The sequence below is a fragment of the Oncorhynchus mykiss genome, chromosome 12 (genome assembly GCF_013265735.2).
Source record: "Oncorhynchus mykiss isolate Arlee chromosome 12, USDA_OmykA_1.1, whole genome shotgun sequence".
NCBI lineage: Eukaryota > Metazoa > Chordata > Actinopteri > Salmoniformes > Salmonidae > Oncorhynchus > Oncorhynchus mykiss.
In genome coordinates this window covers 11253839-11398017 of record NC_048576.1, presented here as the reverse complement: position 1 = coordinate 11398017, position 144179 = coordinate 11253839, and the positions used below count along the sequence as shown (strand labels likewise).

At 43.1% G+C, this 144179-nt stretch overlaps 1 protein-coding gene across 4 annotated transcripts; it reads left to right on the top strand.

The window, feature by feature from the left end:
- The first annotated feature begins 77941 nt into the window (after nucleotides 1–77941).
- Nucleotides 77942–142859, top strand: LOC110536958 (zinc finger protein 462). Of its 4 annotated transcripts, none has more exons than XM_036936915.1 (13): nucleotides 77942–78547; nucleotides 108450–108706; nucleotides 108931–114263; nucleotides 114589–114726; nucleotides 119039–119409; nucleotides 120305–120423; nucleotides 125097–125297; nucleotides 132415–132673; nucleotides 132956–133092; nucleotides 133545–133768; nucleotides 134861–135062; nucleotides 135293–135422; nucleotides 142488–142859. In XM_036936915.1, the coding sequence occupies exons 2-13, from the start codon at nucleotides 108481–108483 to the stop codon at nucleotides 142714–142716; spliced, it is 7569 nt and encodes a 2522-aa protein (XP_036792810.1). In that variant the 5' UTR covers nucleotides 77942–78547; nucleotides 108450–108480; the 3' UTR covers nucleotides 142717–142859. The 4 variants fall into 4 exon arrangements, with proteins under 4 accessions (XP_036792810.1, XP_036792808.1, XP_036792811.1 ...); XM_036936913.1 differs by having other exon boundaries at nucleotides 77943–78547; nucleotides 119036–119409; XM_036936914.1 differs by lacking the exon at nucleotides 77942–78547 and adding an exon at nucleotides 78598–79452 and having other exon boundaries at nucleotides 119036–119409.
- Nucleotides 142860–144179: the final 1320 nt, after the last annotated feature.

Here is a 144179-nt window from a genome sequence, read left to right as displayed (position 1 = left end):
AGAGAGAGAGAGAGAGAGAGAGAGAGAGAGAGAGAGAGAGAGAGAGACCAATGAAAGGGATAGGGGAAGGAGGGTTGGAGATAGCTACTCAATAAAGTTACTCTGGTCCTGTACATATAAGATAAAGCTACTCTGTATGACCAGAATTGTATAGTGACTAGCTGACTTGAGAGACAGGTTATGGCACTCAATGATGTCATGATGATGCAACAACAGAAACCAATGGGGCTTACTGTTGTAAATGCTTCTGGTTTGTTCTCTTCTTTGCGTCGGACACTCAGTACGAGAAGTAATGCATCATTCATGATACATGAGGATTTCCATGCAGCTTTAATTCTGTATTTTTTTTATTGCTTTAATCCTGCTGTGTTTCTACAATATTTATACATTCATATTCATGTAATATATAAATATTCATATATTCAAAACATATTTGTAACATATCTAAAGATATCATTCTAAACATCTAATTCTAAGGTTCTCATGATGATTATCTCCACATGGTGTCAGCAACAGTTTCTGTCAAAGCCAATTTGTGGAAGTCACAACTCAAACATTCCACAGGTCACCTCCGCACTCCAGAGACAGAGAGAGGGTGGGGAAGAAGGGAGGGGAGGGGGGGGGGGGGCAGGAGGGAGAAAGACATATAGAGAGAGAGAGGGAGAGAGAGAGAACTGGGAGAGAGAGAGAGGGGGAGAAGGAAAGAAAGGAAAGAGAAAGAGGCAGAGAAAGAGAGAGAGAAAACGAGAGAGCGAGAGAGAGAGCGAGAGAGAGAGAGAGAGAGAGAGCGTGAGAGAGAGAGAGTGAGAGAGTGCGAGAGAGAGAGAGAGAGAGAAAACGAGAGAGCGAGAGAGAGAGAGAGTGCGAGAGAGAGAGAGAGAGAGAGAGAGAGAGAGAGGTAGTGCTGCCCTGTGGATAGAATGGAGCGGCATTGACCTCCTCCCCATTGTTGAACAACACAAGAGCCTGTCTGGCTAGAGGCCACTTCAGGGTAGAGAATGCAATAATCAGGGAACAGCCAACTGAACATACAATAACGAGGGAACAGCCAACTGAACAAGTCACTAAAACCAAACCTAGACAGACACCCAGCTAACAACTCTAAGGAGAGAGAACATTTTTGTGCTGTTACCCGTAATGTGTCCAGTTTTCCGTTAGTGAAGGGAACATTTTCTGTACAGTATGTGAGCAAAAACCTTCGGAGAACCTTCTTTGAATGTTTGATGTTAAAATTAGGAGAACATTCCCTTAATGTCAAGCAGAACTTGATCTAGAACGTGGTGGTTAAATTTAGGGACGCTGCAAGAACGTTCACGTGTCCAGTTTTCTGAGGGTTAGGAGAATATTCCATTAACGTGGTGGCCATGTTCTCAGAATGTAAGATACTAATATTCTTGACATGTTTTATGGTAATTTTGCCTGAACATTTCTGTGTGTCTTCTGTCAGTACGTCACCTGATGGTCCCGAAGAAACGTTCTCCAAAGAAAATATTTCGATACATGTTGTTACTGTTGCCAAGCCCATCAAATCAAGTCAAATTCGTCACATGCGCCAAATACAACAGGTGAGGAGTGAAATGCTTACTGACAAGCCCTTAACCAACAATGCAGTTTTAAGAAAATACCTAAAAAAAAGTAAGAGATAAGAATAAAGAGCAGCAGTAAAAACGCAATAGCGGGCTATATACAGGGTGTTACGGTACAGAGTCAATGTGGAGGCTATATACAGGGTGTTACGGTACAGAGTCAATGTGGAGGCTATATACAGGGTGTTACGGTACAGAGTCAATGTGGAGGCTATATACAGGGTGTTACGGTACAGAGTCAATGTGGAGGCTATATACAGGGTGTTACGGTACAGAGTCAATGTGGAGGCTATACACAGGGTGTTACGGTACAGAGTCAATGTGGAGGCTATACACAGGGTGTTACGGTACAAAGTCAATGTGGAGGCTATATACAGGGGGGTACCGGTACAGAGTCAATGTGGAGACTATATACAGGGGGGTACCGGTACAGAGTCAATGTGGAGACTATATACAGGGGGTACTGGTACAGAGTCAATGTGGAGGCTATATACAGGGGGGTACCGGTACAGAGTCAATGTGGAGGCTATATACAGGGGGGTACCGGTACAGAGTCAATGTGTAGGCTATATACAGGGGGGTACTGGTACAGAGTCAATGTGGAGGCTATATACAGGGTGTTACGGTACAGAGTCAATGTGGAGACTATATACAGGGTGTTACGGTACAGAGTCAATGTGGAGACTATATACAGGGTGTTACGGTACAGAGTCAATGTGGAGGCTATATACAGGGTGTTACGGTACAGAGTCAATGTGGAGGCTATATACAGGGTGTTACGGTACAGAGTCAATGTGGAGGCTATACACAGGGTGTTACGGTACAGAGTCAATGTGGAGGCTATACACAGGGTGTTACGGTACAGAGTCAATGTGGAGGCTATACACAGGGTGTTACGGTACAGAGTCAATGTGGAGGCTATATACAGGGTGTTACGGTACAGAGTCAATGTGGAGACTATATACAGGGTGTTACGGTACAGAGTCAATGTGGAGACTATATACAGGGTGTTACGGTACAGAGTCAATGTGGAGACTATATACAGGGTGTTACGGTACAGAGTCAATGTGGAGACTATATACAGGGTGTTACGGTACAGAGTCAATGTGGAGACTATATACAGGGTGTTACGGTACAGAGTCAATGTGGAGACTATATACAGGGTGTTACGGTACAGAGTCAATGTGGAGGCTATATACAGGGTGTTACGGTACAGAGTCAATGTGGAGACTATATACAGGGTGTTACGGTACAGAGTCAATGTGGAGACTATATACAGGGTGTTACGGTACAGAGTCAATGTGGAGGCTATATACAGGGTGTTACGGTACAGAGTCAATGTGGAGACTATATACAGGGTGTTACGGTACAGAGTCAATGTGGAGGCTATATACAGGGTGTTACGGTACAGAGTCAATGTGGAGACTATATACAGGGTGTTACGGTACAGAGTCAATGTGGAGGCTATATACAGAGGGTACTGGTACAGAGTCAATGTGGAGGCTATATACAGGTGGTACTGGTACAGAGTCAATGTGGAGACTATATACAGGGTGTTACGGTACAGAGTCAATGTGGAGACTATATACAGGGGGGTACTGGTACAGAGTCAATGTGGAGGCTATATACAGGGTGTTACGGTACAGAGTCAATGTGGAGGCTATATACAGGGTGTTACGGTACAGAGTCAATGTGGAGGCTATATACAGGGTGTTACGGTACAGAGTCAATGTGGAGGCTATATACAGGGTGTTACGGTACAGAGTCAATGTGGAGACTATATACAGGGGGGTACTGGTACAGAGTCAATGTGGAGGCTATATACAGGGTGTTACGGTACAGAGTCAATGTGGAGGCTATATACAGGGTGTTACGGTACAGAGTCAATGTGGAGGCTATATACAGGGTGTTACGGTACAGAGTCAATGTGGAGACTATATACAGGGTGTTACGGTACAGAGTCAATGTGGAGGCTATATACAGGGTGTTACGGTACAGACTCAATGTGGAGGCTATATACAGGGTGTTACGGTACAGAGTCAATGTGGAGGCTATATACAGGGGGTACCGGTACAGAGTCAATGTGGAGACTATATACAGGGTGTTACGGTACAGAGTCAATGTGGAGGCTATATACAGGGTGTTACGGTACAGAGTCAATGTGGAGGCTATATACAGGGTGTTACGGTACAGAGTCAATGTGGAGGCTATATACAGGGTGTACCGGTACAGAGTCAATGTGGAGGCTATATACAGGGGGTACCGGTACAGAGTCAATGTTCGGGGGTACCGATGTCGAGGTAATTGAGGCAATATGTACATGTAGGCAGAGTTACCTACAAGGCTCTGATTGGTGAACTATTGATCCATTCACAGCTCTTTTTGGTTAGTGATACTCACACACAATACTTTTAACATACAGTGTTTTCAACCTAAATATTTGACATCAATGATTACATTGTGAATGTTTATTCATACAGTAACTGGTGTTCCACATTTCCTCACCTGGGATTTGAACTCACAACCTCAAAGTTCACAGCATTCTGATCCTTCTGCTACACCACTATGACTGTGCCAGTTAGCAGTTAATTTGACTATTCTCTCATCATTGATTTGATTGACTTATTTCAACGATTTAAGGGCTTTCTGTACAGTTGTCTAATGTTGATGGGGCATATGAACCTGTTTTAATGTTACTCCTGAATCACTATGACCAGTAATGGTTGTTCTTGAGCGTACCTTTTAACAGAGCTGAAGTTACTTCAAAGTGCATTCCCCTCATTGTTTACACCTATCCAGTTGTTTCAGATCTACACAAGTGCTTAGGGAGGAGGGGTTAGGATTCACTTCTGGACAGGGCCTAACTATACTGGTCCAGAAAGCACATGCTCTAGGGATATCCCTTATTGCAACAGCGGTTTGGTTTGGCCCAGGTGGCAGTGTTGCTTCTGATAGAAACATGGCCCAGGTGGCAGTGTTGCTTCTGATAGAAACATGGCCCAGGTGGCAGTGTTGCTTCTGATAGAAACATGGCCCAGGTGGCAGTGTTGCTTCTGATTGAAACATGGCCCAGGTGGTAGTGTTGCTTCTGATAGAAACATGGCCCAGGTGGTAGTGTTGCTTCTGATAGAAACATGGCCCAGGTGGCAGTGTTGCTTCTGATAGAAACATGGCCCAGGTGGTAGTGTTGCTTCCGATAGAAACATGGCCCAGGTGGCAGTGTTGCTTCTGATAGAAACATGGCCCAGGTGGTAGTGTTGCTTCTGATAGAAACATGGCCCAGGTGGTAGTGTTGCTTCTGATAGAAACATGGCCCAGGTGGCAGTGTTGCTTCTGATAGAAACATGGCCCAGGTGGTAGTGTTGCTTCTGATAGAAACATGGCCCAGGTGGCAGTGTTGCTTCTGATAGAAACATGGCCCAGGTGGTAGTGTTGCTTCTGATAGAAACATGGCCCAGGTGGTAGTGTTGCTTCTGATAGAAACATGGCCCAGGTGGCAGTGTTGCTTCTGATAGAAACATGGCCCAGGTGGTAGTGTTGCTTCTGATAGAAACATACTCAGAACATGGTTGCCATATTCTCAGAATATGAGAAATGTGTACATTTGCAGTAGTTTGTCTTGTCTTTGTTTTATTTTCCATTTAAACAAGTTTGATGTCAGTTCTATCAATAAAGAGTTCCATCTCCAAGTTTTAAAGTGGAAAAATAGACAAATTGCAACCACACAACTTGGGACCAGTGTTGGGTGTGATATGTAAATTATATGAGTAACGGAGTAATATAACAATTTACTGTCTTCAAATATTGTGATATTACAGCAGTTACTTTTTCCAAGTAACCCGTAAATTACTTTCAGAAGCATATCTCTACCGGCGTATTACATTCATTGAACAAAAAATATAAACTCCATATGTAAAGTGTTGGTTCCCTGTTTCTTGAGCTGAAATAAAAGATCCCAGAAATGTTCTATGTGCACAGAATGCTAATTTCTCTCAAATTCTGTGCACAAATTTGTTTACATCCATGTTAGTGAACATTTCTCCTTTGCCAAGATAATCCATCCACCTGTGTTGCAAATCAAGAATCTGATTAAACAGCCTGATCATTATACAGGTGCACCTTGTGCTGGGGACAATAAAAGGCCACTCTAAAATGTGCTGTTTTGTCACACAATGCAATGCCACATATGTCTCAAATTTTGAGGGCACCTGCAATTGGCATACCGACTTCAGGAATGTCCATCAGAGCTGTTGCCAGAGACCAGAATGTTAATGTCTCTACCATAAGCCTCCTCCAACGTAGTTTTGGATAATTTAGCAGTACATCCAACCGGACTCACAACTGCATAGCACGTGTATGGCATTGTGTGGGAGACCGCTTTTCTGATGTCATTTTTATGAACAGAGTGCCCCATGGTGGTGGTGGTTTATGGTATGGGCAGGCATAAGCTACGGACAACAAACACAATTGTATTTTTTCGATGGCAATTTGAATGCACAGAGATTCCGTGACGAGACCCTGAGGCCCAATGTTGTGCCATTCATCCGCCCCATGTCACAAGGATCTTTACACAATTCCTGGAAGCTGAAAATGTCCCAGTTCTTCTATTGCCTGCATATTATCCAGACATGTCACCCATTGAGCATGTTTGGGATGCTCTGTATCAGCGTGTACGACAACGTGTTCCAGTTCCTGTCGTAGAAATATTGATCTAATAATATTTCTCAGATACCAGAACTTTTGAATTCAAATAGACTTTATTACAAAGTAACAAGCCAAGCAGGTCCATGGATCAACTTTCTTTCCCAGCCTCAGCACACTCCTTTTATACAGTTTCATCCTTACATCACATACATAGTCACTCCTCTCTATGTAAATGATCAACTCTTTTTGGCATTGCGCCACTATTATTTCCCACCCTAAGTTCTTTAATTGAGGCGGGCTTTTTCTCGCCTCTGCAAATCATTTAACAGTCTACAAATCACTGAACCAATTATATTGGTGGTGCAACTGTGACAGTTTGGTTAAAAAATAATAGGGGCTCCTACCAGGCTGCAGTCACAAGTACATTCATTATATAGATTATATCAGCACCCACCAGGCAATAGTCACAAGTACATTCATTATATAGATTATATCAGCACCCACCAGGCAATAGTCACAAGTATATTCATTATATAGATTATATCAGCACCCACCAGGCAATAGTCACAAGTACATTCATTATATAGATTATATCAGCACCCACCAGGCAATAGTCACAAGTACATTCATTATATAGATTATATCAGCACCCACCATGCAATAGTCACAAGTACATTCATTATATAGATTATATCAGCACCCACCAGGCAATAGTCACAAGTACATTCATTATATAGATTATATCAGCACCCACCAGGCAATAGTCACAAGTATATTCATTATATAGATTATATCAGCACCCACCAGGCAATAGTCACAAGTACATTCATTATATAGATTATATCAGCACCCACCAGGCAATAGTCACAAGTACATTCATTATATAGATTATATCAGTACCCACCAGGCAATAGTCACAAGTATATTCATTACTGATGCTGACACTTCTTATCCAGGCATGCATCTGGATTACAATGTGTTTCTTTTTCTTTTGTATATTGACTTTTCTTATGCTATACAGCTGTGGTTACAGGTTCCTTTAAAGCTTTTAATGATTCTGTTTCATTACATAATTATTTCACAATATGCTACTGAAAAATCACCATATATTCCCCCCTTTGGGATTTAATAAGTCCCAACCCTTTGATCCAGTACAACTGAGAAGGAGAAGCTCTTGCTTTGTATTCATTCGGAACTCCTCTGGACTGTCCTATTGCATCGAAGTATACTTTTGGTTCAGATTCACAGGCTCTTTTTAATCTATGTTTTGTAGTCTGCTCTTGTTGTGATTTTATAACGGTCACCTTTTGTATTGCTCTAAACAAAGCACATAGTCTAGCCAATCTTTCTGGTAAAACATTTAAGAGTTTGTTCTTTCCACACATCCAGAAACTGTCTACTATACCTCTGTTATGCTTTTTAAACATTGGTAGCGACGGTCCTATGTGAGTTATATTATCGCATTGCTCCCTCCGATACATGATCAGTCCTTTTTCATCAGATTTTCTAAATCCTGCAGTTTCCAGTACCCAAATTGTTTTACATTCTCCCGTAGTGTTCCCTACATCTACTCCACTATCTTCATGGCTAAAGAAGCATTCATATTTCCTTTTACCACTGTATGTCTTTCAATCTAGGGTCCATCTAATTCAGTTCTTATGTCATACGCGGCACACTCCTTTTCACCCATAGCTTTTCGGTTTAGTGCGATCTTCCCTTTAGTGCTGCCTCATGCTATCCTGCATTCTTTATTACACAGGGGGATTTCATACTTTTTCTTATTATATCGGTCATTTTTCCATTTTGCACATTCCTCAAACGTTGCCGGTTCAGGTACTATTGATAGGGGGATTTACTACACAGTATACAATTGTCCATTCTATGTTTTTGGGCCGTGTACTGAGCCCACTTACACCAGCCATTTTTTGTTACTCTCCTCAATTTTGGGTTAATTTTTGATTCTGGGGTAGTTTCTTCATTTTAGCAACCCCAGTTTTTTGTCCAGATTTTCTGCAAAAACCCACTGTCTTGTGGTTTTGCCATTGTCTTAGTTGGTGTACTAGTGCTAGTGGGAGATGATTTTACCAATGGTGTTGCTCTTCTTGGTCTTGTTAAGTGCTTTATGTTAGGGTCAATCTGGATAATTGCTACACTGTTTCCTTCTTGCCTTTTTTATTGTTAATTATTCTTTTAACATATTCCTCACCTTCCTTTTGGTCAAGTCTGTTCATGGTAATTTGCCAATACATTTTTGCTTTGTCTATTTTTATATCACTTCCTTTTGAATCCCAGATTGCTTCTCATTGGACGACGGGTTCATCCACAGAGTGCTATTTCTGGTAAATGTTCACTTCTCCTGATTGAGAAGGATTTTCGGATTTCTGCTCCTGTCATTATTTGGGCTGGAATAAAAACACAAATCCTGTTCTTTTTCAAATGAGATTTGGGAAAAACTTATTTTCATATCCTACTTGTAGCATGCTGTATGGTTGTGGGTAGATATGTTACCATTTCTTCTAGGTTTGCCACGGTTGCTGTCAAGGCCATTCCACCACTCTTCAGCTGTTCTGGTTTCCACTGTCTGTCAGGGAGACCATGTGAGGGCAGGGAAGTCGATGGTAGGGAAGTCTCCTTCCCATTCTCCTGTCGTTGTTTCTCTGTCCCCTCGGACAGCACCTCCGTCAGGGGTATCTGCCAGAGTAGATACAGTGCCTTGCGAAAGTATTCGGCCCCCTTGAACTTTGCGACCTTTTGCCACATTTCAGGCTTCAAACATAAAGATATAAAACTGTATTTTTTTGTGAAGAATCAACAACAAGTGGGACACAATCATGAAGTGGAACGACATTTATTGGATATTTCAAACTTTTTTAACAAATCAAAAACTGAAAAATTGGGCGTGCAAAATTATTCAGCCCCTTTACTTTCAGTGCAGCAAACTCTCTCCAGAAGTTCAGTGAGGATCTCTGAATGAGCCAATGTTGACCTAAATGACTAATGATGATAAATACAATCAGCCTGTGTGTAATCAAGTCTCCGTATAAATGCACCTGCACTGTGGTAGTCTCAGAGGTCCGTTAAAAGCGCAGAGAGCATCATGAAGAACAAGGAACACACCAGGCAGGTCCGAGATACTGTTGTGAAGAAGTTTAAAGCCGGATTTGGATACAAAAATATTTCCAAAGCTTTAAACATCCCAAGGAGCACTGTGCAAGTGATAATATTGAAATGGAAGGAGTATCAGACCACTGCAAATCTACCAAGACCTGGCCGTCCCTCTAAACTTTCAGCTCATACAAGGAGAAGACTGATCAGAGATGCAGCCAAGAGGCCCATGATCACTCTGGATGAACTGCAGAGATCTACAGCTGAGGTGGGAGACTCTGTCCATAGGACAACAATCAGTCGTATATTGCACAAATCTGGCCTTTATGGAAGAGTGGCAAGAAGAAAGCCATTTCTTAAAGATATCCATAAAAAGTGTTGTTTAAAGTTTCCCACAAGCCACCTGGGAGACACACCAAACATGTGGAAGAAGGTGCTCTGGTCAGATGAAACCAAAATTGAACTTTTTGGCAACAATGCAAAACGTTATGTTTGGCATAAAAGCAACACAGCTGAACACACCATCCCCACTGTCAAACATGGTGGTGGCAGCATCATGGTTTGGGCCTGCTTTTCTTCAGCAGGGACAGAGAAGATGGTTAAAATTGATGGGAAGATGGATGGAGCCAAATACAGGACCATTCTGGAAGAAAACCTGATGGAGTCTGCAAAAGACCTGAGACTGGAACGTAGATTTGTCTTCCAACAAGACAATGATCCAAAACATAAAGCAAAATCTACAATGGAATGGTTCAAAAATAAACATATCCAGGTGTTAGAATGGCCAAGTCAATGTCCAGACCTGAATCCAATCGAGAATCTGTGGAAAGAACTGAAAAATGATCCACCGCCATTGTTGCAACCCCTATTACCAGTCTGTTCAACCTCTCTCTGACCTAGAATACGTGGACAACTACAAATACCTAGGTGTCTGGCTCGACTGTAAACACTCCTTCCAGACTCATATCAAACATCTCCAATCCAAAATCAAATCTAGAATCGGCTTTCTATTTCGCAACAAAGCCTCCTTCACTCACGCCACCAAACTTACCCTTGTAAAATTGACTATCCTAACGATCCTCGACTTCGGCGATGTAATCTACAAAATAGCTTCCAATACTCTACTCAGCAAATTGGATGCAGTCTATCACAGTGCCATCCGTTTTGTTACCAAAGCGCCTTATACCACCCACCACTGCGACCTGTGTGCTCTAGTCGGCTGGCACTCGCTACATATTCGTCGCCAGACCCACTGGCTCCAGGTCATCTACAAGTCTATGCTAGGTAAGGCTCCGACCTTATCTCAGCTCACTGGTCACGATAACAACACCCACCAGTAGCACGCACTCCAGCAGGTATATCTCACTGGTCATCCCCAAAGCCAACACCCCTTTTGGCCGCCTTTCCTTCCAGTTCTCTGCTGCCAGTGACTGGAACTAATTGCAAAAATCCCTGAAGCTGGAGACTTACATTTCCCTCAGTAACTTTAAACATCAGCTATCTGAGCAGCTAACCGATCGCTGCAGCTGTACATAGTCCATCTGTAAATAGCCCACCCAATCTACCTACCTCATCCCCATATTGTTTTAATTTACTTTGCTGCTCTTTTGCACACCAGTATCACTACTTGCACACCATCATCTGCTCATCATCTGCTCATCTATCACTCCAGTGTTAATCTGCTAAATTGTAATTACTTTGCTACTATGGCCTATTTATTGTATATTATATATTTATTGTATATAGACTTTCTTTTTTTTCTATTGTGTTATTGATTGTACACTTGTTTATTCCATGTAACTCTGTGTTGTTGTTTCTGTCGCACTGCTTAGCTTTATCTTGGCCAGGTCGCAGTTGTAAATGAGAACTTGTTCTCAACTGGCTTACCTGGTTAAATAAAGGTTAAATAAAAAAAGAAAAATATTTTTTTATAACCCAATCCTGATCTGTACTTCTCCACATCTTTGTCCCTGACCTGTTTGGAGAGCTCCTTGGGCTTGGTGCCGCTTGCTTGGTGGTGCTCCTTGCTTAGTAGTGTTGCAGACTCTGGGGCCTTTCAGAACAGGTGTATAAATACTGAGATCATGTGACAGATCATGTAACACTTAGATTGCACACATGTGGACTTTATTTAACTAATTATGTGACTTCTGAAGGTAATTGGTGTCACCAGATCTTATTTAGTGGCTTCATAGCAAAGGGGGTGAATACATACGCACCCACCAGTTTTCTGTTTTGGATTTATTTTTTCATTTTTTTGAAACAAGTTCTTTTTAAAATTTCACTTCATCAATTTGGACTATTTTGTGTATGTCCGTTACGTGAAATCCAAATAAAAATCTATTTAAATTACAGATTGTAATGCAACAAAATAGGAAAAATGCAAAGGGGGATGAATACCTTTAATCCACTTTACAAGGGGTGTGGGGCCTAGCTGGCATACATAAGCAACGTGTGAGTTTCACGTTTGGGGAAGACATGTTTTCCCCATAAAAATATACTTTAATAATAAAAGCATTACATTTATAATTGCATTTGCGTCACTTTTTATAATGGTGTATTCAGTAAGTGGAGCATTTGCGCTTCTTGCGTAATACCATGTGCACATTGCTGCGCTCATAATGTGAAGAAATAGCCTAATAGTTTCTCAACATTTTATGCTAAACATTTTGATCTATTGCATCAGCCACATTGCGTAAAAACGTTGTATTAATTTGGGCTCTATCGCATCCCATAAATGTCCCAGACTATGTTTGGAATATTTATTTCTCGTACAGAATTGAATAGGTCAACTTTTTTACTATGGGTGATAGTAGATTGACGTAGGCTAGTGCTTTTGCTGTTCATTAGGCCTACACATCTTGTTGGCTGACGAAAAGTAAATGTGGACAGTTCTTCCAATATCTTCAACATGAACCTTGGAATTGGATAAGGACGCTCGTAGTTGCGTTCCCAGATGTGTCTGTCTTCACTTCTAGCCTGTGAAAAAGACCCGATCACGTGATGGAGAGCTATGTGAGTGAGCGGTGATTCAGAGCGCTCAGCGCTCAGGGAGAAGGCATGGATGCATGGATTTTTTTAGGGTGCAGTACGACCACACAAAGGGGATGCTGCCGTGAAATTCTAGGGATGATCAAGTGCTTGACAAATTGTGAATTAGTGACTGACATAGTGCGTACAGCCTGCGCATAAAACAAAGCAGAGCTCATGCCTTTCAGGCAACTTTTTTCAAATCATCATTAGAGTCGCATCATGCAGCCTTACAATGTATTAAAAATCTAAACATATAGCTCAACGTTTGTAGAACAACTAAAGTTACATCAATAACTCTAAATTAAGCATATAGGAGAACCTATTTCTTTGTTAACCGCTCAACACAGAATAGCCATATGTGCGCACTCCCTCAAATCGCTCGGAGGAAATATCCTTTCTGTTTTATTCTGCTTCGTTCAATTGCATTCTTCATACCTTAAAATAATACCACGGAATTCAAAGCAAATCTTGTCTGCAAAATTAACAAGTTTAGCCCACAGCCATTTGGCAGATCAGGACAACTTAGAGTATTTATTTATTTTATTTTTTATTTAAGCTTTATTTAAAACTTCCTATGGCCGGGGGCAGTATTGAGTAACTTGGACGAATAACGTGCCCAGAGGTGCCCAGAGTAAACTGCCTGCTACTCAGTCCCAGTTGCGAATATATGCATATTATTAGTATATTTGGATAGAACACACTGAAGTTTCTAAAATTGTTTGAATGATGTCTGTGAATATAACAGAACCCATATGGCAGGCAAAAATCTGAGAAAAAATTCAACCAGGAAGTGGGAAATCTGAGGTTGGTCGTTTTTCAACTCATTCCCTATTGAAGAGACAGTGGGATATTGGTCATGTTGCACTTCCTAAGGCTTCCACTAGATGTCAACAGTCTTTAGAACCTTGTCTGATGCTTCTACTCTGAAGTGGGGGCAAATGAGAGGGGAATGAGTCAGAGGTCTGCCAGAATGCCATGAGCTCGTGACGCTCATTCACGTGAGAGCGAGCTCTGTTCCATTGCATTTCTACAGACAAAGTAATTCTCTGGTTGGAGCATTATTTAAGATTTATGTTAAAAATTCTATACTCTAAATGCTATACATCGTTTGACATCGTTTGACTTGTTTCTACGGACTGTAATGGAACTTTTTGACTTTTCGTCTGCTCCTAGTGAACGTGCGTCATGAATTTTGATTTGTGAACTGAACGCGCTAACAAAAGGAGCTATTTGGACATAAATGATGGACATTATCGAACAAAACAAACATTCTGTGTGCATTCTGATGAAGATCATCAAAGGTGAATATTTATAATGTTATTTCTGACTTCTGTTGACTGCACAACATGGCGGATATCTGTTTGGCTGTTTTGGTCTCTGAGCGCCGTACTCAGATTATTGCATGGTTTGCTTTTTCCGTAAAGCTTTTTTGAAATCTGACACAGAGGTTGCATTAAGGAGAAGTGTGTCTAAAGTTCCATGTATAACACTTGCATTTTCATCAACATTTATGATGAGTATTTCTGTAAATTGATGTGGCTCTTTGCAAAATCACCGGATGTTTTGGGAACTACTGAACATAACGCGCCAATGTATTCTGATTTTTTTTTATATCAATATGAACTTTATCGAACAAAACATACATGTATTGTGTAACATGAAGTCATATGAGTGTCATCTGATGAAGATCATCAAAGGTTAGTGATTAATTCTATCTCAATTCCTGATTTTTGTGACTCCTCTCTTTGGCTGGAAAAATGGCTGTGTTTTGCTCTGACCTAACATAATCGTTTGTGGTGCTTTCGCCGTAAAGCCTGTTTGAAATCGGACACTGTGGTGGGATTAACAAGAAGTGTATCTTTAAAATGGTGTGAAATACTTGTATGTTTGAGGAATTTTAATTATGGGATTTCTGTTGTTTTGAATTTGGCGCCCTGCACTTTCACTGGCTGTTGTCATATCGATCCCGTTAGCGGGATCTCAGCCATAAGAAGTCTTTAACTAGGCAAGCAGGTTAGCAACAAATTCTTATTTACAATGATGGCCTACCCTGGCCAAACCCGGACGACTTTGGGCCAATTGTGCACCGCCCTATGGGACTCCCAATCTCGTCTGGATGTGATGCAGCCTGGATTCAAACCAGGTACTGCGGTGACGCCTCTTGCACTGAGATGCAGTGTCTTAGACCCCTGTGCCACTGCGCCACTGACCACTGCGCCACTGAGCCCCGAGTGGTGCAGTGAGTATGCTATAGATTGACCACATTTTCTTCATATTATGCTTCTTTAGACCTGTCTAAAATAAATCCTGGATTTATTGTGAAGGTTTAGGCTATATTACATGCATTTATTAGACTTTTTAAAATGCAGATGTTCCAAAGGTCTGCATCAGTGGAAGTGTGGAGATGTGTGTGTGGAAGCCAGGAGATGCTACATGTGTTTATGTTAATTTATGGTCAATTACTGTGATACCGAGTTATTTGCTTGACAATCACCGGCTGACGAAATTTTGTGACCGCCACAGCCCTAGCCTAGAACATTAATATCTTATTTTCTGAGAACATGGCAACCATCTTCTGTTTATGTTGCTGGGACGTTGATGGAATATTCTCCTAACCCTCAGCAAACTGGACACATTAATTCAGTCTACCCCCTACTTTTTCGAACATTCTGTTAAAAATCGCGCAACATTTCAGCGTCCTGCTACTCATGCCAGGAATATAGTATATGCATATGATTAGTATGTGTGGATAGAAAACACTCTGAAGTTTCTAAAACTGGTTAAATAATGTCTGTGACTATAACAGAACGTGAACAGCAAGCGAAATCCCAAGAAAAACCTGGTCACAAAAACCACAGAAAAGTATTAATCCGCCAGTCTCTGAATTGTTTATTGCAAGCCGAAATATATAGCCGGGAGCTTGCAGTTCCTACAACTTCCACACGATATCGCCAAAAACGTCATTTTCATTGACAAAAATCCTTTGTGTAATGACAAATAGATCCTTCATTTCGTCCAGCATACAGGAATCGATTTTGGAAGAGAGACAAAGGACAACGTTTTCTTGAGTAGCTGCTATTGAATACAGATCGCCCAGTGATCAATTTGATCGATTATTAACGTTTACAAATACCTAAAGTTGGGTTACAAAAGTAGGTTGAAGTGTTTTGTCAAAGAATATAGGCAACTTATATAATTTTAAAAAATGACGTTGCGTTTTGGAAGGGAGCTTTTTTCCTGAACCCGACAGGCTATACAAATGGATATTTTGGGCATACATGGACGGATTTAAGCGGGAAAAAGACACAATTGTGATGTTTATGGAACATATAGGAGTGCCAACAAAGAATATCATCAAAGGTAATGAATGTTTTATATTTTATTTCTGCGTTTTGTGTAGCGCCGGCTACGCTAATTATTTTGTTTACGTCCCCTTCAGGTATATTGGGGTGTTGCATGCTATCAGATAATAGCTTCTCATGCTTTCGCCGAAAAGCATTTTAAAAATCTGACTTGTTGGCTAGATTCACAACGAGTGTAGCTTTAATTCAATACCCTGCATGTGTGTTTTAATGAACGTTTGAGTTTTAACGAGTACATTTAGCATTTAGCGTAGTGCATTTGCATTTCCAGGTGTCTAGATGAGACGTCTGCGTCTCAGGTGGGAGCAAGAGGTCTTTTCGCAATGTTTTCATGAAATGTGTCTAGATCATTAATAAGTTCTAGACACATTAAGTTCTGAGAACATGGTAAAGACATTATAGGTAAGTTCTAATTATCATTAAGGGAAAGGTCTCTGGAAAACATTCCTTGCAATTCACAGGAACATTCCTATGAAATCGTTAGTTAATGACCTGATGAGACTCTTAAGGGAACATTCTCTAAAGTTTTGGGAACATTTGTTGTTAGCTGGGCAGAGAGAGGGGAGAGAGAGAAACAGAGAAAGAGATAGATAGATAGAGATCTCTATCCACTTTTTGAGAAGGAAACTGAACTGTTAAAAATGTTGTGAGTTTTCCAATGGAAAAATGGGGGTATAATTCTACTGTATCTTCAATCCAGAGGCCCATAAAACAATAAGTATATTCAAGTAAATCAAGACTGTGTGTTCACATGTTATGTTGAGCGAGACGGCAGTTTGTGAGGAGGACTTTAAAGTGCAGGGTAGATGGTGATTCATGATTGTAGGAGAAAAGAAAGTGAAGGTTAGATGGTGATTCATGATTGGAGTAGAAAATAGACAATAACAGGAAAGATGTGGGCTGACTGGTCAGAGACCAGACAACATGTGGTGTACTAACAGACGAGAGCGCTGAGAGAAGAACTTCTGTTTTTTGGGGATTTTTGGTGTGGTGTGAAAAAGAGCACTAAGATAACTTACTGTACTCTAGACCTGAGAGGTGCCTTGTCTCAACCACTCAGGATACTGACAGACACCCAGATAACAACAAATGTTCCCACAACTTTAGAGAACATTCCCTTAAGTCTAATTAGGTAATTCATTAACGTTTTGATAGGAATGTTCGCGTGATCTGCAAGGAATGTTTCCAGGAGACCATGCCCTTAAATGTAAAATAGATCTTACCCAGAATGTGGTTACCATGTGGCTCCAGGTCATCTACAAGTCTCTGCTAGGTAAAGCTCTGCCTTATCTCAGCTCACAGGTCACCATAGCAGCACCCACCCGTAGCACGCGCTCCAGCAGGTATATCTCACTGGTCACCCCCAAAGCCAATTCTTCCTTTGGCCGCCTTTCTTTCCAGTTCTCTGCTGCCAATGACTGGAACGAATTACAAAAATCACTGAAGCTGGAGACTCATATCTCCCTCACTAGCATTAAGCACCAGCTGTCAGAGCAGCTCACATATCACTGCACCTGTACATAGCCCATCTATAAATAGCCCATCCAACTACCTCATCCCCAATACTGTATTTATTTATTTATCTTGCTCCTTTGCACCCCAGTATCTCTACTTGCACATTCATATATACACATATATATACATATATATATATATATTCTGCACATCTACCATTCCAGTGTTTAATTGCTATATTGTAATTACTTCGCCACCATGGCCTATTTATTGCCTTACCTCCCTTATCCTACCTCATTTGCACATACGGTATATAGACTTTTTCTACTCTATTATTGACTGTATGTTTGTTTATTCCATGTGTAACTCTGTGTTGTTGTATGTGTCGAACTGCTTTGCTTTATATTGGCCAGGTCCCAGTTGCAAATGAGAACCTGTTCCAAACTAGCCTACCTGGTTAAATAAAGGTGAAATAAATGGTTTTTAAAAAAAGTGTCAGAACTGAAGATATTAATCTTCTAGACACAATTAATGAAAACTGTGCAATAACATTCATGTCCCCAGTTTTCTGTGGGTCAGGAGAATATTTCATCAACGTTCCACCAAGCATACATTTAACTACTCTAGCTCCACAATGAGGTAGAGTGTAGGCCAGGCAGCAGGCTATAAGCCAGCTTGCCAGCTCAGTGGAGTCTGCCACTAGCACAGTCAGTGTAGTCAGCTCAGCTATCCCCATTGAGACTGTGTCTGTGCCTCGATCTAGGTTGGGCAAAACTAAACATGGTGGTGTTCAAATTAGCAATCTCACTGGAATAAAGACCTCCTCCATTCCTGTCATTATTGAAAGAGATTGTGATATCTCACATCTCAAAATAGGGCTACTTAATGTTAGATCCCTCACTTCCAAGGCAGTTATAGTCAATGAACTAATCACTGATCATCATCTTGATGTGATTGGCCTGACTGAAACATGGCTTAAACCTGATGAATTTACTGTGTTAAATGAGGCCTTCCTCCTGGTTACACTAGTGACCATGTCCCCCGCGCATCCCGCAAAGGTGGAGGTGTTGCTAACATTTACAATAGCAAATTGCCTTCCTGAAGACAAACAATGTCTACAAAACGCTTCAGTTTGGCTTTAGACCCCTTTCATAGCACTGAGACTGCACTCGTGAAGGTGGTAAATGATCTTCTAATGGTGTTAGACCAAGACTCTGCATCTGTCCTAGTGCTCCTAGACCTTAGTGCTGTTTTGACACCATCAGCCACCACATTCTTTTGGAGAGATTGGAAACCCAAATTGGTCTACACGGGCCAAGTTCTGGCCTGGTTTAGATCTTATCTGAAAGATATCAGTTTGTCTCTGTGGATGGTTTGTCCTCTGACAAATCAACTGTAAGTTTAGGTGTTCTTCAAGGTTCCTGTTTTAGGACCACCATTGTTTTCACTATATATTTTACCTCGTGGTGATGTAATTTGAAAACTTAATGTTAACTTTCACTGCTATGTGGATGATACACAGCTGTACATTTCAATGAAACATGGTGAAGCAACAAAAATGCCCTCCTGGAAACCTGTGTTTCAGACATAAGGAAGTGGATGACGGCAAATGTTTTACTTTTAAACTCGGACAAAACAGAGTTGCTCGTTCTAGATCCCAAGAAACAAAAAGCTTTTCTGTTGGATCTGACAATTAATGTTGATGGTTGTACAGTCGTTTCAAATAAAACTGTGAAGAACCTCTGCGTTACTATGGACCCTGATCTCTCTTTTGACGAACATATCAAGACTATTTCAAGGATAGCTTTTTTTCCATCTTCATAACATTGCAAAAATGTGAAACTTTCTGTTCCACAATGATGCAGAAAAGTGAATCCATGTTGTTTGTCACTTCTAGATTAGACTACCGCAATGTTCTGCATTCCGGCTTCCCGGATAAAACACTAAATTAACTCCAGTTAGTGCTAAACACGGATGCTAGAATCTTGACTAGAACCAGAAAATGTGGTCATATTACTCCACTGCTAGCCTCTCTACACTGACTTCCTGTTAAGGCTAGGGCTGATTTCAAGGTTTTACTGCTAACCCACAAAGCATTACATGGGCTTGCTCATACCTATCTCTCCGATTTGGTCCTGTCATAGATATCTACATGTCCGCTACGGTCACAAGACGCAGGCCTCCTAATTGTCCCTAGAATTTCTAAGCAAACAGCTGGGGGCAGGGCTTTCCCGTATAGAGCTACATTATTATTACTACAATATCTCTCTCATCATCACTCAATACCTAGGTTTACCTCCATTGTATTCACATCCTACCATATCTTTGTCTGTACGTTATACCTTGAAGCTATTTTATCGCCCTCAGAAACCTCCTTTTACTCTCTCTTCCAGGCGTTCTAGACGACCAATTCTCATTGCTTTTAGCTGTACCCTTATCCTACTCCTCCTCTTTTCCTCTGGTGATGTAGAGGTGAATCCAGGCCCTGCAGTGCTAGCTCCACTCCTATTCCCCAGGCGCTCTCTTTTGATGACTTCTGTAACCGTAATAGCCTTGGTTTCATGCATGTTAACATCAGAAGCCTCCTCCCTACGTTTGTTTTATTCACTGCTTTAGCACACTCTGCCAACCCGGATGTTCTAGCTGTGTCTGAATCCTGGCTTAGGAAGACCACCAAAAATTCTGACAAGCTAGAACTGCCAAAGGGGGCGGTGTTGCAATCTACTGCAAAGATAGCCTGCAGAGTTCTGTCCTACTATCCAGGTCTGTACCCAAACAATTTGAACTTCTACTTTTAAAAATCCACCTCTCTAAAAACAAGTCTCTCACCGTTGCCGCTTGCTATAGACCACCCTCTGCCCCCAGCTGTGCTCTGGACACCATATGTGAACTGATTGCCCCCCATCTATCTTCAGAGCTCATGCTGCTAGGCGACCTAAACTGGAACATGCTTAACACACCAGCCATCCTACAATCTAAGCTTATCAATGAACCTACCAGGTACCTCCCCAAAGCCTCCCCACGGGCACACTCATAGATATCATCCTAACCAACTTGCCCTCTAAATACACCTCTACTGTCTCCAACCAAGATCTCAGCGATCACTGCCTCATTGCCTGCATCCGTAATGGGTCAGCGGTCAAACGACCTCCACTCATAACTGTCAAACGCTCCCTGAAACACTTCAGAGAGCAGGCCTTTCTAATCGACCTGGCCGGGGTATCCTGGAAGGATATTGATCTCATCGAGTCAGTAGAGGATGCCTGGTTATTTCAAAAAAATATCTTCCTAACCATCTTAAATAAGCATGCCCCATTAAAGAAATGTAGAACCAATTTAGAAGCAGGAACCCTTGGTTCTCCCCAGACCTGACTGCCCTTAACCAACACAGAAACATCCTATGGCGTTCTGCATTAGCATTGAACAGCCCCCGTGATATGCAGCTTTTCAGGGAAGCTAGAAACCAATATACACAGGCAGTTAGAAAAGCCAAGACTAGCTTTTTCAAGCAGAGAATTGCTTCCTGCAACACTAACTCAAAAAAGTTATGGGACACTGTAAAGTCCATGGAGAATAATGACCCCTCCTCCCAGCAGCCCACTGCACTGAAGATAGGAAACACTGTCACCGCTGATAAATCCACTATAATTGAGAATTTCAATAAGCATTTTTCTACTGCTGGCCATGCTTTCCACCTGGCTACCCCTACCCCGGTCAACAGCCCTGCACCCCCCACAGCAACTCGCCCAAGCCTTCCCCATTTCTCCTTCTCCCAGATCCAGTCAGCTGATGTTCTGAAAGAGCTGCAAAATCTGGACCCCTACAAATCAGCCGGGCTAGACAATCTGGACCCTTTCTTTCTAAAATTATCTGCCAAAATTGTTGCCACCCCTATTACTAGCCTGTTCAACCTCTCTTTCGTGTCGTCTGAGATTCCCAAAGCTTGGAAAGCAGCTGCGGTCACCCCCCTCTTCAAAGGGGGACGCACTCTTGACCCAAACTGCTACAGACCTATATCTATCCTACCCTGCCTTTGTAAGGTCTTCGAAAGCCAAGTCGACAAACAGATTACCGACTATTTCGAATCTCACCATAACCTCTCTGCTATGCAATCTGGTTTCAGAGCTGGTCATGGGTGCACCTCAGCCACGCTCAAGGTCCTAAACAATATCTAAGAAGAAGAAGAAACATTACTGTGCAGCCGTATTCATTGATCTGGCCAAGGCTTTCGACTCTGTCAATCACCACATCCTCATCGGCAGACTCGACAGCCTTGGTTTCTCAAATTATTGCCTTGCCTGGTTCACCAACTACTTCTCTGATAGAGTTCAGTGTGTCAAATCGAAGGGTCTGCTGTCCGGACCTCTGGCAGTCTCTATGGGGGTGCCACAGGGTTCAATTCTTGGACCGACTCTCTTCTCTGTATACATCAATGATGTTGCTCTTGCTGCTGGTGAGTTTCTGATCCACCTCTACGCAGACGACACCATTCTGTATACTTCTGGCCCTTCTTTGGACACAACCCTCCAGGCAAGCTTCAATGCCATACAACTCTCATTCCGTGGCCTCCAATTGCTCTTAAATACAAGTAAAACTAAATGCATGCTCTTCAACCAATCGCTGCCTGCACCTGCCCGCCTGTCCAACATCACTACTATGGACGGCTCTGACTTAGAATACGTGGACAACTACAAATACCTAGGTGTCTGGTTAGACTGTAAACTCTCCTTCCAGACCCACATCAAACATCTCCAATCCAAAGTTAAATCTAGAATTGGCTTCCTATTTCGCAACAAAGCATCCTTCACTCATGCTGCCAAACATACCCCTGTAAAACTGACCATCCTACCAATCCTCAACTTTGGCAATGTCATTTACAAAATAGCCTCCAATACCCTACTCAACAAATTGGATGCAGTCTATCACAGTGCCATCCGTTTTGTCACCAAAGCCCCATATACTACCCACCATTGCGACCTGTACGCTCTCGTTGGCTGGCCCTCGCTTCATACTCGTCGCCAACCCCACTGGCTCCATGTCGTCTACAAGACCCTGCTAGGTAAAGTCCCCCCTTATCTCAGCTCGCTGGTCACCATAGCATCACCCACCTGTAGCACGCGCTCCAGCAGGTATATCTCTCTGGTTACCCCCAAATCCAATTCTTTGTTTGGCCGCCTCTCCTTCCAGTTCTCTGCTGCCTTTGACTGGAACGAACTACAAAAATCTCTGAAACTGGAAACACTTATCTCCCTCACTAGCTTTAAGCACCAGCAATCAGAGCAGCTCACAGATTACTGCACCTGTACTGCACCTGTACATAGCCGTCACTGAAAATAAGAATTTGTTTCTTAACTGACTTGCCTAGTTAAATAAAGGTTAAACAAATGTAGAAAATAGTACAAATAAAGAAAAACCCTTGAATGAGTAGGTGTGTCCACACTTTTGACTGGAACTGTCTGTTCGGTGTGACGTTGATGGAATAATCTCCTAACATTCAGAAATCTGGACACATGAACGTTCTTGCAACTTTCCATGAAACCCATCTAGAACATGAATGTTTTATATTCTGACAACATTGTAAACACGATCTAGATAAGTTCTACTTGACATGAAGGGAATGTTCTAACTTTAACACCAAAACATTCTAAAAAGGTTATCCGAAGGTTTGAGCTAAAGGAACACTGGACACTCAAACATTAGGGGAACATTACGGGTAACATTACAAAAACGTTCTCCCTCCGTAGAATTGTTAGCTGGGCATCAAGAAGAGAGATTAAATATTTTACTTTAAATCATAGAGCTACTCAATGAATCTCAATGACTTTCTTTTTCAAATGATCATCTTTACATTTCTGTAGTACCATATTCTCAAAAACAGACACATTTTTTCATTCACATTTCTAAAGTCTTAACTAGCCTGTTTGTTTCCATCACCATCACCATGTTGTGTTTGTTTCCATCACCTTCAGAGGGTGTTATGTTTGTTTCCATCACCTTCAGAGGGTGTTGTGTTTGTTTCCATCACCTTCAGAGGGTGTTGTGTTTGTTTCCATCACCTTCAGAGGGTGTTATGTTTGTTTCCATCACCTTCAGAGGGTGTTGTGTTTGTTTCCATCACCATCAGAGGGAGTTATGTTTGTTTCCATCACCTTCAGAGGGAGTTATGTTTGTTTCCATCACCTTCAGAGGGAGTTATGTTTGTTTCCATCACCTTCAGAGGGTGTTGTGTTTGTTTTCATCACCTTCAGAGGGAGTTATGTTTGTTTTCATCACCTTCAGAGGGAGTTATGTTTGTTTCCATCACCTTCAGAGGGTGTTGTGTTTGTTTCCATCACCTTCAGAGGGTGTTGTGTTTGTTTTCATCACCTTCAGAGGGTGTTGTGTTTGTTTCCATCACCATCAGAGGGAGTTATGTTTGTTTCCATCACCTTCAGAGGGTGTTATGTTTGTTTCCATCACCTTCAGAGGGAGTTATGTTTGTTTTCATCACCTTCAGAGGGTGTTGTGTTTGTTTTCATCACCTTCAGAGGGAGTTATGTTTGTTTCCATCACCTTCAGAGGGAGTTATGTTTGTTTTCATCACCTTCAGAGGGAGTTATGTTTGTTTTCATCACCTTCAGAGGGTGTTATGTTTGTTTCCATCACCTTCAGAGGGTGTTGTGTTTGTTTTCATCACCTTCAGAGGGTGTTGTGTTTGTTTCCATCACCATCAGAGGGAGTTATGTTTGTTTCCATCACCTTCAGAGGGAGTTATGTTTGTTTTCATCACCTTCAGAGGGTGTTGTGTTTGTTTTCATCACCTTCAGAGGGTGTTATGTTTGTTTCCATCACCTTCAGAGGGTGTTGTGTTTGTTTCCATCACCTTCAGAGGGTGTTATGTTTGTTTTCATCACCTTCAGAGGGTGTTGTGTTTGTTTCCATCACCTTCAGAGGGTGTTATATTTGCACCAGAGTGTTGTGACAGTTGGTGTATTATGATTATGATGATACACCTGACAGCATGAAGGTAAGAGCCATTACAGAGAGATGACGGAGGAGGGGTTCTCTGGGCTGCGTTTATCTTTCTCCCTGGGTGTAGGTAGCTGGGGCGGCAGCTACCCTAGTGGTTAGAACGTTGGGCCAGTCACCGAAAGATTGCTGGATCGAATCCCCAAGCTGGCAGGGTAAAAAATATGTAATTTTGGCCCTAAACAAGGCAGTTAACCCACTAATCCCTGGTAGGCTGTCGTTGTAAATAAGAATTTAATCTTAACTGACTCACCTGGTTAAATAAAATAAATGAAGAGCTGCTGTAAGGGATAGGAACATAAAAATTAAAGATCTAAATATCTTTATGTTCCTAGTGTAAGGGCTGTATAATCATAACGTTTATTAGATTAGGAAACCACTGGCAAGGTCATTAGAGAAGCTCATAGCTCCATAAGGAGAAATAGCCAATATAAGTGCGTGTATACATCTCTAGTGACGTGGTGCTTTTCTCTGTGATGGAAAACAAAGGGGGAAAATAACAAATGAGATAAGCGAACAGACCTGTCATTTAGATTGGCCAGCTGACTTCTATAGACCAGGGTACACATTCTTAGATTGTCAGAGTAGGGGTGATATAGCACCATGTTTGACGTTTGTATCATCACAAATGTGATTATATAGACATTTGATCCTAGATCAGCACTGCTGCTCTGAGATGCTTGTTAAATACGAGCTCAGAGAAAGAGACTGTGGACTTTGCAGCAGCAACTGTGTATCTGTGAAGACTGTGTGTTGTGAAAACAGATCTGATGCAAGGCATTTAGGACAGATGGTATCTAAGGCAGGCGGGTACAAGGGAACCAGTGTGTCCAGTTCTGCTGTTCAGTGTGTGGCAGGGACACCAGGGTATCTGACTAGCTCAGACAGGTTTTCAGGACTGGCAAAGTAGGTCTCTCTGCTGTGTGAACACAAGCTCATGTTGCTACAGCGTCAGTTAGGGGGAGTGACTGGTCCCACAGCATCAGTTAGGGGAAGTGACTGGTCCTAAAGTGTTAGTTAGGGGAAGTGACTGGTCCTACAGTGTTAGGGGAAGTGACTGGTCCTACAGTGTTAGGGGAAGTGACTGGTCCTACAGTGTAAGTTAGGGAAATGACTGGTACTACAGCGTTATTTAGGGGAAGTGACTGGTCCTACAACATGAGTTAGGGGATGTGACTGGACCTACAGAATCAGTTAGGGGAAGTGACTGGTCCTACAGTGTTATTTAGGGGAAGTGACTGGTCCTACAGTGTTATTTAGGGGAAGTGACTGGTCCTACAACATGAGTTAGGGGATGTGACTGGTCTACAGCGTCAGTTAGGGGAAGTGACTGGTCCTACAGTGTTAGGGGAAGTGACTGGTCCTACAGCATCAGTTCGGGGAAGTGACTGGTCCTACAGTGTTAGTTAGGGAAGTGACTGGTCCTACAGTGTTAGTTAGAGGAAGTGACTGGTCCTACAGTGTTAGTTAGGGAAGTGACTGGTCCTACAGTGTTAGTTAGGGAAATGACTGGCACTACAGCGTTAGTTAGGGGAAGTGACTGGTCCTACAGTGTAAGTTAGGGAAGTGACTGGTCCTACAGTGTTAGTTAGGGAAGTGACTGGTCCTACAGTGTTAGTTAGGGGAAGTGACTGGTCCTACAGTGTTAGTTAGGGAAGTGACTGGTCCTACAGTGTCAGTTAGGGGAAGTGACTGGACCTACAGTGTTAGTTAGGGAAGTGACTGGTCCTACAGTTTTAGGGGAAGTGACTGGTCCTACAGTGTAAGTTAGGGAAGTGACTGGTACTACAGCGTTATTTAGGGGAAGTGACTGGACCTACAGTGTTAGTTAGGGAAGTGACTGGACCTACAGTGTTAGTTAGGGAAGTGACTGGTCCTACAGTTTTAGGGGAAGTGACTGGTCCTACAGTGTAAGTTAGGGAAGTGACTGGTCCTACAGTGTTAGTTATGGGAAGTGACTGGTCCTACAGTTTTAGGGGAAGTGACTGGTCCTACAGTGTAAGTTAGGGAAGTGACTGGTCCTACAGTGTTAGTTATGGGAAGTGACTGGTCCTACAGTTTTAGGGGAAGTGACTGGTCCTACAGTGTAAGTTAGGGAAGTGACTGGTCCTACAACATGAGTTAGGGGAACTGACTGGTCTACAGCTTCAGTTAGGGGAAGTGACTGGTCCTACAGTGTTATGGGAAGTGACTGGTCCTACAGTGTTATGGGAAGTGACTGGTCCTACAGTGTTATGGGAAGTGACTGGTCCTACAGTGTTAGTTAGGGGAAGTGACTGCTCCTTCAGCGTCAGTTAGGGGAAGTGACTGGTCTTCAGTGTTAGGGGGAGGGGATGGTTCTACAGTGTTAGGGGGAGTGTCCTACAGCATTAGGAGGAGATTCTGGTCCTACAGACATAGAGAAAGCACGTTTTGTTTTCTCAACTTCGTCAGGATGTGTCTGTCTGCTGCACACCACACGTGGAATGACACTTTGACATTTAAAAGAAAAGGCAGATCTCTGTGTGTCTGGGGTCTTTGATCTTGGGACTCTCAGCGTTACTTGGTGTACGAGAGATTGTTTGTTGTTGAATGAGGAGAGGAGGATGAGGAGATGAGGGGAGATGGAGATGGATGAGAGGAGGAGGGGTGGGATGACTTACGCTGTCCATTTGAGATTAGCTGTCTGACAGTAAAGTTAATAAATCAGTATAGTTGTTGACTCACAGAGGCTTTGAGTAATATTGACTCAAAGCAACGCCGCTCTGTATCATTGTCTTTCATTCCGTTAATTTAGTCTGCCCGTCAATTCATCCTCCACAGCGCCCTACACTACGGCATTAGTGGTTGAGATTTCAGATGCAATACCGAACAGTTTTTCTGTCAGACTGACTTACACATTCCCACTGAGATGGTGGTGAGAAGACAGGAGTGCTCTGATAGGAAGATGTTCCTCTGCCACCCAGTCTGGTGCCATAGTGGACTCTCTCACTGAGCTGGTCCATATAGTAGAAATAAATGACATTTTGATGAACACGTTTATGTATTGCAGATGAAAAGGAAACACCGTACCACATTTGACTCATTTTTTTTTTCTTCTTCGTAGTATGTCCCATAACTCTTTTTGTCAATTAAGTGTGGAGTGACACTTTAATAAATGTGTATAATTCTAACTAATATTAATTAACACTCTACGTTGGTAAACTGTACGCAGTGTCCTCAGTGAAGAGTGCTGTATTTTTTCAAGAGTAGGAGGCGTTTCCTTTCCTTCTAATTATAACTCATACAGCAAAGAACATTTATCACAACACTGAAGAAAAATACAGTAGCTTACATAGAGATACAATGACACGTTAATCCACAGAAGAGTTCTGAAGAAACAAAAAGCGTTTACTTTGGCTTGGGCCTGAAGCTCCTCTCTCCTCTCCCCACTTACAAGCGTGCCACGAAAAAAGCCCATCCCCATTTCCAAGGCCCTGTCCACTGAGAGAGATCCGGCGAAAACAGGCATTTCACGTAAATACATTCATGATTTCCTACACAAAGCGGACGGCGGGTCATGTGCAAAGTATGGGGTTACTGTAGGTGAGAGTCGTTTCTGAATGTGGCAATGTTAAGTGTCTCTGTCCCTCTCTCCCTCTCCATCTCTTCTTTAACAGGTATCCATGTTGTTGTCATTCCGCTAGGGACTTGTTTTCAGCGTATTACGTCTCCAGTCAATAACCGGTGCAGAGTGTGTGTGTTTATCCTGTATTCCCATTTAATTAGCTAGTAAATAAATAATTAAAACAATTTGTGTAGCACTGAATCATAAGTAAGGCTCTGGTTTTTGCAGATGCAAGGAGGTTACGACTGTTTAGAATGGTTATATGATACAAGGTTATGATTAATAAGTTATAGATGTGATAGGTAAAGACCTTTTAGAGTTTCATTTGGGAGATGGTAACTCTGTAAAGAACCGCTCTCGTGGTACCCTAGATCCTAATGAGTTCATTGCTACAATGGGGCAAAAAAGTATTTAGTCAGCCACCAATTGTGCAAGTTCTCCCACATAAAAAGATGAGAGAGGCCTGTAATTCTCATCATAGGTACACTTCAACTATGACAGACAAAATGAGAAAAAAAAATCCAGAAAATCACATTGTAGGATTTTTTATGAATTTATTTGCAAATGTTGGTGGAAAATAAGTATTTACATGAGTATGTACATGATTCATTGAATTGATGGCGCCGGAGAAGATGGCCGTTGTTTTACGGTCTCCTAACCAATGGTGCTATTATGTGGGGGGGGGGGGGGGGGGGGTTCGCGATATTTGTAAATTATTTTGTACATAACGTTTCTTTAACCGTATTTTACGGCAGAAAAGAGCTTCTGAATATCAGGACAGTGATCACTCACCTCAGATTAGACAAAGAGCTTCTGGATATCAGGACAGCGATGACTCACCTCAGATTAGACACAGAGCTTCTGGATATCAGGACAGAGATCACTCACCTCAGATTAGACACAGAGCTTCTGGATATCAGGACAGAGATCACTCACCTCGGATTAGACACAGAGCTTCTGGATATCAGGACAGCGATGACTCACCTCAGATTAGACACAGAGCTTCTGGATATCAGGACAGAGATCACTCACCTCAGATTAGACACAGAGCTTCTGGATATCAGGACAGAGATCACTCACCTCAGATTAGACAAAGAGCTTCTGGATATCAGGACAGAGATCACTCACCTCAGATTAGACAAAGAGCTTCTGGATATCAGGACAGTGATCACTCACCTCAGATTAGACACAGAGCTTCTGGACATCAGGACAGTGATCACTCACCTCAGATTAGACACAGAGCTTCTGGATATCAGGACAGTGATCACTCACCTCGGACTAGACAAAGAGCTTCTGGATATCAGGACAGAGATCACTCACCTCAGATTATACACAGAGCTTCTGGATATCAGGAGAGAGATCACTCACCTCAGATTAGACACAGAGTTTCTGGATATCAGGACAGCGATCACTCACCTCAGATTAGACACAGAGTTTCTGGATATCAGGACATAGATCACTCACCTCAGATTAGACACAGAGCTTCTGGATATCAGGACAGTGATCACTCACCTCAGATTAGACACTGAGCTTCTGGATATCAGGACAGTGATCACTCACCTCAGATTAGACACAGAGCTTCTGGATATCAGGACTGTGATCACTCACCTTGGATTAGACAAAGAGCTTCTTGATATCAGGACAGCGATCACTCTCCTCAGACTAGACAAAGAGCTTCTGGATATCAGGACAGCGATCACACCTCGGATTAGATGAGGAGCTTCTGGATATCAGGACAGTGATCACTCACCTCAGATTAGACACAGAGCTTCTGGATATCAGGACAGTGATCACTCACCTCGGATTAGACACAGAGCTTCTGGATATCAGGACAGTGATCACTCACCTCAGATTAGACACAGAGTTTCTGGATATCAGGACAGTGATCACTCACCTCGGATTAGACTAAGAGCTTCTGGATATCAGGACAGTGATCACTCACCTCGGATTAGACAAAGAGCTTCTGGATATCAGGACAGTGATCACTCACCTCGGATTAGACAAAGATTTATTCAACAGCAACAACAGCAGCAAGCAGGACTCACACGATATTCTCCAAACAACCCACAGTGCAGACATCCCAATTATTCACAAGAGGAAGCGACGCAGAGGACAAAGAGCCGGATGCCTCGTCCCGACCCGCAGAAGACAACTAGGAAAGCTGCCGTTACCGTCAATATTACTCGCCAACGTGCAATCATCGGACAATAAACTAGACGAGGTAAGATCACGAATATCCTACCAACGGGACATAAAAAACTAAAGTATATTGTGATAAACTGCAGGCCACACTACTTGCCTAGAGAGTTCTCAGCTATAATTTTCGTGGCTGTTTATTTACCACCACAGACAGATGCTGGCACTAAGACCGCATCTCAGTTAGCTGTATAAGGAAATAAGCAAACAGGAAACCACTCACCCAGAGGCGGCACTCCTAGTGGCCGGAGACTTTAATGCAGGTCAAACATGGTCAACATGTCAAATGTGCAACCAGAGGGGAAAAAATCTAGATCACCTGTACTCCACACAGAGACGTGTACAAAGTCTCCATTTGGTCAATCCGACCACAACTCTATCCTCCTGATTCCTGCTTACAAGCAAAATTTAAAGCAGGAAGCACCAGTGACTCGGGTCAATTAAAAAAATGGTCAGATGAAGCAGATGCTAAGCTACAGGACTGTTTTGCTAGCACAGACTGGAATATGTTCCGGAATTCTTCCGATGACATTGAGGAATACACCACATCAGTCACTGACTTTATCATTGAGCATTGAGGACGTCGTCCCCACAGTGACTGTACGTACATACCCCAATCCGAAGCCATGGATTACAGGCAACATTCGCACTGAGCTAAAGGGTAGAGCTGCGGCTTTCAAGGTGCAGGACTCTAACCCGGAAGCTTACAAGAAATCCCGCTATGCCCTGCGATGAACCATCAAACAGGCAAAGCGTCAATACAGGGCTAAGATTGAATCATACTACACCGGCTCCGATGCTCGTCGGATGTGGCAGGGCTTGCAAACTATTACAGACTACAAAGGGAAGCACAGCCGCGAGCTGCCCAGTGACACGAGCCTATCAGACGAGCTAAAGCACTTCTATGCTCGCTTCGAGGCAAGCAACACTGAGGCATGCATGAGAGCATCAGCTGTTCCGGGCGACAGTGTGATCACGCTCTCCGTAGCCGACGTGAGTAAGACCTTTAAACAGGTTAACATACACAAGGCTGCGGGGCCAGACGGATTACCAGGACGTGTGCTCCGGGCATGTGCTGACCAACTGGCAGGTGTCTTCACTGACATTTTCAACATGTCCCTGATTGAGTCTGTAATACCAACATGCTTCAAGCAGACCACCATAGTCCCTGTGCCCAAGAACACAAAGGCAACCTGCCTAAATGACTACAGACCCGTAGCATTCACGTCCGTAGCCATGAAGTGCTTTGAAAGGCTGGCAATGGCTCACATCAACACCATTATCCCAGACACCCTAGACCCACTCCAATTTGCATACCGCCCAAACAGATCCACAGATGACGCAATCTCTATTGCACTCCACACTACCCTTTCCCACCTGGACAAAAGGAACACCTATGTGAGAATGCTGTTCATTGACTACAGCTCAGCGTTCAACACCATAGTACCCTCAAGCTAAGGATCCTGAAACTAAACACCTCCCTCTGCAACTGGATCCTGGACTTCCTGACAGGCCGCCCCCAGGTGGTGAGGGTAGGTAGCAACACATCTGCTTAACTGATCCTCAACACTGGAGCTCCCCAGGGGTGCATGCTCAGTCCCCTCCTGTACTCCCTGTTCACCCACAACCCTATAGGGAGGAGGTCAGAGACCTGGCCAGGTGGTGCCAGAATAACATTCTATCCCTCAATGTAACCAAGACTAAGGAGATGATTGTGGACTACAGGAAAAGGAACACCGAGCACGTCCCCATTCTCATCGACTGGGCTGTAGTGGAGCAGGTTGAGAGCTTCAAATTCCTTGGTGTCCACATCAACAACAAACTAGATTGGTCCAAACACACCAAGATAGTCGTGAAGAGGGCACGACAAAGCCTATTCCCCCTCAGGAAACTAAAAAGATTTGGCATGGGTCCTGAGATCCTCAAAAGGTTCTACAGCTGCAACATTGAGAGCATCCTGACCAGTTGCATCACTGCCTGGTACGGCAATTGCTCGGCCTCCGACCGCAAGACGCTTCAGAGGGTAGTGCATACGGCCTAGTGCATCACTGGGGCAAAGCTGCCTGCCATCCAGGACCTCTACACCAGGCGGTGTCAGAGGAAGGCCCTAAAAATTGTCAAAGACCCCAGCCACCCCAGTCATAGACTGTTCTCTCTACTACCGCATGGCAAGCGGTACCGGAGTGCCAAGTCTAGGACAAAAAGGTTTCTCAACAGTTTTTACCCCCAAGCCATAAGACTCCTGAACAGGTAACCAATTTGCATTGTGTGCCCCCCCAACCCCTCTTTTACGCTGCTGCTACTCTCTGTTTATCTTATATGCTTAGTCACTTTAACTATACATTCATGTACATACTACTTAGATTGGCGGATCAACCAGTGCTCCCGCACATTGGCTAACCGGGCTATCTGCATTGTGTCCCACCACCCGCCAACCCCTCTTTTTACGCTTCTGCTACTCTCTGTTCATCATATATGCATAGTCACTTTAACGATACCTACATGTACATACTACCTCATTAAGTCTGACTAACAGGTGTCTATGTATAGCCTTGCTACTCTTTTTTCAAATGTCTTTCTACTGTTGTTTTATTTCTTTACTTACCTACACACACACACACACACACACACACACACACACACACACACACACACACATACCTTTTTTTTTGGCACCATTGGTTAGAGCCTGTAAGTAAGCATTTCACTGTAAGGTTTACACCTGTTGTATTCGGTGCACGTGACAAATGAACTTTGATTTGATTTGAGTAACAATTAAACATATTTAGTTCAATAGTGAAATAACTGTGTTCAGATTAAATTCGGCATGCCACCCCAGGTCCTCTCCAAATACTACCACGATAAGAACACTTATCAATGGAGTCCTGCTAGTTTACATCAGCTATGGCCCTCTGAAGGAAGACCTCGGCCTGGTACAGAAATTGCTCCATCCACGACCACAAGGCCCTCCAGCGGATGGTGAAGATGGCCCAGCACATTACTAACACCATGCTTCCAACCATCCATGACGTCAACGTGAAACGGTTCCTAAGGAAGTCCCGCAGCATCATCAAGGCTGTACATACGACTAATACATTTTTTTTTTACTTGAAACTTGAGACATCACGGAACGAATTCCAGTTCCTCAAATTCTAAATTCTATTATAATCACTTGCTTTTGTTTTTAAATGATACTCTCTGCTCTGTTTTCCCGCTTGAGGGAACTCTACTGAGTCTCCTCTGATGCATCTCTCCTCAACCTTCACGCTTCCTTTCTTCCTGCATTTTGATATCATTGTGAGATATGTTATTTCCTGCTTGAGAAGAAAGAGTCACAGTGGGAGACCGTCTCTCTCTTTCTCTCTGTGTGGCGATGGAATGTTCCCTTTCTCTCTCCCTTCTTAGTGCTCTCTGTTTCTCTCTCTACCTCTCTCCCTCTCACCGTCTCTCTCTCTCTCTCTCTCTCTCTCTCTCTCTTTCTCTTTCTCTTTCTCTTTCTCTCTGAAAGCACTCACTCTGAAAGCATGCCAGGACTAAATGTGGTGATAAGAACTACACACTAGGACCAAGGTTATTATGGGGGGGGGGGCAATGTATTAGGACCAAGGTTATTATGGGAGGGGCAGTGCACTAAGACCAAGGTTATTATGGGGGGGTGGGGGGCAGTGCACTAGGACCAAGGTTATTATGGGAGGGGGGGCAGTGCACTAGAACCAAGGTTATTGTTGGGGGGGCAATGCACTAGGGCCAAGGTTATTATGGGAGGGGCAGTGCACTAAGACCAAGGTTATTATGGGGGGGTGGGGGGCAGTGCACTAAGACCAAGGTTATTATGGGAGGGGGGGCAGTGCACTAGAACCAAGGTTATTATGGGGGGGGGGGGGGGGGGAAGTGCACTAAAGACCAAGGTTATTATAGGGGGGCAGTGCACTAACACCAAGGTTATTATGGGGGGGCAATGCACTAGGGCCAAGGTTATTATGGGAGGGGGGGCAGTGCACTAGAGCCAAGGCTATTTTTTGGGGGGCAATGCACTAGGGCCAAGGTTATTATGGGGGGGGGGGAGCAGTGCACTAACACCAAGGTTATTATGGGAGGGGGGGGGCAGTGCACTAGAACCAAGGTTATTTTTGGGGGGGCAATGCACTAGGGCCAAGGTTATTATGGGGGGGGGGGGGGGCAGTGCACTAGGACCAAGGTTATTATGGGAGGGGGGGCAGTGCACTAGAACCAAGGTTATTGTTGGGGGGGCAATGCACTAGGGCCAAGGTTATTATGGGAGGGGCAGTGCACTAAGACCAAGGTTATTATGGGGGGGTGGGGGGCAGTGCACTAAGACCAAGGTTATTATGGGAGGGGGGGCAGTGCACTAGAACCAAGGTTATTATGGGGGGGGGGGGAAGTGCACTAAAGACCAAGGTTATTATAGGGGGGCAGTGCACTAACACCAAGGTTATTATGGGGGGGCAATGCACTAGGGCCAAGGTTATTATGGGAGGGGGGGCAGTGCACTAGAGCCAAGGCTATTTTTTGGGGGGCAATGCACTAGGGCCAAGGTTATTATGGGGGGGGGGGAGCAGTGCACTAACACCAAGGTTATTATGGGAGGGGGGGGGCAGTGCACTAGAACCAAGGTTATTTTTGGGGGGGCAATGCACTAGGGCCAAGGTTATTATGGGGGGGGGGGGGGGGCAGTGCACTAACACCAAGGTTATTAAGGGGGGGGGGGGGTGCAGTGCACTAACACCAAGGTTATTATGGGGGGTGGGGCAGTGCACTACGACCAAGGTTATTATGGGAGGGGTGCAGTGCACTAACACCAAGGTTATTATGGGGGGTGGGGCAGTGCACTAAGACCAAGGTTATTATGGGAGGGGGGGCAGTGCACTAGAACCAAGGTTATTTTTGGGGGGGCAATGCACTAGGGCCAAGGTTATTATGGGGGGGGGGGGGGGCAGTGCACTAACACCAAGGTTATTATGGGGGGTGGGGCAGTGCACTAAGACCAAGGTTATTATGGGAGGGGTGCAGTGCACTAACACCAAGGTTATTATGGGGGGTGGGGCAGTGCACTAAGACCAAGGTTATTATGGGAGGGGGGGCAGTGCACTAGAACCAAGGTTATTATGGGGGGGGGGGGGAGTGCACTAAAGACCAAGGTTATTATGGGGGGGCAATGCACTAACACCAAGGTTATTATGGGGGGGCAATGCACTAGGGCCAAGGTTATTATGGGGGGGCAGTGCACTAGGACCAAGGTTATTATGGGGGGGGGGGCAGTGCACTAGGGCCAATGTTGTATTGGGGGGGGGGGGGGGCAGTGCACTAGGACCAAGGTTATTATGGGGGGGGGCAGTGCACTAGGACCAAGGTTATTATGGGCGGGGGGGGGGGGGGCAGTGCACTAGGACCAAGGTTATTATGGGGGGTGGGGGGGGCAGTGCACTAGGGCCAAGGTTATTATGGGGGGGGGGGGGGGCAGTGCACTAGGGCCAAGGTTATTATGGGGGGGGGGCAGTGCACTAGGACCAAGGTTATAATGGTGGGAGGGGGGCAGTGCACTAGGACCAAGGTTATATTGGGGGGGCAGTGCACTAGGACCAAGGTTATAATGGTGGGAGGGGCGCAGTGCACTAGGACCAAGGTCGTAATGGGGGGAGGCAGTGCACTAGGACCAAGGATATAATGGGGGGGGGGGGCAGTGCACTAGGACCAAGGGTATAATGGGGGGGGGGGGGGGGCAGTGCACTAGGACCAAGGTCGTAATAGGGGGAGGCAGTGCACTAGGACCAAGGTTGTTAATGAGGGGAGGCAGTGCACTAGGACCAAGGTTATTATGGGCGGGGGGGGGGGGGGGGGGGGGGCAGTGCACTAGGACCAAGGTTATTATGGGGGGTGGGGGGGGCAGTGCACTAGGACCAAGGTCGTAATAGGGGGAGGCAGTGCACTAGGACCAAGGTTGTTAATGAGGGGAGGCAGTGCACTAGGACCAGGGTTATTATGGGGGGGCGGCAGTGCACTAGGACCAAGGATATAATGGGGGGGCGGCAGTGCACTAGGACCAAGGGTATTATGGGGGAGGGGGGGACAGTAAACTAGGACCAAGGTTATTATGGGGGGGGGGGGGCAGTGCTCTAGGACCAAGGTCGTTAATGGGGGGAGACAGTGCACTAGGACCAAGGTTATAATGGGGGGGGGGGGGGGGGGGGCAGTGCACTAGGACCAAGGATATAATGGGGGGGCCAGTGCACTAGGACCAAGGGTATAATGGGGGGGCCAGTGCACTAGGACCAGGGTTATTATGGGGGGGCCAGTGCACTAGGACCAGGGTTATTATGGGGGGGGGGGGGGGGCAGTGCACTAGGACCAGGGTTGTTAATGAGGGGAGGCAGTGCACTAGGACCAGGGTTATTATGGGGGGGCCAGTGCACTAGGACCAAGGATATAATGTGGGGGGGCAGTGCACTAGGACCAAGGGTATTATGGGGGAGTGGGGGACAGTAAACTAGGACCAAGGTTATTATGGGGGGGGGGGCAGTGCTCTAGGACCAAGGATATAATGGGGGGGCCAGTGCACTAGGACCAAGGTTATAATGGGGGGGGGGGGGGGGGGCAGTGCACTAGGACCAAGGATATAATGGGGGGGCCAGTGCACTAGGACCAAGGGTATAATGGGGGGGCCAGTGCACTAGGACCAAGGGTATAATGGGGGGGGGGGGGGGGGGGCAGTGCACTAGGACCAAGGTTGTTAATGAGGGGAGGCAGTGCACTAGGACCAGGGTTATTATGGGGGGGCGGCAGTGCACTAGGACCAAGGATATAATGGGGGGGGGGGGGGCAGTGCACTAGGACCAAGGGTATTATGGGGGAGGGGGGGACAGTAAACTAGGACCAAGGTTATAATGGGGGAGGCAGTAAACTAGGACCAAGGTTATAATGGGGGAGGCAGTGCTCTAGGACCAAGGTCGTTAATGGGGGGAGACAGTGCACTGAGATAAGACATGGAATGGCCTCAACCCCTCTGGTATGAAAGGTGGAATGAGTAACATGGTCGCCAGCCAGAGTGCCAGAGGACACATGAGTAGCTCTGGCACAAGAGATGACTGTAGTCTGCATTGACATGCACAGACACAGGCATGCAGCCACATGGACACTGGACAGGCAGGCAGCCACATGGACAGGCAGGCAGCCACATGGACAGGCAGGCAGCCACATGGACAGGCAGGCAGCCACATGGACAGGCAGGCAGCCACATAGACAGGCAGGCAGCCACATGGACAGGCAGGCAGCCAGGCACATGGACAGGCAGGTAGCCACATGGACAGGCAGGCATTTAGGCACATGGACAGGCAGGCATTTAGGCACATGGACAGGCAGGCAGCCACATGGACAGGCAGGCTGCCACATGAACAGGCAGGCAGGCAGGCAGGCACAAACACACACACATTTAGATACGCACATGGACACAGTCACAGACACAGACACACACACACACACACACACACACACACACACACACACACACATTTACAGACACAAACACACTCACACACACAGGCATGTACTCTGACACAGATGTCTGCCAGGTGCCGAGAAGTTCCAAACTTGTCAGAACAGCAGACAGCAGTGGAGAAACCAGATATGAATATTTATATCAACTAAATAGATGCCATTATTTATTATGCTAAAATGATGCTGTCCTTCTGGGAACAGTTTGATAAGGAGACAGCAATACACATATATCAACACTGAAGTTATTTTACTTAGGGTCATTTTACATTAGTATTCTAACACCTTAATTAAACATTATACACCTTCTTTTAAAGTTGCAACATCAAACCTGCTTGACTTCTGAGCTTTTTAGTTTCACTTTCTTCACCAAGCTGAAACCTGCCTCGTACTGTATACTGTAGAGTGTTGGCTTGACAAAGGAACCTCTCAGTGGAATGAATGAGGGATATATCTGGCCATCAATAAGCTGCTTCGCTCAGTGCCTTCCATCCTGCTGGGGTACTCAGTTTAAAGCAGATTCATCTGCATCCCTGACTTACCAGTGGGTGGAGAGTGTATGTTTCAAGTTTCACGTTTTTATTGTCACGTGCACTAACGCAGTGAAATGCCTGTCTTGCCTGCAGTTTCCCATGCAGTAATCACTATCAGTAGTATTTCTATGAAATATGACCTATAATTACTTACAATGTGAGTGAAATTGTTTTCCTTCCAAAACATGGTAATTAAGTTAAAAAGCAAGCAGCTTTTCTTTGCTGGTACACTGTGGGCTTACCAACAACAGAATGGTGTGGGCGTACCAACAACAGAATGGTGTGGGCTTACCAACAACAGAATGGTGTGGGCTTACCAACAACAGAATGGTGTGGGCTTACCAACAACAGAATGGTGTGGGCGTACCAACAACAGAATGGTGTGGGCGTACCAACAACAGAATGGTGTGGGCTTACCAACAACAGAATGGTGTGGGCTTACCAACAACAGAATGGTGTGGGCGTACCAACAACAGAATGGTGTGGGCGTACCAACAACAGAATGGTGTGGGCGTACCAACAACAGAATGGTGTGGGCGTACCAACAACAGAATGATGTGGGCGTACCAACAACAGAATGGTGTGGGCTTACCAACAACAGAATGGTGTGGGCGTACCAACAACAGAATGGTGTGGGCGTACCAACAACAGAATGGTGTGGGCGTACCAACAACAGAATGGTGTGGGCGTACCAACAACAGAATGGTGTGGGCGTACCAACAACAGAATGATGTGGGCGTACCAACAACAGAATGGTGTGGGCGTACCAACAACAGAATGATGTGGGCGTACCAACAACAGAATGATGTGGGCGTACCAACAACAGAATGGTGTGGGCGTACCAACAACAGAATGATGTGGGCGTACCAACAACAGAATGATGTGGGCGTACCAACAACAGAATGATGTGGGCGTACCAACAACAGAATGATGTGGGCGTACCAACAACAGAATGATGTGGGCGTACCAACAACAGAATGATGTGGGCTTACCAACAACAGAATGATGTGGGCGTACCAACAACAGAATGATGTGGGCTTAGCAACAACAGAATGGTGTGGGCTTACCAACAACAGAATGGTGTGGGCTTACCAACAACAGAATGATGTGGGCGTACCAACAACAGAATGGTGTGGGCTTACCAACAACAGAATGGTGTGGGCGTACCAACAACAGAATGATGTGGGCGTACCAACAACAGAATGATGTGGGCTTACCAACAACAGAATGGTGTGGGTGTACCAACAACAGAATGGTGTGGGCGTACCAACAACAGAATGGTGTGGGCGTACCAACAACAGAATGATGTGGGCGTACCAACAACAGAATGGTGTGGGCGTACCAACAACAGAATGGTGTGGGCGTACCAACAACAGAATGGTGTGGGCGTACCAACAACAGAATGATGTGGGCGTACCAACAACAGAATGATGTGGGCGTACCAACAACAGAATGGTGTGGGCGTACCAACAACAGAATGATGTGGGCGTACCAACAACAGAATGGTGTGGGCGTACCAACAACAGAATGGTGTGGGCGTACCAACAACAGAATGGTGTGGGCGTACCAACAACAGAATGGTGTGGGCGTACCAACAACAGAATGGTGTGGGCTTACCAACAACAGAATGGTGTGGGCGTACCAACAACAGAATGGTGTGGGCGTACCAACAACAGAATGATGTGGGCGTACCAACAACAGAATGATGTGGGCGTACCAACAACAGAATGATGTGGGCGTACCAACAACAGAATGATGTGGGCGTACCAACAACAGAATGATGTGGGCGTACCAACAACAGAATGGTGTGGGCTTACCAACAACAGAATGGTGTGGGCGTACCAACAACAAAATGGTGTGGGTGTACCAACAACAGAATGATGTGGGCGTACCAACAACAGAATGATGTGGGCGTACCAACAACAGAATGGTGTGGGCGTACCAACAACAGAATGATGTGGGCGTACCAACAACAGAATGATGTGGGCGTACCAACAACAGAATGGTGTGGGTGTACCAACAACAGAATGATGTGGGCGTACCAACAACAGAATGATGTGGGCGTACCAACAACAGAATGGTGTGGGCGTACCAACAACAGAATGGTGTGGGTGTACCAACAACAGAATGATATGAATGCGATTAGAATGCTGATTGGCCAGCTCATCGTCCTCTAGAACGCTGATTGGCCAGCTCACCCTGCTGAGGAGTATTAAATAATTTTTAAGGTTGGGATTTTTTAAGTGTTTTTTCTCCATCTTATACTTTGGCCGCAAATACAAGTATAGGACTAGTCAACAACATTATTTGGCTATGAGTTTCAAGTTTCAAGTACAGTGAAATGCCTTTCATGCCAGCTCTAAATACAGTAATGCAGTAATCAATATTAATGTATACTAAAAATAACAAGGTTGATAAAAACACACAAGAAATAGAAAAAGGAAGAACAGGAGAAAGTAAGTAAGCTATTTACAGTCAGTTCCAGTACCATATTTACAATGTGCATGGATACTGCAGTGGTAGGGTTAGATATGTATTTGGGTAAGGTGACTAGGCATCAGGATATATGATAAACAGAGTAGCAGCAGCGTACATGAGGATTGTATGCAAGCGTGTGTGTAGAGTCAGTGTGAATGTGTGTGGTTGTTATATTTGTGTGTGTGTGTGTAGAATGTACATAGAGAGAGTGTGTGAGTGTGTGTGTAGAATGTACATAGAGAGAGAGAGAGAGAGAGAGAGTGTGTGTGTGTGTGTGTGTGTGTGTGTGTGTGTGTGTGTGTGTGTGTGTGTGTGTGTGTGTGTGTGTGTGTGTGTGTGTGTGTGTGTGTGTGTGTGTGTGTAATGTACATAGAGAGAGTGTGCATAATACAGATTTGGGTCAAAGCAGATAGCCAAATCTGTTTAACCTCCTGAGGGGGAACTGGCGCTGTTGCGACTTCTTCCCGACTGTTTGCGTGTGTGTGTGGACCATTTTCTAGTCTTTAGTGATTGAATATGTAACCTTAGTGATGTGTGTGTGTATGTGTGTGTATGTAACCCCCTCCCCTAAAATGTGGACTCAAATTGGATGAAGCTACATTATATATGCAAAAGTATGTGGACACCACTTCAAATTAGTGGATTCGACTATTTCAACCACACCAGTTGCTGACAGGTGTATAAAATCGAGCACACAGCCATGCAATCTCCATAGACAACCATTGGCAGTAGCACGGCCTTACTGAAGAGCTCAGTGATTTTCAACATGGCACCGTCAATTCGTCAAATTCCTGCCCTGCTAGAGCTCTCGCGGTCAACTGTAAGTGCTGTTATTGTAAAGTGGATATGTCTAGGAGCAACAACGGCTCAGCTACGAAGTGGTAGGCCACAGAAGCACACAGAACGGGACCACTTAGTGCTGAAGCGCGTGTTGCTGCCTCTGGAAGCAACATCAGCACAATTTTTATTTTCTTTATTGTTTTATTTAACCTTTATTTAATTAGGCAAGTCAGAACAAATTAGTATTTTCAATGATGGCTTAAAAATACAAAATAAATACAATATAAATATAGGATAAAACACACATCACAACAAGAGAGACAACACAACACTTCATAAAGAGAGACCTAAGCCAACAACATAGCAAGGCAGCAACACATGACAACACAGCATGGTAGCAACACAACATAACAACAACATGGTAGCAACACAACATGGTAGCAGCACAAAACCTGGTAAAAACATTATTGGGCACAGACAATAACTGTTAGTCGGGAGCTTTATGAAATGGGTTTCCATGGCCGAGCAGCCGCACACAAGCCTAAAATCACCATGGGCAATGCGTCGGCTGGAGTGGTGTAAAGCTCGCCACCATTGGACTCTGGAGCAGTGAAAACGCGTTACCTGGATTGATGAATCACGCTTCACCATCTGGCAGTCTGAAGGACGAATATGGGTTTGGTGGATGCCAGGAGAACGCTACTTGCCTCAATGCATAGTGTCAACTGTAAAGTTTGGTGGGGAAGAATAATGGTCTGGGGCTGGTTTTCATGGTTCGAGCTAGGCCCCTTAGTTCCAGTGAAGGGAAATCTTAACTCTACTGCATACGATGACATTCTAGAATACTCTATGCTTTCAACTTTGTGGAAACAGTTTGGGGAAGGCCCTTTCCTGTTTCAGCAGGACAATACTCCCATTAGCAAAGCGAGGTTCATACAGAAATTGTTTGCCGAGATAGGTGTGAAGAACTTGGCTGGCCTGCATAGAGCCCTGACCTCAACCCTATCGAACATCAGTGCCCGACCTCACTAATGCTCGTGGCTGAATGGAAGTCCCCGCAGAAATGTTCCAACATTTAGTGGAAGTCTTCCCAGAAAAGTTGAGGCTGTTATAGCAGCAAAGGGGGGACCAACTCCATATTAATGCCCATGATTTTGTAATGAGATGTTCAATGAGCAGGTGTCCACATACTTTTGGTCATGTAGTGTATTGGGTTTTAATCAAGGTAGAGTCTATGCCGTAGATACTCTTAGTTGTTTGTTGAAATGTACCCACTATACTGTTTCCTGTGTACTGTACATTAAAGGTTAAACTTCTCTGCTGTTTTGGTCCTGTGGCTACCATGTTGTGAGAGCGAAAAGCGAACCCGTGGACGTGCACAGATACTGTGTGTGACTGTGTGAGAGTATATTCTTGCATCTTGCTCATTGCAATATATGCTGTGCTGCTCGTGGTGATGTCATTTCACTGAATCTACCTTCAACAAGGGGCTTCTACGTAGTATGGCTTGCTATCTAAACAGCTTCACAGCATCTCCTCCAACCAACAATAAGATCACAGGGCCATTTTAACATATTTCATTTTGTTTGTTTTATTTAACCTATATTTAACTTGCAAGTCACCTACCTGCGATCTGAAACAGGAAACAGGAAATAGTGTGTTTCTACCCGACTGGTTCTGTGCTGCATCAGTGCTAAAAGAAAACATACTGTACACTGTTGCTAGCTCACAGTTCAAAGTTCATGAACGGAAGAACAGAACAATTTGGATTTAAGAGGCATTCTGTCACTCTTGGGTGACAAATGGAAGTTTGTAGGAAATAGCTACTCTGTTGTTAAAAACCAAACAATGCAGGATGCAACAAATCAAACCGTAGTGCACCAGGAAGACATGTGGGAAACTCACAAGGCTATGGACAATCCCATCCATGAGAAGAGTGACAATTGAAGTCTTCAATCCACATGTTTCTATAGTGGTTTGAACCAGATGAAGGCCAAAAGGTAACTGATTGCCTCAGAAAACAGATCATAATCCGTCCCTTCAAAGGCCACTGAGTGAAAAACACATTCGACAGCGTAGGTTTTGGGGTGACATTTGAGATGGGATGTGTGTTGGTCGGCTTATCTCTTCGGTCGGCTGCCACTGCTGCTTGCAATCATTGGGGAGTGCACAAGAACAAGATTGGCACCATGTGACTCTCTTGAAAAACTCCTTCGGAATTACACACTTCACTCCTCTAGCCTTCAGAGACAAGATGTTACCTACAACAAAAGAGCAGAGCCAGGCATGAGGTATGATGTTACCTACAACAAAAGAGCAGAGGTATGAGAGGTATGAGGTATGATGTTACCTACAACAAAAGAGCAGAGCCAGGTATGAGGTATGATGTTACCTACAACAAAAGAGCAGAGGTATGAGAGGTATGAGGTAAGATGTTACCTACAACAAAAGAGCAGAGGTATGAGAGGTATGAGGTATGTTGTTACCTACAACAAAAGAGCAGAGCCAGGTATGAGATATTTGATGTACTAGTAATCTGGGTTCCAAGTAAACACAGTCACTGATGAATCCATTTGGCTCATGTTAGACTCTAAACCCAAAACTAACATGTCAGGTGTTATCGTTAAATATTCTTTATGCCCGTCGTAATTCAAAACAAAACAATTGAAAAGTGGCTTTTGACTTTTCTCTTCATTTTAATCTACTCTACGATAAAAGTTTAAGATTTGGAGACCTCGTTTATATAATTGAAAGCGTATAGGTATTTGAAGGCCTAACTTTGTTTCTGTGCCACTCTGCAGAGCTTCCTCCAGAACAAGATTCATGATGAAAAATGCTAACCTGCCTATTTTCTGTGTCTTGGAGAAGCCTACTGTCTTTGTTGTGCTATTTGTCAATTTTATATGGCTGCAACAGCAGTAATAACCAACTTTTATTGTGATTACAAAGAAAAGTGTCAAATATAAAACTGTATTAAAAAAAAACTCCAGTTTTGTGTTTTTCGTGAGGTAACAAAGCCATTTCTATGTGTATTACATGGGCATTAGATTCCCATGGCAGCAAGTCTAACAAGCAGTGACGGACCATTAGGCAGAAGAGGTAATTGCATCAGGCTTCACATCATCAAGGCATAATTCAAGTAAAAAGTACTAGTAGGCCTAATCAAAACTAATACAAAAGGTATCCGCTAGAAGCCTCCCCATGTCCCGCTAGAAGCATCCCCATGTCCCGCTAGAGACCTCCCCATGTCCCGCTAGAGGCCTCCCCATGTCCCGCTAGAGGCCTCCCCATGTCCCGCTAGAGACCTCCCCATGTCCCGCTAGAGACCTCCCCATGTCCCGCTAGAGACCTCCCCATGTCCCGCTAGAGACCTCCCCATGTCCCGCTAGAGGCCTCCCCATGTCCCGCTAGAGGCCTCCCCATGTCCCGCTAGAGACCTCCCCATGTCCCGCTAGAGGCCTCCCCAGGTCCCGCTAGAGACCTCCCCATGTCCCGCTAGAGACCTCCCCATGTCCCGCTAGAGACCTCCCCATGTCCCGCTAGAGACCTCCCCATGTCCCGCTAGAGACCTCCCCATGTCCCGCTAGAGACCTCCCCAGGTCCCGCTAGAGACCTCCCCATGTCCCGCTAGAGACCTCCCCATGTCCCGCTAGAGACCTCCCCATGTCCCGCTAGAGACCTCCCCATGTCCCGCTAGAGGCCTCCCCATGTCCCGCTAGAGACCTCCCCATGTCCCGCTAGAGGCCTCCCCATGTCCCGCTTGAGGCCTCCCCATGTCCTGCTTGAGGCCTCCCCATGTCCCGCTAGAGGCCCCCCCATGCCCCACTAGAGGGCTCCCCATGCCCCGCTAGAGAACTCCCCATGCCCCGCTAGAGGGCTCCCATGCTCCGCTAGAGGGCTCCCCATGCCCCGCTAGAAGGCTCCCCATGCCCCGCTAGAGAACTCCCCATGCCCCGCTAGAGAACTCCCCATGCCCCGCTAGAGGGCTCCCATGCTCCGCTAGAGGGCTCCCCATGCCCCGCTAGAGAACTCCCCATGCCCCGCTAGAGAACTCCCCATGCCCCGCTAGAGGGCTCCCATGCTCCGCTAGAGGGCTCCCCATGCCCCGCTAGAAGGCTCCCCATGCCCCGCTAGAGGGCTCCCCATGCCCCGCTAGAGGGCTCCCCATGCCCCGCTAGAGAACTCCCCATGCCCCGCTAGAGGGCTCCCCATGCCCCGCTAGAGAACTCCCCATGCCCCGCTAGAGGGCTCCCATGCTCCGCTAGAGGGCTCCCCATGCCCCGCTAGAAGGCTCCCCATGCCCCGCTAGAGAACTCCCCATGCCCCGCTAGAGGGCTCCCATGCTCCGCTAGAGGGCTCCCCATGCCCCGCTAGAAGGCTCCCCATGCCCTGCTAGAGGGCTCCTCATGCCCCGCTAGAGGCTCGCCTGCTCGAGGGCACCCGCTGTCGTGTGCTGCTCAGTTCATCGCTCTCATTCCCTCGTTTCAGCAGGTTGGTTCAGCGGTAGCAAAATCTACAGGAAGCTTTAAAGTTGCATAGGAAATGGGGAGGGAGGGGAGTTTTGCCAGGCCACTGTGCCCAGGTTATTTGTTGGCCACATGGTTGACAAAAAAGGCCTCCAAAAAAAGTTCATGAATTCATACATCCAAATAATAATTAATAATAGATCAATAATGTATTTCCATACATATACATATATTTCATATTAATATAATCCAAGTTTTACTCATAATAGTCAAAACAAGTGTCATTAATCACCCATGGTTCATAATAATGGACTATTCCACCCTGAGTTCCTGTGCATTGTTTCACGTGATATGATTGCAAACATGACTTTAAATTAAAGGAAACTGCAGAGAGAGAACAATTACCAAAATGAACGCATTTCTATATTAAAAATAATAATAATACTGCCACCGTCGTCAAGAAAGAGGACATGTACTGTATGTTTAGCTCATGTATCTGATACTGTCTGGACAAAAAGAGTATGGCTTGTCATACTTTTTTTGACCAGACAGCATCAGATACGTGGGCTACATATTGTAAGACAGAGGGGCGCTGTTTCGCTCGCACGGATGCTTTCTCCGGTGAGATAGTTTCAACCACTTGCGAATTGAAGGAATGTTGGCAGGTGTATGGTGTACTGTTGGGAAACTGGAATTATCTTGGATGAACATGCGAATGTAACCTACTTTTAGAAGTGATTTGTTTGACAAGTGTTCAAATCAAGTCAAATGTTATTAGTCGCAAACACATATTTAGCAGATGTTAGTGTAGGTGTAGGGAAATGCTTGTGTTCCTAGCTCCAGCAGGGCAGTAATATCTAACAATTCACCACAATACACACAGATCTAAAAGTAAAATAATGGAATTAAGAAATATATAAATATTAGGATGACCAATGTCGGAGTCCAGAAAATAAATAAATATATATATATATATATGTGATGGGATGTATAGACATTATATACATTATGGTCAGTATGTGGATATAATATTTAGTATATCTGTAGAATACATGGAATAGAATAGTATATATAGATCAATAGTTGAATTGAATTGCTTTTAGAATACAGAACCCACATATGAGATGACTTAAGCAGTATGTAAACATTATTAAAGTGACCAGTAATTCCATGTCTGTGTACGGAGGGGAGCAGCTTCTAAGGTGCAGGGTTGAGCCACCAGGTGGTAGCCGGCTTCTGACAGTAACTAAGTTATACATTGATGAGCTTGGAGGGTACGATGTTGTTGAAGGCTGAGCTATAGTCAATGAACAACATTCTTATATAGGTATTCCTCTTGTCCCGATGGGACAGGGCAGTGTGCAGTGTGATGGCGATTGCATCGATCCTTAACTAGCATCTCAAAGCACTTTGATAACAAAAGTGAGTGCTAGGGAGCAACAGTAATTTAGTTCAGTTACCTTTGCTTTCTTGTGTACAGGAACAATGGTGGACATCTTGAAGCAAGTGGGGACAGCAGACTGGGATAGGGAGAGATTGAATATGTCTGTAAACACTCCAGCCAGCTGGTCTGCACATGCTTTGAGGACTCGGCTAGGGATGCCGTCTGGGCCGGCAGCCATGCGAGGGTTAACACGCTTAAACGTCTTACTCACGTCCTCCATGGAGGACGAGAGCTTACAATCCTCGGGGGCAGCCCGGTGGCACTGTGTTATCCTCAAAGGGGGCAAAGGTGTTTAGCTTGTCCGGGAGCAAGACGTTGGTGTTTTTACAGTTAAATGACATGTCTTCACTATAAAACCCATACACACAGACACTTTAGGAGCTGAATCAAATGTTTAAATATTGGAACCATAAGTCATTTAAATGCTAAAAATCTAACCTGATTATCTAAATATACAGGGATACATTTCTAGGATACGGAGGTATTTAATATGCAAAGGATCACAGATAAAACACTTCTCCCGTTCACTCACTCTCTCTTTCCACCGGAGATGTGAGCATTATCACTAACAAACTACCCCTTGAACTACTTCTGCTGAATGCATCCATCACCATCACAATTAAATGACAACAAAAAACAACATACTGAAACACATCAGCCACTGTTTGCTTTGAAGAAACGAGTCCACCCACACTTTCAAAGATTTAGCTCATTATGATCAGAGAAGTGATAAGCTCGCTGCACATAAACCAGGGTTGTATCCTAATTGGCACCCTATTGCCTACACAGTGCAATACTTTCAACCAGATCCCTATGGGTCCTGGTCCAAAGTAGTCCACTATATAGGGAACATAAAGCTATTTGGAACACATGCCAGAAGATCTCCTGAGGTAATGCCTTTGATTATGTATTCAGATTTGTTTACAGATAAGAAATGTTGAAATGATTTTTATTTATTTAATTGGCCCTGTCTTTGAGAACTTCATTAACTATGAAATTCAATATTTCATTAGTTTACTTACTTACTCGATAATGATGATGAACATTAATATTTTCCTGGTTACTGCTGGTTTACACGTGAGATTAAATAAAATTGGTTGAATTGGAGCCAACATAACACAACAACATGAATGAAAGATCTCCTCCATGTTGTCTGATGGGGGCAGTAGGCCTACGGTATGTGGTTGGAAGATCTCCATGTTGTCTGATGGGGGCAGTAGGCCTACGGTATGTGGTTGGAAGATCTCCATGTTGTCTGATGGGGGCAGTAGGCCTACGGTATGTGGTTGGAAGATCTCCATGTTGTCTGATGGGGGCAGTAGGCCTACGGTATGTGGTTGGAAGATCTCCATGTTGTCTGATGGGGGCAGTAGGCCTACAGTATGTGGTTGGAAGATCTCCATGTTGTCTGACGGGGGCAGTAGGCCTACGGTATGTGGTTGGAAGATCTTCATGTTGTCTGACAGGGGCAGTAGGCCTACAGTATGTGGTTGGAAGATCTCGATGTTGTCTGATGGGGGCAGTAGGCCTACGGTATGTGGTTGGAAGATCTCCATGTTGTCTGATGGGGGCAGTAGGCCTACGGTATGTGGTTGGAAGATCTCCATGTTGTCTGATGGGGGCAGTAGGCCTACGGTATGTGGTTGGAAGATCTCCATGTTGTCTGATGGGGGCAGTAGGCCTACAGTATGTGGTTGGAAGATCTCCATGTTGTCTGATGGGGGCAGTAGGCCTACGGTATGTGGTTGGAAGATCTCCATGTTGTCTGATGGGGGCAGTAGGCCTACGGTATGTGGTTGGAAGATCTCGATGTTGTCTGACAGGGGCAGTAGGCCTATGGTATGTGGTTGGAAGATCTCCATGTTGTCTGACAGGGGCAGTAGGCCTACGGTATGTGGTTGGAAGATCTCCATGTTGTCTGATGGGGGCAGTAGGCCTACGGTATGTGGTTGGAAGATCTCCATGTTGTCTGACAGGGGCAGTAGGCCTACAGTATGTGGTTGGAAGATCTCCATGTTGTCTGACAGGGGCAGTAGGCCTACGGTATGTGGTTGGAAGATCTCCATGTTGTCTGATGGGGGCAGTAGGCCTACGGTATGTGGTTGGAAGATCTCAATGTTGTCTGATGGGGGCAGTAGGCCTACAGTATGTGGTTGGAAGATCTCCATGTTGTCTGATGGGGGCAGTAGGCCTACGGTATGTGGTTGGAAGATCTCCATGTTGTCTGATGGGGGCAGTAGGCCTACGGAATGTGGTTGGAAGATCTCCATGTTGTCTGATGGGGGCAGTAGGCCTACAGTATGTGGTTGGAAGATCTCCATGTTGTCTGATGGGGGCAGTTGGCCTACAGTATGTGGTTGGAAGATCTCCATGTTGTCTGATGGGGGCAGTAGGCCTACGGTATGTGGTTGGAAGATCTCCATGTTGTCTGATGGGGGCAGTAGGCCTACGGTATGTGGTTGGAAGATCTCCATGTTGTCTGATGGGGGCAGTAGGCCTACGGTATGTGGTTGGAAGATCTCAATGTTGTCTGATGGGGGCAGTAGGCCTACGGTATGTGGTTGGAAGATCTCCATGTTGTCTGATGGGGGCAGTAGGCCTACAGTATGTGGTTGGAAGATCTCCATGTTGTCTGATTGGGGCAGTAGGCCTACGGTATGTGGTTGGAAGATCTCCATGTTGTCTGACAGGGGCAGTAGGCCTACGGTATGTGGTTGGAAGATCTCCATGTTGTCTGATGGGGGCAGTAGGCCTACGGTATGTGGTTGGAAGATCTCCATGTTGTCTGATGGGGGCAGTAGGCCTACAGTATGTGGTTGGAAGATCTCCATGTTGTCTGATGGGGGCAGTAGGCCTACGGTATGTGGTTGGAAGATCTCCATGTTGTCTGATGGGGGCAGTAGGCCTACGTTATGTGGTTGGAAGATCTCGATGTTGTCTGATGGGGGCAGTATGCCTACAGTATGTGGTTGGAAGATCTCCATGTTGTCTGACGGGGGCAGTAGGCCTACAGTATGTGGTTGGAAGATCTCCATGTTGTCTGACGGGGGCAGTAGGCCTACAGTATGTGGTTGGAAGATCTCCATGTTGTCTGATGGGGGCAGTAGGCCTACAGTATGTGGTTGGAAGATCTCCATGTTGTCTGACGGGGGCAGTAGGCCTACGGTATGTGGTTGGAAGATCTCTATGTTGTCTGACAGGGGCAGTAGGCCTACAGTATGTGGTTGGAAGATCTCTATGTTGTCTGATGGGGGCAGTAGGCCTACAGTATGTGGTTGGAAGATCTCTATGTTGTCTGATGGTGGCAGTTGAAATGTTACTGATAGTCTGTAGAGCATCTACAGATGGACTATCCAAATAAAGTGTTAACAATTAGTTTGCAGTGCACACATTTTTATAAACATAATGCACTCTCAATCACATTTCTTTACCTATTCACTAATTATATTTCACTCTGCCAACAGACAATGATATACATTATAAATTCCACATCAGATTATTTTAATTATTTAATTGCAATAAATATGATGAATATGTTCTGTCATTATACAGTCATGTTGCTAATCTCCAGTGTGTTAACATGTTCAGTAGAATCAAAATGAGCTCCTATGTGGACGTGGGGCTCAGATAGCAGAAACAGTATGTGTTCTCAGGCTAACATGCCACTCCTTGTACAAACACATCTTTGGCACATGACATGGAGTACAATGAGTGCAATGTTAGCTGAAAAGAGACTGGTAACCAGGCTAGGGCTCAGAATGTTGGGGCTCAGAATGTTGGGGCTCAGAATGTTGGTGATCACACATGTTCTTATTGTGGTTCCATGGTGACCAGCAGGGTTTTGGTTCTGGATCACTAGATGTCACAGTGACTTGTAATGCCCCTAGAAATGTAAGTAACTAACTAAATTTAGACAAGGACATGTCTGTTAATTATTTGTCTTTTCATTTAACCTTTTACTGCAGTGAGCTAAATCAGGGTCACACAGAGTGTAGACTTAAATCTATTTTGAAACAAAAGTATCCACCTCACACACAAGGTTATGGGTTTAAAATAACACACCTGTACCATGTGAAATATAGAGTTGAAATGTATTACATTTTGAGTTTGCATGCCAATATTACACTTTATACATATCACCGATGACTGAAATATAACAAAACCGTTTGAGATAGAAACATTGGATTTTCAGCAGGTTTTAAAAAAATAATGTTTATTAATTATGAAAAATATGGATTATGAGACCACTAAGTAATTTGGCTGCAGGAAAGGGCTACATCTTCCTGAGTTGAATATTAAACCACAAATCTATACCATCATCTTATTTTGCTCTGTGTTACATCATCAACTCTATCATCAGTGTGTCTCGGATTGAGCCTTTTAGGTTCAAAACGTGGGAAAGAAGTGGGCTGCTGTTTTTGTTATGATCAAGTGAATGGAAAATACAACTTTTTAATGAGAGGGGTTTTGCAGGGTGTGTCTCAGGAGGGGTACCGACAGGTGTCATGGAGAATGACAAGCGGATAGGAGGGATTACTGGGATATAACTGGATCTCTCTAATGAGCAGAGACCAGAACCAATACCAGTCAGACAGTAAATCCAAACCCTTTACCTGTCCTCTATAAACCAAATGCAAACGATATGGTCTGATGGTCTCTGTGTGCCTCTATAGTGACACACACACACACACACACACACACGCATATATACACAAACTATGGATATTATGTCTCTCTGTCAAACCATGAGAAATCTCTTCCAATCCTCCCAATGGGCCATACTCCTGTCCTCCCCTTTTCAAAATCCTCCTCCTCTCGTGGAGCTACCCTTACAAAAATGTGCAGTTTCACATGTTAAAAACGTTGACGTTGAAATAGCAGTTTTCACATGAGCTGAAATTCCACATGTATTACATGATAAAACCATGGGATGGCTAATGCAAACTTCCATTCTCATGTAACATTCTTGGCCAGCAAAGTTGTAAATCTGCTCATATGAAGTGAGTATATGAGAAACGTGTAGAGAGTATATGAGAAACGTATAGAGAGTATATGAGAAACGTATAGAGAGTATATGAGAAACGTATAGAGAGTATATGAGAAACGTATAGAGAGTATATGAGAAACTCCTTGTTTCAAAATATGACATAATAACACCACCTTTTCACATGTGAGAAGTATAACATGTTTTCACCTCACATGTGAATTGCAGTTGCACGTGAAATTTGCTCTTCCACATGTTAAAAACGTTGACGTGAACATCGGATATGCAGTTTCACATCTGAAAAACGTTCTCATGTGAAAATATCACGTTTACATGTGGAATTGCAAGTTCACATGTGAAAATAAATCACATGTAAAAATCACATTTGCAGTTTCACGTGTAAGAATCATTCACATGAAAATCTAACTTTCACATGTGGAATTGCAAATTCACATGTGGTGGTGAAATAGTGTTAACATGTTGCAGTAGAAGTGTTTCTGCAAATGGAATTGCAAATTCTGGATTGGCATTTTTTAAAAAGGTAACAGCCTTCCCAAGTATAATAATTCAAGTGTGTTGCAAATAATTATTTCTTATTTCTGAGTGTCACTGCTGCAGGCACACACCTTTCTTCTTCATACGTTTGTGAGTGACTGTTGGAAGAAGCAGAAAAGAACAGAGGAGCTAGTGCTCAGTGTGTCTTTATTTATCATTTTTAACATGTTCAAATTAGCGCTGTCAGAGTTAATCAGTTAACTCACGTTAACTTTTTGTAATTTTTGGGCATAGTTTTTCTTAAACTCTTTCCCTCAAAGGGTTGAAAATACACTGAAAACGTCCAAAATTCATAATATGTATAGAAACAACCATGTCAAAACAAGTTGACTTGGAGGTTAAAGAAAGTGTGTTGACCACTTTACCTCATTTAGCTAACCTTTACTTTGGACAAAACCTAAACTGCACTATTTTTGTAATACTTTTTGTGTAACAAAATCTTAAATTTCAGCTCAATTTGATCAATTTTAATCACAGCAAATCCTGCGATGGCACTCGATTACGTTTGAATCGTTTGAAAGCCAAACGTGGTTTTGCATTGTTGCCAAAAAGTTCAATTTTGGTTTCATCTGACCAGAGCACCTTCTTCCACATGTTTGGTGTGTCTCCCAGGTGGCTTGTGGCAAACTTTAAACGACACTTTTTATGGATATCTTTAAGAAATGGCTTTCTTGCCACTCTTCCATAAAGGCCAGATTTGTGCAATATACGACTGATTGTTGTCCTATGGACAGAGTCTCCCACCTCAGCTGTAGATCTCTGCAGTTCATCCAGAGTGATCATGGGCCTCTTGGCTGCATCTCTGATCAGTCTTCTCCTTGTATGAGCTGAAAGTTTAGAGGGATGGCCAGGTCTTGGTAGATTTGCAGTGGTCTGATACTCCTTCCATTTCAATATTATCGCTTGCACAGTGCTCCTTGGGATGTTTAAAGCTTGGGAAATCTTTTTGTATCCAAATCCGGCTTTAAACTTCTTCACAACAGTATCTCGGACCTGCCTGGTGTGTTCCTTGTTCTTCATGATGCTCTCTGCGCTTTTAATGGACCTCTGAGACTATCACAGTGCAGGTGCATTTATACGGAGACTTGATTACACACAGGTGGATTGTATTTATCATCATTAGTCATTTAGGTCAACATTGGATCATTCAGAGATACTCACTGAACTTCTGGAGAGAGTTTGCTGCACTGAAAGTAAAGGGGCTGAATAATTTTGCACGCCCAATTTTTCAGTTTTTGATTTGTTAAAAAAGTTTGAAATATCCAATAAATGTCGTTCCACTTCATGATTGTGTCCCACTTGTTGTTGATTCTTCACAAAAAAATACAGTTTTACATCTTTATGTTTGAAGCCTGAAATGTGGCAAAAGGTCGCAAAGTTCAAGGGGGTCGAATACTTTCGCAAGGCACTGTAAATAGCACTTTTCAGTAGTGCTCAAAGCATGCCATTCCATGAGAGCAGCATTTATTTTTCAACTTGAATCCTTGAGCCCAATCAGTCCTACATGACAACAAAATCATAAACAACAGAGTAGGACTGGCTAATAAGTCCTTAGTTTTGGGGTTATACTCAGGTTAAACAATTTGGCTAATCTATACTTCCATATTTCGAAGTCCTATTCTTGAAGACCTAGTGGTATAACATTTATTGGAATGACTGGAATTCTGATAGACTTAGGTTTTTAATTTAAATATATAATTGAATCATATTATTATGTTTGGTAGAAAGCGATGGGTTAGAAGAAGACTACATAACCAACCCATAAAGTAAAAGTTGAAATCCATATATGGCCAGCTATGTAAACTTTAACTTATTCTGCAACAGATATCGCTCTTAAGGGGAAAGTAACCTATTTACATTTTATTTAACCTGAAAAGTAAGAACCAATTATTATTTTACAATGACGGCCTACCCCGGCCAAACCCTCCCCTAACCCGGACGACGCTGGGTCAATTGTGCACCGCACTGTGGGACTCCCAATCACGGCTGGTTGTGATACAGCCCGTGATTAAACCAGTGTCTGTAGTGACGCCTCTAGCACTGATTTGCAGTGCCTTAGACCGCTGCGCCACAAGGGATCCCTAAAAGAAAAAAGGAAATCTAAAAGTAACAATGTAATCAGATTACGATACTGAGTTTGGGTAATCCAAAAGTTATGTTACTGGTTACAATTTTGGACAGGTAACTAGTAACTCCAACGGATTACATTTGGAAAGTTAACTACCCAACCCTGATAATGTCACATGTGAAATGTTGGGAAACTACGTGTCTGAGTCGTAAAAATTCATTTGAAACTTCACACATGTCCGAAAACCACGTGACTGACTCGTGCCTGTTTTCCGGACTTTACTGCATGTGATTATTATATATATTTTTTACATGTGAAATTATTTACATGTGATATGTTCACACATGTCTGAAAACCATGTGCTCTTTTTCACGTGTGATTTTTTTCATGTGTTTTTTTGTAAGAATAGGTGCAGCCTGCAAACTACTACAGGCAGCTTTATTTGTCCTCATAATTTTTGCTTGGTGAGGCTGACAACTGTGATGTTCTTTAATACAGTGGCTGTGGGAGAAAACGCTGACTTGGTCACTTGTCTCGTGAATTCTACTGTAACATCCCAAATGGCATCCTATTCCCTATTTAGTGCACTACTTTTGACCAGAGACTTATGGGTCCTGATCAAAAGTAGTGCACTATATAGGGAATAGGGTGCCATTTGGAATCCAACCCTGGTGCTAATGCTGCTACTGCTGCTGTTGCCGGGCGGAATCTGCTGACACCAAGGCCCTGTCTCATTCTAGAATCTCAACAAAGAACTCATAATAAATGAAATGCCAACAACTTCTCCTCTCGTCTAGTTTCTATTTTGCTGCCCTAATATTTCTTATCCCTCTTTCATATCTTTTATTGATCAATCTGACCTGTTACTTACAGTACAGCCTCTGGGGGGGGTTGGTGTGATATTTAGGGATGCCTATGTTGACAGTTTGCTTTGCTCCTATTCCTTACTGGTGCTATATGGCGTATGTTACAATCTATAAAAAACACCAATAAAGGTTGATGTGTTTGTTCAAAGGATTGCTTTTGATTGATGTTAATTTCCAGTGTTTGAATAATGTTTATCATATGAAATTAGGTCGAAACTGATACATTCACTAATACTCACTGTGTATAATCTATTGCCTAATGTTCATTGGCCCTCCTCTCCAGGACAACATGCAGGTGTTTCATCAAGAGAATGCAATCAGACTGCAGTCATCAGCAGCTCTTCAGAAGGCACTGAACCCAATGTACTGTCTCTTTTGTTTCCTCATCCCTCTGGTGACCCAAAGACAAACTGGTCACGGCAAGTCCAGCCTACACTCTACCATATACCATAGGTACTTACCATATACCATAGGTACTGTCCAAGCATACTGGCCAAGTAATATGATATAGATTGGACATTACACCAAACTAAGGTGGTATCTAGAGCCACGTGTATATAGAACCATATACACCACAGGAGGTTGGTGACACCTTAATTGGGGAGGATGGGCTCGTGGTAATGGCTGGAGTGGAGTAGGTGGAATGGTATCGATTAGATCAAACACATGGTTTTTCCCGTTCCAACCACTATTATGAGCCGTCCTGCCCTCAGCAGCCTCCACTGATATACAATATAGTGTATAACTCTAGTTGTATCATGCTATGAATACGATGATTTAAGATGGAAATCAAAAGTGTTAGTCCAGAGTAAATCCCAGTACTGGAGCTCTGTGTTACTTATAGCAGCTGAAGGTTGCAATAATAAAAAGGGAAATATGACATTTTCCAAGGCTTGGTCCACGGTGGTTTGTGTCTGTGTGAAGGAGCTGGTATCTAGGACACACTGCCAGCCTTCTCCTAAATACATGTGTCTGCATCTCCAGACTCCTATCTACTGCAGCGGTTTCATTTTGGTCAGGGCAGGCAGGGTGGTGGTGCATTCCATTTGTATGCCAAGGGAGCCCTATAAGCTCTGATTTGTTCTATTCTAGTGGTCTTCCTTATTAAACTAACAGCAGGGGAAAGCTGTTAGAATAATGTATCTATATAATGGTGCCGGAGGGGATGGCTGCCGTTTTACGGGCTCCTAACCAATTGTGCTATTTTTATTTATTTTTTCCACATTGTTTGTAACTCATTTTGTACATAATGTTGCTACTACTGTCTCTTTTGACCAAAAAGAGCTTCTGGATATCAGAACAGCAATGACTTGCCTCGAACTGGGCGAAGATTGTTTCTTTAATGAGTCCGACGCGAAGGATATACTGCTTTGTCAAGACAAGGCCCAAATCCCCATCATCAGCATGAAGAAAAGAGGAGGGAAAGGGGGAGGTGCCCTGTAAGAATTTGCCGACATATTATTGGCCAACATGCAATCATTGGATAACAAACTGGACAATCTACGATTAGGATTATCCTACCAATGGGACATTAAAAACGGTCATATCTTATGTTTCACCGAGACGTGGCTGAACAACAACACGGATAATATAGAGCTAGTTGACTTCTTAGTCTTCTTCTTCTTGCATCGGCAGGACAGAGCAGCTACGTCTGGTAAGACGAGGGGCGGGGGTGTGTGTCTATTTGTCAATAACTGTTGGTGCGCGATGTCTAATATTAAAGAAGTCTCGAGGTATTGCTCGTCTGAGGTAAAATACCTCATTATAAGCTGTAGACCACACAATATTCCAAGAGAGTTCTCAACTATATTATTCATAGCCATCTATTTACCACCACAAACCGATGCTGGCACTAAGACCGCACTCAACGAGCTGTATAAGGCCATAAACAAACAACAAAATGCATATCCAGAAGTGGCGTTCCTAGTGGCCAGGAACTTTAATACAGGAAAACTTAATTCCGTTTTGCCTCATTTCAACCAGCATGTCACATGTGCAACCAGAGGTAAAAAACAACTCTAGACTACATTTATGCCACACACAGAGACACATACAAAGCTTTCCCTCGCCCTCCATTTGGCAAATCTGACCATAATTATATCCTCCTGATTCCTGCTTACAAGCAAAAACTAAAGCAGGAAGTACTATTGACTCATTCAATACGGATGTGGTCAGATGATGCGGATGCTACTCTACAGGACTGTTTTGCTAGCACAGACTGGAATATGTTCCGGGAATCATCCAATGGCATTGAGAAGTACACCACCTCATTCACCATCTGCATCAATAAGTGCATCGACGACGTCATCCCCACAGTGACCATACGTATATTTCCCTAATCAGAAGCCATGGATTACAGGGAACATCCGCACCAAGCTAAAGGCTAGAGCTGCAGCTTTCAAGGAGCGGGACAATAATTTGGATGCTTATAAGAAATCCCGCTATGCCCTCAGACGAACCATCAAACAAGCAAAGCGTCAATACAGGTGTAAGATTAAATGCTACGGCACGGGCTCTGACGCTCGTTGGATATGGCAGGGCTTGAAAAATATTACGGACTACAAAGGGAAACGCAGCCGTTAGCTGCCCAGTCACGCGAGCCTACCAGACGAGCTAAATGCCTTTTATGCTCGCTTCGAGGCAAGCAACACTGAAGCATGCATGAGAGCACCAGCTGTTCTGGATGACTGTGGGATCACGCTCTCCGTAGCCAATGTGAGAAAGACCTTTACACAGGTCAACATTTACAAAGTTGCGGGGCCAGACGCATTACCAGGAAATGTACTCAAAGCATGGGCAGACCAACTGGCAAGTGTCTTCATTGACATTTTCAACCTCTCCCTGACCGAGGCTGTAATACCTACATGTTTCAAACAGACCACCATAGTCCATGTGCCCAAGAAAGTGAAAGTAACCTGCCTAAATGATTACCGCCCCATAGCACTCACGTCGGTAGCCATGAATTACTTTGAAAGGCTGGTCATGGCTCACATCAACGCCATCATGCCAGAAACCCTAAACCCACTCCAATTCACATACCTCCCCAACAGATCCACAGATGACGCAATCTCAATCGCAATCCACACCGCCCTTTCCTACCTGGACTAAAGGAACACCTATGTGAGCACGCTGTTCATTGACTACAGCTCAGCGTTCAACACAAAAGTGCCCACAAAAGCTCATCACTAAGCTAAGGACCCTGTGACTAAACACCTCCCTCTCCAACTGGGTCCTGAACTTCCTGATAGGCCGCCCCAGGCGGTAAGGGTATGTAACAACACATCTGCCACGCTGATCGTCAAGACTGGGGGCCCTCAGGGGTGGGTGCTTATTCCCCTCCGGTACTCCCTGTTCAACCACGACTGGCCAAGCAGGACTCCAACACCATCATTAAGTTTGCTGACGACACAACAGCCTGATCACCGACAACGATGAGACAGCCTATAGGGAGGAGGTCAGACACCTGACAGGGTGGTGCCAGGACAACAACCTCTCCCTCAATGTGAGCAAGACGAAGGAGCTGATCATGGACTATAAGAAATGGAGGGCCGAACAGAACCCCATTAACATCAACGGGATGAAGTGGAGTGGGTCGAGAGTTTCAAGTTCCTTGGTGTCCACATCACTAATGAACTATCATGGTCCAAACACACCAAGACAGTTATGAAGAGGGCACGCCAACACCCTTTCCCCCTCAGGAGACTGAAAAGATTTGGCATGGGTCCCCAGATCCTCAAAAAGTTCTACAGCTGCACCATTGAAAGCATCCTGACCAGTTGCATCACCGCCTGGTATGGCAACTGCTCGGCATCTGACCATAAGGCGTTACAGAGGGTAGTGCATATGGCACAGTACATCACTGGGGCCAAGCTTCCTGACATCCAGGACCTATATACTAGGCAGTGTCAGAGGATGGCCCAAAAAATTGTCAAAGACCCAAGTCATAGACTGTTTTCTCTTCTACCGCACAGCAAGCAATACTGAAGTGCCAAGTCTAGGACCAAAAGGCTCCTTAACAACTTCTACCCCCAAGTCATAAGATGCTGAACAATTAACCAAATAGCCATCCGCACTATTACCTCAACTAACCTGCACCCCCCAACATTGACTCGGTACCGGTACCCCATGCATATACCCTCGTTATTATTATATAATTTTCTTGTGTTATTTTTTGATAAAAAAATAATTGTATTTTATAATTATTATATACACTGCTCAAAAAAATAAAGGGAACACTTAAACAACACAATGTAACTCCAAGTCAATCACATTTCTGTGAAATCAAACTGTCCACTTAGGAAGCAACACTGATTGACCATACATTTTGCATGCTGTTGTGCAAATGGAATTGACAACAGGTGCAAATTATAGGCAATTAGCAAGACACCCCCAATAAAGGAGTGGTTCTGCAGGTGGTGACCACAGACCACTTCTCAGTTCCTATGCTTCCTGGCTGATGTTTTGGTCACTTTGAATGCTGGCGGTGCTTTCACTCTAGTGGTAGCATGAGACGGAGTCTACAACCCACACAAGTGGCTCAGGTAGTGCAGCTCATCCAGGATGACACATCAATGCGAGCTGTGGCAAGAAGGTTTGCTGTGTCTGTCAGCGTAGTGTCCAGAGCATGGAGGCGCTACCAGGAGACAGGCCAGTACATCAGGAGACGTGGAGGAGGCCGTAGGAGGGCAACAACCCAGCAGCAGGACCTCTACCTCCGCCTTTGTGCAAGGAGGAGCAGGAGGAGCACTGCCAGAGCCCTGCAAAATGACCTCCAGCAGGCCACAAATGTGCATGTGTCTGCTCAAACGGTCAGAAACAGACTCCATGAGGGTGGTATGAGGGCCCGACGTCCACAGATGGGGGTTGAGCTTACAGCCCAACACCGTGCCGGACGTTTGACATTTGCCAGAGAACACCAAGATTTGCAAATTTGCCACTGGCGCTCTGTGCTCTTCACAGATGAAAGCAGGTTCACACTGAGCACATGTGACAGACGTGACAGAGTCTGGAGACACCATGGAGAACGTTCTGCTGCCTGCAACATCCTGGGGTGGCATTTCTTTGGGGGGCCGCACAACCACGTTGCACCACAGACTGTCCAGGAGCTGGCGGATGCTTTAGTCCAGGTCTGGGAGGAGATCCCTCAGGAGACCATCCGCCACCTCATCAGGAGCATGCCCAGGCGTTGTAGGGAGGTCATACAGGCACGTGGAGGCCACACACACTACTGAGCCTCATTTAGACTTGTTTTAAGAACATTACATCAAAGTTGGATCAGCCTGTAGTGTGGTTTTCCACTTTAATTTTGAGTGTGACTCCAAATCCAGACAACCATGGGTTGATAAATTTGATTTCCATTGATCATTTTTGTGTGATTTTGTTGTCAGCACATTCAACTATGTAAAGAAAAAAGTATTTAATAAGAATATTTCATTCATTCAGATCTAGGATGTGTTATTTTAGTGTTCCCATTATTTTTTTGAGCAGTGTATATCTTCTTCACTTTAATAGATTTAGTAAATGTTTTCATAACTCTATTGCTTGAACTGCATTGTTGGTTAAGGGCTTGTAAGTAAGCATTTCACGGTAAGGTCTACTGTTATATTCGGCGCATGTGACAAATAACATTTGATTTGAAGCCGGAATCCTTCCAACCTACTCAAAAAGGAACATCAATTACTGTAAATTATACTGTAGGAAGTGTTCATATTCATACGGTCATTTTTTTTATCACTTAAACCACTGATGATTCATGTTCATCTTTAGCCGGCAGGTTTGGAATAGGGAACAACAGGAGGAAAATATTCCACATTTGTAACTACCCCATAGGTGTTTATCACATGTCTGTGTAGCCTGTTTTCTTCCCACTATACTCTGTCTTACTTGAAGCTCTTTTTTAAAAGGCCCTGACAGCAAAATGGATTAAATGGGGTTTGCTGACAGAATACATATCAAATCTGCGGCGTGCATTTGTGGCTCCATTCATTTGCAAGGCTTATGACTTGCGCTGAAGCTTTGGATCAATCACACCTTTCCCCTCTCTTCTCCTCTGCCTCATGGATGGAGGGAGGGAGGGAGGGAGAGTGCGAGAGGGGAAGAGAGAGAGAAAGAAAGAGAGAGGGTGGGAGAGGGAGAAGGAGAGAAAAATAGAGAGAGAGCGAGAGATAGGGTGGGAGTGGGAGGGAGAGAGAGAGGCGGATGGAGAGAGAAAGCTCTTGATCACCTGCTTTGTCTGAAGTGAGTCACCTTGCAAATATATGAATAGCAAATGTTCTAGAATGTAATCTGGTGGCTGACTGCTACTCCCTCCTATTTGCATACCTGCCAGCCCCTGTTGTTACCTACCGCATCTCAAGCCCCAGACCCCAGAATACGCAATGACATGCATATATTTCTCTCTTCTCCTCTCCTCTCCCCTCAGCCCTTCTCCTCTCAGACAGACGTCAGGGGAGGGATGTGTTTTTTCGGGCAGGATGCATGACAGGAGAGCAGGTGGAACGAAGAGCAAATTACACATCTCTCACTGTCCTGCCAGAGGCCCCCTCTCCTCGCCTCTCCTCGCTTCTCCGCTTGCTCTCCTCTCCCGCTCTCCCGCTCCTCCTCTCCTTTCCTCTCCTCTTGCTGTCCGCTCTTCCTCCTCTTCTCTCCTTCCCTGCTCCCTGCTCCTCTCACGGACCCCCCTGGCACATTGATATTCAAATCTACACAGCATTCCATCCTGAGCCACCACACAAAGGGCTCTTCTGGCTGCTACATACCTACGGAGGGGCAGGCAGGGTTAAATAATCCTCCTCTCTCTGATTCCTACCCTTCACAAAGCTCCCTACAGAGGTGGTACAGGGGAGGGACAGGGGGGGGCTCAGTCTGATCTGACAAGGAAAGCGTATCCTTTGAACTGGAATAAGTCCTCTGGTAATCTGGCATGTTGTTTTGCTGTCTGTCACCACCAGATTTGAAGAACAACAAGTCTTTCTTTTTTTTTTTACCATTATTGCGTTTATTGATTTTTAATCATAGTCTCCCCAAGGTAAAAGCCTTTGTGGTGACAGAGTGTCACTGGAATGTTCTGGGATGATCTGGAATGTTCTGTAGTTTTAGAACATGCTGTCTTCACTGTCATTTTCTGTTGAGCTTCCCTTCTTGGCCAGGTCTACCTTGAGGAAGAGGTAAACCTCCTGGTTTAATAAGTGTTAAATACAACAACAAAAACATAAAGTAAAATAAAGTTATTACTGTCACATTATTCATGGTCTGATTGTCTGGTAATGATTAGACCACATTCAAATGTGGCAATACGTTATAATGGTGTTTTACATGTTTCCTAAGGGCACTGCAACCCCATCAGCATCTTGTTAAAGCCTGTTATATTGCTCCTGGTAATGAGTGTAGGTTAATGAATGATTAATCCAAAGAAACAAGAGAGTTGAGAGACCATACAACAACAAACACAACTATGAAATTAGAACAAAACACACCAACCCCACTCACCTCTTGACTGTGAAACATGCTTGGTAGTGGTGCGAGGGGGGGGGTAAGAAAGAGAGAGAGAGAGAGAGAGAGAGAGAGAGAGAGAGAGAGAGAGCGAGAGAGAGAGAGAGAGAGAAAGTTCACATCGTTACAACACTGTACATAGCCAAGAATATAAAATTTGAATGTCTATATGCTTTGAAAACTTTTGTGAGTGTAATGTTTACTGATGGTTTATTTCCCTTGTTTATTTCCCTTTTGTTTATTGTCTATTCCATTTGCTTTGGCAATGTAAACACATTTCCCATGCCAATAAAGCCCTGTGAATATAATTGAATTGACAGTGAAAGAGGGAGAAGAAGAAGAAGAAGAAGAAGAAGAAGAAGAAGAAGAATGAGAGAGGAGAATGGCAATGTTATTGTTGTCAGGGTCCCCCTGGAGCAGACCAATGGAGCAAATGTCTCACTCAAGCCGTCTATCACACGAGGCCACGAGCTATCATTATTTTTGTCTTCCTTCTCTGAAGAATTTGCCCTGGTCCTGGAATCTGCTGCCAGGGAGGAGCTAGCTGTGTTTAATGTGCTCTCTCTCAGCCATGGTTCTGCATCTCAAATTGCACCCTATTCATGGGCCTTGGTAAAAGATAGTTCAGTATATAGGCCATGGGTCCTGGTCAAAAGTGGCGCACTATATAGGGAATAGGGTGCCATTTGGGACGCATCCATGGTCCTCTCGGCAGAAGCCTCTTACAAACCCATTTAAGCAGGGTCTATGGATTTCATGGCTCCCAAGGCACTTTCTCCTATTTCAATAAGGTAAAGTCCAAGGCTTTTTCCATCCGTCAATAGAGCAGGGGAAGCAATGGATGCAGCTGTTTTTAATTCTCAGAGAGCATGGCGCAGGTGGTGTCTACTGTACTATATGGTCGGTTGGTTGTTCACTGATTGGTGGTCTGTGCTCATCTTCTCTCATCCTCTCACCTGGGACCTCTTTCTCCCCGAAGGATCACGTTTATCCTACCACACAGATCTAAGACCAGTGTCACGACTTCCGCTGAAGTCGGCTCCTCTCCTTGTTCGGGCGGCGTTCGGCGGTCGATGTCACCGGCGTTCTAGTCATCGCCGCTCCATTTTTCATGTATCCATTTGTTTTGTCTTGTTCCCTGTACACCTGGTTTTCATTCCCCAATCAATCTACATGTATTTATTCCGCTGTTCCCCAACATGTCTTTGTGTAAGATTGTTTATGTTCGTGTGTATTGTTGACGCGCCAGACTGGCTTGTTTTTCCGTGTTATTTTCACAAAGATGTTTATTGTTAAACATAATTCTTGTGACTGTTTTGCGGTTTTGCACTTTCGCCTAAATAAAGTGTGCGCCTGTTCACAAATCTCTGCTCTCTTGCACCTGACTTTGCTACCAGTATGCACACATATGACAACCAGGCTGGACGGTAGCGTCCCACCTGGCCAACATCCGGTGAAATTGCAGAGAGAGAAATTCAAACTACAGACTTATAAATATTTAACTTTCATAAAATCATGAGTGTAATACATCAAAATAAAGCTTAACTTCTTGTTAATCCAGCCGCTGTGTAAGATTTCCAAAAAGCTTTACGGCAAAAGCACACCATGCGATTTTCTGAAGACAGCGCCCTGCATACAAAAGCATGAAAAACATAGTTCAACCAGGCAGGTGCGCCATGAAAGTCAGAAATAGCGATATAATAAATGCCTTACCTTTGATGATCTTCTTCTGTTGGCACACTAAAAGGTCCCAGGTACATCACAAATGGTCCTTTTGTTCGATAATGTCCTTCTTTATATCCATAAAAACTCAGTTTAGCTGGCGCGCTTCAGTCAATAATTTACCCAGTTTCCCTCCATCAAAATGCATGCAAAATTTATCCCAAACGTTACTTATAGACTTTTCCAAACAAGTCAAACAACGTTTGGAATCAAACCCTAGGTACCCTAATACATTAATAAATGATACAATTTAAGACGGAGAATCTTTGTTGTCTTTACCGGAGAAAAATACCAAAGAACTCGCTCTCTTCCACACGCTTGGAAACACTACAGCCAAAATGGGAGCCACCTAGAAAAACTAAAATTTCTGGCTCATTTTTCCAAAACCCCGTATGAAACTCTTCCTAACGACTGTTGACATCTAGTGGAAGCCCCAGGAACTCCAATCTGGGAGGATTTCTCCTTATAATAAAAGTGACAGCCATTGAAAACGGTGGTAAGCTGAACTTTTCTTTAGATGGTTTGTCCTCGGCGTTTCGCCTGCCATATCAGTTCTGTTATACTCACAGACATAATTTTAACAGTTTAGAAACTTTAGAGTGTTTTCTATCCAAATCTACCCATTATATGCATATCCTAGCTTCTGTGCCTGAGTAACAGGCAGTTTACTTTGGGCATGCTTTTCATCCGGGCGTGAAAATACTGCCCCCTACCCAAGAGAGGTTATCCTACCACACAAGATGGACCTGGAGATGGGACTCCGGAACCATTTCCTGGGCTTGCAGTGTTGATGTGGGAGGGATGCAATATGGTGCAATGCATAATATCAAACCATACTACAGTATTTCAAATTGCCTAAAATTTCTACATTCTCTGAGATCATCTAGACAGTTGCTAAATTTGGTTTCATTTTGGTTGGAGACAGAGTATGAGGAGATCATTTTGTTCTTTGGAATCATTCATATTCATCACATCACTCTAGAATCATTCATTTCTCCCCATCGACTGGCAGTATTGACCCAGTCACTGGTGGGAGAATAATGATCTACACTGTCTAACTGTGAAATATGTGTGTCATTGATATGTCATCTCTGTACCTCAAAACCATAGACCATTGACATATCCATAAAAACATTCAAATGCAACAAAAAGGACAGCCACAAAATACGTGATATCTTCTGGTCATCATTAGGTAACATTATGTGAAATTTGTATTTACAATACTAAGTCTAACACAATCAAATGGGTAAAATATTGATTTCGATATGTAGATTATAATATTGTCCTGGTACTGTAGGCTACATTTGCCATTGTCCTAAAACCCAGACTAGGATCATAGATCTTTTGAGGGCAAGAGAAGAGATATCTATTGTAATCCCATAAGTCTCTAAGAGCACGTCTTTAAGAGCACCAGTGCGTCAATCTAATTAGGGACAGTTTCGAAATTTACTAGGGTATGGAGGCTGGTCCAAAATAGGGGAGGGTTGTCTAACTACATTTTTTGGAAGGCTTGTGTGATTTTTTTATTGGGCACAGGGGAGGGTAGTGCATATGTGACTTGTTTCAGAAAACTAGGCATATGTCGCTCAATATTTCACAGGAGAGCCATTTGAACACAATGCCATTTGAACAAATGCCTTCTGGAACATGTGAACTGTCTGTAAATACAAATAAAATTGTTAAATTATGAGCCTAGTTCGTTTAGCCACAGAAAAGACAAGAACCTTCCGCTAGCCATGATTGGCTGAGTTGATGGGTGAGCTGGACATGCCGAGAGATGAGTTCGGAATGGTCTGCCATGTAGCATGCTTCTGTCTATAATGTGAGCTGCTCAGTATGTGTAGGTGATCCTTTCTAACACAGCTTTTTTTTAAAAAGATATCACATAGTAGAATTGCAAAAGTGATGCTCTCCAGTTTCTGGAGGACAGAGTTTTGTGGAATGCCTGGTGGAATTAGAGTATGAAAGGATATTCTGGAGGTTCTGGTGTTTTATTGCAAATATGCAGAGGGAGTCGAAAAGAGAACACACAGAAAGCTGTTGTAATCTGGAGACAGGTGTTTTATACATCTTTAAACTAAGGGCGACCATGGTATCCGTGACAGAGGGAGAAGTGTCCATTCATGTATATGGGTAAGATAGTCTAGCTAGCTACATTTTCAGATATTAAACATTTCAAATTTTGTCAGAAATCCGTTTTCACTGCATCACAGTGCACGAGTCGTCACTACAGACCTGGGTTCGATCCCAGGCTGTCTCAGCCGGCCACGACCGGGTCACATAAAAACAGCCTAAGCAGTTCTGCTCTCATTTGTGTCTGGAAGTAGTTAGCAAGTTAGCCAGTTAGCTGCGGTGCTTGACTGCTGTTGTTAGGTCAGAACACAACATCAAACCTACTCCTTGGCCAGAGTGTCCAGTGTGTCCGCTCTGAACGCCTCGAGGCTGAAACGTTCTGAATTTACGAATGGACAATCTAACAATGCTCTGAGTTTATGAATGCCCAGAGCGGACTCTGGCACTCCAGATTGAATTTACGAACACACCGGAAGCATAAACCAGCTTTTAGTCTTGGAATCTTTGATTGTTTAGTACATGGCCTCACATGTGAATCCTTAGAGATGGGTAGGGCTAAGGCTTAAGAGTGTGTGAACGATGCTGAATGGGTGTAGACAAAGAAGAGCTCTCCAGTACATTTACCAAAACATTCAAGGGCCATTTTCTCAAAAGTGAGGTTACAAGTTTATCAACTTTCAAAGCAGAATTACTTTCCCATTGTTCCTCAACTGTAGTGTACAATATACCATTTTCTAGCTCGGAGTTTCTACTTTTATCCAATGTAAAAAACACAATTTCGGTCACATTTTTTCCTTGGTTTATGTTCTCCATTTTGTATGTTTTACTATTGTATACAATGTCTTACTTAAAGCCACATTTTCTCATCTGCTTGCATGCTCCTCCCCTTTCAAGGTGTTTTGGTACTTCACTTCAGCACTACACTTTTCTGCACGCTATCCTGCCCTCTATGCATAGTGACAATGATAGTTTGTTTGTCCAGATCTACAGTAAGTTACCTAGCAATCATGCTGGTTATAAGATGACTACCATTATTCCTGTTCGCAAGAATTCTAAGGATTCATGCCACAATGACTACCACCCTGTAGTACTCACATCTGTAATCATGAAGTGCTTTGAGAGGCTGGTTATGGCACACATTCACTCCACCATCCCAGACACCCTAGACCCACTCCAATTTGCATACCGCCCCAACACATCTATAGACACAACCTTAATTGCACTCCACACTGCCCTCACCCACCTAGATTAGAGGAATACCTATGTGAGAATGCTGTTCATTGACTAGAGATCAGGGTTCAACACCATTGCCCCTCCAAGCTCGTAATCGAACTTAGATTCCTGGGATCCACATCGAAGTAGCTGCAGTGGAGCGGGTCAAGAGCTTCAGTTTCCTCTGTGTTCAAATCACTAAGGACTTCAAATGATCCACACACACATGCACAGCTGTGAAGAAGGCACGATAGCGCCTTCTCTTCCTTTTATTTGTCCACTGTCTCTATGCGCACTCACAGGGCCCTAGACACTCACAGGGCCCTAGACACTCACAGGGCCCTAGACACTCACAGGGCCCTAGACACTCACAGAGCCCTACACACTCACGCACACTGACACTCCAGCACACACACACACACAAACACTCATTCCATCATTTTCACACACACACATAATATGAACATACATTTATACTGACTCTACAAGCAAGCTGCTGCTACTCTGTTCGTCATTCATCCCGATGCCTAGTCACCTTACCCCTATGCATATCTACATATATCATTCCGGTATTCCTGCACATTGTAAATATGGCACTGGAACTGACTGACCCTGTATATAGCTTACTTACTTTACCTTATGTTATTTTTAGTATTACACTGTTACAAGCATTTTGCTACACCCACAATAACATCTGCTAAATATGTGTATGTGACCAATAAAATTAGATTAGATTAGACTTATTGATAACTGCATTGTTGGGTTAAGAGCTTGCAAGAAAGGCATTTCTTGGAGGGTTTGGGTTCCCGTTTTTTGGCCTGATGGTAGATCAGTCAACGTGCCCTTGAGCAGGGGCATTGACCCTGGATGCTTCTGTGTGTCGCTCTGAATGGGAATCTGTTGGATGACTGGTATGATGTAGTTGTTGAGCGGCTTCACTGCAAGTATATTCTATGTTTCGGATAATCAATAAAGAAAAAAAGAAAAAAGAATGGCATCTCACTGAATTTGTGCACGTGACATTCAAACTTTAAACTTGAAACACATCACATATAAAATAATTCAAATCTGTACCAATTTTCAATATAACTCCACAAGAACGTAGAGGAACATCTGACAGGCAGCGGAGAGGCTGGTGGGTCATTGCGCATGAAAGAACAGTCAAGACATGAGACACGCAGCTCAAAAAAACTCTCCTATGGATCTTGTTTAGGTCATACAAATTCTATTTAACGTAGAACTGATTGCCCTCTCCAAATTTCTGAAAATAGTTATACATTATATAAAATAGGGATTCATTTCATTTATATGAATCGATTATTTTCAAACAATTACTTTTGAGTAACTGAGTGATGTGCTTCACCATTGTAGTAGTTGGGGTTTGGTAAAATTGCAGTGAATCGAATCATGGGGATCAAAGTACTAATTTGTGAATAGCAAACAGTAAAAGGAAATAATTTAGCTCTAGCCTTCCTTTCGACTTGTGTCACTGTAAATCACATTTTGTAAATACTTTAATTTGAATTGGACACTTCTAAAGGTAACACATACAGTGCTTTCAGAAAGTATTCATACCCCTTGACTTATTCCACATTTTGTTGTGTTATAGCTTGAATTTAAAATATAATTTTTCTCGTACCCGATAATGACAAAGCGCAAATATGGTTTTAGGAATGTTTGCTCATTTATTGAAAAGGAAATACACAAATATCAAATTTATTCACACACCTGAGTAAATCAAACATGCCCTCTTCGGCAGCGATAACAGCTGTGAGTCTTTCTGGGTAAGTCTCAAAGAGCTTTGCACACCTGGATTGTACAATATTGCACAACTCTATCAAGTTGGTTGTTGATTATTGCTAGACAGCAATTTTCAGGTCTTGCCATAGATCTTGTGAACTTGTCTCTCAGGCTCTGTTGGAAAGCAGAATGAACCAGGTTTTCCTGAAGGATTTGGCCTGTGCTTAGCTCTATTCCATTTATTATTATTATTTTTTTTAAATGCACCTTTCAGCAGGACAAAAAACACAAGGCAAACTGTATACTGGAGCTGCTTAGCAAGATAACGTTGAATGTTCCTGAGTGGCCTAGTTACAGTTTTGGCTTAAATCGTCTTGAAAATCTATGGCAAGACTTGAAAATGGATTGTCTAGCAAAGATCAACAACCAACTGCCATTACAATGAGCTCATCCTCCTATAGCTCCTCCCACCAGCCTCCTCTGGGTGTAAGTGCTATGCAAATATGGAATGCATTCTGCGTGGCATCAGAAAAGGCAGGATCTGAGAAAGAGGATAGAGAGAGGGATCTTTTTTTAGCAGGTGCTACACAGTGTCTAACACCGATGACGATGAGCTGATTCCAGGGAACTGTACATGTCTCTGCATGTGTTACTCAAATCTGTTTGGAAGGTGTTGGTGACGTGTAATCCCAGCGGGCAAAGATAGTTGAAAGGACCACTTCTGGTTGTTATGAGGTTGTACTGATATTATTTCAACCACCTTTCACACTAGGTTATGGGCAAGATGACCACTGGTGCTCCTGCAACACCCTGGTTGATGTGGGGATTAGAGGGGGCTGGTGGGAGAAGCTATAGTACAGAGGTGGGCAATTCCAGTCCTCCAGGGCCTGATTGGTGTCACAGTTTTGCACCAGCCCCAACTAACACACCTGACTCCAATAATCACCTAATCATGATCAGGCCCCTGAGGACTGGAGTTGCCCACCCCTGCTATAGGAGGTCGGGCTCATTGTAATGGCTGGAAGGGAATGAATGAAGCCGGAGTCAAACGTGGTTTCCATATGTTTGATGTGTTTGGTACGTTCCAATCATTCCTTTCCAGCTATTACAATGAGCCCATTCTCCTATAGCTCCTCCCACCAGCCTCCTCTGCTGGGGATTTCATGGCCTGATGAACATAAGACCTGTGTTAAAAATTTAAAAAAATTCACAGGAATAGTTATTGATCTAGCTACAAATAATCTGTTTCATTTCATGTTCCTCCTAATTTCTTCTTGTCTTTGAGGAATGTGCTTCAAAATTCAAAAGGCGTTCGCATCAGAGCTACCTTTGTTTCAGGTGCATGGTAATAGTTGGATAAGATAATAAAAAAACAAGAAACCTGCACAGACGAAGGCCTTGAGACCGATACACAAAGCTTAATAAAGAGCAGTTATACTAGCAAGAGCAGTGTGCGGGTTTCTTATTTTTTTCTCATCTTTGAGCAATGTGCTGAAAACGGAGTGTGATTTGCAAAAAATATATATTCTTTATGTTTGCAGAGAAATAATTAGGGCACAGTGTTGAGGCCTTATCAGGTATGCTTTGAGCCTGCATTTATCTAAATTTATATTATAATATTTTCTGTTTAAAATCACCCCCGGTAGTCTGGTGCTTCCCTTGAAAAGTAATGGTGTTTTTTTTTTCACTTAAAATATTTCAAAATTGCATTCAAATTACACAGCAGGCACGGCAATTGTTCAGTTCACGGTTGCTTTTTTGTATTCATGCCTACGTGTCCCCAAAGCAGTTCCTCTTGTTTTGATTTGGGTAACAATTTGATTTGAAAATTACATTCTGAAGACTCGAAACCCAATAAACGACTAGAGGCTTTGACAAACTCAACAAATCGCTCTCTAAGCTTTCTCAGACAAGACCAAGAACCTTGCAGACATTGTCAATCTTTGCACACATTTTGAACAAACTGTTTTCATTCTGGTGTCTGTCTGTCTGTCTGTCTGTCTGTCTGTCTGTCTGTCTGTCTGTCTGTCTGTCTGTCTGTCTGTCTGTCTGTCTGTCTGTCTGTCTGTCCGTCCGTCCGTCCGTCCGTCCGTCCGTCCGTCCGTCCGTCCGTCTGTCTTAACAGCCCCAATGTTTTTTGGGGTAACAGTTCATTGAACCCTAGACACAGCACCTCACCCCCTGACATCAGCTTGAAACTGAGAGAAGAAATCAGACTATGAGATGTGGATGTGATGGAACAGGTCCTGAGATAATAACAGACAGCTGAAGAACGTAGCTCCTTGAAAGGTCAACAAAGTAAGCTGAGATTGTTGAATTGATAATATATATAGTATTTCCTGTGTACTAATACCAACTACAAACATAAGATGGTTACTGGCACCCCACATAAGTTGTGTACACCCATAGTATTTATTTTAATAAGATTCACTTATTTAATCAATCTGTCTAATCACAATTGTGAATCCAATCATCCCCGTCAATAATACATGTACAATTATGATCCAGTATTGACCATTTATATATACAAGGAGGACCGTCTGAATATGGATCCATAAAGCTCTAGGTCATCTTGAATCTGTGCCTCCCCTCTCCTCTGTGCCTCACCCTCTCCTCCCCCTCCCCTCCCATGGTTGGTTACTCAACCCTGCACCTTAGAGGCTGCTGCCCAATGTACACAGACATGGACTCACTGGTCACTTTAATAATGGAACACTAGTCACCTTAATAATGTTTACATAGTGTTTTACTCATTTCATATGTATATACTGTATTCTTGTCAAGACCATCCAATTCAACTATTGATCTATATATACTATTCTATCCCATGTATTCTACAGATATACTAAATATTATATCCACATACTGACCATAATGTATATAATGTCTATACATCCCATCACATATATATATATATATATATATTTATTTATTTTCTGGACCCCCGACATTGGTCATCCTAATATTGTTAGATATTACTGCCCTGCTGGAGCTAGAAACACAATCATTTCCCTACACCTACACTAACATCTGTCTAAATACATGTATGCGACCAATAACATTTGATTTGATTTTGATTTGACCTCCCACCCTCCCACAGTGGAACCATGTGAATCCGTGACGTCCGTCTGTCTGTTTTTAGCTGCCTGCGCTGGAGGAAGGCCTGGAGGCACAGAGGGGACATGGAAACGGTTGGTGTTTCCCGGTGCAGTCTGTCCTGAGTTACATCCCAAATAACAACCTATCCCTCATAGACAGTGCACTACCCTATGAGCCCTGGTCAAAAGTAGTGCACTGTATTAGAAATAGGTCACTATTTGGGACTCCGCCCACATTAACCAGATTTTCCTCAGCAGCCATATGTCGTATCAGCGTGATAGACCCAGCCACCTTTTCCAGCACCCCTCTGGGAATCACAACCAACTCTCAACCCTGGCCGCGGCTGTGTCTTTTACAAGGATCTCCTTACATATCGGAACACATTCCTACACTCCAGCAAAGGCTATCTTAGGCCTACAACAAGGCTTGTGGATCTCTGTAATCTTCTCTGTGGTAAATGTGAAAAAGAAAAATAACTAAAGTCACAGAGGAGTGCTCAAAAGTGGTGAGGAGGTTGCCAAATTAGGATTACTCACTTTCACAACAACACGAATCTTGGAACCCTCATCAGTGCTTTTGACCATATGGATTCCTGGCCTACTGCATAGGCTACAGGACGTTCACAGAGCTACACACGTCATCATGTTAGTAGGGATGAATTGTTACTGTACACTACATGACCAAAAAGGATGTGGACACCTGCTCGTCGAACATCTCATTCCAAAATCATGGCATTAATATGGAGTTGGTCCCCACTTTGCTGCTATAACAGCCACTCTTCTGGGAAGGCTTTCCAATAGATGTTGGAACATTGCTGCCGAGACTTGCTTCCATTCAGCCACAAGAGCAATAGTGAGGTCGGGAACTGATGCTGGGGGATTCGGTCTGACTCGCAGTCAGTGTTCCAATTCATCACAAAGGAGTTCGATGGGGTTGAGGTCAGGGCTCTGTGCAGGCCAGTCAAGTTATTCCACACCAATCTCGATAAACCATTGCTGTATGGAACATGCTTTGTGCAAGGGAGCATTGTCTTGCTGAAACAGGAAAGGCTAGAATCATCTAGAATGCTGTAGTGTTCGGGCCTTGCTCGAACCATGAATAACAGCCCCAGACCATTATTCCTCCTCCACCAAACTTTACAGTTGGCACTATACATTCAGGCAGGTAGCGTTCTCCTGGCATCTACCAAACCCAGATTTATCCGTTGGACTGCCAGAGGGTGAAGCGTGATTCATCACTCCAGAGAACGCATTTCCACTGCTCCAGAGTTCAATGGCATTGCGCATGGTGATCTTAGGCTTCTGCGCAGCTGCTTGGCCATGGAAACCCATTTCAGGAAGCTCCTGATGAACAGTTCTTGTGCTGACGTTGCATCCAGAGGCAGTTTGGAACTCGTAGTGAGTGTTGCAAACAAGGACAGATGATTTTTATGCGCTTCAGTGCTTCTACCACTTCGCGGCCAAGCCGTTGTTGCTCCTGGAGGTTTCCACCTCACAATAACAGCACTTACAGTTGACCAGGTCAGCTCTAGCAGGGCAAAATTTGACGAACTGACTTGTTGGAAAGGTGGCATCCTATGACGGTGCCACGTTGAAAGACACTGAGCTCTTCAGTAAGGCCATTCTACTGCCCATGTTTGTCTATGGAGATTGCATGGCTGTGTGCTCAATTTTATACACCTGTCAGCAACGGATGTGGCTGAAATAGCCGAAACCCACTCATTTGAAGGGGTGTCCACATACCATGTATATTTAGTGTATGTGTGATACTACAGTATGTATGTAGTCATATCTGTTATCGCATCTGTGTGTGTATGTGTGTGATGATACAGTATGTTACTAGTCATATCTGTTATCCCATCTGTCTCTCTCTCTCTCTCTCTCTGTGTGTGTGTGTGTGTGTGTGTGTGTGTGTGTGTGTGTGTGTGTGTGTGTGTGTGTGTGTGTGTGTGTGTGTGATAATACATTATGTACTAGTCATATCTGTTATCCCATCATCATTCATCTGTAGTTATATAGACATATACAGTCAGGTCAATAATTATTAGCACCCTTGATAAAGATTAGCAAAAAAAAGCTCTGTAAAACCAATAACACAAATACTGAGCTATATTGTATGCGCCCAAAAAATGTAAATGTTTATTATTTTATGCGAATACAATTGCTCAGAGAAAGATATTTTGTTTAAAAATGAATACAAAACATCTCTAAAAATATATATTGCTAACAACTATTGCCACGTCTGTTTTCAATACTCTAGCATCGTCCCGCACTCTAGCACCCTCCCGAGGATAACGACACGGAGCCTTTCTCTAAAATGTTTTATGAGCTTGGAGAACACATTGGGAGAGCAAGGTTCCCCAACTGGTGGTTTATTTGGCCCCCCAAGTATTCTGAGCAACAATATATATAAATATATATATATATATATATATATATATATATATATATATATATTGTTATATATATATATATGTACTGTATATTATTTTTTAATTTTCATTGTTGGCTATAATAAAAGCACCAGGATATCAGCTTTTAATTTTGGAAATCTGTTCCCAAGTATTCTCACACATAATAGAGAGACACATGATCGTATTCAAATTTAAGCACGATTTGAAATGATTATGTTTTAGTCAAATGTTATATCTGTTCGGTCTTCTTGCTGTCAATTTACAGCCTACAAAATATTTATAATTATGTTCCGGCCTCCTGACCATCCGCTCAAGATTTCTTTTTTGTCCCCAGCTGAATCCAGTTGATGATCCCTGTCTCAAACCATTCCTCAATACTAAATCTATCCAGATCCTTGATTTCCTTCATCTGCTCTTATGGACTGCCTTCTTCAATTCAAACCATAGGTTTTCAATGGGGTCAAGTCCGGAGACTGAGGCGGCCATTGCAAAATGTTGATTTTGTGGTCAATAACCATTTCATTGTGGATTTTTATTAGTGTTTGGGGTTATTGTCTTGCTGGAAAAGCCTCTTATGGCCAGAACAGGGCACCCGGCTCCAAATCAAATGCAGTCAACGCTAACCCAGTTCACCCAGGGCATGCCTGGGGCATTATTGGAGTCCTCTCATTTCTGACCAAGATGGAGTCAAGATGGATCCTCCCATTTCCTGACACACCTGCTCCCTCTGGGAGATTCAAAATTTGGCAAAAGTCTGTCCTCTCCTCGGCTCCTCCGTCCTCCTCTCCTCCTTGACCTGGAAACCAAAAAGTGGTCAAGCGTCAAGGAGAGTATCAATTTGTTAGTTGGCGAATTATGAAGTGTCCTCCACTCCTCGATAGCCTCCTTTCGCCGAGGATTCTCATGAATATCCTTTTGCTGGCGCGGAAGTGTTTTAAAATCAACCACATCCCACCTTTTGCCCTCAAAAAAATCTCAATTCGTCGGGGCGCGGACTCTACAAGGTGTCGAAAGCGTTCCACAGGGATGCTGGCCCTAGTTGTGTCCAATTTTTTATTATTTATTTTTATTAAACCTTTATTTAACTAGGCAAGTCAGTTAAGAACAAATTCTTATTCCAATGCTTCCCACAGTTGTCAAGTTGGCTGGATGTCCTTTGGGTGGTGCACCATACTTGATACAAATGAGAAACTGTTGAGTGTGAAAAACCCAGCAGCAAAACCGGTGCGCCTGGTACCTACTACCATACCCTGTTCAAAGGCACAATTTTTTGTCTTGCCCATTCATCCTCTGAATGGCGCACATACATAATCCATGTCTCAATTGTCAAAAGGCTTCAAAATCCTTCTTTAGCATGTCTCCTCCCCTTCATCTACACTATTTGATTTGGATTTAACACTTTCACTGGGGACATGTCCCCCCACATTCTGAAATTGCATTTTTGTTCCCCTTTAGTTTTATCATTGGAATGTGATACAAAACAAGGCGACGGTGTGCTTTAGGACCATGCGGACGCCTCCGGGCGGTTGGGTAGGCTGTTTGGAGTGTTTACCTGACAGGCTAAAAAAATATAAAAAAATATATATAAAAAGTTATGTCCCCCCCACTTCTATAACCAAAGTTGTTCATAATTCATGAATGACATGAAAACATTTCAAACAAAACATGATTAATTAATGTAGTATTTCTGTGTCAGAAAGTCTCACAATTATCCATCATAAAATTATTATCATAACCAACATAACTCTAAATACAATACTTATTACAATGTACTTAGAAGAATAATTACACAGTAATGAAAACACAACAGTAGAAAATAAGTCTAGACAATTGTTGTGGGTGTTAATTACATTGCTAAACAGCTTGCTACACTATAGGCTACCTGGACATTTATTATAGTTTCTGAGGGCTCTGGCAGAACTTAGAACATGATAACTCATCAGGAAATGTTTAACTCCTTCTATTTTGAGAGGTAGTTCATTCTCTCTCACACTCCACCAATACAGGATCAAAACAGGATGTCCTATTTTTTATTTTTTTTAACCTTTATTTAACTAGGGAAGTCAGTTAAGAACAAATTCTTATTTTCAATGACTGCCTAGGAACAGTGGGTCCCTGATCTGCCTGTTCAGGGGCAGAACAACAGATTTGTACCTTGTCAGCTCGGGGATATGAACTTACTAGTCCAACGCTCTAACCACTAGGCTACCCTGCCACCCCTATTTGTTTCCCCTTGGTTAGCATCTTGATGGAAGAGCAACATTGACTACAGCAGCCAAGTGGATCATCATGGACTTTATTAGTCATTTTTAAGCTACTGTGATTTTTAAAAATGTGTCCTGAATCTATTTATAACACATACACATGCATTTTATTACAAGATGGGAGACAAGGGTGGTGGGGAAGCCAATATACTATTCTATTCTATTTTATTCTATACTAGTATTATAGTCTCTCCAATTCTCTTATTTTCTGTCTGCTTGTCTGTCTGCCTAATCTAGTCTGTCTGTCTGTCTAATCTAGTATGTCTGTTTGTCTAATCTAGTCTGTCTGGCTGTCTGTCTGCCTGCCTGTCTGTCAGGTAGGATGTGGGATACAGTATCCAGCATCATTACCCAGTTTCAGTCTGTGAACTGTTGATAACCCCCATGACGTGTGCATATGGATATAACTTCTATATTCATGCACTAGATTCCCTCTCTGGATGTTAACGACGCCCATTCATGGCTGCCTGAGACTGGGGTTTAATTTGACTCGGTGAAGGATGAGTTGCTCAGAGGATACACGCGTTGTGACGAGTTGCTCAGAGGATACACACGTTGTGATGAGTTGCTCAGAGGATACACACGTTGACCATCATCCTGCTGCTGCTCCTTTCCTGTCGTCTCATCGCAAACTCTTGTGCACCCTCTGGTGCTTGCTAGTCTCCAAAACTTCTTTGTGTTGCCTGCTTTGCAGATTGTCTTCCTTGTCTCTGTGGTTGCTCATTATTCAGAGACAGGCGGATCTCAGGTCATCTGCAGCTGCAGCAAAGGAGAAGCAGGAAACATGGCGTTCATCCATTAGACCGGGCGAACGCATGAAATACAGGACAACTTTTATGTAGAAGATCGCTTCTCCACCAGAAGAAGACGTAACTGTGAGTGTATAATAAAATGTGCCAGTTTGTTCAAGATCACTGCTCGTTTGGGTTCATGGTTCACGAGTACGTCGTTGTTTGATAGATGGAATAATTTGGAGACAGAGAGAGCGCCTCGTGAATGACCTGGAAAGAGCTTATCTCCTTTCTTAGTTAGTGTAGCACCAGACGTGGTGACTTGCTTGAGCCAGCCTGGGCGAGCGTGAATTAACGAGTGGACAAACGAATGCTCGAACTGGCTGGCGCTGGAAACCATGGTAGTCAAAGTCAACTAGCTTCTTCTACCAATATGCTACCAACCTTCCATTCGTGTAGCTATCTAGCTATCTATCGTTCGTGTTCTTGTCAAACTGGATAAGGAGGAAATAAGAAAGCCGAGGCTGTGAGCTGCGCTAGGTCTGAAGAGTCAGGAGATTTAGCTGTCGGTCCCCCGGCTGTGTTGTGCGATTGCTCCAAGGAGAAGCCATTGCACGGACTGCTCTACCTCCTCTCCCACTCCCAGCCAGAGCAGAAAGAGAGAGCCCAGCCTCCATTAGCGACAGTCTGGCTGGCATAGCCGCTGGTACACGTCCAGGCACTCCATGTCCACTATGTTATGCTGCCGATGGTTTATTCCTCCAATTACAATCTAATCTGATGTGGATTTAATATGGTTCTCCATATGATTGGAACTATCTAGCTACGAGTTTCTTGGATGAAATATCCGTATGATCAGTTTGACTTCTTTTTAAAACGTATTCTGAGTCTGATGTGGCGCTGTAAGCAGAACTGTTTTGGATGTTATGCTGTCAGCCAAGGCTCTGAAGTCAGGTATGTCATTGGGGCTTCACCATAAAATGGAGGAAGGCAGATGAGTCTCAGAGGAGAGCCTGGAGTCAGACAGGAGCCTTCACGGAAGAACAAAGGTTGACTTTCTTCTCCTGCACAGCAGCCAAACTAGCTATAGTTTGGAAGTCTTTATGGATACCTCCAAGTATTGTTAGTTTTATTTATAGTGATTTATGAGAACAAGTCAAGGTGAAGATTATATTCTATTTTGGATTAATTTGATTAATTTTCTTTCCACCTGTTCTATTATTGTCATTGAGTTTAGGGGTAAATGTAGAGTACGTTAGGAGTGTTATTATGGGTCCCAGTGGTAGGTCTAGTTTGTGATGGTTTGGAGCTGTCAATGTGCTGGTGAGAGAAGGACAGTCGCAGATACACATGGATGAGATGGGAATTTTAATGCTTAATAATGTACTGGTTGTAGCTGCGGGTTGTTCATGCTCTACAAAGTGGTGGTCCCCAAACAGTACACACACACGCACACACACACACACACACACACACACAGAGGAGTGCAGTCTTACAAAGTTCTTGAGAGTAAAGTAGATGACTTTCAAAAGCAGTTTGCTACACTTCAACCGTCTCACCATGCAGGCTATGCCATATGGCTATTCGGCAATTTAGGCTACAGTAAATTAGATAGACAGAGCTATCCAAAAAGTGAAATGAACAATTTACACGTTTTATTTCACATTGTTTTGAGATTTAGAGTTTGAATAGTCGTTTGTTAATCGATTTGTTATTTATGTACTTATGTTCTCAGCATGTACAATACATCTAGTTCTCCTCAGCCTCAGTTTAACTGGTGTGTACCCTATGGCTGAAGAAATGGCATTCCTTGTCATTCACTCAGTCAAGAGAAGGCAATGTGTGCCTGACTCTCCTGCAGACTCACTCACTCTGGCCACGGGGAAATCTTGCTGACAAGGAGACTGAACTATACACTCTGCGACAACTGTGGGCTAGGAGGCAATCAAAATGGTGGCGCTAGTCTCAGTCTCACATGTCAAGGGAAACAGGTTCTCAAGGAGGAGCTAGCTGGGATGTTTGGAGTGAAAATATGTAGGCTAGATGGCTTCAGAGCAGGGCAGATTTTGGTATTTGCTGGGAAGTTATGTTCTTGCGAGACTTCATGCTGTAGTCTTGATCTTTTACAGATCAGTCATTCCTGTACAACGCAAATAGCTTCCACCTTGAAGAAGGATACTTACGACCCAAGTTAGCTGCATTATAGCCTACATATTATGCTATGATCACAATTGATCACTGATAGAACATCTCTGTGAAACCTCATGTCTAGGCTATTTTTAGTCTCAACCAGTCTGGATGAAGTTAGCAGATCTCCAGCGTTACACAGTAGCCCAATTCTGATGGATTGTCCAAGACCTCCAGAAGTTGTGTGTTGACACTCTGGGGTTTAAAGTGCATTTGCTTATCAAAGTAGTTTTGTTTTTCTTCAGCATCAATGCACAAATATTTAGTCTACTTCCTCATTGCACTGACTGACAATGCATTAGGCTATTACCGTGTTTGTTTAAATATTTGTGCCCTGCTGTAGGAAGGATTAAGTCACCAAAAGCACCTCAGTCTTTCCAAATTAAACAAGGCGACTTTTACTCCTATACAAATATTGATATTAACCTAGATCACCTATACTCCACACACAGAGACGCATACAAGGCTCTCCCTCGCCCTTCATTTGCCAAATCTGACCATAACTCTATCCTCCTGATTCCTGCATACAAGCAAAATGGCAAACAGGAAGTACCAGAGACGCGCTTAATACGGAAGTGGTCCAATGAAGCAGATGTTAAACTACAGGACTGTTTCACTAGTACAGACTCCAATATGTTCAGGGATGCATCCAAAGACATTGAAGTGTTTACCACATCAGTCACTGGCTTCATTAATAAGTGCATCGACGACGTCGTCCCCACAGTGACCGTACGTATCTCCACCAGAAGCCATGGATTACAGGCAACATTTGAACTGAGCTAAAGGCTAGAGCTGCCACTTTCAAGGAGCGGGACACTAATCCGGACGCTTGTAAGAAATCCCACTATGCCCTCCGACGAACCATCAAACAGGCTAAGCGTCAATACAGGACTAAAATCGAATCCTACTACACCGGCTCTGACGCCGATGTGGCAGGGATTGCAAACTATCACGGATTACAAAGCCGCAAACTGCCAAGTGACGCGAGCCTACCAGACAAGCTAAATGCTTTCTATGTTTGCTTCGAGGCTAGCAACACTGAACCATGCACAAGAGCACCAGTTGTTCCTGACGACTGTGTGATCACGCTCTCTGTATCCAATGTGACTAACACCATTTAACTTCTTATGGGCAGGTGGGATGGTAGCGTCCCACCTGGCCAACAGCCGGGGAAATTGCAGAGCGCGAAATTCAAAAATAACAAATTCAAATATTTAACATTCTTGAAAATATAAGTGTTATACATCAAAATAAAGCTTAACTTCTTGTTAATCCAGCCGCTGTCAGATTTCAAAAATGCTTTACAGCGAAAGCAAATCATGCGGTTATCTGAGGACAGCGCCCCGCATACAAACACATGAAAATCATATTTCAACCAGGCAGGTGCGCCACAAAAGTCAGAAATAGCAATATAATTAATGCCTTACCTTTGATCTTCTGTTGGCACTCCAAAAGGTCCCAGATACATCACAAATGGTACTTTTGTTCGATAATGTCCTTCTTAATGTCCCAAAAATGTCAATTTATTTGGCGCATTTGATTCAGAAATACACCAGTTTCAACTTGCCCAACATGCCAGCAAAGTATCTAATAAGTTACCTGTAAACTTGGTCCAAACATTTCAAACAACGTTCCTAATCCAACCTCCGGTACCCTAAAATGTAAATAATCTATAACATTTAAGACGGAATGAACTGTTTCTAATACCGGATAAAAACAACGTGAAGCGCACTCCAGTTCACGCGCACCAAAACATTAGAGTCCACCTGGAATGACACTTACAATGAATAGGACTACTTCTTCATTTCTCAAAAGAAAAACATCGAACAATTTCTAAAGACTGTTGACATCTAGTGGTAGCCATAGGAACTGCAACCAGGTTCCTAATAAAAAGGGTATCCCATAGAAAACATTTGGAAAATCCTATGACCTCCATTTTTTATGCACTGGCTCTATGCACTGGCTCTATGCACACTCACTGGACTCTACCGACACACTCACACATACTACACTGACACCCCAACACACACATACAAACACTACATACGATAACACACACAAACATGAATATTGACACCACACACAGGCACTCCACACATACACACGCTTCACACTCTTCACATACTGTGCTGCTACTCTGTTTATTATCTATCCTGATTGCCGAGTCACTTTGACTCCTAACTACATGTACATATCATCTCAATTACTTCAACTACCTGGTACCCCTGCACACTGATTCGGTACCGCTACTCCATGTCTATGATCTCGTTATTGTTATTTTATTGTGTTACTATTTCTTTTTTACATTTTTTGCACATTTTGCTTACTTTTGAACTCTGCATTTTTTGGGTAAGGGCTAATAAGTAAGCATTTCACATGCGCCAACTACAACTACACTTTGTTGTAGTCGACGAATGTGACAAATACAATTATATATAATTGAATGTTTTATCCCCATTCTGTTGTAAGATATTTACTGTTGTGAACATTAGTCAAGTTCTTATAATCATAAGAGACACTTTTATAAACATTTCGTAACAGGATTTTAGCGAGGTATTTCAGTCTTCTGAAGAAAAGGGGAGGAATTAGACAACAGAATGAATGTGACCTCTTAGTTCAGTGACGGTTTGGACATATAGGAAGAATGAAATGGAGCTCGGGCAGAGTGGCAGAGTGATGCACTCTAGTGTAGATACCTGGGGCCGTGGCAGGGCCGAGAGAGAGAGGCACAAAAGCCAATTGAAATGGTCCAGTGAGTGCTTTCTTGACATGATGCATTGGCTCATAAGATGTAGGGCCTAGCCTACTGCAACGGTGAACAGACTTTCTTTTAGTAGTTCATGCTATGGCCCTATTTCAGAATGGCTCCCTTTCTGTCAATATTGGATATTTTGAGTGTTTTTTTTTTTTGCCACCGCAAAACACAGCTGCCATCTTACCTGCTTTCTGATTAGCTTGCGTGTAAATCAAACCTAACCCACATTATAGCTCTTCTTGGCATTATTTTGTATTTAGGTACAAGAGCACAGATCATGGTAGAATATATTAAACTGTCAAAGTGATTTTCTTGTGGAAGGGACATTCTGGTTACTGTTGTCTAGGTTCACAAATGGCATCTTCTCTCTATCTGTATACTTTGGAAGGGGTTATGAAATAACGTTACTTAACTGTTTTTTAATATTTTATAAGATTTACTTTATATTACATAAGATGTTAGTGCCAGGGGTACATCCCTAGTAAGGTCAGCCTGTGTAAGGAGCTTCCTTGTTTGATCTGTAGAAACATCTTACACTATATACTGATGAGATTTCTTTTTACTGCTTAGTATGTGACAAGGGTACACTTATATTTATACTTTTTGAAGCGATGAGGCACGCAAAGTTAAGAATTTGTTCTTAACTGACTTGCCTAGTTAAATAAAGGTTAAATACATGTTGTTGTTTTAAACAGACACAGTGTCGATCATGAGACATGAGGCATCATTGCACACGCATGCAGTCTCTGTGGACATCTAGGACTATTTTGAACTGAATTTAAGAAGCTCTATGTGCCTTTATGTTGTTTTCAAGATATCTAGTAAACCATATTTAATCAGACTGATATAGGCTTAGCCAGTAGCCACCAGCTTTCCCATAGGCTTAGCCAGTAGCCACCAGCTTTCCCATAGGTTAGCAAGTCTGATCAGTCTCATCCACAATCCTTCATAAGTTTCTCAAACGAGACACAGTAAACCAACTCTGTCGGCCGAGTCAAGCTGAGCTGCCGTGGAAAAATTCTGAATTCTTTGGAGACGCCAGTTTGTGAGGCAGTCTAGTGGCAGGGGACAAGGCCCTCTTTGAGAGGGAACAGGAGTGGTCTTGTAAAGGGGATCCACTGGCCTCAGCCTACAGAGCAATGAAGCTGTCCAAGGCTGATTAAATATTTAAGGAGTTGGGAAGGAGGTCTCGCTGGTAAGTTAATATTAATGGGTCTTGTGTTGCTCTTCAAGAGGGTGGTTTGGCTCACCTGAAGAGGGACCTTAAGATACTCCTATACAAGTAGGAGAGACTAGCATACAGCGGAAACAGTTTCAAAACTGTTCCAAAATTTCACATCTAGAAAGTATTACTTCTGTTAGGCTTCCCCGTTTCCACCAGTGGGATCTGTATCTATGTCCACTGTCTTGCTTCGTTCACTTCAAGACCTACCAGCTTGTAACCTCACCTTCACCCTGTAACTGGTATCTGCTATGGCAGGTAAAGGAAGACCACAGTAATGCTGAATGCTTTGGAACACTTCCACAAAGAACGTCACTATGAGAAATGTTGCTTGCATCTCATAAAGAGCAATAATGTTTTAAGATCAGTCATGCTCTCGTTTATCTTTAAATTAAGCAGAATAGCCTAGCGGCAGGGTAGCCTAGTGGTTAGAGTATTGGACTAGTAACCAGAAGGTGGCAAGTTCAAACCCTCAAGCTGACAAGGTAAAAATCTGTCGTTCGGCCACTGTTCCTAGGCCGTCATTGAAAATAAGAATTTGTTCTTAACTGACTTGCCTAGTTAAATAAAGGTAAAAATATATATATATAAATTCAAAATATGAAGAGCAAAAGATTAGGACACATTATTTACAGAGCTTTGACCTTAGATCTAACAATAGAGGACGCCCAGTATGATGACCGTCACTGAAGCAAGGTAAACCATGTTCTTATTAAATGGTTTGATTCTGGAGATGAAAGCACTGAACGTAGTGGACAAACCCCAATGTGTGGAAAGAGAGAGAACTGATGTAATCTTGTAGTAGGCTAATCCTGTTACAACCTATTCACAGCCTTTGTTTCACACCTATGTGGGTTTCTGTCATCAGTGACCAATAATAGTCATGCTTTCTGTAGGCCTGCAATGTGTGACCTCTCAGGGGAGAAATCCATGTGCCTCAAATCTATTTTGAATTGGACACATAGCATTGGCAGGTCGGCTCTGTTGGCCTAACTTTGGGAAATGGTGCCAAAGTCAAACAGAGATGGGTTATGGATTGTGTAGTGGAATGCTGAATGCATCATGGTTTGCTGAAGTTGGTCTAATTGTCTTTGTGGAAAAACACTTCCTGGTTATTCTCCAAGAATGTCCTTGGACATCCTTCTTCAGTTTTCTTTCTTTAACTCTACGTATTCATCCGTGACCCAGCACATTCCCTTTGGGAAATACAATCCAAGACGTTTTCAAAACAGAGCCACAGCTTGCGTTTTGCTTGAGTTTTGAGTTTGGGTTTGCTTGAGTTTTGCTTCAAACAGACATTCTGGGCTTGTGGCTTTCCTATCCACTGGTCACTACATCTAAGAACCTAATTTATGTAAGATAACATTACAGTGTTTACTTGTAGTAAAGAACTCAAGAATTTCTTAATGGGCACATAGTAAATGTGGTTCAACTTGTTTGTATTTATGCAAACCTTTTGGCTTTGTAATTGACCTTGAGAGAACTTTCGACAATCAGACCATTTTGATTGATTTTTGATTGAGATCTCTGGATTAGTCATTGTTCTGATTATTTCCACTGCCTTGTGAATGGCGAGCAGCAGTCAGCTGGGTAAGATAATGGAAATGTCAAATAGTGTGAGATGACTGTTTAATTATGTGGTGGTTTAACTGTTAGTGTGGGAGGCGGATATTATTATTGTTTCATATTGGCTCTGCCTCTGATGATGAATGATTGCTGAATGGTCGCTGAATCGATTGATGAATGATTGCTGAATGATTGCTGAATGGTCGCTGAAAGATTGCTGAATGAATGCTGAATGATTGATGAATGAATGCTGAATGATTGATGAATGAATTTTAAAAAAAAGAAAAAATATTTCACCTTTATTTAACCAGGTAGGCTAGTTGAGAACAAGTTCTCATTTACAACTGCTGAATGAATGCTGAATGATTGATTGAATTAATGCTGAATGAGTAATACATGCTGAATGAATGCTGAATGATTGATTGAATTAATGCTGAATGAGTAATAAATGCTGAATGAATGCTGAATGAATGCTGAATGATTGATGAATGAATGCTGAATGAGTAATAAATGCTGAATGAATGCTGAATGATTGCTTCTTGAGGCCTTTACAGTATGATATGTTTTTTTCTTCTTCTCAATACTACACAGATTTCCTTTACTATTAATGCATTTCTAGCAACTAATGTAGCCAGTAAGTGTGTTAATAAAAATGATGATGAAACTCTTGACACGATGCCAAGCACTGTGATGCGGTTTGAAAAAAGTATGAAAATGTATGCACTCACTACTGTAAGTCACACTGGATAAGAGCATCTGCTAAATGACTAAAATGTAACAATATAAAACTGTGATATGGCCTCGGGGATTAAATGACATGAATGGCATTTTAACAAAATAGGCTGTATAATTTGACACAGTGACACATTGACGGTGCTTACCTGTGCCTGTATGTATTCAGAATGTTTTACCTTGCGATTTAACACTCTAGACCAGGTGTTTTGAGCAGGAGCAATATCAAAGAGAAGTGAGGTTTGCGTCATTGGAGAAGTTGCTAAGGTACATGTATCAGCTCAGACCATGGAGAATAATCTAACCCAAAGGGCAGAGAAACCAAGTGAGAAGTACCTCCACCGATTAAAAAAAATACTAATGTTTTTTTAAATAATTGTGCTGAAGGCTTGCAATTAGTTTGTGCACTTAATACTTTTTGGGGATGGCATATTTAATTAACCTTATTGCTGTGAGCCTAAAAGCCTGAGTTGTGTGGTTTTATCAGAAATAAAACCCAATTACCTAAATTTGAAAGCACTGCAAATGTAGGCTGAAGCACTGCAAATGTATGTTTGTGTTTCATCGTGTTATCAGTAAACCCTTCTCACGGCCTTCTCTGGAAACCTTGGTTAACCTACAGCATGACTGCTATCTCAAAGGGAGATTAAGTTCCATATTTGGTGGTGGCTGAACTGTGATCCTCAAATCTCTTCTGTCTACCTGTCTTCTGAAGAAGACCTTGTGGTGACAAGGCAACCACCGAGCAGATAGAACATTTCACTTCTCCTTTCTCTGGCAGCTATGACAGCAGAAATCGAGAAAGGAAACTGGTCCAGGTCTGTGCTCCTAGCTAAACAGTCCCATCTGTGTAACAAGATAGCAGGGTATAGGCAGGCAGGGCAGGGAGGGGGACTGGGTTGCCCATGCAGACCTTGAGGATCACAAAATGGTGGATGACCGTCCAATGCCACTGAGCCACTGATACTTCCCTGTTCTCTCTGTTTTGCTCTGCAGTGGGTGCTCTATGAAATGGAGTTCTCTGTCTCTGCGTAGCTAGCTCTGTTCACCCAATCTCTGCTCTGCTGGTCTCTCTGTGATGCAGAAGATAATTCTGTCAGGCCAGAGGGAGCAGCCAGCCAAGTGAGGTGACTCTGTTAAAGCAGGTTGAGCAATATTCTGATTAGACATTGAACCATAGCCATGCATGGCAAGAAGGATCCAGAGTGCTGAGACTTATCTAGCTTAGCTGCCTTCAAACCAAACCTACAGGGTTTTAAGGATTTAATATGCTATGTTTTGTTGCTTTTGTTGATTGCTTTTCCTTTCGGTTTGAAGGTTTGAAGGTCACACAGTCAGATGGTGAAATGATAATGGCTTCACTTTTGATTAATCCAGAAATGTTTGTTATTGAATGTAACCTCTTGTATGTGGTACTCCCTGACAAAGGCCATTTCATTATATGAATAGTTCCTTGGTTCTCCTTTCTTTTTGAAAGCCAACTGTACTTTTGCTTCAGGAAATGTTAATGTTAGTAGAATATTAAACTAGCACATTGTATATGATTAGATCGTATCAGCCATGTTTGTGATGCTTTCTAACATGAGGAAATACCCAGCTTGCTAGATGACATTAGAGGGACAGCTATGGGAGAACATTCTTCTTGATCTGCAGTTCCATTGTCTCCTGCTTGTGCAGGAGGGGCCATTGTCTCCTGCTTGTGCAAGAGGGGCCATTATCTCCTGCTTGTGCAAGAGGGGCCATTGCTCTTGAGTGCTCTGTCACAACCACCCTTTTTAGAATCAGTGGAGCAACAATAGAAGCTTTCTATAAGAGACAAAGGCTACGCTATCCTCGGAGCAAGGTTGTACTGTGCCATGATGTGCTCTTTGATGGCTTTGATGGAAAGACAAAATGGGAAATGGTTTGGTCGGCAGGCAGGCAGTAGGCTTGGCCGGCCCCGTACAGAAGAAGAAAGCGATGTGGTCATATTAAGTAATAATGCTAGCTGAGCGTTAGCTAGCTCGGGTGACGTCAGGTAAACCATCTGTCATCTGAGGCTGACTGGCGGTGAATTGATTTGTTTGTTATTACTCCAAGATCCATTCAAATGTTGTTGAACAAGAAGATTGCAGATAAATATTTCTGGGGACGGAGAGCTGTTGCTCCATAAACATAGGCGTGTATGTGAAATGGAGCCCTATCCCCTTTATAGTGCACCCTTATTAACTAGGGCCCATTCATACATTAGCTAAGGTCAGTCAAACAGTGAAATATCTACCCGTGTAGATTAGAAGCGGGGCTTCAGTTGGGTGTTCTCTGTCTGAGAAGCTTCGTGTTAGTTCGTTAATGGTTGACCTAGTTCAGCTCCATATGCCATATGCTTCCTGGAACACATTTCATCTAAAATAAAAGCCATTATGGTGGTGTTGGTGGTGGAGAAGATTACTGTAATATACAATCATCTAATTTAGTAATGTTTCAAGCCAAGGCATCATAATAAGAAAACACTTTGCAACTAATTTAGAAAATGTTGTAAAATATTGAATTATGATGATCCTGATCTATCCATAGTGGTTGATTTGATTCATCATCCAGCCAAACTGTGGTTTTAACATTAGCTAGATTAAGTCCTTTTAATAGATTAATCACTAAATGGTTAACTTATGTCACCACGGTTCAGACATCTCATACTCAAAACTATGAGCCTGGGTTGATGTCACCTCCACCACAACTAGCAGCTGCCCCACCGGGTAGAGAGAGATTCACTGGGAGATGACTATGTCTGGCTGATGTTACCTCATATGGCCCATGATACCAGCAGTGCTGTGTCTGTAATGGCATACTATTCCCTATAGGGCACTACTGGTCAGTTTAGTGCACTACATAGGGAATAGGGTGCCATTTTGGACACACACTAGTTGATATATGTTGAACGACATGGTGCTTTTTCTACTAAATATTTCCCGTTTTGAATATAATAATAGGGCCGGCTGCCTCATCGATCAGCCAGGTGGAATCAATTCTTCATGTCTGTGTGTTTTCAGACACTTCCTCAAATGAGCAGAGCCACATGATCAAATCCTTTAAGGAAGGTTTGTCCTCTTATGACGATGAGTGAATAGAACAGAGGGAATAGAATAAACAGTAATTGTTTTCCTCACCGTTGTGAACCGAGTACTGGCTAATCTCCGGAAATGTGTAGAAATGTGGAATATTGATAAATGGATATAGGAGAACAATTTGTGGATATTATGTTTTTTTCTTCTTCAGGTAAGTATTTTGTTTCAAACAGGGTTCGCACAAGTTGCTTGATGTACTTGAATTTGGTACTCTGAAATTCAAGTACTGGAATACCTTGAAAATCAGACATTTTCTCAAGTTGGTACTTTAAAAGTACTTGAATTAAAAAGAGAGAACAGAAAATGATCACATATGTTAATATGAAAAATAGTAGAAATGTATTGGTCTTGTAAAGCAGATGTCCTCACGTGTTTCGCACTCTGGTTTCCAGGCGAGCTTGCTCATTCCACCCACACTGCCACTCAGCCAGGTAGGTACAGAACTGACTGATTAGGCACGCTCCAAACGTCACATCGATAGCTAAAATGCCAGACAAATGTAGATTCAATTTTGCCTGGCAGGATATTGACATTTATGAATGTTTTTTTCCAGATTCAACCAGGGATGTAGTGGAGGGTAAACACACGTAAAAGCTGTTTACACAGCTTTTTATTTGTGAAATAGCATTTACTCACCTTTTTATTTAGTTATTATATTATTATATTATTGCATTCCCAACGTTGATCAACGCTCAAAGGCTTCTTGATCTGAGTTATAATTGTGCCGACCTCTGCGAACGAGTTGAATGCTCGTTATGTTTGCCTGCTCCCCCTGGATTTGCCTTGTTAGCAGCACATTCACTCTTCACTCTGTCCAACGGGAAATTCCGCACACGACATAGGCCGAGAGGTGAAACAAACTACCTCAGCCCAGATCAGTGGCAAGTAGCAGAGACACCGCTGACGGTGGGAATTATTTTAACATCTCTCGACTTCTGCCGTGAAACACACATCCCCGTGTAAATAGATATTTCAGTCAGATGTCTAGCTAGCTAGCTAGCTCAAGGGATCTGGCTGTTAGCCAGGTAGCTAGCTATAACTAGCTGGCTAAAAGGATGACGTTAGAAGCTAATGTTGAACGGAGCTTGACCTCAGCAGGAGAGTTGACTGAAATTAAGCTAGCTATAGTCAAAAGATGGGCAACTATAAGTTCTCATAACAAAATACCTTTTCTTTATAGAGAGTAGTGAGACAGACAGTGGTGAGTCGGGCTGCAATGAAGGAGGCAAAGGAGATACACAGAGAGTGGAAGCATTGTAGCAAGCAGGGGGAGAAGGTAGTAGTACACTGGTTCCCAAACTTGGGATCCGGGACCCATGTGGGGTCTCCTAAAATTTAAATTGGGTCCCAAGAGAGAGTCTTTAATCTTATCATACACATGAATAACTTGTTTATCTTCAAATGGGTATAGAATACAACCTTTTAGAGTCAAGTAAGGGCCTTTGTCAGAATTCACTTTCATGTCATATTTTGGGACAGCCTGTGGGGCCTAAAATGTTGTGAAATTTAAAGACAATTTAAACATAAAGACAATTTAACAAACTCAGCAAAAAAGAAACATCCCTTTTTCAGGACCCTGTCTTTCAAAGATAATTTGTAAAAATCCAAAAAACTTCACAGATCTTCATTGTAAAGGGTTTCAACACTGTTTCCCATGCTTGTTCAATGAACCATAAACAATTCATGAACATGCACCCGTGGAACGGTCGTTAAGACACTAACAGCTTAGAGACGGTAGGCGATTAAGGTCACAGTTATGAAAACGTAGGACACTAAAGAGGCCGTTCTACTGACTATGAAAAACACCAAATGAAAGATTCACAGGGTCCCTGCGTGAACGTGCCTTAGGCATGCTGCAAGGAGGCATGAGGACTGCAGATGTGGCCAGGGAAATCAATTGCAATGTTCGTACTGTGAGATGCCTAAGACAGCGCTACAGGGAGACAGGACGACAGCTGATCGTCCTTGCAGTGGCAGGCCACATGTAACAACACCTGCACAGGATCGGTACATCCGAACATCACACCTGCGGGACAGATACAAGATGGTAACATCAACTGCCCGTGTTACACCAGGAACGCACAATCCCTCCTTCAGTGCTCAGACTTTCCGCAATAGGCTGAGAGAGGCTGGACTTGTAGGTCTGTTGTAAGGCAGGTCCTCACCAGACATCACCGGCAACAACATCACCCATGGGCACAAACCCACCATCGCTGGACCAGACAGGACTGGTTTTGTCTCACCAGGGGTGATGGTCGGATTCGCGTTTATCGTAGAAGGAATGAGCGTTACACCGAGGCCTGTACTCTGGAGCGGGATCGATTTGGAGGTGGAGGGTCCGTCATGGTCTGGGGCGGTGTGTCACAGCATCATCGGACTGAGCTTGTTGTCATTGTAGGCAATCTCAATGCTGTGCGTTACAGGGAAGACATCCTCCTCCCTCATGTGGTACCCTTCCTGCAGGCTCATCCTGACATGGCCCTCCAGCATGACAATGCTACCACGAGCAGAACGAGCAGTATGGCTGATTTCCTGCAAGACAGGAATGTCAGTGTTCTGCCGTGGCCAGCGAGAGCCCGGCTCTCAACCCCATTGAGCACGTCTGGAACCTGTTGGATCGGAGGGTGAGGGCTAGGGCCATTGCCCCCAGAAATGTCCGGGAACTTGCAGGTGCCTTGGTGGAAGAGTGGGGTAACATCTCACAGCAAGAACTGGGAAATCTGGTGCAGTCCATGAGGAGGAGATGCACTGCAGTACTTAATGCAGCTGGTGGCCATACCAGATACTAACTGTTACTTTTGATTTTGACCCCCCCCTTTTTGTTCAGGGACACATTATTCCATTTATGTTAGTCACATGTCTGTGGAACTTGTTCAGTTTATGTCTCAGTTGTTGAATCTTGTTATGTTCATACAAATATTTACACGTTAAGTTTGCTGAAAATAAACGTAGTTGACAGTGAGAGGACGTTTCTTTTTTTGCTGAGTTTATTATGTACACTGAACAAAAATATAGACTCAACATGCAAGAATTACAAAGATTTACTGAATTATTGTTCATATATGGGGTGGCAGGCCAGCAGGTAGCCTAGTGGTTAGAGCGTTGGGCCAGTAACCGAAAGGTTGCTAGATCGAATCCCGAGCTGACAGGGTAAAAATCTGTCATTCTGCCCCTGAACATGGCAGTTAACCCACTGTTCCTAGGCTGTCATTGTAAATAAGAATTTGTTCTTAACTTGCTTGCCTAGTTAAATAAAGGTTAAGGAAATCGGTCAACATCATCAGTCCTGGCTTACCACTCATGTATATAGTAAATAAGTAGTGAAACATGTATTATTGAGTAGAACTTGTAAGGTAGTGATGAATAGTAAGTTAATTGGTTAGAGGTTGTGGTAATATACTGCTATCGGTTGGTGACTAGAAACAATTGCATAATAGGAACTGTTACAAATTGATGGTCCATGGAAATAAGTATTAAACCCTGTTCAAAACGGTCTACTTCTCAACAATCCCAGAATGGACTTGGTATTAGTATGGGTTTAGCATTAGTATGGGCTTAGTATTAGTATGGGCTTAGTTTTAGTATGGGCTTAGTATGGGTTTAGCATTAGTATGGGGTTAGTATTAGTATGGGTTTAGTATTAGTATGGGTTTAGTATTAGTATGGGCTTAGTATGGGATTAGTATGGGTTTGGTATCAGTATGGGTTTAGTATTAGTATGGGGTTAGTATTAGTATGGGATTAGTATGGGTTCGGTATTAGTATGGGGTTAGTGTTATTATGGGTTTAGTATGGGTTTGGTATCAGTAGGGGTTTAGTATTAGTATGGGGTTAGTATTAGTATGGGATTAGTATGGGTTTGGTATGCGTTTGGTATCAGTAGGGGTTTAGTATTAGTATGGGGTTAGTGTTATTATGGGTTTAGTATGGGTTTGGTATCAGTAGGGGTTTAGTATTAGTATGGGGTTAGTGTTATTATGGGTTTAGTATCAGTAGGGGTTTAGTATTAGTATGGGGTTAGTGTTATTATGGGTTTAGTATCAGTATGGGTTTAGTATTAGTATCAGTATGGGTTTAGTATTAGTATCAGTATGGATTTAGTATTAGTATCAGTATGGGTTTAGTATTAGTATCAGTATGGGTTTAGTATTAGTATGGATTTGGTATTAGTATGGGGTTAGTGTTATTATGGGTTTAGTATCAGTATGGGTTTAGTATTAGTATCAGTATGGGTTTAGTATTAGTATCAGTATGGGTTTAGTATTAGTATAGTATTAGTGTGGCTTTAGTATTAGTATGGGTTTGGTATTAGTATTAGTTTTAGTATGGGTTCAGAATTAGAATGGTATCAGTATGGCTTTAGTATTATTACTGTTTTAGTATCAGTATGGCGTTAGTATTAGTATAGTATCAGTATGGCGTTGGTATTAGTATGGATTTAGTATCAATATGGATTTAGTATCAATATGGATTTAGTATTAGTATGTGTTTAGCATCAGTATGGATTTAGCATCATTATGGATTTAGCATCGGTATGGGTTTAGTATTAGTATGGATTTAGCATCAGTATGAGTTTAGTATTAGTATACATTTTGTATTAGTATGCACACATTAATTATACAGTATGAGTAACAGTTTAATTGTAGCTAGGCTACTAAAGTGTGGGGCACTGGGCCTGTATTTCGGAGTGTGGGCACTGGGCCTGTATTTCGGAGTGTGGGCACTGGGCCTGTATTTCGGAGTGTGGGCACTGGGCCTGTATTTCGGAGTGTGGGCACTGGGCCTGTATTTCGGAGTGTGGGCACTAGGCCTGTATTTCGGAGAGTGGGCACTAGGCCTGTATTTCGGAGTGTGGGCACTGGGCCTGTATTTCGGAGTGTGGGCACTGGGCCTGTATTTCGGAGTGTGGGCACTGGGCCTGTATTTCGGAGTGTGGGCACTGGGCCTGTATTTCGGAGTGTGGGCACTGGGCCTGTATTTCGGAGTGTGGGCACTGGGCATGGGTTTTGGGGCGTGGGCCACTGGGCATGGGTTTTGCGGCGTGGGGCACTGGCCCTGGGCTTTGGGGCGTGGGCCACTGGGCATGGGTTTTGCGGCGTGGGCCACTGGGCCTGGGTTTTGCGGCGTGGGCCACTTGGCCTGGGTTTTGGGGCGTGGGCCACTGGGCATTGGTTTTGGGGCGTGGGCCACTGGGCCTGGGTTTTGGGGCGTGGGCCACTGGGCATGGGTTTTGGGGAGTGGGGCAATGGAGTTTTATGTATAGCTTGCCTACATAAGTAACATTTAATGGAAAACGCAGTGCAGGTTGTTTATGACGTAACTACATACACTGGAAAACAAAGGCCAAACAAAGGTTGTTTATGACGTTCTTACCTTTGGAGAATTGTTGTGTGATGTTAACTGTCACTGTCTCCCATAGATGGAGAGGAACAGTTACATACATGCATTTCCACAAACATTAATGACATCACACTTGCGCAGACCCACATCTTTCCACGGTATCCACACCCAATAGATTTCAGTTGTTCAAACACAATTCCACTTTAACATTATAGGGTATTGTGTGTAGGCCAGTGGGGGGGAAAAATCGGAATTTAATCAATTTTAAATTCAGGCAGTAACACAACAAAATGCAGAACAAGTCCAGGGGTGTGAATACTTTCTGAAGGCTCTGAACTTCCATATTTAAAAAATATATATTTTTACCGTGGGGTCATAGAGCAAAAGACAGAGTATCTCCTTTCCATAAGATCGTATTAGTTTGTAGCCCAAATGGTTTGGACTCTACAGACAGAAGTTGGCACGTTGGCGCTACTGAGTGCAGATGAGTCCCGTGGGGCTTGTGAGGGTCGTAGAGAAAAACGGAGAACGTTCTGACGCTAAGGACGTTTTCGTGAGAAGATACTATGTATGTAGTATAGCCAAAATGATCCGTTTGAACTAGAGATTAGTTAGTTATTTTGGTTGCTTGCATAACCTTTGTGTGCACAGTGGGGGGCACCAGTCCCATTTTGAACCAAAATAACTAGCAAAGCATGCGTTTGGAGATCCTTTGGAGACCCTTTTTAGGTAACAGGCCCATGACATACTCAGCACAGACTTACCAATGCTAGCTAAGGTGATATGTGATTTAGGAGCTTCTCTCCTCAAGTGTGCAACTTAGAAACAGGAGAGCAGCCCTGGGTCTGATAGTCTCGTCCGTTCAACATAAATAATGCACTTAGAATGTGATTGTAATTATATCAAGAATGTAAGGGGTCAAGTGTGAAAAATGGCATCCAATGCCACAGCCAGAAATACAACACAGTGCAGCCGATTCGCTAACAGACTGGTGTCCGTTGGGCCTTTCTTTTATACCAAGGCACAGTGATGCATAATGTATTCCCTGTTCTCTTCCCTCGTCATGGCACCAGGGACACCTCTGACATTATAGAATAGAGACCTACACTAGGCCTACCTAACGATCATGTCAATTATTGTCATAAAGGCTGTGCTGGCCTGTTTTTACATGTATTATAAAACAGTAGCCTAATAAACTGCATGTTTTTCCGACTCGTAGTGGGAGGACCAAAAGCCATGTATTTACGTCCACAGGAGATCATGGATTAGGGTGTGGTTCAATACAGTTGGACCCTTTCAACACAACCTAACATAAGTTTGATTTGAGTTTTTTCCCTAATAAAGCATTTTTAATATTCACATTTTCCCAGCGGTGGTGTGTTTCCACCAAACAGACTTGTTTCAGATCAAAATCAATGTGTGATGACGTAGTGCAACCCGGACATAGATGGTCCATGAATCGGCATATGCGAATACCAGTAGATTACCTTTAAAACAATGGTCGGACATCTTGGATGCAGTCTCCAGTTTTGATTATACCTCAGTGTTCCGGACCCCACTGGATGTTCTTTACCATAATAACTCTAAGAGCATGTTGTGATAAGTGTTATTTACCATAATAACTGTAAGAGCACGTTGTGATACGTGTTATTTACCATAATAACTGTAAGAGCACGTTGTGATACGTGTTATTTACCATAATAACTGTAAGAGCACGTTGTGATACGTGTTATTTACCATAATAACTGTAAGAGCACGTTGTGATACTGTAGCCTATATGTTCTTTACCATAACCGTAAGAGCTTGTGTTGTGTCATTGTATATCGATAACGTCATCGCCGGTTGGGGCGTGTCTCTTTTAAGTGTACAGTTTCATCTCCAGCTGCAAGGAGATTAAGCTTTGACACGATGAAACAACTTGCTATAAAGGGTAAATTCCGCCACTTTATAACCAGTTATTATCCTGTTAGTATATACGCAGTACTTTAAGATTTGATACACATTTTGATCTTTTATCACATTTATTTGCAACTTATGGTGGAAAATAAGTATTTGGTCAATAACAAAAGTTTATCTCAATACTTTGTTATATACCCTTTGTTGGCAATGACAGAGGTCAAACATTTTCTGTAAGTCTTCACAAGGTTTTCACACACTGTTGCTGGTATTTTGGCCCATTCCTCCATGCAGATCTCCTCTAGAGCAGTGATGTTTTGGGGCTGTTGCTGGGCAACACGGACTTTCAACTCCCTCCAAAGATTTTCTATGGGGTTGAGATCTGGAGACTGGCTAGGCCACTCCAGGACCTTGAAATGCTTCTTACGAAGCCACTCCTTCGTTGCCCGGGCGGTGTGTTTGGGATCATTGTCATGCTGAAAGACCCAGCCACGTTTCATCTTCAATGCCCTTGCTGATGGAAGGAGGTTTACACTCAAAATCTCACGATACATGGCCCCATTCGTTCTTTCCTTTACACGGATCAGTCGTCCTGGTCCCTTTGCAGAAAAACAGCCCCAAAGCATGATGTTTCCACCCCCATGCTTCACAGTAGGTATGGTGTTCTTTGGATGCAACTCAGCATTCTTTGTCCTCCAAACACGACGAGTTGAGTTTTTACCAAAAAGTTATATTTTAGTTTCATCTGACCATATGACATTCTCCCAATCTTCTTCTGGATTATCCAAATGCTCTCTAGCAAACTTCAGATGGCCCTGGACATGTACTGGCTTAAGCAGGGGGACACGTCTGGCACTGCAGGATTTGAGTCCCTGGCAGCGTAGTGTGTTACTGATGGTAGGCTTTGTTACTTTGGTCCCAGCTCTCTGCAGGTCATTCACTAGGTTCCCCCGTGTGGTTCTGGGACTTTTGCTCACCGTTCTTGTGATCATTTTCACCCCACGGGGTGAGATCTTGCGTGGAGCCCCAGATCGAGGGAGATTATCAGTGGTCTTGTATGTCTTCCATTTCCTAATAATTGCTCCCACAGTTGATTTCTTCAAACCAAGCTGCTTACCTATTGCAGATTCAGTCTTCCTAGCCTGGTGCAGGTCTACAATTTTGTTTCTGGTGTCCTTTGACAGCTCTTTGGTCTTGGCCATAGTGGAGTTTGGAGTGTGACTGTATGAGGTTGTGGACAGGTGTCTTTTATATTGATAACAAGTTCAAACAGGTGTCATGAATACAGGTAATGAGTGGAGGACAGAGGAGCCTCTTAAAGAAGAAGTTACAGGTCTGTGAGAGCCAGAAATCTTGCTTGTTTGTAGGTGACCAAATACTTATTTTCCACCATAATTTGCAAATAAATTCATTAAAAATCCTATTTTCTGGATTTTTTTTCTCATTTTGTCTGTCATAGTTGAAGTGTACCTATGATGAAAATTACAAGCCTCTCTCATCTTTTTAAGAGGGAGAACTTGCACAATTGGTGGCTGACTAAATACTTTTTTGCCCCACTGTATAAACATAACCTGGAAGGCCACTCAGCAAGGAAGAAGCCACTACTCCAAAACCTCCATAAAAAAACAGACTACGGTTTGCAACTGCACATGGGAACAAATATCATACTTTTTGGAGAAATGTCCTCTGGTCTGATGAAACAAAAATAGAATTGTTGGCCATAATGACCATCGTTATGTTTGGAGGAAAAAGGGGGAGGCTTGCAAGCCAAAGAACACCATCCCAACCTTGAAGCACGGGGGTGGCAGCATCATGTTGTGGGGGTGCTTTGCTGCAGGAGGAACTGGTGCACTTCACAAAATAGATGGCTCATGAGGATGTAAAATTATTTGGATATGTTGAAGCAACATCTCAAGACGTCAGTCAGGAAGTTAAAGCTTGGTCGCACATGGGTCTTCCAAAAGGACAATGACCCCAAGCATACTTCCAAAGTTGTGGCAAAATGGCTTAAGGACAACAAAGTCAAGGTGTTGGAGTAGCCATCACAAAGCCCTGACCTCAATCCTATAGAAAATATGAGGGCAGAACTGAAAATTGTGTGCGATCAAGGAGGCCTACAAACCTGACTCAATTACACCAGCTCTGTCAGGAGGACAACTTGTTGTGGGAAGCTTGTGGAAGGCTTCCCGAAATGTTTGATCCAAGTTAATACACAGAGTGTGTCTATATATAGAAAAATACAAATTGGGGTAATTTTCTTGCTGGAAAATCCATTTGCGGCCAAGTTTCATCCTCCTGGCAGAGGCAACCAGGGTTTTGGCAAAAATGTCCTGGTACTTGATAAAATTCATGATGCAGTTGACCTTAACAAGGGCCCCAGGGCCCAGGGCCCAGAAGCCCCATAATATCAAAGATCATCCCTACTGTAAAATATGGTGGTGGAAGTATTTTTTGCACATGCATTGTTATTTTGAAGGCCAAACCCAGCATTGGTGTGCGTGGCCAAACGGCTCTATTTCATGTCATCTGACAATTGCACCGCCTGGAGTTTGATAAACTGTATTGGCACTAAGATTAGAACCGGTGCTATGTTTATATGACATGGAAAAAAGAGCTCTTTGGCCACACAAAATGGTGGGTTTTGCCTTCGAAAGAACAATGCATATACAGACAATATTAATATTCCACTTAATTCCTTTGACCTATGAGGCAATTTTATAGGTGGCAGACTCTTGCTTGTAACATTCATTCTGGTTTAGATATATGAAAGGACAACATGTTGAACCGTTAGGTCTGAAGTCTGAAGCTGTCTAGTGGTAGTCTTGTTTTTTCCATATTCATTCTGAAAGCCATGGGTTGAATATATAAATATTTGATTCATAAGGTCAGAAGTAATAAGCCTGAAGCTCAAAGTCTAAATCTTGTTTTTTGTTGACATTGCCTAGTCTTCATTGTACCATATTCATTCTGAAAGTTATATTTTGAATATATGACAATTACCTTAACATATGAACCCATATGATGTTCTGAAGAATCTGGATCTGTACAATGTTGACATAGATAAAGTGGCAGCTGTGGGAGAGATCTTCTAGAGGCAGTGACAGAGAGCTGTGGGAGAGTGCTTTTACATGAAGTGTCCGAGATTTTTGGGAGAGAGCTTCTAGAGGAAGTGTCAGAGATCTTCTAGATGAAGTGACAGATATCCTAGATGAAGTGTCAGAGATTTGTTGGAGAGAGCTTCTAGATGAAGTGACAGATATCCTAGATGAAGTGTCAGAGATCTTCTAGATGAAGTGACAGATATCCTAGATGAAGTGTCAGAGAGCTTCTAGATGAAGTGTCAGAGAGCTTCTAGATGAAGTGTCAGAGATTTGTTGGAGAGAGCTTCTAGATGAAGTGACAGATATCCTAGATGAAGTGTCAGAGAGCTTCTAGATGAAGTGTCAGAGAGCTTCTAGATGAAGTGTCAGAGAGCTTCTAGATGAAGTGTCAGAGATTTGTTGGAGAGAGCTTCTAGATGAAGTGACATATATCCTAGATGAAGTGTCAGAGAGCTTCTAGATGAAGTGACATATATCCTAGATGAAGTGTCAGAGAGCTTCTAGATGAAGTGACAGATATCCTAGATGAAGTGTCAGAGAGCTTCTAGATGAAGTGACAGATATCCTAGATGAAGTGTCAGAGCTTCTAGATGAAGTGTCAGAGAGCTTCTAGATGAAGTGACAGATATCCTAGATGAAGTGTCAGAGATCTTCTAGATGAAGTGACATATATCCTAGATGAAGTGTCAGAGAGCTTCTAGATGAAGTGACATATATCCTAGATGAAGTGTCAGAGATCTTCTAGATGAAGTGACATATATCCTAGATGAAGTGTCAGAGAGCTTCTAGATGAAGTGACATATATCTTAGATGAAGTGTCAGAGAGCTTCTAGATGAAGTGACAGATATCCTAGATGAAGTGTCAGAGAGCTTCTAGATGAAGTGTCAGAGATTTGTTGGAGAGAGCTTCTAGATGAAGTGACATATGTCCTAGATGAAGTGTCAGAGAGCTTCTAGATGAAGTGACATATATCCTAGATGAAGTGTCAGAGATCTTCTAGATGAAGTGACATATATCCTAGATGAAGTGTCAGAGAGCTTCTAGATGAAGTGACAGATATCCTAGATGAAGTGTCAGAGATCTTCTAGATGAAGTGTCAGATATTTGTTGGAGAGAGCTTCTAGATGAAGTGACATATATCCTAGATGAAGTGTCAGAGAGCTTCTAGATGAAGTGACATATATCCTAGATGAAGTGTCAGAGAGCTTCTAGATGAAGTGACATATATCCTAGATGAAGTGTCAGAGAGCTTCTAGATGAAGTGACATATATCCTAGATGAAGTGTCAGAGAGCTTCTAGATGAAGTGACAGATATGCTAGATGAAGTGTCAGAGAGCTTCTAGATGAAGTGTCAGATCTTCTAGATGAAGTGACAGATATCCTAGATGAAGTGTCAGAGAGCTTCTAGATGAAGTGACATATATCCTAGATGAAGTGTCAGAGAGCTTCTAGATGAAGTGACATATATCCTAGATGAAGTGTCAGAGAGCTTCTAGATGAAGTGACAGATATGCTAGATGAAGTGTCAGAGAGCTTCTAGATGAAGTGTCAGATCTTCTAGATGAAGTGACAGATATCCTAGATGAAGTGTCAGAGAGCTTCTAGATGAAGTGACATATATCCTAGATGAAGTGTCAGAGAGCTTCTAGATGAAGTGACATATATCCTAGATGAAGTGTCAGAGAGCTTCTAGATGAAGTGTCAGAGAGCTTCTAGATGAAGTGTCAGAGAGCTTCTAGATGAAGTGACATATATCCTAGATGAAGTGTCAGAGATCTTCTAGATGAGGTGTCAGAGAGCTTCTAGATGAAGTGTCAGAGAGCTTCTAGATGAAGTGTCAGAGAGCTTCTAGATGAAGTGTCAGAGAGCTTCTAGATGAAGTGTCAGAGAGCTTCTAGATGAAGTGTCAGAGAGCTTCTAGATGAAGTGTCAGAGAGCTTCTAGATGAAGTGACATATATCCTAGATGAAGTGTCAGAGATCTTCTAGATGAGGTGTCAGAGAGCTTCTAGATGAAGTGTCAGAGAGCTTCTAGATGAAGTGACAGATATCCTAGATGAAGTGTCAGAGAGCTTCTAGATGAAGTGTCAGAGAGCTTCTAGATGAAGTGACATATATCCTAGATGAAGTGTCAGAGAGCTTCTAGATGAAGTGTCAGAGAGCTTCTAGATGAAGTGTCAGAGAGCTTCTAGATGAAGTGTCAGAGATTTGTTGGAGAGAGCTTCTAGATGAAGTGACATATATCCTAGATGAAGTGTCAGAGAGCTTCTAGATGAAGTGACATATATCCTAGATGAAGTGTCAGAGAGCTTCTAGATGAAGTGACAGATATCCTAGATGAAGTGTCAGAGAGCTTCTAGATGAAGTGACATATATCCTAGATGAAGTGTCAGAGAGCTTCTAGATGAAGTGACAGATATCCTAGATGAAGTGTCAGAGAGCTTCTAGATGAAGTGTCAGAGAGCTTCTAGATGAAGTGACATATATCCTAGATGAAGTGTCAGAGAGCTTCTAGATGAAGTGTCAGAGAGCTTCTAGATGAAGTGTCAGAGAGCTTCTAGATGAAGTGTCAGAGAGCTTCTAGATGAAGTGTCAGAGAGCTTCTAGATGAAGTGTCAGAGAGCTTCTAGATGAAGTGTCAGATTTGTTGGAGAGAGCTTCTAGATGAAGTGTCAGAGATTTGTTGGAGAGAGCTTCTAGATGAAGTGTTAGATTTGTTGGAGAGATATTCCAGATGAAGTGTCAGAGAGCTTCTAGATGAAGTGTCAGAGATCTGGTTTCTGTCAATTTGGTTGTATGTTTGTTATTTGTAAGCCTTTTCAAATATTGAATGATAATTTATTAATCTCTTGTGTTGTGTCATCTCTCATGGACAACAATAGATTGATGTCCATGAGAGATGACACAACATAATAATCAATAACGTTCTCAATCAATCCAGGATTAATAATTGAGGATCTCTACACCTCCATAACATGTCTGTAGTGTGTTATCAGTTAAATGTGGCCACATAATTTAATCTGCATCTTCCCTTGCCTGCCTCTCCTGTATACTGCATGAGATGGTGGATTGGTTGAGACCAGACCGACCAACGGTTAAGAACAAAACCTCTGTACTCTTAATCAGCTTAATGCTGGCTTATTCAAAGGCCCTCTTTCAGACAGGGCAGCTGCTGCCGCCAGGCCGGGCCCAGTTTGAGTAGAGGGTGTGACTGCTGGCAGGCCTCGCCGATGCAGAGAGACTGGTTGGTGATTAACAAATGTCAGTAGACTTTGGAATTTGGGGAGCAGAGTCAGGTGGCAGGGTCATGCTGGCCTGTTTTCCCTATCTTCCTCCCTTCTTTCCTCACTCCTCTCTTCCTCCCATCTTCCTCTCCTCTCGTCCTCCCCTCTCTTCCTCACTCCTCTCCACTAGAGGTCGACCGATTATGATTTTCCGATACCGATTATTGGAGGACCAATAAAGCCGATACCGAATAATCTGACAATTTTTTAAAATTTGATTTGTAATAATGACAATTACAACAATACTGAATGAACACTTATTTTAACTTAATATAATACATCAATAAAATCAATTTAGCCTCAAGTAAATAATGAAACATGTTCAATTTGGTTTAAATAATGCAAAAACAAAGTGTTGGAGAAGAAAGTAAAAGTGCAATATGTGCTATGTAAGAAAGCTAACATTTCAGTTCCTTGCTCAGAACATATGAAAGCTGGTGGTTCCTTTTAACATGATTCTTCAATATTCCCAGGTAAGAAGTTTTAGGTTGAAGTTATTATCGGAATTATAGGACTATTTCCCTCTATACCATTTGTATTTCATTAACCTTTGACTATTAGATGTTCTTATAGGCACTTTAGTTTTGCCAGTGTAAAAGTATTGCTTCCGTCCCTCTCCTCGCTCCTCCCTGGGGTCGAACCAGCAACACAACGACAACAGCCACCATCGAAGCAGCATTACCCATGCAGAGCAAGGGGAACAACTACTAGAAGGCTCAGAGCGAGTGACGTTTGAAACGCTATTAGCGTGCTCTAACTAGCTAGCCATTTCACTTCGGTTACACCAGCCTCATCTCGGGAGTTGATAGGCTTGAAGTCATAAACAGCGCAATGCTTGACGCACAACGTAGAGCTGCTGGCAAAACGCACGAAAGTGCTGTTTGAATTAATGTTTACGAGCCTGCTTCTGCCTACCACTGCTCAGTCAGATACTTAGATACTTGTATGCTTGTATGCTCAGTCAGATTATATGCAACGCAGAACACGCTAGATAATATCTAGTAATATCATCAACCATGTGTAGTTAACTAGTGATTGTGATTGATTGTTTTTTATAAGATAAGTTTAATGGTAGCTAGCAACTTACTTTGGCTTACTGCATTCGCGTAACAGGCAGTGTCCTTGTGGAGTGCAACGAGAGAGAGGCAGGTCGTTATGGCGTTGGACTAGTTAACTGTAAAGTTGCAAGGTTGGATCCCACTAGCTGACAAGAGGAAAATCTGTCGTTCTGCCCCTGAATGAGGCAGTTAACCCACCGTTCCTAGGTCGTCAATGAAAATAAGAATGTGTTCTTAACTGACTTGCCTAGTTAAATAAAGGTGTAAAAAATAAAAAAAAATAATAATCTGCAAATCGGCGCCCACAAATACTGATTTCCGATTGTTATGAAAACTTGAAATCGGCCCTAATGATTCGGCCATTCCGATTAATCGGTCGACCTCTACTCTCCAACCCTCTTCTCTGGCTCTTCAAGCCAAAGACTGCAGATGTTTCTCCGAGCTCTGAAAAAAAGAAGTTCAGACATGTTAAGACCTCCTTGTGGGGCTTAGTTGGCAATTTCAAAATATTTTTTCTCTTCCCAATTTGTTTTAAAGAAGCTGGTGTGGTGTCATTCCAAAGTCCTGACCCTCTTAATTATTTGTTTATTTTTAAAGTCATTTTTTTTGTCTCCAATAAATGTATTGTCATCAATGAATGAAAGAGCTAAGTCAGGAAGGCTGGCAAGTGCGAGGTGGTTTTGCTGAGCTACATTGCAGGCAAGGCAGGCAGGCTGAAGGACTTGAGACACAGTACATCTGGCAGATAGATTTCTGTCAGCAGCTCTCAAGTGACTGTCTGGGCTGTCTCAGGACCCGTCACAAATGGCACCCTATTCTCTATATAGTCCACTACATTTGACCAGAGCCCTATCGTTTGACCAGAGACCCATTTTGACCAGGGCCCCATAGGGATCTGGTCAAACGTAGTGAATAGGGAGCCATTTGGGATGCAGCCTCTGTGAGGAGGATCTGATCTGTGGAGCCATGTTGTGCAGTGAGAGCACTGGCTGAACACCTAAGCACACATAGCTGGCTGGCTCCTAAAATGGCTGCCCTTGAAGCTCAAAGGATCTGCTGCACAGCTCAGTGCCTGACTGTCAGAGCGCCGACAGAGCAGATAAAAGCATTACAAATACCGTCCATTAACTTGGTGTGGCTGGCATGGAGTCACTAAACTGACACCAAGGGAGATAGTAGCAGGAACGTTCTTGATATCCATGTCAAGGATCCTGGCATTAGAATGCATCTTTGTTTTGTATTCCATGTTCTGAGTTCCGACGAGAGAGCTGCCACAGATCAGGGTGGCAACCTGACCCTGGACAACAATGAGGGAGCAGGAACTGGCTTCTCGGTACCCACTGGCAGGCTGCAGGGGCTGTTCCAGTGGAGATTGGTTGGTTACTGGACGGACGTTAACTGCCATGGTTTCATACCAGAGGTCAGCTGAACCTGCAGCCAAAAATAAGCTACATAGGGGCAATACCAAAACAAATGGACAGATGACTGAAAATAATGTCCCCTTCTACCACAGTTAGCCATAGGAGAGGAGAAGTCACTGTGTCATTGGAGCTCTGCACCAGGATACACTGTTCAACCTGTTATTTTGTTGCTACTATGGTGTATGTTTACAGGACCAGGTAAAGGAAGAGTTTGTGCTCAAACTCAAATTGACATTTACTGGCCACCATTTTGCCACAGGTGTAGGAGCTTCAGATAAACAGGATATATATTGGCCTTGTGGTGGTATTGCAAAGATCCTCCTAGGACAGGAATGCTGGTGGATGGCTCTGTAAGATAGGGCCAGGGAGTCGAATAACAGAGGCTTTCTAAAGTCAACAGCTTTTTAGTGCTCTTCTTCCTACCTTCTACTTTTCTGAACAGTATATATTTGAATAGGAACTAGTGCTGGTTGTATAGACTGTTGCCATAAGGGCTGGTCAAATTCTATAGACATCTTACCAATAAATAACCCCCAGAATGCTATGTTATGATTGTTCTGCCAAGAACAAAGGATTATACAATACGATGCATATTTCACTGGGCTACACTGTGATAGTAGAGGGAAGCAATAATCCTTTTTCAATACATGCTAATATTAATGTCCTTGGTCTAGACGAATGCACAGCACAGATGACCTGTGGCAAATGTATTAAATATGGCCTGTTCTGCTTTCTGCAGAATTAGGCCTGGTGTTTTAGTTCAGCCTTCATTTAGAAAGTGTTAATAATATATTAAAAAAAAAAGAGAGTGCCCATCACGCTGTGACGAGTTTGAATGTTCATGAGTTACATTTCAAGGTAATGCCGTGTGTCTCTCTGTGTGTCATCACACAAAGAAGTTTGGACAAGAGGCGAAAGCCCTTTTGATGAAATAGCTGTCATAACTGCCACATAAACAGCCATTTTATGCCGCACTCATGTTTCACTCTCTGTGTTCTTTGCTTTTTAACTGACACGGACTGTAGACAGAGATGGCTAATTAGGATTGTCTTTTGTGATGCTCTAAAAACTGCCCTGTGCCATTTTACCTATGTATGTATGCGTTTACCATCCATAGTTTTGGAAACATGTTTTAGAATGGGAAGCAGGTTACATTTGGAATTGTGTGTTTTTTGCCACACTGTGTAGTACTTTATTCCTCTTGGGACTAGTCTGTCCACAAGTTGGGGATTTATGTTTGTATCATAACAATACACACCAGTGTGTGTTTATGTGGCATTGGTCTACATTGAAAACTGTCTATTTGAAACAGAGAAATGTCAATGAATGGCATATCGGTGTATTTATGTACAGCAAGTCAGTTTGACCAACAAGCAATGCCATTGGTTAGTTAGAATGTCGAGGTCAGAGGTGACAGGTTATTATCAGTTGGTCCTCGCTATCCGTGAACCTTGGGACTTCTCTACCCCGTTTAAAATGTTTACGGTAAGGATTATGGTTAATGTTAGGGTAGGGGTTAAGGATTAGGGTAGGGACGTCCCAAGGATACCAGATAGCACTGACCATTATCAGTTACATCAGTTGTGTGTTTCATCATGGAACAGAATAGCACTGCGGCCACAAAGCTTTATCTTTCTCTCTGTGTGGATTGATTTAAGTCTTATTTGGGAGGGACTTGATGCAATCTGAGGGAATTGTCTGTGTGTGTGTGTGATGTAAATATTGGGACGCAGTCTGACGGTTATGCGTCCCAAATAGTACCCTAGTCCCTTTTTTAGCGCTCTACTTTTGACCACCGCCCATAGTGCCCTGGTCAAATGTAGTGCGTCATATCAGGAATAGGGTACTATTTGGGACGCATCCTGATGACGCTGCTCTCCAGCTGTAGTTTATCCCAAGGTAATAAAAATGGAACAAATCAACTCAGTAATCCCTCCTCAGATTGCCCATTGTTCTTGGAACCATGCAACAACAACAACAACAGATCTTCTTAGTATGCGCTGCAGTGATGTCAGAGCTGAAGAATCCAGCCGTCTGTAGATGTCTCTAATGTTGACGTGTGAGACCGAGGCAGAAACTGACCAATTATCTTGTCTTGCCTTCTCTAAAATGTCTCTACTGTTGCATTTCTATCCCAGGGTTTTAGCCTACACTAATTTCTATCCCAGGGTTTTAGCCTACACTAATTTCTATCCCAGGGTTTTAGCCTACACTCATTTCTATACCAGGGTTTTAGCCTACACCGGTGCTAGACCTAAATACTTTTGTGTTTCCACCCATGTGGCCTAAATGTGACATGTTTTTGACTGAGACTGAGGCATCGCCCCTTCACTTTAATTTCTTACTCACCCATTCTCTTCTCTTGTGCTTTTCCTTTACCAGGTTTCCCTGATTTTCCAGGGAGTCCTCAGCGATGGAGGTGCTACAGTGCGATGGCTGTGACTTCCGTGCTGAGTCATATGACGACCTCAAGGCCCACATCCAGGATGTCCACACAGCCTTCCTGCAGCCCACGGACGTCGGAGACGGAGAGGGGGGCGGGAGTCCCTGCCAGTCCAGGTCAGACTCTCTTAACTCCCCCAGCCAGACAGAGGGGGAGGAGGAGGATGAGCAGAATGAATCTCCCCAAACTGAAACGGGTAAGGGCACTCCATCGACTGTGATGTGTATGGACAAATGATTATGATTCATTATTATGAATGATATAGGTATGTCTTATACTTTACATATTTATACTTTACATATTTATATTTCTTATACGTACATATTTTATATATTTATATAAAGATGCATATAATTATTAACGGAAAGATTGATTCAAGTTTTACACTGGTCTCTTTTTTTTCTTCTTTCTTTCCCACAGGCCACTGCTTCGAAACAGACTTTTCCAGCTCGAACCAAATGCCATACAACAAGTCAACAAACCAGTCCAACAAGTCAGCAAACCAGTTATTCCAGTGTAAGATCTGTGTCCGTTACTTTAGATCCAAATCTCTCTTGAGTAAACACACCAAGAAGGTACATGGAGCCACACTAAGTGGTGGGAGCTCACCAGCCTCCCAGGCGTCCAAACAGTCCAACTACAACATCCTTATCCATGATAGTCTTGGGAAAGTGTTCTCCTGCCAGTATTGTACATACAAGTCTCCACGCAAAGCCAGGATCCTGAAACACCAAAAGATGTATCATAAAGGGAAACTTCATCTGGACCCCCCAGAATCTCCGTCTGAGGCTGTTGAAGAATCTGAGGCATTGTCGTCTGAGGAACCCAGTGAGGAACTAGAAGAGGATGTGGTGGACCGTGGCATCTTGGAGTCCATGGTTAAACCTCTGGGAAAGTCCAGGGGGAACCAGGTTCTTCGTGGTGAATGGTGTGATAACATGATGAAAAACAACAACATGGCGAAAAGGATCTCAGCCATCCACCCAGGTGGAGAAGGAGAGGGAAGCGCAGGCTCTTCTAAATCGGATTCCCCCTCTTCCCCAAGAAGCCCTCCTAACTCTAATATGGTTTCCAATGACCAGAGTGTTAATGAAGGCTCCTCAGTAGCCAACTGCTCAGTTTTCAAGCTCAGCAAGACCGCCTCTGGGATATCACCCTATCAGTATTCACAGATCCAATCGGTAGCGCCCAACAGCACAGGATCCTCCATTTTGTCTGAAAGGTCCACCTTCGTGATGTCTGATGTCTCCAACTCTGCCATAGAGATGGATTCAGGCATGCTGGATGACCCTAGGAGCACCTCTGAAGACGACGACGAACTGGGTGACGAGGATGACCCCAAATACACCGACCCGTTGTCAGCCGGTGATTCTGCTAAGCAGCTTCTGTCTGAGGAGGATAACAAGATGCTGGAGACTAAAGGGATACCGTTCAGAAGGTACATGAACAGGTTCCAATGTCCCTTCTGCTCTTTCCTCACCATGCATCGTAGAAGCATCTCCCGTCACATCGAAAACATACACCTGTCTGGTAAGACTACAGTGTACAAGTGTGACGTGTGCCCCTTCATCTGCACCAGCCCTCTCAAGTTAGGCACGCACAAGCAAAGCCACTCCTCAGACTGGGACACCATGGACTTGACCAGTGAAAGCCCAGGTCCTCAGAACGAGACTCCAGAACCAGTGAACGGAGGAAATGTTGCTGCTTCCAAAGTCAATGGGAAAAAGCTAAACAGTGTGCTAAATGACCTTAATCAGCAGAACCCTCACCGTTGTACTCTTTGTAGCTTCTCGACCACCACCCTGAAAGGTCTGAGGGTCCACCAGCAACACAAACACTCCTACTGTGACGAAATGCAAGCTGTCGTTCTGGAGGAGTCATCAAATGAGCAGCAGGACACTGAATTAGAAACTCTCTCCAATTCTCAGAGCTTTGTACAAAAAACCCAGACTTCGATTCTTGGACTTGGATCCAAAAAGCACTTAACTGGGAAAACAGCAAGAAAGTCCATCAACGACCTACCTTTGGATCTGTCTCCAGTCAAAAAGAGAACTAGGATTGATGAAATCGCCAACAACCTTCAGAGTAAGATCAGTCAACAACAGGAGGATCTGGTGATTAATCTGGAAGAAATTGATGATGAAGAGGAAGGAGAGCTCAACATTGATGAAGATGCGGGCAGAGACAAGGAGGAGAATGACAGCGATAGTAAAAATCATGGCTACGTTTACAACAAGCTTTACGAAGGCCGGGTGGGGAAAAGAAAAAGAACCCTTACGTCAAAGCTAAGAAACATTCCCATTGCGCTGACACTCTCTGAGGATGAGGACAACGACTCTGCTGATCCTAAAGCTGATTTCCAGGACCAGAGCAGCCAAGACAGCCGGGACACTTCTTTCCATGAGAACCTGGACTATTCAGAGGTCTCTGGGGTCGCACGCTTCTATTGCAAGCACTGTGACTACCACAACAAGTCAGCCCGCAGTGTAAGCACCCACTACCAGAGAATGCACCCTTATATCAAGTTTAGCTTTAGATACATCCTCGACCCCGAGGATCAGAGCGCAGTCTTCCGTTGCCTGGAGTGCTTCATCGAATACACCAACTTCAACGATCTTCACGATCACTACATGGATCACCACCCAGAAGCCAGCAATGTGCTGAACTTCAACCAGCCAGATCTGGTGTACATGTGCCGCTTCTGTTCGTACACAAGTCCAAACGTCAGGAGCTTGATGCCCCATTACCAAAGAATGCACCCTGAAGTTAAAATAAACAACGCTATGATCTTCTCAAGCTATGTGGTGGAACAGCAACACAAGGGTGCAGAATCTCAAACTCTGAGAGAAATATTAAACTCCGGTCCCAAGAGTTTCACCTGTAGCTCTTCCACTTCCACGCCCAAGTCCTCATCCAGTCCTGCCCACAAAAATGCTGCAAAGACGCAAGATACAACTGCAGAGACGGAAGCCCTGAAAGAGGGTGGTAACGTTGTGGTGTATGACTGTGAAGTGTGCTCCTTTGCTAGCCCTAACATGCACTCTGTTCTAGTTCACTATCAGAAGAAGCACCCAGAGCAGAAGGCCTCGTATTTCCGCATTCAGAAAACTATGAGGGTTATCACAGTTGATAGGCCACTGTCAGCAGGCAGCTCTTCCTACAATGTCAACATACCCACCCCTGTGAAGTCATCCAGCGCCACAATGCCATTTGGTACGGATGAGGAGATCTACTACTGTAAACATTGTGTTTACAGCAACCGCTCTGTTGTGGGTGTTCTTGTCCATTATCAAAAGAGACATCCAGAAATAAAAGTGACAGCGAAATACATCAAGCATGCCACTCCCACCCCTGGGTTGATGAAACTAATGGATGAGCTACAGATTGCACCTCCAAAGCAGTTCCTCAAACAGTTCAACAACAACGGATTCGATGGATCCAGTAATTCCCACGGTAGGGTTGGCACAGAGAAGGGAGAAGCAGAGATGCTCTTCTTCTGTCAGCACTGTGACTATGGGAACCGCACTGTAAAAGGAGTGCTGATTCACTACCAAAAGAAGCACAGGGACGCAAAGTCGAATGCTGACCTTGTACGCCGGCACACTGCAGTGGTCCGCAGTCAACGAGAACGAGCTCAGATGGGCCAGTCAGGCACTGCAGCCTCTGCCATTGCTCCTGCTGCTCCTGCTGAGATAGAGACGTCCTCCGAAACCCTTCGCTCTTTGAAGTGCAGGCACTGCTCTTATACATCTCCATACGTGTATGCCTTGAAGAAGCACCTGAAGAAGGATCATCCTACTGTGAAGGCCACAGCCATGACCATTTTACACTGGGCGTACCAAGATGGCATCCTGGAGGCTGGTTACCACTGTGAGTGGTGCATCTATTCCCACGGAGAACCCAACGGGCTGCTCTTGCATTACCAAAGACGGCACCCAGAGCACAACGTTGACTACACATACATGGCCAGCAAGCTGTGGGCAGGGCCTGATACTACTGCCTCCCAGCCGGGAGGGAACGCTGGGGACACTAAGCACTACCAATGCAGAGATTGTGCCTTCGAGGCTTGTTCCATCTGGGATATCACCAACCACTACCAAGCTGTCCACCCCTGGGCTGTCAAAGGGGATGAGTCTGTGCTACTGGACATCATCAAAGGTCAAAGGTCCCAAGTGACACTCCACCCGTCGATGGCTAAAGGACCACCTTTCACTTTTCTTCCGACTGAGCACGATGAAGGCTCACAGGATATCCCTACGCCACCTCAAGAACACCTCCAACACCATCCCAGGCTCTCCCACACAAGCAGCTCTATCTCAAACAGCCCGTACCAGTGCACTGTATGTCTGTCTGAGTATAACAGCCTACATGGACTTCTGACACACTATGGCAAGAAACACCCAGGCATGAAAGTCAAGGCGGCTGACTTCGCACAGGAAGCTGATATCAATCCAAGTTCGGTTTACAAGTGCCGCCACTGTCCGTATGTGAACTCACGCATCCATGGAGTTCTCACTCATTACCAGAAGAGGCATCCGTTGGTGAAGGTCACCGCGGAGGACTTCTCAGATGATATAGAGCAGGTTAAAGATATAACTGAAGTGGATGACAAGTGCAAAACCCAAAGACAGGGCTATGGTGCGTACAGGTGCAAAATGTGCCCTTACACTCATGGGACATTGGAGAAACTGAAAATTCACTACGAGAAATATCACAATCAGCCAGCTTCAGATATGTTCAAGACTCCCCACATGCAATATTCCACAGTGAAAGATGAGCCGGTGGCTGAATGCAGTGCCACGAGTCTATCGTCAGAGGTACAAGAGGTCAGCGAATTCGAACTCGCTCTCACCCAGTTCCCCATCAACAAAGGAGAGGCCCATGCTGTGTTTAGGTGTCAGCTCTGCAAGTACTTCTGCTCGACCAGAAAAGGCATAGCTCGACACTACCGCATCAAACACAACAATGTCAGAGCTCAGCCGGAAGGCAAGAACAATGTCTTCAAGTGTGCTCTCTGTTCGTACACCAATCCCATTCGCAAAGGCCTGGCGGCTCACTATCAGAAGCGTCATGACATTGATGCCTACTACACACATTGCCTGGCAGCCTCCAAGACGTTGACGGAGAAGCCCAGTAAAGTGGTGGTGCCCTTGGCGTCGGAGGCGGAAGGGTCGGAGCTGACTGAGGAGTTACGATTGGCCGTGGAGAGGAGAAAGTGTTCGCTCTGTGCTTTCCAGGCCTTCAGCAGGAAGAGCATAGTCTCCCACTACATCAAACGCCATCCAGGAGTCTTCCCCAAACGGCAACACTCCAGCAAACTCGGACGCTACTTCACTGTACTCTATGCCAAAGAACCGGAACCTATCGAAGAGGTGAACAAAGTGGTGGAGGTTGAACCGAAGCCCGAGCCAGAGGGAGAGGTTGCCGAGTGGCTGCCGTTCAAGTGTCTAAAATGCTTCCAGCTATCCTTCAGCACGGTCGATCTGCTCTCCATGCACTACAACGACCATCACAGTGGCAAGGACCTGAAGCGGGACTTCGTCATCCACCCCAGCCTTACGGAGGATGGGACGGAGACAGAGCTCTATCAGTGTGCCCACTGTGAGCTGAAATTCCTGGGCCTTCCTCTCCTCAGCACTCACCTGATGAACCATAACGAGGAGTTCCAGAAGAGGGCGATGAGGCAGGAGAGGAGGAGGCAGCTCCTTAGCAAGCAGAAGGCATCTGAGCCACCGGAGACAAAGGCTGAGAAGGTGAGTTGTACAGTTCAAGGACAAGTTATTTATCATCTCAGTAAAATACTAGTTGTGGTCAGAGACGAATGAGATAGGCATAATAAGCAAGACTATAGGGAGCGTTTATCTTAACTCTGCATTGTTGGAAAAGGACTCGTAAGTAAGCATTTCACTGTTAGTCTAAAATGTGATGGCTAAAATAGCAATGTTACCCATAGTATTGAATAACGAATATGAAATGTTTAAGTATTATTTTAAGAAATTTCATCAGCAATAGAAAATATAATTGCAACTTGTTTACAATTTTGTCTGACCCCCCCCCCCCGTTACCCCTGCCTTTTAGCTGGTGAACAATGCTGACAAAGCTCCGATCGGCTACAGGTGTAACTTCTGTGTGGAGGTCCACCCCACTCTCAGAGCCATCTGTAACCACCTGAGGAAACACGTCCAGTACGGGGAGGTCAAGGAGGGCCATGTCAAGGTAATGATGATCACATAGCCAAGGGTTTGGTAACATACGGGTGTCACACATACTCTTGACAAGTCTTACAGTGAATTATAACTGCATCATAATGCCTTCTACCTGCAGCTGCAGGCTCTAAGTATATATTTTTTTTTATCAGTATTCAGTCACTAGTTCATTTTGACTGTAGAGTTAGTAGGTTTATTGCTTATATAAATGCTTTATATGCATATTATTAATGTACGTGCATTAAGATGGTTAAATACATTCTTACAAATAGAAGTATAATTTATTATTATGCGTGTTTTCATCCCATAACACATTTTAGCCCTTTTACCTCTCATTAAAACATGATCTCAGCTGAAACTGAAAGGTTACTTCTGAAGCTGCTTTTTAAATATTTAAAATCCCCCTAAAACGTATCTCTAAAAGCCACTGTGTCCCCCGTTTTCTTTGGTTCAGAGTCCGTCATGACTTCTGACTCCTAGCCCTCAGAAACCCCCACACTGCTGAGGTCGGTTTTTAGGGGACAGCAGGGTTCTGTTTTCAGTTTTGTTTATTGCAACGGAGGCCCCTGGGTAGACAGTCTGTCAACTTCCCCTGGAGAAAACAAGTGAGGTAGTCCCTCCCTCCCGTTGCAGGGCAGGCAGGCACCTAGGTAGACAGTGTCACCTTCCCCTGGAAAAAACAAGTGAGGTAGTCCCTCCCGTGGCAGGGCAGGCAGGCAGGCACCTGGGTAGACAGTCTGTCAACTTCCCCTGGAGAAAACAAGTGAGGTAGTCCCTCCCTTCCATTGCAGGGCAGGCAGGGGAAAAAGAAGCCATAACTTTGAGTGCAGTGGATAACCGCTTGGACATTAGTATTCCACTGAGCTTGCCAGGGACTTGGCAAAGGGACGACAGGCCTGAAGATTTAAAGCCTCACCCAAAAAGGAAGCCAAATGAATGCCTGGTTGATTCTGCGGGCCATGCCACCCCAGGCCGTTGTAATGCTGTATACAGAAGATGGCATGGCTGAAGTCCTGTCAGAAAGAGAGCGAGAGAAGCCATCTCCATGATGGCACCAACTATTAGGACTAGAAAACTAAACTAAACCACTCTGGAAATTTGCCCCCAACTAAGTGTGGTGGAAATATTTTGAATATGAAGACAAAGTCAAATCAGAGAAATACAGCTTATAGCAAATATTTACACTGCATATTTGTTTCATATGAACATCTAGGCTATTACATGGTTCTGTACTAGTTTGTACTAGATCTCTTGCCATTTACATTGGCCCTGGCCTGTCCCCTAGCTCTCCCAGAGGGTGGGTGAGAATAGGCTGACGATGCAAGGCTGGCCAGCTCTGCGGACGCCCATCTTATTTATGGTCCTATGAAGTGCGGGGTCAGGTCCTTGAGCAGAAATAGTGAGCTTCCTGTAGGCCATAAAAAGCCACGTTGGTTGTCTGTTGGCCGTCATGTCAGTGTGAGAGAGCAAGAGAGAGAGGGAGAGTTTGCACGGGGCCTAGGACAGAAAACACTTTGTGCTGCCTTTCCCAGATCAAGGAAGTGGGACATGCAGACCAGGACAGACCGTGGTCTTATTCATTAGGCGCCAAACAACGGAAAACGGACTGAAACCGGGAGGGACTACATGGACTTGCCCAGTCAGAAATACTAATTTCTGTTTCCTGTTGCAAAGCATTTAAAAACTTTTTTTCTTTCAATGGGCCATTGAATATGTCTCAGGCTGTGATCTCTGGTCGCCTGGTCTCTGTCGTGGCGTCTTTAAGGTTAATGTCCACATAATCAACTACAGTCACAGGAGGGCAAAGTTACTCCTCTTTGGCTAATAATGAGGAAGGTCTGTTAAAAAACAGAACCTACTTTAACCATCACCAACTGTCAGATTAAAGAAACCACACAGAAGACCTGGTTAGTGTTAGTGGTAACAGCAGTAGTAAGAATTTAGTTGTTCATTATGTAGACCTTGGGAATTGGCTCTACTTTCACAGGGCGTTTTAAACGTTGACTAGAAAAACCAATCAGTTTCTTAAAGCCCTACTTTTACACCTAAACCATTTTGCTGTTCTCTACGGTATGTCTAATTTACTGTTCTCTACGGTATGTCTAGTTTACTGTTCTCTACAGTATGTCTAATTTACTGTTCTCTACGGTATGTCTAATTTACTGTTCTCTACGGTATGTCTAATTTACTGTTCTCTACGGTATGTCTAATTTACTGTTCTCTACGGTATGTCTAATTTACTGTTCTCTACGGTATGTCTAATTTACTGTTCTCTACGGTATGTCTAATTTACTGTTCTCTACGGTATGTCTAATTTACTGTTCTCTACGGTATGTCTAATTTACTGTTCTCTACGGTATGTCTAATTTACTGTTCTCTACGGTATGTCTAATTTACTGTTCTCTACTGTATGTCTAATTTACTGTTCTCTACGGTATGTCTAATTTACTGTTCTCTACGGTATGTCTAATTTACTGTTCTCTACGGTATGTCTAATTTACTGTTCTCTACGGTATGTCTAATTTACTGTTCTCTACGGTATGTCTAATTTACTGTTCTCTACGGTATGTCTAGTTTACTGTTCTCTACGGTATGTCTAATTTACTGTTCTCTACGGTATGTCTAGTTTACTGTTCTCTACGGTATGTCTAATTTACTGTTCTCTACGGTATGTCTAATTTACTGTTCTCTACGGTATGTCTAATTTACTGTTCTCTACGGTATGTCTAATTTACTGTTCTCTACTGTATGTCTAATTTACTGTTCTCTACGGTATGTCTAATTTACTGTTCTCTACGGTATGTCTAATTTACTGTTCTCTACGGTATGTCTAATTTACTGTTCTCTACTGTATGTCTAATTTACTGTTCTCTACGGTATGTCTAATTTACTGTTCTCTACGGTATGTCTAATTTACTGTTCTCTACGGTATGTCTAATTTACTGTTCTCTACGGTATGTCTAATTTACTGTTCTCTACGGTATGTCTAGTTTACTGTTCTCTACAGTATGTCTAATTTACTGTTCTCTACGGTATGTCTAATTTACTGTTCTCTACGGTATGTCTAATTTACTGTTCTCTACGGTATGTCTAATTTACTGTTCTCTACGGTATGTCTAATTTACTGTTCTCTACGGTATGTCTAATTTACTGTTCTCTACGGTATGTCTAATTTACTGTTCTCTACTGTATGTCTAATTTACTGTTCTCTACGGTATGTCTAATTTACTGTTCTCTACTGTATGTCTAATTTACTGTTCTCTACGGTATGTCTAATTTACTGTTCTCTACGGTATGTCTAATTTACTGTTCTCTACTGTATGTCTAATTTACTGTTCTCTACGGTATGTCTAATTTACTGTTCTCTACGGTATGTCTAGTTTACTGTTCTCTACAGTATGTCTAATTTACTGTTCTCTACGGTATGTCTAATTTACTGTTCTCTACGGTATGTCTAATTTACTGTTCTCTACGGTATGTCTAATTTACTGTTCTCTACGGTATGTCTAATTTACTGTTCTCTACGGTATGTCTAATTTACTGTTCTCTACTGTATGTCTAATTTACTGTTCTCTACGGTATGTCTAATTTACTGTTCTCTACTGTATGTCTAATTTACTGTTCACTACAGCAGGGCTAGGCAATGGGCGGCCCGCGGGCCAAAACCGGCCTGCAAGTGATTTGTTCTTGGCTTGCAAAGTTTTTATACATTTTTTATTTTTTTTAACATTTGGTCAAAAAAGAGCAGGAATTCAGCAAGACATTAGTTTAATTACGAAATATGTTCCCAAGTATGTCCACAAATGAAAAAAAGAGACTTATGCGATCGTGTATCAATGTAGTCAAGGTAGGAAATAATTGTTATTTTCACATACAATATAGTTTTGGGCTTAGTTGCGGTCAATTTGCAGTGTAAAAATGTTTATGATTATGTTCCTACCCCCTGACCATCCACTCCGACAAAGAAAGGCCCGCGGCTGAATCTAGTTGGCTATCCCTGCTCTACAGTATGTCCATGCCAGTAGGGAGGTTATTCGAATTTAACTTCAATCACAGCTAGCAATATTGGTTTAAATAAAATTCAGGAATCAAATAACATATTGGACCATGAAGGTGTGACTGACTAGGCTCAATCTCAAGTTCTGTACGCACCACGAGACTGTTAACCCAGTGAGCCAAAGCCTAAAGCAAGGTTAGTTTGGTAGAATGAATAGTTTGGAGTACATTAGTCAGGACGACCTGTTAACTGCCAAAGCATATGGAAATGATAAATAAATATAGCTGCTATAATGCTGTTCTCCCTCTGTCCTTCACCTCAGCAGGAAGTCACAGATGTACCATTGTCCACCATCCCGGGAGAGAACAGCATCACCAACGGAGAGGTGGAAGAGGTGACCGACAATTCCATCATGGAGACATCCCCCAAGGACATGACGATGGTTGCCGGGGATGCGGTTGCCATAGAAACAACGGAGATGTCAGTTGGAGAGGGGGTTGGGGTAGTGGCGCCCGTCGGCCAGCAGGTGAAGGAGAGGCTTGTTGGGGGACACCCGTGTGCTCAGTGCGACCGCGTCTTCATGTCGATGCAGGGGCTGAGGTCCCACGAGAGGAGCCACTCAGCCATGGCCATGTTCACCAGAGAGGACAAGTACAGCTGCCAGTATTGCCAGTTCGTCTCCCCCTTCAGACACAAGTAAGAGGACATAATATAGACTTAAAGAGATAATATAAATGATTGATTCACTGCTTGTCACACACACACACACCAAAGGGCATACAGTACATGTATATATCAGAGGCATTCTGGGATTTGGAGTTCACTTTCGTAGGCCCTCTGAATTGTTTAAGATTCTTAGATCCTCTAATGTCTTGGTGTGTGTGTGTGTGGCTATGTTCTGTATGGCATTTACTCTACTGCACCTGTCTCCTTAGCTGTGATTTATTTCAACATTCTTTCTGGATGGAATGGAGCCTAAGTGCCAGTCTATTGGCGATTGACAATGACAGCAATAGAGAAGGAAAGAGCACAAACATATCTGGCACCAGGCTAGATGAAACACACATTGCCTCCCAATCTCACTCCAGTCCACTCCAGTGAGACACTGCAGGCATGGCAGTCATTTTGATTTGAATTTGTCTTCTTATCCAAAGCTGAAAGACTTCATCTTTGTTGAGCTCCATTGTGTAATCCCACTGTACTGCATGTGCCCTGACCCAGAAAGGAAATGCGTTCCCATGCCACCCAAGAGGCTTGGATGAAAACACACTAATATTCCCCAGATAGGTTCTATGTGGTTTGCAGTCAGACACAAAGAGATACACTAGGGATACAGGGACTGTGGTAGATGTTTTCCCCTACGGCCTCTGCTCAATAGTCATTGGAAATTGTGGTTTTGAAAAGGGAAGTAATATGAAAACAGATTCCCTCTGCTTCCCTGAAAGCATTCTGTTGTGATGTGTTGGAACATGTGTGAAGATATTTCTTTCTCTATATCTCTCTTTGTGTCCCTCTCTGTCTCTTCGCTCTGTCTGTCTCCCCTCTCTCTAACCCTCTTCCTCCTACTTCCTCTCTGTCTCCATCTCTTCAGTCTGGACAGACACGTGCAGTCCCACCATGGGCACCACAAGCCTTTCAGATGCAAGCTCTGTCCCTTTAAGTCTGCCTACCTGAGTCGCCTGAAGAGTCACCTACACAAAGCACACGCAGGTAGAAAACAACCACAACACACCTCACTGAGCTCTATACGACTACCTGAAACGGACAGTGTTCATGGGGGGGTCCGAAATAGAACTCTATTCCCTACACACCCACGTAAAGAAATACTATATTATACTATGGTGTAAATACTGTTTTTGCAGACAAAAATCTGCAAGAACACTACAGTGACTGCTGTATTATACTGTAGTATTTACTGTAGAATACTGTATTATACTGTAGTATTTACAGTTAACTATAGTATAAATTCTGTAGTAAAAGAAAACTGTAGTATATACTATAATAATTACTGTAGCGTTTTTGTGGACTGTACTATACTGTAGTATTTACTGTAGTGTTTTTGTGGACTGTACTATACTGTAGTATTTATCTGTAGTGTTTTTGTGGACTGTACTATACTGTAGTATTTACTGTAGTGTTTTTATGGACTGTACTATACTGTAGTATTTATCTGTAGTGTTTTTGTGGACTGTACTATACTGTAGCATTTACTGTAGTGTTTTTGTGGACTGTACTATACTGTAGTATTTACTGTAGTGTTTTTGTGGACTGTACTATACTGTAGTATTTACTGTAGTGTTTCTGTGGACTGTACTATACTGTAGTATTTACTGTAGTGTTTTTGTGGACTGTACTATACTGCAGTATTTATCTGTAGTGTTTTTGTGGACTGTACTATACTGTAGTATTAACTGTAGTGTTTTTGTGGACTGTACTATACTGTAGTATTTACTGTAGTGTTTTTGTGGACTGTACTATACTGTAGTATTTATCTGTAGTGTTTTTGTGGACTGTACTATACTGTAGTATTTACTGTAGTGTTTTTGTGGACTGTACTTTACTGTAGTGTTTTTGTGGACTGTACTATACTGTAGTATTTACTGTAGTGTTTTTGTGGACTGTACTATACTGTAGTATTTACTGTAGTGTTTTTGTGGACTGTACTATACTGTAGTATTTACTGTAGTGTTTTTGTGGACTGTACTATACTGTAGTATTTATCTGTAGTGTTTTTGTGGACTGTACTATACTGTAGTATTTATCTGTAGTGTTTTTGTGGACTGTACTATACTGTAGTATTAACTGTAGTGTTTTTGTGGACTGTACTATACTGTAGTATTTACTGTAGTGTTTTTGTGGACTGTACTATACTGTAGTATTTATCTGTAGTGTTTTTGTGGACTGTACTATACTGTAGTATTTATATTTACTGTAGTGTTTTTGTGGACTGTATTATACTGTAGTATTTACTGTAGTGTTTTTGTGGACTGTACTATACTGTAGTATTTACTGTAGTGTTTTTGTGGACTGTACTATACTGTAGTATTTATCTGTAGTGTTTTTGTGGACTGTACTATACTGTAGTATTTACTGTAGTGTTTTTGTGGACTGTACTTTACTGTAGTGTTTTTGTGGACTGTACTATACTGTAGTATTTACTGTAGTGTTTTTGTGGACTGTACTATACTGTAGTATTTACTGTAGTGTTTTTGTGGACTGTACTATACTGTTGTATTTATCTGTAGTGTTTTTGTGGGCTGTACTATACTGTAGTATTTACTGTAGTGTTTTTGTGGACAGTACTGTAGTATTTACTGTAGTGTTTTTGTGGACTGTACTATACTGTAGTATTTACTGTGGTGTTTTTGTGGACTGTACTGTAGTATTTACTGTAGTGTTTTTGTGGACTGTACTATACTGTAGTATTTACTGTAGCGTTTTTGTGGACTGTACTATACTGTAGTATTTACTGTAGTGTTTTTGTGGACTGTACTATACTGTAGTATTTACTGTAGTGTTTTTGTGGACTGTACTATACTGTAGTATTTACTGTAGTGTTTTTGTGGACTGTACTATACTGTAGTGTTTTTGTTTAATTATCTTTGACATGGAAGTGGAGGCTTTCTCCTTCAGGAAACCTACTAAAACAGCACATTTTCCATAAGCTGTATAGGTAGGTAGTTAAGACTGGGATCTGAACGGATAATTCAGGGCTCCTGCTCTTTTCTATCACCTGTAGGGTGAACACGTCTTCACTTCGCATGTAGGTTTCTCACTCATGGGTGGCACAAATTATGAAATGGGGAGGGGATTTTTTTAAACCTTTATTTAACTAGGCAAGTCAGTTAAGAACAAATTCTTATTTTCAATGATGGCCTAGGAACAGTGGGTTAACTGCCTGGTCAGGGGCAGAACGACAGCTCAGGGATTTGAACTTGCAACCTTTCGGTTACTAGTCTGACGCTCTAACCACTAGGCTACCCGGTTTATGCAAAAAAGATACTGTAGTGTTTACTGTAGTTATATAAAAAAAAGTGTTGTGTTTTTGCAGACTGTAGTGTTTTTGCGGACATTACTGTAGTATTTACTGCAGTCTTTTAAAAAAAATAATACTATAGTATTTACTATAGTATTCTACAGTATACTACAACATTCCATAGTAAGTACTGCACATGATCAAGGGATACAACAGTATGTAGTATAGTATTCTACAGTATAATACAGTTTCCTATAGAATACTGTAGTATGTACTGTAGTATTCTATACTGTCCTTCACAAGCAAAAGAGTAGTAACTGCACATTTGGTCAAAAATGTGTTACTGACATTTTTGATACATTAAATGCATGCTTTATCATGTGGACAAATATTCTACCTCCATTGTGTTGTGTTATGGAGAGAATGGTGTGTCATGTTTTCAGTAACTGCAAAAACCAAGGAAACCAAGGGGGAAAAAAACAAGGAAAAAAGCACGCCAGTTACTGCCTTTGACCTTGGTGTCACCAATCTGCAGTGTGTACGGTTTACCTTGGTATTATTGATTCTTCTTTGCTGATACAAGTATCAAACTATATGAAACTGATAGCCACATACAAATAAATGTATGAACACAAGTTTGTGTTTAAAAAAAAATCATAATGGAAATGTATTCCAGTGGGTGTAAGAAGCAAGAAGGCAGTAACTGCAGTCTAGGGTCAAAGGTCATGTCAGAGGTCAGAGTCAATATGAAAAAAAAAAGACCTTATAGTAAGACAACAGATTTTCAGTGATCTGCCAACTCATTTGGCTGGACAATTAAAACTTTAAAGCTATTTTTCCCAGTTACACTCAATGAGTAGTTATTGCTATTTTACTTGGTAGGGCAGTATAGTAAACTGTAGTATTTTTTCATGTGGGTAGTGCATTACCTTTACAGGGCTGTGGTTAATAGTATAACAATTCAGACGCAACCCACGTGTACCTGCTGGTCCCAGATCTGTTCATGCTGCCAAACATGACTTAATAGGAGCTGGCTAAACAACACAAACTGATCTAGGACCAAGCTAGTGGGTTATTATTGTCCCCAGCTGTGTATTGGGGCTGTGGCCTAGTCTGAATGTATGACTTTACCAGAGCTGTTCGAGGATACTAAATCAACACTAATATCAGTAGTTTCTTAGATGTCCCCTATGGGAATATCTTAAACTCAGCCTGTCATTTAGTGCAAGGAATATCTGTCATACAAGTGGCTGCGGATTTGCTCTGTGTGTGATGTTGTTGGATATTTACTCCTATAGGCTGCACTGATGCAGCCAGGGAACCAACTCCAGAACAGAGGAATAGATATGATAGCCAATCATCACAAATGACAATGCGAGTACATAGAAGAATCATCTAAAAACTAGTCATGAATGTTGTCTCAGTTATGATGGGAAAAGAACACAGAAAGATGAGTCAACAACAATCAACAATTGCTTCAGATAATCGACTCCAAAGCAGAGCCATTTAACATTTGATTACATGTTGAAGGTGTTCTAACATGGTTTGTTAGTGGTGGTTTTCTTCAAAACGTCTTCTGTTGTTTACAGTATATTATACCACAGCAGTGTTGAAAACTTGTTTCTGATTTGTTGGAAGGGCATTCTAGAATGGGCATTTAAACCAGATTACAGGACAGTTGAAAAAGATTGGGTTTGGATTGCTGCCTTGGTAATGGATCATGTGTATGCGGTGGAATCCATAGCTTGTAGCATGTGAATGCTGCTTCTCTCGATAAGGTGCAAAAGTCATTGAAGGGTAGAGCAGTAGAAAATGAGTGTCAGCACCCCTCTTTTCAGGTCCGTTGGCTGCCAAAGGCACTGTGGCTCTTTCAGTCTAGCTGAAAGCTTTTGGCCTTACAATATAGTATCAAGCCAATCGATTTGCCCTTGAATAGATTCGGGGTTCTCATCATAAAAAGTGTCAAAAAAAGAAAATTGTCAGACGAGCGGCAGATTGTCGTGTCTTGAGCGACTCGGAGTCTAAAAACCGACTGGCGTGTTCGACTCCATACTAAGTTGGACAAAGCCGCTCTCAAAAGAGAGCCGCTCTGACCAACGTTTCTGCTACTTTGCCGAAGAGAGAGAGTCCTTTCTTTTACACTATCATAGTTTTTTTTATTTTTAGTTGTTTTTTTTACTGTGACTTTAATGAAATTATATTTAGGGATATATTATCATCAAACTGCAAAAGATACATGAAATATTGATATGATCTTTATTTATTCTTGACACATACAGGTGTCTTTGGGTCCTTGAGAATCTCTAACGGTTACATAAAACCCATGTTTTATTATGAGCCATTCTGACTCTGGGTTACTTTACTTGCTATTATTATTATTATTATTATTATTATTACTATTTTACAGGCGAGAACACCTATAAGTGCTTGTCCTGCCCCTTCTCCTCAATGACTATCAGCCAGCTGAAGGAGCACTCTCTGAGGGACCATGGGGAGGCCCTGACCCTCCCCAGGCTTCGTGCTGGCGCTACCACCCAGGGCCCCCAGACCAGGCCCCTCAGGCTGGGCTCAGACCCTCACCAGACACCCCTGACCTCTAACCTTGACGGTAAGAGCTCCATCTGTATTACCAAGCAGACTGAGATGGAAGACTTTTATTGATCGTAGATTGTTTTTAGTTTGATATTTTGTATACTTTTTTTTAACCAGGAAGGTAATTGCGATTAACATATCTTATTCAAATGAGCCCTAATTTATTCGCTGATATACCGTTTATTTTAGGATGTTTTCATATATAGACTGGCTTGCGAAAGTATACACCCCCTTGGAATTTTTCCTAGTTTGTTGCCTTATAACCGGGAATTAAAATGGATTTTTGGGGGGGTTTGTATCATTTGATTTACACAACATGCCTACCACTTTGAAGATGCAAAATATTTTTTCTTGTGAAACAAACAAGAAATAAGACAAAAAACAACATATAACTTGAGCGTGCATAACTAATCACCCCCCCAATACTCTTTAGAGTCACCATTTGCAGCAATTACAGCTGCAAGTCTCTTGGGGTATGTCTCTATAAGCTTGGCACATTTAGCCACTGGGATTTTTGCCCATTCTTCAAGGCAAAACTGCTCCTGCTACTTCAAGTTGGATGGGTTCCGCTGGTGTACAGCAATCTTTAAGTCATACCACAGAGTCTCAATTGGATTGAGGTCTAGGCTTTGACTAGGCCATTCCAAGACATTTAAATGTTTCCCCTTAAACCACTTGAATGTTGCTTTAGTATGCTTAGGGTCTTTGTCCTGCTGGAAGGTAAACCTCCGTCCCAGTCTCAAATCTCTGGAAGACTGAAGCAGGTTTCCCGCAAGAATTTCCCTATATTTAGCACCATCCTTCATTCCTTCAATTCTGACCAGTTTCCCGGTCCCTGCCAATGAAAAACATCCCCGCAGCATGATGCTGCCAACACCATGATCCACTGTGGGGATGTTGTTCTTGGGGTGATGAGAGGTGTTTGGTTTGCGCCAGACATAGCATTTTCCTTGATGGCCAAAAAGTTCAATTTTAGTCTCATCTGACCAGAGTACCTTCTTCCATATGTTTGGGAAGTCTCCCACATGCCTTTTGGCGAACACCAAACGTGTTTGCTTATTTTTTCCTTTAAGCAATGGCTTTTTTCTGGTCACTGTTCCGTAAAGCCCAGCTCTGTGGAGTGTACAGCTTAAAGTGATCTTATGGACAGATACTCTCATCTCCGCTGTGGAGCTCCTTCGGGGTTATCTTTGGTCTCTTTGTTGCCTCTCTGATTAATGCCCTCCTTGCCTGGTCCGTGAGTTTTGGTGGGTGGCCCTCTCTTGGCAGGTTTGTTGTGGTGCCATATTCTTTCCATTTTTTATAATGTGGTGCTCCCTGATCAGTACTTCTCCCTGACCTGTTTGGAAAGCTCCTTGGTCTTGGTGCCGCTTGCTTGGTGGTGCCCCTTGCTTAGTGGTGTTACAGACTCTGGGGCCTTTCAGAATAAGTGTATATATACTGAGATCATGTGACAGATCATGTGACACTTAGATTGTACACAGGTGGACTTTAACTAATTATGTGACTTCTGAAGGTAATTGGTGTCACCAGATCTTATTTAGTGGCTTCATAGCAAAGGGGGTGAATATATATGCACCCACCACTTTTCAGTTTTACATTTTTTTTAAACAAGTAATTTTTTTTTCATTTCACTTCACCAATTTGGACTAGTTTGTGTGTCCATTACATTAAATCCAAATAAAAATCTATTTAAATTACCAGTTGTGTAACGATCGTTGTGTGAAGGAGTGGACCAAAACGCAGCGTGCTAAGTGTTCATGATAAATGTAATACTCAAAACACTCGAACAAAATAACAAAGAGGGGAAAACCTAAACAGTCCTGTCAGGTGCAGACACTAAACAGAAAACAACTACCCACAAAACCCAAACGAAAAAGGACAACTTATATATGATCCCCAATCAGAGACAACGATAAGACAGCTGCCTCTGATTGGGAACCACACCAACATAGAAATAAAGAAACTAGAATGCCCACCCTAGTCACACCCTGGCCTAACCAAAATAGAGAATAAAAACCTCTCTATGTCCAGGGCGTGACAGGTTGTAGTGCAACAAAATAGGAAAAACGCCAAGGAGGTGAATACTTTTGCAAGGCACTGTACAGGAGAACTCCTTTTTTAAAATAGATTATCTCAGTCCTGTTTAAAGTGAACTCTGGGGTTAAAAAAAAAACCAGGAAGAACACTCCCCTTGCCTTTTGATTGAGGAGAGGCGAAGGTCAAGAGCCATGCATCCTCCGAAACAACGACTCTGCCAAGCCGCACTGCTTCTTAACACACTGCTCACTTAACCCAGAAGCCAGCCAATGTGTCGAAGAAAACCCCGTACAACTGTCGACCGTGTCAGCGTGTATGCGCCCGGCCCGCCGCAGGAGGGGCAGTCTGACGGACAAATCTGGGTTTGGTGGATGCCTAGAGAACGCTACCTGCCCCAGTGTGTAGTGCCAACTGTAAAGTTTGGTGGAGGATGGCTTTTTCTTTGCAACTCTGCCTAGAATACAGACACTGGCCAGAGGAACTCTGCCTAGAAGGCCAGCATCCCTGGGTCACCTCTTCACTGTTGACATTGAAACGGATGTTTTGCATGTACTATTTAATGAAGCTGCCATTTGAGGACTTGTGAGGCATCTGTTTCTCAAACTAGACACTAATGTACTTGTCCTCTTGCTCAGTTGTGCTCAGTCAGAAATAAGTTATTTGTTTCTGGCCATTTTGAGCCTGTATTTGCCATTTTGAGCCTGTAATCAAATGGAATGAACAGCTTATGACGCTCTCCTAGCTTATACTGTAGATCACATATTGAAAACAAATAATCTGAACATTGTGTCAGTACAAAACTCTACGCATATTTTGGAATTTCTTTGCATCCTTGACAATCTCTAATCAATATCCAAAAAGAGCATACGTTTCTTTTGTGCCTCTATTATGAGGGTTTATGTCAGGGGAAACAGTGTTGCAGTAGTCTAGTGCGTGGTTCTGGAATAATGACAAGAGAACCTGGGCAGCTTTGTGTTCACATTGCCCACAAAAAAAGGGAACAGGACTGTGGAATTCAAGCTAACCGAACTCAGACCACGTGAGATGGTCTCAGTTTGGTTCACTTCGGGGGCTCTTTTGAGGGGTCTGAGTTCTGTAGGAGTGTTCACACTGCACAAAAAATTAAGCGAACCGCCCTGAATTCACAAAAATTGTATGAAAAGGACCAAGTGTCAAAAAACACCCTTTACAAAAGGCCTCAAGTAGTAGTATTAATAGGTTTTATAGGTTTAATGCAATAATGGACTGAATTGTACACAAATGTACAACACAGTTAACATCAAATAGTACAATTCCTAAACAAACACAATATATACAGAACAATAATACTACAAACACAATATTTGGGGTTGGGTGCTGTTGACACAAATACACATTTTCAATTACAACCAGTACAAGCCTCATTCATTTCAAGTCTGTCGAGCATCATAACTCAGCAGGGCAGCCCTTCTCACCGCTAGGAGAAACACTGGGATAGGAGCTAACATATGGTCTCCTTCTGAAATCCCACGATTCACATTGTTAGACCTGATCAAACAGAATCCACCTTTCTTTTTGTGCCCATGACTGGTTCCAGGAGGTGTTAAACTAGCATGTCAGGTGCCTGGCCCTCCAACCGACCGCCCCGCTCTGTTCTAGAATGTTCTTGGCAGGTGTCATCTAGCTGCGGGCACAATGGAATGTTCCCTCTAGGTGGAAGTGGAACACCGAGAGCAGAGCAGAGAAGCACTGTGGAATGCAACCGCCATGTCACCCTTGGCTACAGCAGACCATTGAGGGGGAACAGAGCAGAACGTTAGCAGTTCTAAACGTTACAACTAGTGTTTGTGCTGTCTTGTAGTTAGGTGCAGGGTTTTCCTATGAAAGTTATTGACTGTTGAATATCTGTGGTCGTCATGATACTAGTGTAAAAATATTTCACTTGGCTGATCTCCTAAAGTCCCCAAGGAGTCTGCTGCTTCCTTCCTGCCTCACAGTGGTTCAGCACGGTTCAACAGCTCTTGGGCAGAACTATTGGCTTCTGTTACTACCATTTAAGAAGACAGATTACTACTTTCTCAAAGAATTTGACTGTACCTGCCATCTCATCTACATATTCACTGGCTTCGTCTTGCTACTGTGCTGAATGAGGCATTTTTCACATGCAGACATCCACTGTGGTTGTGGTGCCAATCACATGCACAGTTCTGGGATGGTACAGTACACACTAAAAACAAATGATTCTATATAGTGCCAAATAAGGGTTATTTGGCTTGTTACCACAGAGGATCCCTTTTTGGAGCTATATAGAACCTTTTTTGAAGATTATGTAAAGAAACATGTTCATAAGGTTCTAAATGGAACCTCTGTGGTGCTATTAAGAACCCTTTCCTAAGGTTCTATAAAGAACAATTAATAAAATGTTCTATATACAGTGGCAAGAAAAAGTATGGAACCCTTCGGAATGATCTGGATTTCTGCATGAATTGGTCATAAAATTAGATTGGATCTTCATCAAAGTTACAACAACAGACAAACACAGTGTGCTTAAACTAATAACACACAAATTATTGTATTTTTCTTGTCTATATTGAATACATAATTTAAACATTGACAGTGTAGGTTGGAAAAAGTATGTGAACCACGAGGCTAATGACTTCTCCAAAACGTAATTGGAGTCAGGAGTCGGCTAACCTGGAGTACAATCATTGAGATGAGATTGGAAATGTTGGTTAGAGCTGCCCTGCCCTATAAAAAACACTCACAACATTTGAGTTTGCTGTTCACAAGAAGCATTACTTGATGTGAACCATGACTCGAACAAAAGAGATCTCAGTAGACCCAATTGTTGACTTGCATAAAGCTGGAAAGGATTACAAAAGTATCTCTAAAAGCCTTTATGTTCATCAGTCCACGGTAAGACAAATTGTCTATAAATGGAGAAAGTTCAGCACTGTTGCTTCTCTCCCTAGGAGTGGCCGTCCTGCAAAGATGACTGCAAGAGCACAGAGCAGAATGCTCAATGAGGTTAAGAAGAATCCTAGAGTGTCAGCTAAAGACTTACAGAACTCTCTAGACCATGCTAACATCTCTGTTGACGAGTCTACGATACATAAAACACTAAACAAGAACGGTGTTCATGGGAGGACACCACGGAAGCAGCCACTGCTGTCCAAAAAAAACATTGCTGCACGTCATAAGTTCACAAAAGAGCATCTGGATGTTCCACAGCGCTACTGGTGAAATATTCTGTGTACAGATGAAACTACAGTTGAGTTGTTTGGAAGGAACACAGCACTATGTTTGGAGAAAAAAAGGCACAGCACAACAACATCAAAACCTCATCCCAACTGTAAAGTATGGTGATGGGAGCGTCATGGTTGGGGGCTGCCTCAGGGCCTGGACAGCTTGCTATCGTCGACGGAAAAATGAATTCCCAAGTTTATCAAGACATTTTGCAGGAGAATGTAAGGCTATCTGTCCGCCAATTGAAGCTCAACATAAGTTGGGTGATGCAACAGGACAACGACCTAAAACACAGAAGTAAATCAACAACAAAATGGCTTCAACAGAAGAAAATACGGCTTCTGGAGTGGCCCAATCAGAGTCCTGACCTTAACCCGATTGAGATGCTGTGGCATGACCTCGAGTGGTTCACACCAGACATCCCAAGAATATTGCTGAACTGAAACAGTTTTTTTGTAAAGAGGAATGGTCCAAAATTCCTATTGACCGTTGTGCATGTCTGATCTGCAACTACAGAAAACGTTTGGTTGAGGTTATTGCTGCCAAAGGAGGGTCCACCAGTTATTACATCCAAGGGTTCACATACTTTTCCCACCCTGCACTGTGAATGTTTACACGATGTGTTCAGTAAAGACATGGAAACATTTTAATTGTGTGTGTTATTAGTTTAAGCAGACTGTGTTTGTCTATTGTTGTGACCTAGATGAAGATCAGATCAAATGTTATGACCAATTTATGCAGAAGTCCAGGTAATTCCAAAGGGTTCACATACTTTTTATTGCCACTGTAGCACCAAAAAGGGTTTCGCTACCCTTCTTGGGGCTATATAGAACACTTTTTAATAATTCTTTACATAACCTTTATGGAGAGTGGTTCTATAGAGAACCTTCCTCAATCTCAAAGGTTCTTTATTGATCATTTTGAAGAATCATACAAGGTTTTTTATTCTGGTTAGCCATATTGTTAAAATTCCATGGGTGTCATTATTGTGTTAATTGACCAGTTGAATCAGCTGTACTAGCTCTGGAAAGGCCAGGGGTCGCTGAGGAGAGAATTGATAACCACTGATTTAGTCAACAGTTCTCAATTGACACAAGGCCTTTACTTGATTATTTCACAAGACACTGTTACTGGCACCTGACATGTATAACATGTTATGGCATAAAACAACAGATTAGATAAACTGGAATGACACTTTCACTCATGGTTGCACAAAAACAGCTGTGCGTAAACCACGCCCCAAAATATTATATTGAGCCACTTCCCCTACATTTTAATTAGCACTAAAAGAGCAAAGAACCCTTTTGTGAACTGTAAGGAACCATTGAAGGGCTCAAAGTGTTCTTTGAGTCATTATGGTTCCTCATAGAACCATCACTCTTCCCAAAGAACCCTTGAGGAACCCATTCTTAGTGTGTAGAGCCGTGGTGGGTTTGATTTCCATTCCGGAATCCTCTGGCATTCTATAAGTAAAACCCAACACACTCCAGATCCAGATTCTGAAGCAATGTTTACTTTTATAGCTCTTTGGGTGAATCCTCACAGCCAGTTTGAGTTCTTGACAGGGTGTTTTCTCTGTTAATAACTAGTAGATGATTAATTACTACAGTATAAAAAAGGAAGTTACTGTAAGGCAGTATTTCTTCATGGTTTTTATCCATATGGTCCTGTGTAGCTTAGTTTGCATTAGCGTGGTACTAGCAATGCCAAAGTTGTGGGTTCAATTCCCAGAGGGATCACACACAAAAAAAAAACACTAATTGTACTGTAACTGTGCTGTGAGTCATTTTGGATAAAAGTGTCTGCTGAATGGTAGTGTATTATATGATATACACACTCAGCCCCCACTCTCTCTTCCCACACTCTAGACGCTGGGTACCTGCATGAGACGGCGGACGTACGGCAGCAGCTCAGTCACTATCAGCTAGCATCTCGTAGTCATGTGACCTCCCCCACCGCCCCGGCCCAGGGCGCGACCTCCGACACGCGTCCGGATGGCATCCTGACCTGTGAGTTCTGTGAGTTCAGTTCGGGGTACATGCAGAGCCTGCGCCGCCACTACAGAGACAGACACGGAGGGAAGAAGCTGTTCAAGTGCAAGGACTGCTCCTTCTTCACCTGCTCCAAGTAAGAAAATGATTGATACTGTGACAACAAATTTGTCTTTCCTCGAGTCCTCACATCCTCTTTCCTCCTTAAACCGCATTGGAGGAGAGAATCCAAGGTCCCTCACAAATACATGCTGACAAAATAAGGAGGAGAGTGGACATGAGGAATCAAGGAAAGACAAATGGTCTTATTTATCTTATTTTGGGGCAGGGAGTTTTATGATGGTTGCTTGGCAACTGATTGTGCTTGTTGTTTTCTTCTGTCCGCTGGGCCTCACTGCATCTGTTCGGTTCCTCTCAGGTCAGCATTCACCATGCATGTGGAAGCAGGACACACCGTGGTTCTTGAGGAGGGTCACAAAGACCTGCGCTGTCCACTCTGTCTCTACCACACCAAATACAAGAGCAATATGATCGACCACATTGTCCTGCACAGGGGTATGCCATAGTTTATCTGCTCAAATATTGTTTAGACAATTCAGAGGGAAATATCTCTTAGTACCAGGTGTCATGATCTTATTGAGCTTAAAGTCACAGCTGTGCTAGCCTCGGAGTTCCGGGACATTACACTATATTGTCGCAAACCAAAGTGATTATCTACACTTACTAAGATACAGTGGAGGCTGCTGAGGGGAGGACGGCTCATAATAATGGCTGGAACGGAGCAAATGGAATGGCATCAAACACATGGAAACCATGGAAACCACGTGGTTAATGTATTTGATACCATTCCACTGATTCCGCCCCAGTCATTACCAGGAGCCCCTCTTCCCCAGGTCCCACCAACCTCCTGTGCTAAGATATGACTTCACAGTTGTAAGTGTTATGGTGTTTACACAATAGTCATTATCTCTTTCTTTCTCTCTCCGCCCTCTCCCTCACCCCCACAGAGGAGCGCGTGGTACCCCTGGAGGTGTCCCGCTCCAAGCTGTCTCGCCACCTGGCGGGCGTGGTGTTCCGCTGCCACAAGTGCACCTTCACCTGCTCCAGCGACCAGAGCCTGCAGCTGCACATCACCAAGCATAACGAGATGAAACCCTACCAGTGCCAGCTGTGTTACTACGACAGCAGGCAGCGTTACCAGCTGGAGGAACACCTCCGAGACGAGCACAAGGTAAGTCAGACCCAGAACTACAACTCCCATCATGCAGCCTGTCTGGCTGGCACATATGCAAGAAACTTCATCCTGTCAATATGGGAAGTGTGTTGATATTATAGTATAGTCTTGTTTTCACTCTGTGGCACACACCCCTCCACGATGTGGTCTGAACTCCAACTCCCATCATACTCTGCCTTGACCCATGCTCTTCCTGTTCATCTTTTTATTTATTTTTACTTTGGGGTAGCCTACACATCGATCTTTAATTCAGCTGTACGTGTCCTGGGGATGGGTCGGCTTTAAAAAAAAATCCAAAATGACCTACTTGCTTTTTAAAATAGGCAGTTCTCTAAGGATGTCATCCTGAGAAAATCACAAGATCGTGCCAACTTGTATACAATTCTGTTTTGGCATCCCTTCCTCTCAGAGATGGCTTCAAGAGGTCTCAGTGCATTTTATATCCGTGTCTAATAAGTTCTGAGTTATTTCAGTACTTTATCATAGAATTGATTAAACCTCCATTACATGCAGATAAAATGTGCTTATCTGTAAAAAAGGATCTGAAGTCATACAAAGTAAACCAAGCAAGATGATTCACATCCCACACACATACATCCTGCTATCTATTCTGAGTGCATATCACAAAGAATAGGTTTCATTTCCCATAGTCCCTAAATGGGGATAATGCATGAGATGCTGAACGAGTGCAGATGGCCTTTCATGAGGTTGAAGTGACATTAAAAGGGCTCAGACGACGCTAGCTGTTTTTTAAGGGAAGACTAAGAAGCTCCTGTTCCTTGAACTCATTGTTTGTACTAAAAGCCAATTATATAATTATTTTCTGACATGATACTTATCAATCATGGTTTGTGGTGCTCATAAATGATAGAAATTGTGCTTCACGTTGAATCATGGTGTTATACAGTATCGTTAAACATGAATAGATGCAAAAAAAACGTCACATTTAATTCTAATAAAGTCAATCCAATAAGCTGAATTCATCCCAGAGGGGCCATTTTTCTGGGTTTTACGAGGAGACAAGTAAACAACAACTTGACAGCAGTAAGAACATACTGCTGATACCTCTGTCTTTCTCTTGTTGATCAGGTGATCCGTAACTTTGAGTCGATGGGGCGGGTCAATCTGGATCAGCTGGATGCTTTAAAGGAGATTCGCAGTAACGCCGAGGAGGAAGAGGAGAGAGAGGAGGAAGGAACGGTCATGGAAGAAGAGATGATGGAGGAGTGTAGAGATGAAGATCTAGAGGAGGAAGAGGAAGGGGGAGTGGCAGAAAAGCATTTTCCTAAAGGTAAACAAGAATCTTTGAGCTGTGTTCATTAGGCACCAAACAGAAGAAAACTGACTGAATCAGGGAGGGACTGTTTCAAAACGTTTTGTTACATGTGCCCTAATGAACACAACCCTGTTACTGGCCCTGTCACTGATCAGTAATGTGATGTGACTGGGGGCCTGTTATATCTGTGTTTGCTGTATGTCTGATATTAACCCCTCATCATCTGATCGCTGTCTGTCCCCCAGATGTCCCTGTGGTTTCCCCTAGCAGCAGCAGTGTGTCTGCCTCCGCTGAGAAGCGTTTCCCCTGTGAATTCTGTGGTCGTTGCTTCACCAACAACATAGAGTGGGAACGCCACGTCCTCCGACACGGAATGTGAGTCCATAGAGATACATTATAATATCTTATATTAGTATTTAGTTCTGTGCCCCCCACCCACCCCCGCTAAGCATTTACCGACAGAAACGTCTTTTTTTGGTTAGATTTTTAGTCCAGACCAGACCAAATCTGAACCAATCATAGACGTCTATGTTTGATTCAGAACTGGTCCGGTCTGGCCTTTATTTGGCCCAAACGTAGACATCTATAACTGGTTCAGATTTGGTCCTTACCAAAAAGCAATCATAGTGTTCTATGTTTCATACGTTTGGAGAGTACGGTACAATATAGTAGAGTAGAGCGCAGCAGAGTACAGTAGAGCACAGCAGAGTACAGTGCACAGTACAGCAGAGTACAGTGCACAGTACAGCAGAGTACAGTGCACAGTACAGCAGAGTACAGTGCACAGTACAGCAGAGTACAGTGCACAGTACAGCAGAGCACAGCAGTGTATAGTACACAGTACAGCAGAGTACAGTGTACAGTAAAGTACAGTACACAGTACAGCAGAGTACAGTACACAGTACAGTAGAGCACAGCAGAGTACAGTACAACACAGTACAGTAGAGCACAGCAGAGTACAGTACACAGTACAGTAGAGCACAGTACATTACAGTACAGTAGAGCACAGAGTACAGTACAATAGAGTACAGCAGAGTACAGTACAGTAGAGCACAGCAGTGTACAGTACAATATAGTACAGTATAGGACCATAGAGTACAGCAGAGTACAGTACAATAGTACAGTAGAGCACAGCAGAGTACATTACACAGTACAGTACACAGTACAGTAGAGCACAGCAGAGTACAATACAGTACACAGGACAGTAGAGCACAGCAGAGTACAGTACAATACAGTACAGCAGAGTACAGTAGAGTACATTACAGTACAGTACAGTAGAGCACAGTAGAGTACAGTACAGTACAGTAAAGCACAGTAGAGTACAGTACAATACAGTACAGTAGAGTACAGTACACAGTACAGTAAAGCACAGCAGAGTATAGTACAACACAGTAGAGCAGTGTAGAGTACAATACAGTACACAGTACAGTAGAGCACAGCAAAGTACAGTATGGCACAGCTTAGTACAATACACAGTACAGTAAAGAAAAGTATAGTTCAATACAGAAAAGTATAGTATAGTAGAGTAAAAATAAATATATATATAAATATATATACACACTGCTCAAAAAAATAAAGGGAACACTTAAACAACACAATGTAACTCCAAGTCAATCACACTTCTGTGAAATCAAACTGTCCACTTAGGAAGCAACACTGATTGACAATAAATGTCACATGCTGTTGTGCAAATGGAATAGACAACAGGTGGACATTATAGGCAATTAGCAAGACACTCCCAATAAAGGAGTGGTTCTGCAGGTGGTGACCACAGACCACTTCTCAGTTCCTATGCTTCCTGGCTGATGTTTTGGTCGCTTTTGAATGCTGGCGGTGCTTTCACTCTAGTGGTAGCATGAGACGGAGTCTACAACCCACACAAGTGGCTCAGGCAGTGCAGCTCATCCAGGGTGGCACATCAATGCGAGCTGTGGCAAGAAGGTTTGCTGTGTCTGTCAGCGTAGTGTCCAGAGCATGGAGGCGCTACCAGGAGACAGGCCAGTACATCAGGAGACGTGGAGGAGGCCGTAGGAGGGCAACAACCCAGCAGCAGGACCGCTACTTCCGCCTTTGTGCAAGGAGGAGCAGGAGGAGCACTGCCAGAGCCCTGCAAATGACCTCCAGCAGGCCACAAATGTGCATGTGTCTGCTCAAACGGTCAGAAACAGACTCTGTGAGGGTGGGGGTTGTGCTTACAGCCTTTGCCAGAGAACACCAAGATTGGCAAATTCGCCACTGGCGCCCTGTGCTCTTCACAGGTGAAAGCAGGTTCACACTGAGCACATGTGACAGACGTGACAGAGTCTGGAGACGCCGTGGAGAACGTTCTGCTGCCTGCAACATCCTCCAGCATGACCGGTTTGGCAGTGGGTCAGTCATGGTGTGGGGTGGCATTTCTTTGGGGGGCCGCACAGCCCTCCATGTGCTCGCCAGAGGTAGCCTGACTGCCATTAGGTACCGAGATGAGATCCTCAGACCCCTTGTGAGACCATATGTGGCTGGAGTGTGTCAGCAGTTCTTGCAAGAGGAAGGCATTGATGCTATGGACTGGCCCGCCCGTTCCCCAGACCTGAATCCAATTGAGCACATCTGGGACATCATGTCTCGCTCCATCCACCAACGCCACGTTGCACCACAGACTGTCCAGGAGTTGGCAGATGCTTTAGTCCAGGTCTGGGAGGAGATCCCTCAGGAGACCATCCGCCACCTCATCAGGAGCATGCCCAGGCGTTGTAGGGAGGTCATACAGGCACGTGGAGGCCACACACACTACTGAGCCTCATTTTGACTTGTTTTAAGAACATTACATCAAAGTTGGATCAGCCTGTAGTGTGGTTTTCCACTTTAATTTTAAGTGTGACTCCAAATCCAGACCTCCATGGGTTGATAAATTTGATTTCCATTGATCATTTTTGTGTGATTTTGTTCTCAGCACATTCAACTATGTAAAGAAAAAATAATTTAATAAGAATATTTCATTCATTCAGATCTAGGATGTGTTATTTTAGTGTTCCCTTTATTTTTTTGAAAAAAATATTTAAAAAAATATAAAATAAAAAATAATAATAATAAAGTAGAGTGAAGTAGAGCCATTTTTTACATTCAGCATCACTTCATCAAGGGAAATATAGTATTCTTTCTAATAAAGATATCTACACATATTTCAGGATATTGTGTATCCCTGGAAAAAAATCTGAATTCTTGTAAACATTACTGTTTTGAAAACATAGTTTGTCCAAAAAAAGGGGAATGGGTAAGTTAAGCCGCCTACACATTTATGTACTGAATGAAATATTACCACTACCTTTTAAAAACTATATCTGTATTTTTTCCCCAAACACAATTCAACACAATCCCTTTTTTTGTACTTTAATCATTTTAAGCATCTTTGAACAAATAACAAACACTTTGTACTTTTGTAAACACTTTTAACATTGGCCAATATATCCCAGTGATAATGCCTTGCATTACGCTTGGGAAGAAAACACTTGAATTTGCTCAACTTGCCCCATGGCCATTGGCTCAACTTACCCCATGGCCATTGGCTCAACTTACCCCATGGCCATTGGCTCAACTTACCCCAAGGCCATTGGCTCAACTTACCCCATGGCCATTGGCTCAACTTACCCCATGGCCATTGGCTCAACTTACCCCATGGCCATTGGCTCAACTTACCCCATGGCCATTGGCTCAACTTACCCCATGGCCATTGGCTCAACTTACCCCATGGCCATTGGCTCAACTTACCCCATGGCCATTGGCTCAACTTACCCCATGGCCATTGGCTCAACTTACCCCATGGCCATTGGCTCAACTTACCCCATGGCCATTGGCTCAACTTACCCCATGGCCATTGGCTCAACTTACCCCATGGCCATTGGCTCAACTTACCCCATGGCCATTGGCTCAACTTACCCCATGGCCATTGGCTCAACTTACCCCATGGCCATTGGCTCAACTTACCCCATGGCCATTGGCTCAACTTACCCCAAGGCCATTGGCTCAACTTACCCCATGGCCATTGGCTCAACTTACCCCATGGCCATTGGCTCAACTTACCCCATGGCCATTGGCTCAACTTACCCCATGGCCATTGGCTCAACTTACCCCATGGCCATTGGCTCAACTTACCCCATGGCCATTGGCTCAACTTACCCCATGGCCATTGGCTCAACTTACCCCATGGCCATTGGCTCAACTTACCCCATGGCCATTGGCTCAACTTACCCCATGGCCATTGGCTCAACTTACCCCATGGCCATTGGCTCAACTTACCCCATGGCCATTGGCTCAACTTACCCCATGGCCATTGGCTCAACTTACCCCATGGCCATTGGCTCAACTTACCCCATGGCCATTGGCTCAACTTACCCCATGGCCATTGGCTCAACTTACCCCATGGCCATTGGCTCAACTTACCCCATGGCCATTGGCTCAACTTACCCCATGGCCATTGGCTCAACTTACCCCATGGCCATTGGCTCAACTTACCCCATGGCCATTGGCTCAACTTACCCCATGGCCATTGGCTCAACTTACCCCATGGCCATTGGCTCAACTTACCCCATGGCCATTGGCTCAACTTACCCCATGGCCATTGGCTCAACTTACCCCATGGCCATTGGCTCAACTTACCCCATGGCCATTGGCTCAACTTACCCCATGGCCATTGGCTCAACTTACCCCATGGCCATTGGCTCAACTTACCCCATGGCCATTGGCTCAACTTACCCCATGGCCATTGGCTCAACTTACCCCATGGCCATTGGCTCAACTTACCCCATGGCCATTGGCTCAACTTACCCCAAGGCCATTGGCTCAACTTACCCCATGGCCATTGGCTCAACTTACCCCATGGCCATTGGCTCAACTTACCCCATGGCCATTGGCTCAACTTACCCCATGGCCATTGGCTCAACTTACCCCATGGCCATTGGCTCAACTTACCCCATGGCCATTGGCTCAACTTACCCCATGGCCATTGGCTCAACTTACCCCATGGCCATTGGCTCAACTTACCCCATGGCCATTGGCTCAACTTACCCCATGGCCATTGGCTCAACTTACCCCATGGCCATTGGCTCAACTTACCCCATGGCCATTGGCTCAACTTACCCCATGGCCATTGGCTCAACTTACCCCATGGCCATTGGCTCAACTTACCCCATGGCCATTGGCTCAACTTACCCCAAGGCAAACATTTTGACTATTAGCCCACAGCTACAATGAAGCACTTTCATGCTAGTTTTATGACCTTATATTGAAGCTTATATAGATCCCAACTGATGTATAGAATAATCTTTACATTATCTAATGTGGTTTCGATACAAGCATCACAAAACCTCTAACACAATAAATTAATTTGACTTTGTAAAAAAAATGTTTGTTTTTTTACGCAACTTGCTTACCAATTTTTCCATGTGGTTTCTTCCTTCACAGACTAAATGAAAGGATGACCTTATTCATTTTATGTATGGTTTCCTAGAAACAAGGGTGGCTCAACTTACCCATTTGGTTCAACTCACCCCACCCTCTCTACTGTATTGTACCCTACTTTACTCTTAATGTACTCTACTCTATTGAATTAAACTCTACTGTACTGTACTCTTCTGTACTCTTCTGTACTGTACCATACTGTAATGTTCAAATTGATGAAACATAGCATAGACATCTATGATTTCTTCAGATTTGGATCTGGTCCATACTGACCAAATATGTACTTGTTTGGGGCGGGGCTCATATTAGAATAATACCCGGCATGCTTTGCAAGTGTTTGTTTTTACATTTACATTTTGGTCATTCAGCAGACGCTCTTATCCAGAGCGACTTACAGTCAGTGCATTCAACTTAAGTAGATAAACCACAAAATATCAGAGTCATAGCAAGAATAGCACATTTTAAAGCTTTTGAAAAAGCTCACATAAATAAGTGCATGTGACAGAATAAATATTCTGTTGTAATCTTGAGTTCCTTTTTCATATAATAAAGAGGCTTGAAAAATATTGTGATATAATGCATACTTCATTGAGAATGTACACTACCGTTCAAACGTTTGGGGTCACTGAAAAATGTCTTTGTTTTTGAAAGAAAAGCAACATTTTTGTCCATTTAAAATAACATCAAATTGATCAGAAAACACAGTGTCTGAGTTCTTTGCAGAGTTGCAAAGAAAAAGCCATATCTCAGACTGCCCAATAAAAAGAAAAGATGGGCAAAAGAACACAGACAATGGACAGAGGAACTCTGCCTAGAAGGTCAGCATCTCTTAGTCGCCTCTTCACTGTTGACGTTGAGACTGGTGTTTTGCGGGTAATATTTAATGAAGCTGCCAGTTGAGGACTTGTGAGGCGTCTGTTTCTCAAACTAGACACTAATGTATTTGTCCTCTTGCTCAGTTGTGCCTCCCAATCATCTTTCTATTCTGGTTAGAGCCAGTTTGTGCTGTTCTGTGAAGGGAGTAGTACACAACCTTGTACGAGATCTTCAGTTTCTTGGCAATTTCTCACATGGAATAGCCTTCATTTCTCAGAACAAGAATAGACTGACGAGTTTCAGAAGAAAGTTCTTTGTTTCTGGCCATTTTGAGCCCGTATCGAACCCACAAATGCTGATGCTCCAGAGACTCATCTAGTCTAAAGAAGGTTTGTTTTATTGCTTCTTTAATCAGAACAACAGTTTTCAGCTGTGCTAACAGAATTGCAAAAGGGTTTTCTAATGATCAATTAGCCCTTTAAAATGCTAAACTTGGATTAGCTAACACAAAGTACCATTGGAACACAGGAGAGATGGTTGCTGATAATGGGCCTATGTAGATATTCCATTACAAATCAGCCGTTTACAGCTACAATAGTCATTTACAACATTAACAATGTCTACACTGTATTTCTGATCAATTTGATGTTATTTTAATGGACAAAAAAGGTTATTTTCTTTCAAAAACAAGGACATTTCTAAGAGACCCCAAACGTTTGAACGGTAGTGTATATGCATATGAAAGTTGGCCATAGAATCAATGACTGAAAAAATAAGTATTTTAATGTCTTTTCAATGTCTGGGAAATATGTATTTTCACCTTTCATTCCGCACCTGAAATGCACCCGATTTCAATGCCCTGTATAATTGGTATTTTCACCTTTCATTCCGCACCTGAAATGCACCCAATTTCAATGCCCTGTATAATATGTTTTTTCAAAGTCCGGAAAATACATATTTTCAACTTTGATTCAGCAACTAGATGTCTAAAAGACATATTTTCAACATAATTTTGTTTACTAAGATCTTGCATCCCTCTCTTCTCCTTTCCCTGTCCCATCTCTCTCCCGTCTCTCTCTCCATTCCTACTTCTTTCCCTCCTTCTCAGCCTCTTCCTTCGGCATGTTTTCCCCCAGTATGTTCCTATGGTGATGGACACTGACCTTTCACCCTCTCATCCCCATGCAGGACTGTTACCAACAGCAGAACAACAGACACTAGCACCACTCCAGCAATAGAAACCTCAGCTCAGCTTCTTATTGGCTCGTTGGATGTCGTGACAATGACCGATAGAGGGATGGACCTATCCAGCAACGGCATGGAGGTGGAGAGAGGATATGCCTCTGACCTATCACAGAGTAGTAAAAATCAGAATGAGGAAGACAAAGAAATACTTGAGACCAAAAATGACCTATAGGAAGAGATGGAAGAGAAGAGAACTGTGGCCTAACATTGTAGTCACTGTGCTAGAGACCATAACATTAGGTTGTATGGATATTGATGTTGGGTTGGGTATCAAAAATAGGCTGCAAAAAAAAAAGAAGATGTAAACATAAAAAACTAAGTCAAAGGAATTGTCACCTTTTGGAGCATTGTTAGCTTTTAAGTGTAACATATTGGAAACAATAGGTTGTGTTCAATGATTTATATATACACTAGATGACTGACAGGGAGCGCTGTTTTGAAGCCGCCGTACCTCCATCTTGGCTCTCCCCCAGCATTGTGTTGAAGCCACCGCGCCTCCATCTTGGAACTCCCCCACCGTTGAAAAAATATTTTGGAAGCTATAGAAATGCATTTATAAAGTCTACATTTGTTTTTGCCATGTTTATTCTATACTGAACAAAAATCTAAATGCAACATGCAACAATTTCAACGATTGTACTGAGTTACACTTCATATAAGGAAATCAGTCATTTTAAATAAATAAATTAGGCCCTAATCTATGGATTTCACGACTGGGCAGGGCCCAACCACTTGGGAGCCTGCGCCACCCACTGGCGAGCCAGGCCCAGCCAATCAGAATGAATTTTTCACAACAAAATGTCTTTATTACAGACAGAAATACTCCTGTTTCTTTAGCTGTCCAGTTGGCTGGTCTCAGATGCTGCCGCAGGTAAAGAAGCCAGATGTGGAGGTCCTGGGCTGGCGTGGTTACACGTGGTCTGCGGTTGTGAGACTGGTTGGACGTACTGCCAAATTCTATAAAATAACCTTGTAGGCATCTTATGGTAGAGAAGTTAACATAACATTCTCTGGCAACAGCTCTGGTGGACCTCTGGCAAAAGCTCTGGTCGACATTCCCGCAGACAGCATGCCAATTGCATACTCCCTCAAAACTTGAGACATCTGTGGCATTGTGTTATGTAACAACACTGCACATTTTAGAGTGGCCTTTTATTGTCCCCAGTACAAGGTGCACCTGTAATGATCATGCTGTTTAATCAGATTCTTGATATGCCACACCTGTCAAGTGGATGGTTTATCTTGGCAAAGGAGAAATGCTCACTAACAGGGATGTAAAAAAAAATCTGAGAAAAAGCTTTTGTGCATTTGGAACATATAATTTATATCAGTTCATGAAACATGGGACCAACACTTTACATGTTGCATTTATATTTTTGTTCAGTATATTACAGACATGTTAATGCATATTTTTGTTATTATATTATGTGAGCTAAACATAAAAATAAAATTTGAAAAAAAATATATATATAAAAACATTTTCATTAAAGTATAATGTTTTGAAAGTGCAAATGTTACTTTCCCTACTACAGCAACAAAAATACTTAAATAGATTTCATTTTGACCTTGAATCATTATATTGTAATACTGTAGAATTCCATTCATTTCTATGGACTGCTTCTTCTGTGGAGTGCC

Coding starts and splice junctions, on each gene's coding strand:
- LOC110536958 (XM_036936913.1), top strand. CDS start 108,481: ATGGAGGTGCTACAGTGCGATGGCTGTGACTTCCGTGCTGAGTCATAT. Junction 119,410..120,304: donor GTCTCCCCCTTCAGACACAA/GTAAGAGGACAT, acceptor CCATCTCTTCAG/TCTGGACAGACACGTGCAGT. Junction 125,298..132,414: donor CCTGACCTCTAACCTTGACG/GTAAGAGCTCCA, acceptor CCCACACTCTAG/ACGCTGGGTACCTGCATGAG.